The sequence below is a fragment of the Pipra filicauda genome, unplaced genomic scaffold, assembly GCF_003945595.2.
Source record: "Pipra filicauda isolate LSUMZ 115617 unplaced genomic scaffold, ASM394559v2 scaffold135_size2527700_pilon, whole genome shotgun sequence".
Taxonomy (NCBI): Eukaryota; Metazoa; Chordata; class Aves; order Passeriformes; family Pipridae; genus Pipra; species Pipra filicauda.
Window position 1 is genome coordinate 2342387 of NW_024103829.1, and position 144179 is coordinate 2486565.

The 144179-nt window shown below is 39.8% G+C and overlaps 1 long non-coding RNA gene across 1 annotated transcript; it reads right to left on the reverse strand.

Moving 5' to 3' along the window:
- Window positions 1-8238: 8238 nt before the first annotated feature.
- LOC113998262 lies at window positions 8239-89156 on the reverse strand. The gene is made up of 12 exons (XR_005562419.1): window positions 87840-89156; window positions 81555-81652; window positions 80345-80487; window positions 63374-63448; window positions 59814-59990; window positions 58742-58862; window positions 43142-43255; window positions 35648-35727; window positions 33798-35205; window positions 24927-25004; window positions 14622-14686; window positions 8239-8908 (listed from the first exon to the last, which is right to left on the reverse strand). It is a non-coding gene; the product is annotated as an uncharacterized LOC113998262 (long non-coding RNA).
- Between the last annotated feature and the right edge of the window lie 55023 nt (window positions 89157-144179).

The window sequence follows — 144179 nt, forward strand, 5'->3', positions numbered from 1 at the left end:
GAAAAGGAGGCAGAAAAGAAGAAAAGCAGAATTAAAAAATGGAAATGCCAGCAGGCCAACCTAGTCATTCAGAGTGGCACAAAGAAAACAAGAAAAGAGAAAGAGGGCATTGAATGGGTAATATTAAGTAACGTCATGATGTTTAAATATTTACAATCTTTGCTTCCATGTACATGGTAAAGTCATGTTTCTCATTACAGAATAATGCCAAGGTACAACCCCATGATTCATCTGCAGTCCCCTCTGGCTCTTTTCAGCATTGAAATACTTCTATGGCAGCTCTGCAAAGTCCACTGTCCAAGTCTTCACTTCCAAGAGATGCTGAAATGGCATCTCTTGAAATTTGCAAAATGTCATTTAAAAAGTACATTTCACCCTACACCGCTCTTTTCATTTGGAGAATCTGAAAAGGGATGGGGATATTTAAATTCCCAAAGGGCTATTCTTACAACATTTTCAAGAAAGTCAAGAATTTCTAAAACCCTGCTCCACCTGTGTGTACTTTTCACTGTACCCATCACACGGCTTTTAAGCACTTCCAAAGCTCTTGAATACTTTGTGACTACAAGGCTTGGTAAGCCTCCTAGATGCTTATCTTTAGAAAATAAGAGGTCAAACCTTTTGAGAGTCAATTCTTCCTAAAGAAGCTTCTGCTGCACAAATCATAGACCTGACATAGCCTGTCAGATGCAGGTTCACCAAAGAGACCTTGTACATTAGTGATATACAATGTTATCACCACAAACTGATATTTGACTGCTACCCTTAGTGGCCTACGAATTTCACCACAAAGAACAGGTGTTTGGGGTTTTTTTATATAGCTATGTGTGAGGCTACAGGTTCCTGAATTCATAAATTGTAAACTATGCTAAATACACTAAAAATTGACTGATGATGAGTGCTGCTCTTCTAGGCTAATTTCTCTTCTAAACCATGATATGAAAATTCTAGCTAATAGGCTCGTGACAAGACTAAACAGGGGTAATAGCAGACTTAATCAAGAAAACAAATGGGATTCATTAAAAGCTGGCACTCAGTGGATAATCTTTGGAGAGTTCTAACCTCAATCTACGTCTCCCTATCAAAAATGAAGGAAAAAAAGAGAAATCTTCAGCTGTTTCTATCTCAGACTCTTGAACCAATTCAGTGGAAATTCGTAATGGAAAAATATTAAACACAGTTAAATTCGAAATCCCTGTTCCATGTTTTAGAAGATGTATCCTCTTTCCAACTCTTTTTATACTCTATCACAGAATTCATAGTAAAACATTAACTAGAATTTTCTTCACACAGCTGAGAAGACAAATTAGCCATAGTTTGCACTACTTTTAACAGGTAGCTTAAGATAATGTTGCAGTACTACAAGCATTTCTTGGCAAATACTACAAGAATATATTTATATATGCATATATAGATAAACATACACGTCTTTACATATGTATATATTATATACAAAGCCTATAAAGTCTATATATTTATATGTACATTGAGTACAGAAGCATCTACACACCTACCCTGCATTGTGTGCTTTCACAAGCTGAAAGGCTAGAAATGGAAAACAAATGCTACTCCAAGTTTCAGAAATACTCTATCTACAGTGAATGAAGTCAGTTCCCTAAATATAAACATCTTCAAAATTCAGTTTTGATTCTGCACTTCAGCATCCCATAAAAAGGAAGAAAACTTAGAATTTGATTATCACTCTCCTCCAACAGCTACTATCTCGTTAAAATATGCATAGAATTACCAGATAAGCAGATAACTCCCACGAATCAGTATCTAAGTATTTCTTTAGCCAATATCACATTATCAAAAAAGAAGTGGTAAAATAACTTCTGAATTGCAAGGAATATATGTCCAACCTTGATCTACTTTGAATTTAAGAGCAAGACATAAAATAATGTTTCACAATTTCTTTTTTTTCCCATTTCTCCTGTCCCTGAAATCTATGTAACCTACCTGAGCTCTCTAGGGGCCAAGTGAAGATGTCACTGATGCCATTGGAAAGATTTTTGATGGTTTTGCAATGTTTGGGATCAGGAATTGATAAATATATTAAATCTGTTCTGTAATTTCTCCTCTTTGCAAAAACACTTCTGCTTTTTGCTAACATCTCAAGTACCCCTGCTAAAAAACAGATTTAGCTACCTTCTGTTTCCTGCACTTGAAGAAAACCTGACTCATGGTTTATTTGCTCTCATTTGGTTCACTAATACTATGTTCTCCAAAAGCTTATTTACTCTCACTATCATCTCTTAATTACTTTAGGGAAGTCATGTTTTTTTGTCATTATGTTCTTCTAACTCTGTTCTGAGCAGGGCATATTTTCTGTTAAAGTGTCCAAATTCTTTGCAGGTGGCTGCACCCCTTGCAGCGTGTGGCCTTACACAGTGTCTAAATTTTCTAAGGCAATTTGAGCATTTTCTGTCTGATAATTAATTCCTTATAATAATTCTGACCTTTAAAAATTGTCTTCTAGCAATGTTTTTTGTGGGGGTTTTTTGGGGGGGGGAGAGTTGTTGGGTTTTTTGGGTTTTTTTGTGAAATTTTTCCACCTACTACTTCTGCTGTCAGAGAAGTCCCAGCTCACTTAAGCATTGCCGAGGGAGGTTGGAAATAGCCATGCCTAAAATTTTGAGGTACGGTTTGAGTGTTGGTTTTTTGCTTCTATTTGTTTTGAAGGTTTGATTATCTCAGTTACTCTTACAGAAAACACTCAGAAAGAGGAACTGTTTGCAGTGCCAGAGCGTGCTGGAAGCTGGCTCCTTGGCAAGCCACATCCCACCCCTTCAAGTCAGTAGGTCCAAACGTGCAGATCAAGAGCAAAAAAGGTAATGACCACCTGAAAGCTGTGGGTGAGCAACAGAGAATCCATGTTTGGGTTCATTTGGTGCACAAGAATCACCATTAACATCCCTACCTTTCAGGGCCTCAATGCACAAATTCAGGAGCCATCTATAGGACATACACAGTGCCCCAACTCTTAACAGACAACCCTTCTGCTTTGTGTGACCATGTATACAATCTTTCTGTGGATTCTGTTGTTGACTCTCTATCTAGCCAGTGTCCTTCCCTGATGAGTATTGACAATATGGGGGTGGTTGCAAAAGGTTTATTATTTAAGAATAAAATGAAAAACTCCCTTTGCAGTAGAGCCATTCTGGGGGGTGGGGTGGGGGGGGGGGGTGTACAGATGTGCATGCCACAGCTCATGCTTCTGTAATCACAAGATATCTGATAACACAACCAGCCTTATTAGAAACCTTTTTTCTATTTTTGGGATTAATCCAGAAAAGGGAAACAATGTGCCAAGTCAGAAACCTCAGTGCTCACTGTGATCCCACCTGGAGGAAAGGCTGTGCTTACACCTTGTTTTCCCTTTTCAACACTCACTCTGATAAAGAGGATCCAGAATAATAATCTGCCTTTCTTGGTAGGTTTGTACGTAGCCCATTGAGTTGACTGCTGAACACCACATAGCACGAACAGATTTACCTCACCCCTGCAGAAACACATGGAATAGAAGAGTGAAGTGACCAACTGAGGCTGGGAAGAGCTCGTATTTCGGAGCTGAGGGAAGGCGGCAGACATTAGTGCCACAGTGCCAGGGCTGTGCTCTCAGGCAGACCCAGAGAGGACACTGGCACATGGCCTCTCCCTGCAGGCTAGCAGCAGTGCTACCCACAAACCAGGAATCTGCTAGTGGCCATCATGTCCTTTTGTGCCCATTAGACAACATTTCTCCTTATAATCACCAGCTGTGTTGACGTCTTTCCAAACGACAGAACAGCTGGGGCCAATGTTTCCACATGTTGCAAAAAAGAAGCAGGAAAGATTGGCATAAGGGACAAGGATATCTCCAGGGGAAAACAACTGTTTAAGAAAAAAATGCAAAAAGATATCATCCCAGAGATGAAGTTTTGTATGCATTTATGTTGTCAAGGTCATAAACTTGGAAAGTGATGCAAACTTTGTTTGTCACAAATATAATAGCAGAGTTTTGGGGTTTTTTTTAAATCTCCAAAACCACATTGAGGATTTTCTCATAGTCCTGCAAAGCCATCCTTTATGAACCCAACATCACGGGTTTCCTGTTATGCAGTTACAAAAGTAGTGGGGATTTTCAAGGGTTTTGCTTGTCACACCACCAGGATTCAGTGAATTATCTGAGGTATGTTTTGCAGCTGTCAGAAATCTGTACCTGTGTGACACAGCACAAAACAGAAAAGAGCTGTCCGTAAGAGAGAGCTACAACTGTATTCATCTGAGAACAGAGAGGGCATGTGAATAAAAAGAGAAATATTCCAAAACATGTCACTGGAAAAGACAGCAAAGGATGTTGACCCTTTCTGTAGTTTCACTAAGGATGTCAACATGTTATCAAAGCTTAAGGAACAGAAACAGTCCCTTCTTACTCCCAAGGTATTTCTATGCTTTTGTTACCAATTGTGAACATAGTTATCTAAAACCACAATGAGTAAGAACATGTATACATGTGTCACACATCAAACTTTACCTGGACAGGGTTTTTGGGGGCTTATAAAGACTTTCTTTCTTCAAAATTCTTTACTATAGGTGCAAAATGTCTGTATCAGGTAAAGTCAATAAACCTCATTATCAAGATACTGCATAGGAAAAAAAAAATTTTGTCACAGACACATCAAGATAGGAAAGATGGTGCTGACAGGGAGATACTGTGTTGGCCTGATTCCAATAGATACACAAGAGGTATTTCACTCGGTTGCATCAATACATAGCTCAGCACACTCAAGAGGAGGAGTGGAGAGCATTGACTGTAACACTTACCCCCTGAATCCAATCACACCTCTGATAATCAGACACTTGTGGCTGTTCCCTGGCTACAGGAGACAAAGTAAACAAATAAACGAAACCCAAATAACAGAAAACCCAAAACCAGACTCACCCATTTGAAAAACACCAGGAAAGGAGATAAAGTTCTGTCCTTGACCAGTATATCTCCCTCCATGGGCTGCACTTACAAATGAAAAATCCTTTCTCTCACAAATCCCAGCCCTTCATCAGACTCTATGATTCTGTGGTCTCCAGAATGTTTCTGTTTTAATCATTTTGCATTACAAAGATGCATGGCTAGTTGAGAGCACCTAGACTAATCTGGAGAATGAATGCTGATCTCAGAAGCATGAAGAGACTTTCCTCCTTGCTGCTTTGGAGAGAGGTAGGGTATAATATAGACCTGATCCTGCAAAAACTTTTCTGTCAGCAACTTTGGCCTCATGCATAGGTCCCTCACCTATATGAATAGCTGCATTCACAAATATTTGCAGTTATCAAGCAGAAAAAAAAAAAAATAAATCTCAAAACATCTGTGTGGCATCTGTTCCAAAGAAACATCTTCAGAGTAGCAAAAAAAAAAAAACAACAACAACCAACCAACCAAAAACCAAACCCCAAAAAAACTAAACAAAAAAGCCCCCACCACCACTATTTGAATATGAATCTTAAAGCTGCTTTGCAGTGTCTTGGTTTTGGGGGACAGGGTCAGAAAGCCTACTAGATACAACTAAGACTAAAGCTGGTGTATTGAATACATTGGGTTTTGGGGGGGTTGCAACATGAAATGTTTAGCCACATTTTTTGCCAGAGTAAGGGAATAACAGAATGCTGACACCTGAAGCAAAGAGAACTGTAGTTGACATGTTGCTATCCTGAAGCCAGGGGTAATTCTTCTGTGTGCCTGTGCCCCTGAGGCGGCAGGGTCCCCTCCACACAGGCAGCAGGTGCCCCTTGGCCTCACTGTTCACTTCTCCTTTGGGTGACAATGGCAGAGGTTGAGGTCTGCTGTTCTCCAGCAAAGCTTTAGTAAATTATTAATTTTCTCTGTTACAGTTTTCTGCCTTCGGACAACCTGTTAGCTTAAATAAAGTACATCCCAAGGCCCTCTTGAGAACAGAGAGATGCTGGAAGGAATCAGGCTCCTGCCTCTCTGACAGCTTTGCAAACGTTTGCCCAGTTTTCCTGCCTGTAGTAGGGGTGGGAGGGTGAAGAAGGGGAAAGAAATGAAGTTGTCCTTTGACATTTTACATCCAAGCCTTACTGAGATAACCTTTACAGATAATTTTCCCAGCAGGTGTTAGATATTTCTTGTGAGCATTTAACAGTGAAACATCATTAAGTAATGACTGGCAAAAGCAGTTATAAAATTTTTTGGAGGGGTGGAACCAAGACATATTAACCTTAGGATTTTAAATAGAAAGACAACATGTTTTCTGTACTAATCCTATTACTGTGAATATCCTTTCTAGCATATTTGAAAGCAGATTCACTTGTGCTGAACTTACTGTAATGCATTCAAGATGCTCTTTCTATAACTTTTAGAGGGAGGCAACTGCAAACAATTACAATTAAAAATATTTTAAGGATATTGAAACTATTCCTTCCTGTTTCAAAAGATGTTTTTCCAGCAAGATTAAATAATTTTTTCCAATTCTTTTTAAATTCAATTCAAATAGTAGAATTAATTCTATCCTTTCATAAAATGTAGCATCATGAAGAACAAATAAAACTTCCATATTTTAAAGTTCTACTTGTTGATCTCAGAACACCAGAATCTTAAAAAGGGGGGAAGGGGCAGCGTTGTTTTGCTGGTGGTTTGTTGTTTTTGTTGGTTTGTCCTCTGCCACCTGAGCAGAGCAGCTCTCACAGCCAATGGGCAAGGGCAGGCTCAGCTTTCGGATGGTAAACACGTACTCTGATAGCTGCAGAGTTTTTCATCTTCAGGTGAGAAAGGCTCAGCCTTATTCCATACCTGCCCTTCATGTTCACCCCTCACTGCCCAGCTTTTTTCCCTTCCCTCCTCTTGCTATTGCACCTGTGCTGTCTCATCACCCCCTTTCCTGTTCCTCCTCTCCCAGTGTGGCCAGGCTGGTGTGGTGCCCTAATGCCCATTACATGCTCCCCTCTCCTGCTTCCCATTTTGAGTAGGAGCTGCGCTGACCAGCAGAGCCCTGCAATGGCCAGTGACAGTCCAACACATTATTAGGTCTCGCCGGTGCGTTCCCTGCCTGATTCCAGGGAAGTCTGTCAGCATCCCCGTAAGGCTGTGGAGTTTCTGAGTTGCTGCTTTACAGTGTTTTGTTTTATAATGGCTCCATTTCACACCCTGATGCAGCTGACTTAACATACTGTATTTCACTTTTCTTAATTAGATTTTGTTCGTTATTCCTGAGCACCTCCAAAAGGCGAAGCAGCACAGTGTGCTGCCGACATGGCTGCTCTCTGTGCCAAAGCAGCCCCAGGGGCTGGGATCCTAGTTTGCACCCACACAAGCTGAAAAAAAAAGGTGTGTTTTACCCTGAGGAAGGATGTGTGCAGCTGAGGAGCTCAGTAAAGCACACAGCCTGGGGCACCAGGGAGAGGTGAGCACTCGCTCAGCTGCCACACTGGTGTCCCGTGGTCTCCATCCTCATCCCACACACCAGGTACCCCGCTCCTGTCTCTGCTCTCAGCACACCTCCTCCCACCTTCTTTTCCCCCTTCCTGCTCTCCACTCATTCTGAATATAAGGGAGTATTTTTTAGAGGAGTGAATTATCTGATAGTTATCTCTAACTCCAGGGCCTGTAGGTGCAATATCCAGCTCCTGAAACCCCTGGACCTCTAGGAATTTATAGCAGTAGATTGACAGGGAGTTTTTTCTGCAGGTTGTTTATATTATTGTAAGCTGCTTAGAAGGAAAGCTTTAACAGAACAGTAGATAAAAAGAAAATGGGTTTTAAAACCTCCAGTCACTCTTTTTTCTTAACTTGTTCTTGAACAAATAAATGTGAGCTCTGGGAAAGCACCTGAAGGTACTTTCACAAGAAACTAGCACAGAACACAGCAGAATGCAATGGGCAGAATATTCTCTGCTCGGCATTTGGCAACAAAAACCCCCACTGAAAACCTGGGGGAAGATCAGGACCTGGGCAGTGAGGTCAGATTATGATTGCAGGCACTCGGGTATGTGAATAAATAAATGGTCCTCATATTTTCTACCAGTAGGATCCCATATCCTGCAGTATCACATATCTTAATAGCTATTGATTTTTTTCTATGTTCTGCCCACAGCTAGAGCAAAATTTCATTCAAATGAAAAACTCACAAATGTGCTGGCAGTCATAATGGGTGAAGGAAAGACAGAAGGTTGGGAAACAGAACGTTAAACAGAATATTCCTTCTAGTGTTATGCAGAGGTCCCATTCAGCAAAGAACAACCATCAGCAAGCAATCTGAAAATTATTTCAGATTAAGGACAGAAATGGAACAGTTCTCTCATCTACAGCAACACTGAACTGACACCTTTTGGGGAACAACTGATGTCTTTCAGTCACTTAATACATCCTCATCTGCACCGAGGGCATGCCCTGCTGAGAGAAGGGCAGCACAATGAGTAACATAAGATCTCCCAGGTGGTGCTGTATGCCAGCCTGTGCTAATGCTCCCCCCCATCATTCTAAGCAGAGGAGGATTTCGGAGCCCATGAGAATAGTCTCTCTGACCACCTCTTCAGGAAGTCCAAAGTAAACTCCAATGGGAGTTGCTGTCAGGAAAAAAAAACAGGATCACTGCTTAGGATTTATGGTAGTCCAAGGAAACTGAAATCTTCACGTGGAAGAGAAATGGGACTCAGCCTGTCCCATTGGATGATAACAAAGAATAAAGTGATCCAAATAAATAGTCCCGATCCTGTGGTTCTCAAGTGGTGCACACATGGAAAAAGTGATTTTCTCCTTCAGCACTTCTAATTAACCTTCAACACTGCTGGTTCATAGGGACAGACCAGGTAGGTTTACTTTCAAGTGCCTGTCTTCAGCCTGGAGGACAAAGGTTTTCTCCAGGCAGGGAGAAGACATCAGTTGGCCTGAGTCAAGTTCCAGAAGGATGTTTCCCTGCAAAATAAAGAATTTAAATCAGTTACTTGCATTTCTTGTATCTAAAGAAGATGCTAAGAAGCAGAGAGAAAGAGAAACCTGGGAACAGCAGGCAGCTTCCTCAGAAGGGAACTACAAACAAAACAGTGAAAGGGCAGCCGAGTTCCTGTGCAAAACATAGTATAAAACCTGGCAATTCTCAGTGGTAAAAATAACTCAGAGCAAATTTACAACTCATAGCAAATTGAGCAGCAGCAATTCAGAGTGTAGTCAATAAAAGAGTACATTTCTTCAGTATATTCTCTAATATTTTACCATATTAGTTGCTGTGCAATAGCAGCCTATTTCCTTATTGGCAGCATGCTTAGTTAGTAGTAGAAAATTAAGATTAACTAATCAAGTTCCTACTGATTTTTCTAGGAGAAAAAAGGCAGGTATGAAATAGCTTTCAGTGCCACCCTGTTAATCCAGGTAATAGGGATGAGAGCTAAGATGTCCTGTAATGTGGTGGCAGCAGTGACCACTCCTTGTCCCCATGCATGAGAAAGTTAAACATGTAGTTGGAGTAGTCTTTGGGATATTGTTTGCTGTACTGCAGAAGGGAAGGCCAAGGAACTGTGGAGAAGCAGAAGTAAGGGAAATGATGCAAGAATGAATAGGAACACAAAATGTGTGATGGAGATGCAGGGAGCCAGAGAGGGGCTTGGGCTGGAAAGTGAAAGCTATTGAAAACTCAGGAGAAGACAAAGCATTTTTTCCTGCTATGCTGCCTTGGTCAGCTGGATAATTGGAGGTTTAGTATTTATGGTGCTAAAGCTTGTTTTCCAGATAGAGGCAAAAGCAGGGCAAGGAGGCTCAAGAAAAGGGAAGAGATCCTGTGTTCCTGGAGCTCAAGTCTATAGATGTATCCCACAAATACAGAACTGGGGGTTGGGGTTATAGTCCCAGCAGGATGTTGGCTACTGTTCCATGATGATGATGTAGTTGACAGGGACAGTTGAAGAGAAGAGTAAACTGCAAACAGCTGTGTTCACAGTTCACACTGATATCTGCAGAAAAAGTAAGTAAACCTCAAAGAGTCATTGATCCCTATCATACTGTCACCCATTCACTTCAGCTCTATCCGTCTAGCTGTCAGTGCTTGGGAAAGTGTGAGAGTCCCCTTCCTTCAAAGCTTCAGCACAAAAATTGAATCACTGCTTCGGGGCAGGTGTGAGGTCAATCAGCTGTGTCCTGGGATGAGTGTCATCCGAGGCCCTCTCCAGCCTCCATGATCAAACAGGAGGCATCAGGGGAGTCAGGGCTGTTTTCCCTGGCTTTGCCCTCTGCGGTATATGTGAGAACAAACTTTTGACACCTGTATGGGTACAGATGGCTCCCTGCTTTCTTCAGCAGTGGCCCCAAACAAGCATCTGAAAATAGACTGACCTTTTGATTATACATGGCCAACTTGCCTGCTCTTTTAGCTGCTGCCATTGAGTTTTCCCAAGCAATCTCTAAACATAAAATAGGAGTGATTCTAAAAGAAAATGGGTTCATCAGGTCAGTGGTAGTGTAATTCTGGAAAGGGTATGAAAGTAAGGAAGTAATGATAATGCACGAATTGAGGGGCTGATATAATTTACCATGGCTGCATTGAGTTAAAAAACTGTAAATAAAACTTCCTGTCTGGCTGGAACATAATGAGTTCCCTACCTTTTAACAGTGCCTGCAAAATAAATTAAAAGAAAATGCATATTGCCTTTCTTCACCTGCAGATAGTATCTATTTATTAAGGTAAAAGGAACAGTGACAGAAAGTACTGCTTCTGCACAATACTTGCATTAACTCTAAAGTCCTGGCCAGTGCCCAGAGATGAAGAAAGTAGAGGGAATGATGCTAGCATAGGAATCAAGTGATCAGAAATTAGAGGGACTGATGGGCAGTGAAGGCTTGTCCCTAGCCTTCTCATAGCCTTTCTTGTGCTGAAAGGAACAGTGATTTTAGGGAGGGAGAGGATATTTGAAGGCAATTATTGTTTCTGTGAAAGAGGTATTATTAGTGGTGATTAACTGCAGCCGCTGCTTTTTTATCTTCTTAGTGCTTCAGTACAGGTACTGTCCTCGCTGGTCCAACATTTCAGAGTGGTCTTGCAAGCGCAGGAGGCCCAAGAACAGAAAGGGAACAGTAGCACAAAAAGAGTGACGTGAGCGGGACACCCAATAAGAGTGTTCATAGCCAAAAGGGGTGGAGCCCAACAAGTTCAATGAAGGGCTCATAACAGCTGAGTTTCTGGAATATGCAATCATTAGACAATACTTCTTATAAAACTGTGCTGAAGATATCCTTTTACCTAGCTGGTGATTCAGTTGTCACAAGCTTCTGAGAACAGGGATATGGCTAAAAGCAAGCAAACAAGGAAAGAAAAAAAAAAAAGAAAAGGAAAAAAAAGACTGATTTTTACCTACACACAACAGGATTCTGCATAGTTACTTCTCATTCCCTTAAACCTCACCGCGGGCAGGGACCCTATGTCAACCGACTGATCAAGGCCTCTGTGAACTACACACTTCCATTTCTTATCTAGAGAACAAAATGGAAACTATGGTAACAGAGACAGACCTGGTAAAATCCATCAAAGCCTGAGAAGAAAACTCAGTCTATCTCCACCTAGAGCCCGTGACCTCTCTGCTAAGGCTCCCAACCAGAGGGGCACTCCTTGTGACCGTATGATGGGGACATAAATAACTCTTACATAGACATAACTCACTGCACAATCGCTACTGATTTTTACCCATGCTATGCTTGGTCTCCTGGCTGGAAGGCATATGTATCCCTCCTTTCAGGGTATAACTCTTAAAAGCATACATCACTTAAGCTGTTATTCAGAAACGGAATAATCAAAAGTATTGGGATTTTGGTTGGTAGTTTTAGCTCAACCTGTTACAGCTGTCTTAATCTATATCTATATGAAACACATCTGGAAATTGTGCCACTGCTGTAACTTATAATTTCATGTAAAATACATTTTAAAATAGAGAGAACATTTCCAAATTTACTGCTTTTGTAGGTAAACATAATTTAAAATTTTGCAGATTTTCTTTCTTCTGAAACAACAGATAGAAATTTAAAAAATAGTATAGGAAACTTTTCTCGCAGGAAGTACGGCAATTTTTATAATACACTCAAAGGCAATTTACTGTGACATGACTTAAAAAGTAAAGCTCATTTTAACAGTGTATAGGGGTTTTTTTGCAACACAGTAGAATTCCTGACCATCTGACAGAACAAAGAATAGTGTGCAAAATACCATGTGGATTTAAAGCGGCCAAAAGCAGAGGCTAGCATATAATTCTCTTTGCTGTAGAACTCAAATTCTCTTTTGGGGAGGGCTGGAGCAGGTGTCTGTGAGCCTCAAAAGAGAAAATAGGTTGTCTATTTCAATGAGAAAAGGATGCATTTTGGCTTGTTTTGTTTTCCCACAGACTGCACCCAGAGTTTAAAAGCAGAAAACCTAGTGAGGCCTGCTGTATTTCTGCCATTTGCCTTTCCAGGCTGACTTTTAACTCAGCCCTCAAATGGAGGAGGATTCTTACTGTTAAAGATATTCTTATTGTTACCAAAAAAAAAAAAAAAAAAAAAAAAAAAAAAAAACAGCACATAGCATGGCAGAGTAGAGTTTACCATTCTCCCTAGAGGAAAGGACGAGGCAGTTGCCCACACTGCCTCTGGATTCATCTGGATCCCAGCTCCTGGTGAGATCAAGGAAGCAAGCCTCAGACAAAGTCTGTGCCCTCGAGGTTGCAAAATCCTGCCTAATGTATGGTTTGTCCATCAACATGGGATATAGGACAGAGCCAAGCTGTAAGCATTCATGCTTACACTTTTCAAAGTCTTTTTTAAAACAAAAGGAGGGCTGGTCATCCTGGAGAGTGTGAACAACAGGGATTGGCACATCCTGTTTGTTGCTATTAACCCATATAAATGGATGTAAAGGCACTAAAAGGAATGGAAACAGAAAGTAAGATATAGAAACTTTTCTATAATATACCATTGCAACAGGATTTGGGAACTTCTAATACTCTTATAATCCCATTCGCACTATCAAGGTATCTGGCCTTGCAGCCACTCAGTCTGTGTTCAGTGCTTTGTTTAAGGTGCATCCCATAATACCTTCTGCCCCGTGGTAATTTAGGAGCATTCGTACTGGAAAAATAGAAAAAAAATTAATGCTTGAATTGTGTACCTAAAAATGCTTAAAAATGTACTCCCTTTTGGTATCAGTATAGCATATGTGATAAGTGTAACACAGACTGAGAGATACAACTTGCAGCACAAAACTAGCATCACCTCTTGGAAGATATACATAAGGGACAGACTCTAAAATGAAAGAAAAAAGAAACATCAAAATTATTTAAGGGTAGCAAACAAAAACATAAATAGTGGGTTTGTCATGCACATTTGCTGTTTAGCCACGGCTCTGGAATTTTAAGTGCTAGTGTTGGAGAAAGGAAGCAATCGGCTGGGTGCAATCTGAATTCTAGTTTCAAAAGATTCCAGAACCCGTCCTCTGGTATATCAGACAACTAATACACTAATAGATGTCTTTATCACAGCAGCAGAGCAATCAGCCTTAGGTCAGATTCTTTTCTTAGAAACTTTCACAGAACTAGCTTTATTTTAAAGTTACCAGTATGCTGTTAATTCCGAACCTCAGTGGATTTCTAAAACCACTATGCAAAATGAACATATGGATTAATTGCAGAAAGAATAGATACTATCACTTACCTCTGAAAAATAATCAATATTGCAGAAAAGGCTTGTAAGCAGAATTAAAAGGAAAGGTAATTTTCTTTAATTGGTTTTGAGCTATTACGCATTACCAATTTTCATTAGCACTTCTTGTATGCCCCTAGAACATACATACAAGGGGATGTATATAAAACTAGCTTAGAAAGTTCTAACACTTTTTATATGCTCTTCCTTGCCTGCCATTTTAATTTTTTTTTGTACTTTTCAGCTTTCACACATTTTAAAATGATAGAGTAGTATATCAATTATAATTGAGTGGTAACAAAAAATATTATTTCTCTCTTTGCTAGATGTATGGCGTGCGTGAGTAAAGTAAAGATTTGTAGGCTGTGGAGAGATAATTTAAAGGCGTAATGGCTGCTTATGTTACTAAGTTTGTTTTCCCTTTTTTTATATTTGTCATATAATTTTTACTGTGTGTTTTTCTCCTCTGAAAGCATTTCAAAAGACATAATATACCACCTTGTCTTTTAAAAGGTCATTATTCGCACAAATTGTCATTTAAGTTGAACTTTAAATTTGATGAATTTTCTGTTTCGGCCTGTGAGAAATGAGACTGAAAGCAGAAATTAGAACCAGCCTTTGTCCAAGACCAAAGCAAATTATGAGGGACACCACAATGTCTGCCCCGCTGAAAAGATACTTAAACACGTGGTGTCAGCCAGAAGTGTGCATCACAGCCATGCCATAGCTGCACCCTCCACATCTGACCTTTGAAAGATTTCAGTGCCTCATCAAAGCCTATTCAAAAAAGTAACACACACACACATATGAACATTTTGAAAAATGAAGATTAAGATCTGGAGTGTAAAAGGACAAATGAAGCCTACAATAGTAGTTCAGGGATCTTCCACTGTGCGCTGCTGTCTTGATAAGTCAGTCAGTATAGTTAACAATACTTGGATTTTAGGAAACTGAATGGTATACATGTAGTGTTCACCTGTTATGATATCTTGTGAGAAGAATCTTTTCTGCTTTTCTGAAGTAACAGGTACAGGCACAGACCTGCAATGCAGAGAAGCCGGGCTATTATTAAAATCACAACAGCAGTCCACCCAACTTTACCAACAGATATTTCAAATGACAGATAAAGGTGTTGAATAGCCCTTTCATTTTTTCCTTTCTCTTCATCTGACATCACATCAGCCGGCCTGTACAGAACAGCAGAGAGGGGAAAGAACAGGTTTAGGCAGATGCTGCTTGTGGTCCCACTTGCCCTCGTGCTCCCCAGGGCACTCCTCATAATCATGGCCACCTCCCGCACATAGGTTAGATGCTACAGCATTATTCTCCACCTACAGAGTTCTGCTTCATCCAGACTGATGTTTATTCATACTTTGTTATTGCAGATTTCCACATTTGGAGGCTCATTGCAGGACAAAGACATTTTTTGTGGCTGGAATCCTCTGTTTCGCTCAGAGATTTGTTTCACATCATGTCGCTTGTGCACAAGTCATTATAAAAAATGTTTGGTGGAAAAGTAATTTATAAACCATAAATAGAATTATTTAGTCCCTGTTTTTATCAGTGCAGACCAACATAGCTCTTAATTGCAAAACTGACCTGGTCCCAAAGCAAAGGCCAGCTGTATCTAATCATCCGGGGGTGGGCCAGAACACAACAAATAAAGGAAATGGAAAGTAACGCCAAAAGGTTTTAAGATGTAAAATGACACAACGTTCAATGAACACTTGCCAGCATCATCTCTAATTACTGCAGTGATTAAGTAGTAAAGAATTTGGTCCCAAGGGGATTACAGTTCTGAAGGAAATATGGTGCCATGTGTTACAGAATTTTTTCTTGCAAATCATTATGGAAATCCTGCTTCCTCTGGTTCTCCTAACAAACTCTTTCTTTGCAAAAACCGTGCTTCATTTGTGAAGTGCAGAGGGAGTGTAGCTTGCCTGCTTCTGAAGATTTACATCTTTATTTCTGTGTATTCAACTTGCCTTTTTAAAAAAATCCTTTTATGTCTCTAAAGAAAGAAGCATAGAAAGCATTATGTATTTGCATACTGTAAGGGTTCCTCTCATCCTTGCTGAAGAACAAACAGAGAATAGGGGAGGGCTAGATAAAAGCATCGAGACCTTAACACAGCATGGCAATGGCCTAACAAACAGCCAGAGAAACTGCAATTAATGCAAGTCCAGCTCAAAATCATAGTCCCGGGGGACACCTTAGAAGACCTTGTTTAGAAGTACTTTCTTTTTTTTCATTATTCTCTTAACCATGAGATCAAAATTTGTCCAGCTTAAAAAAACGCAAAGCACAATGAAAAAACCTGAGGTTGAATAACAAAAGCATTGGAATTGATTTTAATTTACAGGTTATGTTTAAACTTCCTATAACTCTGGATCAAAATGTCTATTGCACAAGCAAAACATGTCTCTCACCATAGCATGCTCATGTTTATTGTGTTTTATTCTCTCAGCAGGTGTCCCTAGATGTATTCTGTGTTGTCGTCTTTTCACTCAGCAAAGGAAGAGGAAAAAAAATCCTCATGCTCTTACATAGCAATATCCTCATCCTCTTACAATAGGAGACAAAGAACAGCAAGGGAATAACCATGGACCTCCTTCTCTGTTTTCTCCTAATTTTTTTGCATCAGATCCATGTCTCTGTCATCGTCTTACCCCTTGCTATACAGAGCTTCCAAACATGCTATGGCATGTTCCACAAAGAAATATTTAGCTTTACAAAGCACTCTTATCAGTACATCAAAGCAACACAATTATCCCCATTTCACTGGTGCGAAAACCAAGACTCAAACATCATCTATATGGAATATGCACAGCAGGGAAATAGTGCTGTAAGTTCCCAGGCTATGAATGCCATACATATCCATCAGAAATGGAGCATTCCTGTCTGCCACAGACAGAGAGGTCAAGGGAGAGGAGAAGGAAGGAGAGGCACCAGAACCTAACACCCCGGGTTATATGCTTTCTGTTGTCCTAAGAGAGAGAGAGAATCAGTCGTAAACAAATAAAACCAAGATCAACTGACTTCAGACATAGCTTTTAGAGAAAAATCTAACACCTGATTAAATGTGAGTGAGAAATGGCAACACGGGCTGCTACCACCTGTCAGCTGCGCCCCAATAGCCTGGCTGTGGTGTGCTGCTGGTATGTGGTCAAATGTATTAGCAGAATGAAAAACAAAACTGGCTACAGTAGTAAATTAAAATGCTTCCTCTTGCTTCTTACTAGATATGATGTTTAGCTGGAAAGGCAACAGATGCTCTGAATTTCAGTGTTTAAAATGAGACATTGAGACTTCCTTTTTAGCCAAGTTGTTACAAGTATGGGAGAAGATGCTCTTTTTTTCCTCAGCATTGAATAAGATGTTAAACTTAGTTTTCTAAGCTCATTTCATGAATCATTCATGATCAAGTACAAATCCTCACGAACTCACAAGCTTCCTGGTCGAGAGCACTGAACCAGCAAGAAGACTATTTAGGGAGATTTAATAGGGAATGCCAAAACAGTTAAAAATACAACTGGAAGGATCATAAGCAGTAGGTAAATTCATTGGACCAGAACACTTATCAGTTGCTTCATTCCCATTTGTACTATCAGCAATGTTGATAATAAAAGTGTTGCAGATTTTGCAAAGAACTTCAGATTCTTAAATTCTAATTTTTTTATGCATCTGTAGTTGTTATTTCTGTGAAGGGCATCATGCCATCCTGCTTGTGAGTCACTAAAATTCTTTTTTGGAGACTTAGCAGTATGAAGTTCTAAGTAAGTCATGCTGAGAAAAACACTCATTTTGGATAAAATAGATCAAATTGTTTTACGGTGACCAAAAAACTTCTAATAAATGTTGCCTCTACAAAAATCTGACAAGATAACTACATTTAGAGGGAAATAGATTAGCTGACTGTTAAATGTGTCGCACTAGGACCAAATGTTTGGAAGGCACTGAAAGCAAAAGTCTCCACACAGTTTTTATTGTCCCTTTTTATGTCCTCACTCAATTAGAAGGTGCATGTGTTTCTCTGGCATCTGCTCCCATTTCTCATTACCTTGCTGAAGGAAAGGACAGATGGAAGAAAGATGGGTCTCGGGCAGACATGCTAAGGGAAAAGGAATATTAAAGGTCCTTAACAGCTGTAAAGGGAACAAAGAAGGGGTACCCTGCTTGTAAAATGGCCAGGTGAGAGTTAGGTTACAACAACATAGACCTGCAACAGCACAGCCAGCACCCAGAGTACAGTCAGGTGGGAGCCTTCAGTGCCCCATGGCAAGGAGAGCTGCATCTCCAAGAAGGGATGCTCTTATTATCCTTGCACCAAATTTTTCAGCACCACCTCCATAAGTCCCAAACAGCAGGTCTAGCTCCTTTTCATTTTAAAGTCTATTGCAATTGAATATAAATCTATCAGCAAATAAAGTGGTGACTCTCAGCTGATGATTTGGAAATGAACATGCACCTTCACAGGCTAATTGCTCAAGCCGGAATCCTCTCATACCCAAATTCCTCTACATCAATCTAAAGTTTGGCTGACTTACCTCCAAACTATACCAGAGCTTTCAGGCACCACCATAGCAAGCTCCCAGAGGCACCAGTCTGCAATTGCCTGTCAGAAATAGAGACCAGGAGTGGTACGCTGCCACCTCTGTCACCTACCTGAAAGGAGACTGGGTAAACCATAAAGTCATCATTTTCCTGTAACACCTCCATGATGCTATCAAAACACAGGAACTATCGTATTTAGAGACCTCATCTATAGCATTTTCACACAAACTGAGTACACCCAAAATGCAATGAGAAACTAATTAGTCTTTTCTACAGTTTGCTAGCTTGTATTTTTGTTTGAAGCTTAGGTGTAGTGGAAAGACACGAGTTAAAAATGCTGATAGGCTAAGCTTGATTTTTTTTAAAGAAAATAACTATGCTCTAAAAAAAGTCATAAAATTATTCATTTATGTTAAACATCAGCTGTTTCTGTTTTCTATTAAAACAGCTCTGGCTTTCCTTTAAACTCTATTAAAAGAAAAATCAGGAGATTTTCATATTTTAGGCTTGAGCTGTTGTAAAAACAAAGAATCACATGGTTCCTAAACTGTTCTAAATAGCATTTGTACAGAAATGTAAGTAAACTTTCACCTTTTGAAAAGAGTAAAATCTATGTATTGCCTTGAAAAGGGCACTAAATGGTTCCTGCATTTAGGACTGGATGGCAAACTCTTTTTACAGCAACGTCTGAGATGTGCTGCTTGCCTTTGATATGATGTCAAGCCTCAGCCTTTATGGCATTGCAATTTCCCTTCTAGAAAAAAGTTGATATTTGTGGACCATATTACACTGAATGAAATTTGCAGTCTCTGATGCCTGCTAGTGGGACATTTGTTACATGCTGTGTTTTGAATGCAGTAATACATATTTCAATGTGGCACTGCTTCTTCAAAAGATTAAAAACCTTTTAGTCCTTTGAGACTTGTGTCAGCATCTGATTTCATGTGCAGGGTAATCTTTAAATATTAATATGGGGCAAGGTCATGCTCTCTTTAACCCCCAAAATGGAGTTAGTAAATCATGATCTGGCAGTAAAAATATACAGGGCACATCAGTATTTGTTTAGGGCAAAATCTAAATTTAAATTAAACTAAATTAGCTACTGGTATTTTTATAATCGCATATACATAATGTATTATTTGTGGGCAGGGAGGGAAGTATGGATATCCTATGAAGCTGTAGTTGAAATATATTTATTAGGATGGTTTTAATAAAATCTCTGCCACTGACAGCAGAGAAAGAGTATCTGAAATACCAGTTAGATAAATCTAAAGCGGGAATTCTGAAGCTCTTGGGGCAAATCTACTGCTGTCAGATCCTCTGTTGACTACAGCAGAATGAGTCAGTTTACACCAGATGAGCAGGAGCCTTTTGGGCTCTCCTCTAAGCTGATCCACTGATTTATGGCATGACACTGGTAGTCTCTTTGACCTCTTTATATGCCATCCGTCCTGCTAAGGAGCACGGGAGGGGGGAGTGCTGGACCTTCCTGGAACCTAGATGATAGACCCAAATAGACTTTCCCTAGGCAAAATAAAACATTTCAGAGTTAAATTTCTAGTGAGAGGCTGATGGGTTAGCCTTGTAATTCTCGATACATTACCATTACACGTTATCCGGAGCTCAGCTCCCAGTGCAGCTGAGGTTCATGCCACACATAACTAACCACATTTGTTTTGCTGCCAGGGGACCTCCCCTGCTACGGAGATGGGGAATGGCTTTACCCTACAAAAGAAAGCCAGTTGAACTTTGCAAGGAGTCAGTATTGTGAGCTCATGACCTTTCATACGAAGTACTTAGAGGGCAAGTGGGAGGTAGCAGAGTCTGGGGAGGGAGACTATATGCTTCACCTAAGCATAGGGAAATAAAGGGAGACAAATCATTTAAATTTAAAAATACAGCAAATGTGCTTGTTAAATAGACAGTGAATGTGTGATTCTCTTTCAGAGTATTTCAGCTTCAGCCTTAATGATTTGAACTACCAAACAGGCAAGATTTTCCTTACAGAAGTCTCTGAGACAAAAGGTGATCATAAATAATTGGCTAAAGTAACTCCGTTTTGCTCTTCGCTTTACTTCCTAAAGTTGCCAATTATTTCAAATTATGTATATAAATTTTGCGATGTGGACTGTTATGTCCATGGGGAGATGTGCTCAGGCTTTTAAACTCATTTCCTCTGGCCCTTTTACTTTGGTCTGAGCCCAAAAGTGTTTTATGGGCCTCATTGGTAGAGGTAATGGGTTTCTCTGGATCAGGTCATGCAGGCTGCATTACACCAGACACAAGTCAGACATGTAGAACAGTGCAGAACAGACTTGGAGTCTCCAAGACGCAACAGATCCACTAGACTCTCTAACCCTACAGAGTGATTTGAGCAATGTCTAAATCAGCCTGTGTTACCACTCAGGGCAGGTTACTCAGCAGGTTACAGCAAAGCTGTAACCTGGGCTTTAGCAGGAAAGATTTTCCCAGACCTCGCAGAACATTAATCCAGTTTGTGGCTGTGGCTTCCCGTCTGGTGTACATGAATGCTCAGGAATCTGTGGATGCATTCTGAAGGCTCTGCAGAGGTAGCGAGGAAAAGCTTAGTTTCAGCAGGCTTATGTTTGCTATGCAGATGTCCCCATCTCCACCAAAATCCACAGATTACAGAGCTTGATTTAAGACTTTGCTCTCATATATAACAATTTCATACTAATACTTTTCAGATCCTTATTCACAGATAGATTTTTTTCAGCAGGTTCAGAACACGTTTCCAATGCTTACTAAGCAGTCCTCACCTGCTAAAAAGTCCCTGGAGTTATTTTGTAATGTCTAAAATTGTGTGAAAACCCAATTCTGCTTGGCATTGCCTCATGTAAATCAAACTCTGAATAACAAAAAAATCTTACTCTGAGGGGGATGCAGGAGCAACGAAACAAGACAGTGGGCAACAAGGACACTGAGAAAGAAGCAGCAGAATATTTGACAAAATAGAAAATTGGGGAAGGAGAAGGAGAAGGAGAAAAGGGAAGACCGGAAAGAAGCAAATCTAGAAAATAGCCTGTAAGAGTAGAAAGTCACACTGATTCTCATTGCACCATCTCTTTTAGCCTGAAAGACAGCAAGGTCACGGTCTGCAAATGTTACACAGATGTGGTGGCAGGGATGTGGTGGCTATGAGTTGGCATCTGGCAACCAGCACCCCTTGGTTCCCAGCCAGCTCTGCTGTAGCTCTGTACCCATGTGGTTCCTGGGGCAGGGACCAGACCCTCCTGCAAAATGCCAGTCACATTACTGTCATCCCATAAATTACTAGTAACAAAACAGATGACAGGTAAGTACAAAAAAAATGTGTCTTAATTTAAAGCAGGCAAGTGCCCCGCTCCGAAAAGGTTCATAACTGCCCCAGGAATTCAAAACATATCTTTTAGCACAAACTGTCATAGGAGAGTATCAGAAAGTGTACTAAGGAACATGTCACCCCATGTCATTGCACATTTATCAGCATCTGAGGATGGAGACTACATAGTGGCCCCTTGGAAGGATGGATCAGTCAAAGATGGAGGAAATCTGGCAAAGCCTGGTTTTCCAAGTAAGATAGCAGAATAGCAGTTTTGGGGAGCTCATTTTAGCCAAATGAAGGGCTTTGCAGCTAAAGCCCTTTCTGGAGAGTGAACAGAATGTCAGCAGCACAAGGAGTCATCATTCCCAAGGGCATCTTTCTGATGGCTGCTACAATACCCTAGTGTTTCTAGACACAGAGAAAGAAAATGGTCCCTGAGACATCAGAGAGGGTGATGGTCAGGGTAGAAGAGAAAATGCAGACAGCCAGTCTGGTGCTGGGATCATCTGATGAAGCACTCAGAAGCAAAACCTGTTTCAGGAGAAGATTCTGGCTTGTCAAGAGCAGAATTAATTACAAAGAAACACCAATTAGTATGATTTTAAATATTCCTCTAAAATACGCTATAAATTGTTTTGCCCTTGGGAGAACCAGAACAAAAGACGAGCATAAAACTGCAGGCAAAATGCAAAAGTCTCCATCTCACTGTGCAGGCAGATGGAGTTATTTAGTAAATCCTCTACTGTCTTCTCTGGGCTACAAGAAAAGAAGAAAAAAAAGCTGCCCAAAGTTTCAGTCAATATTTACCTCTTGGGTTAATAAATTGTGATCCTGACCTCAACAAAAGTCAATATCTTCTGATTATTATACTCAGGCACCTTTTTATTTGTACTTACTCATTGTATAATGAGCCACCCGTTTCCACTGGCAACTTCACTTTCATTTTGAATGTCTGAATTGAACAATCATTTATACTCCAAAGGCAGAAGACAAAATTACTATAAACTAGAGCTGTAAAATGTGGACATAGGTTGCTATTTCCAGTGAATAAGCAAGCTTGGGTGGGGGGCGGGCAGAAGGGATCAAGGATTAAGTACAAAAAATAGCTGGTTTAAATCCTCTTTTAAATACCTTTGAGTGACAAGGAGCAGAGAGAGGAAAGCTCTGAACTGTGATATTAAATACAATTAGGCTGCAAGTGTAGAAGGAAAGAAAAGTCAACAATCTGGTCTAAATAGTAAACTTATTTTAATGGAACGTTATTAGGCTTTCTCCCTGATACAACCAAAAGCAACGCCAGAAAATATATGCCAAGGGCAACAAGTATAGATTCACACACTTGCAAGCCAAGCCACAAAGACAAATCTGAATGAAATTCACCACACACTTGCTGCTTCATTAGAGGTGGACTAGGCCAGAGCTAGAGGAAGAAAATTCAAGATGTTACTCTCATAATTATGTAATGTTTCATATAATACCACAGGTGTTCACCGTGCTTTCCTGAAAGAAATCAAAGCACAGCCTCCCCCAGCAAGATCAAGAATCAGCTAGAATCACATTTTTGCTCTTCAACTTCTCATTGTTTGAACATCACCCACTGACTATAATAAAAATGTTCTTTGGGCTTGCAAGGCTTGTGATGGAAAGATTTTCACCCACATAACCCACTATGCCCATCTCTTTTTAAAAAAGTAAGTAACTTTACCAGTTTAAGTTTGTCTGGCTCGACATTATTCTACTCTTAGTCTCACTCTGGCAAACAATGGGGAGAGCAACTCATTTCCAGCTTAAACACAGTAATTTTTGAAGAGTGGAAAATCAGGAACAGCAAATTATGATCAAATCAATCATGATCAGGCTGTCTTTGTGAACGCTAATAAACCCCACATAAATAATCCTAAAGTATTACTTCTAAAAACCACATTATAGATCTGCATGGCACTACTCTGATACCACATTACCTTGTATTGCAAACAAAACATAGTTCACTATGGCCAAAGTATATAATGTTGTACTCATAGGAAAATGAGTGCAGAAGCCCTGTTTTCAAACTAGAAAAGAAGCTGTCATTTTCAGATGGGACATTCAGCCCAATATTTATCAGTTCAATAAATATTTTTTTATTCTCTGTTAAAACTGTGCTTAAATTGTATATATTCAAAAAGGTGTATCTCCTCCAGAAGGAGCAGAGTTGGCTTGCTTAAGCTTCAGGAAAAGGATGTCATCATAAGTAGATTTTTCCCTTCTACTTCACAAATCCAGCTTATAATTCACTTGCTATAAGCACATTTTAAATAGAGACTAGCAGACATAAAGTCATTTAGACAGCTCATACACCAAAAAGCAGGTGAATTTCCAAAAAAACCCATAAAACCAGATTTTTAAAAAATCTCCCCCCAAGAAGCCACAAGCCAGAACCTGACCACACTGAAGCTCAATAAATTAGAGATTCATTTTATATTGTCAGACCTGATCCTACTAAATTCAGACGTCTTTCACCATTAACTTATTTGAGATCCTTTATTTCCATCTAATGACTTTATCAGCAATTGCCACCATTATCACATTGGTGCCAACAAGTAGACATGCTAATTCGTGTGCCATTAAACAGCATGCATATCCATAGGGGAAGGCTGGAAACTGTCTTGGGAATGGAAATTAATGAAGTTTCAGTACGTTTGAATAAATCTGTGGGCACTGTGTTGCTACAGAAGATTTTCATCAACAGCCTTTATAAGAGTTTGGAAACAGCAACTAATTTAAACACATCAGCATCAACAGACAGAAACTGCAATAAGGTGGGCAAAACACAGCCAGATGCTGTGATTTCTGAAAACCTAGCGTGCTCCCAGGGAGATGCGTGCTTTCGAAAAGAAATTATTTCTCCGTATGCTTTAGCAGACGAAGTCAAAGTATGTTATCTTGTAGTGAATGGAAAGACTCAGAGATAGTGGGACATTCCATAGCTTTAGTTGACTGTGGTTGGAGCCCAAGATACTCTAAGCCAAACTTCTTCATAGAACCCTTCTCTGGCCAAACGCAGAGTAATTTATATATTTGTGGTGCAATAAGCAAATGTATCCCAGTCAGTTTGTCCATGTTGGGTAAGAGTGCAAGCTGAGCTTCTTATTCATGTTTTGAAGGGAGGCCACTGCACTGTCTGCCAATACCAGCATCCCCAGCCAGATGCACTATTGATATGCTATAGGTACCAATGATCATTCTGTATTAAGAGAAAAATGTAGCTATGGCATTTTTAATGACCACAAAATGGTTTTTTTCCTGTGGTTTCTCTCTTTGCTGTTCAAAGAACCAAAGTCAAAGAACCTGAAACAATGGTCAGCCTTGTGGAAAACTAAGGCTGCCAGGTCATACAGTTTTAGTCAGAGAAAAAGTGTTTACCTGCATGCATATCTTCAACTGGGCAAAACTGGGGATGAGACAGTTGCCCTTCCCTCCTGTACACTTCCAGAACAGAAACTGCATAAACAGAGAGAGGAAATAGCATGTGTCATTTTTTTGCAGGGAATCTGAAGATACTGCTCTTGCAGGAGATACAAGTCTCAAGCTCTCTTTCAACATGCTGAGGCCTGACAGAAGAGTAGATAATTTCCATGATGATATTTCCATGAGGTTATACAGAGAGAGGAGGAGAACTTCTCCAAGGAGGGCAAAGGTTTCAGCCATCGGCCTCAGTGCGGTAATTCACAGCTCGGAACGCCACCACAACCAATACCAACAATGTGGAAGTGCAGAAAGCAAATGAACCAAATAGTGCTCTCACCAGAGAGCACCTCACCAGGAAGCAGAGCACATCTTGGTCCCAGGGTTTGGATGGGGTGATTATTCCTCTCTGCCCTCTGCAGAAGGAAGTTTCTCTCCTGCCCCCAGCAGCACCACGCTGGCAGTGGAGCTGTGCCGGGCACTGCGCAGGCACCATGGCACAGGCAGGGGCTCCACTGCGAGCTTTGTGCAGCCTTCTCTGCACTGACACCAGGCCACAGAGCGTCTCCAAGATAAGGACAGCAAGCTGGAGTTTGTTTTTAAATTCACAGCAAGCCAGTGCAAAGAGCAGAGAATATGTTCGATGCATTTATCATAGCCTGTGCTGCTAAAGAGATTCAGTGAGTCTCCTAAATTAGTACAAGCTCCTGAATCCTAAAGAAACATAGGAGGGTCTTGTGAAGGAATGAAGGAGGCAGACAGTTTCTGCAATGGAAAACAGCAAATTATTTTCGTTAGAGGATTTTGGAGTTCCTGAAGGATCATTTCTACTGGCAGCCAAGATACTAACAGCTATAAACATTATAAAATAGCAATTCAGCAGTTATTTCTTCAGTCACTCTCACTATGGGATGAATGTGATTTTAATTAATAAGCTTAATATCTTCAGTTGGATGGATTTCTGTTTTCTTCTGTGCTCTGTCTCCTCTTTGTTTTTCCAAGCAATAACCTAAAATATAATGTACTGTCCAGAGCGTAACGGAGTGGACTAAAATATAAGAATCATAAAAATACTTGTTTACAATACAAGGTATGGATTAATATTAGCAAGTGTTTCAAAGCAGTGAAAGAACATTTGCAGCCCCCACCTTTATGATCAAGTAAATCCTAGCTTTATGCAGAAAATAATATTCAATAAGGAATACAATCTAAATCTTGAATTATATAAAAATCACAACACGTTTTTTCTGTTCTCCTCTAAAATTCAATAAATAGTTCAATAGATCATCTTTATTCCTTTCACCCTTCTGGGGAAAAAATGATTCTTAGGCAAAGAGCTTGCAGACGAAATTTCAATCTGAAAATAACCTTTATAGCTGAGTTATAAAACAATGAGAATAAGAGTTTATGATGTGAAAGTTGATGCAGGCTTTACTGCTTTGGCATGATTGTTGAAGCTGTATTAAAAATAAATATATTATAAAAAAAAAAAACCAGAGAAAAACCACGGCCATTCTCTATCCTTTGACTAACTAATAGAAGCTGTATGCTATCACAGCCATATAAATCTAAAGTCTTAAACCACTCCGCCCTTATTATCTCTTCCAAAAGAAAAATGCTTATAATAATACATATATTGACTTTAGCTTTTTGTTCAATAACAAGATTTACTGCCCCACTCTTCAGTCAATTGTAACCTCTTTGGGTCAACAAATCTCGATACTGATCTCAATAGAAGTCAATACCTGCTTATTACTTACCTCCGCATTTAGACGCCTATCGCAAATTCTTATGGGCATCCCCCTGACAAGCAGAAATGAACACTTTCTCTTTAGTTTTTATACAAAATAGACTTATGTGCTTTTCACACAGTCATTTTTAAAGCCATGAGATGATGTTGTTGGAAAACAATATTATACATTTATTTCTGGAACTAAGATATAAAGTTGTTTGGCTTCTCTGTTGTTTCTTTAAAAATTCAGAGACTGACTTTCTTGCAATTCCTACTTTTTTCTCCCATGTAAGATGTAACTCATCAATCTGATATTTTGGCTTGACCAATGGAGAATGGTAAATAAGAGTAGAATTGAAAAGCTATGTAATGATACGCAAACTACCATCTCAGAAGTTCAATGGAGAAACATATCAATCACTTTCTTAGTTGCATTTGTACAAGGCTAACATAAAAAATGAGGCTGAAAATCACTATCATACCTGCATTTGTGTATGAATTGATTCTGTACTTACATAGAGTCAATCTTTGTATAATCTATTTGGTACCTAAAGGGTCAAACATTTGCTATGAGAGGATAATCAAATCAGGATTTTATGTCTCATATGTGAACAGATTAAATGGGTATCTATTTACCATACAATCCAAAGGCTTGTATAAGAATCTTATCACAGAGTTGGACAATGAGAAATGCACTTTTAAAATACTGTCTCATTCAACTTGGTCTTGAAAATTGGATTTACTTACATCATGTGTGTAAGTAAATAGGAATCTGTTTTATTTCATAATGGAAACTGAGAAAATACCGGTACAGAAGTCTTGAACAGATGGCAAGGAAATGTCAGAAGTTATGTTCAAAAGTGCCTTTAGAAACATCTGAAGCACCTGCATCACTGTACTGGTCCTTTCCAGTTGTACTTGCAGTATAAGATTAGTTGTGTCAAACACAGCAGACAACAGTTGGAGCAATGACCCAAACCTTGAATACTATTATTTTGCTCTCTTGTCTTGAAATCTTCCTTTCAGAACATCACAAATGGCAATGAGAGTATTTGTACTTCCATCAATGGAAGGACGGTAAGAACGGAAGGATAGAAAGAAAATAATGACTAGGAAAACTGTATACTGAAGACGTAAATATAAAATCAATTTTTAAGTTTTTCTTTTTAGCCAAGCCAGTGCAATTCATATAACAGTATGTAAGGCTTCCTTAATGTTGCACATTCCCATTGCTGTCCCATAACATTTGCATTATCCAAGGTAACATGAGGCTATGCAATCTGCTGTAACTGCTTTCTTGCATATGCCCATTAAATCCCAGAGTCTGAAAAACTTCCATAAACTGAAAATTTAGATGTGGTTCATGCACAGGAGATCCCATTCTCAAAGTATTGACACCAGGTTTGCATATACCATAGGGATAAATGTAATGTGATGCATGAGAGTCATGCCTGGACTTACCCAAGAACTGTATTTGACTAACAAGGTGAGCCAATTCAAAATTAAATAGTTTTTCAGGCTAAACAAAATCAATATTATTTATAGGATGTGATAGTAGGCCTGAAAAAAACATTTCTAGCTTTCAAAAAATAGATAAAGCTCTATATTGATTTACAAAACATAAGGTATTAGGCTGCTCAGATACACAGAACTGTCATGTAAAAGATCTAGGTCAAGAAACACCAATAAAACTCCCATTCATCTCACTAGTCAAGAAGCATAGTGAAAGGTCAAGCAAGGTTAAAGGGCTCTGTCTAGTGTCTGATATTCCTGCAGGATGACAAGTTATTCTTTATGACCAGGTTTAATGACTATCTCCGACAGTCCACTGAAGACTGTCAGCTCTCTGGGCTGAGGGGCTGCAGCAGGGAGGCATCAAGAGCTTCTATCACACCCTATCCCCAACCGTGGCTGACCCTCTGCTGAGCCCAGTCTAACGACAATGCCATCATTTACACCCTCACATCTAGAGAACCGGATCTATAGGATGTTTTGATCTAAACCACACATGGATACATAACTAGGAGACAAGGTAAACCCACCTTCCTCACCCCATTCTCTCTGTTGTGGATCTCCATGAGAAGGAGGAGTGCAAGTGTGCTGCTGAAGAGCTGACAGAGTGGGATGAAGCCAGGAGTTATAATCAAAAATGTATACAACCCAGAGCTGCTGCATGGAACTTCTCTGTGCATACCAGGAAATAGAGCAAAGCTCCATTTAACAGGGAGAAAATGTTAAAAGTAAATTACAATAGTTTCCACAGAGTAGAAGAATCCAGGACTTGGTTTCTGTTCTAGCGAATGGTGAGGATTGTATTTATTGAACTTGACTGTAGTACATTTCATTCACAGGAACTGATATTAGCAAAACAATCTCCAAATTAAAACATTAGTGCATTTTTATGTGATACTGTTTAAAGTGTGTAGACTTTGGATACCATAATGTGAAAGATGAAGGATATAATGCTGTAATATGAAGGATGACAATAATTAACACAGATGAAGTACTGGTAGAAACACAGCAGAAATTTGACAAAGATCAGAATAAGAGAAAGTGAGGGAAAGAGAGGGACACCAAAAGATATTTCTTGAGGGCAAAACTAAGGTTAAAGGATGGTCATTAATGTGTTACTGATGCTCCACTGTTATAGTGAGGCCTGTGCAAGTGAATATAAAATAAATGCTATATATACTAATAATAGTTGTGTAGCACCAGCTAGATGTAAAGAGGCAGAGGACAACAGGAAGACTGGTCTAAGAGCAGAGACATTCTGCCCTGATTGTGGCAAAGACCTTGGAAAATGCTCAGAGGGAAGAAATCTCCATGGAGATTCACGAAAGCTGTTCCTTATTATTATTTTGAGGAGATATTTCTAGCCCTGCACAAGCCTCGAGGCCCATTCACATTTCCCAAAAAACCTTGAACATGAAATCTAACTTTGAAATGGGAAGAGCTAAATGTAAGTGGTGGTTTACAATTTTCTGAGGGAGGATGTGGGCTATTTACAGATCTGTATGTGCAGTGGCATCACAACCCTGCTACCACGCCATGGTTCCAGCTTTGTGAACCCATCTTGTCCAAGAATCTCCTGAGAATTTACGGTATCACGTCTCCACCCATCATGTTCCAGGTTTGGTTTCAAAGTATCTTCATGTTAGATTATTGTACTAACAGAGAATTCTGTAACAGTGTATTTATAACCCAGAGATGAGCACAGAGAGGCAAATACAGAATTCCTTGGTTTACTCTGTGCTAACATACACACCTAATTTTTTGAAACAGAGTTCAGTTGGTCAGGTTATAAACCACTGTCACTATTTGTAAAACCTGAGGTCCCTCACTAATTCCTATAGCTGCAGGATTAATAGGACTGATTATGGCTAGCATTTGACTTGATGATACTTTAGTTGAAAATGTTCAGTTGTATTGACGATTTTCTACCATCAATCTTTTAGATGACAAGAGATGATGAGGTTGATGGAGCTACCAATGCAGCCAAATTTTAAATGGGGTTTTGACTGCAAGGGTTATTGTTATGGGAACCTCTCAGGTTCCTGCACATATTTCACTGGTAGAAAGAAAAAATTACTATTGTGTTATGTATTCTGTTCAAGTTTCTCACTTTGAAATAGTTATGATTGTCATCCTTGGCCAGGTTTAAATTGACATTTTTATCACAACACTCCTGGCATGGTACTGCAAGTTACTTGCTTGTGAGTAGTTATCAGCTGGCAAAAATTTAAAGGGAGGTTGGCTGATTAAAATTATATACCAAGAGCTATAAGGAGGCAACAAAATAACCAAAAGCAGCCAAAGGGAGCAAGGATTCTTTAAAAAAAAAAAAAAAAAGAAAAAAATCTTTTCAGAGAAAGGAAAATTATACATGCAAAAGTCATAAATCACACATCTTCATTTAATATTTTATAATCAAAAAGCTAATAATTAAAACTGGGAGGGTTAGGTCAGTCAAGTTTTACAGCTGAGCGCACTTCCTGAGCATGCCCAAATCAACACTTATGAGATTAATTTATAAGCTCTTCAAATTCTGAATCTCCAAGGTTTATGCTGTCTGTGCATTGTTTGCATAATGCAGTTTTATACTACTAAAGCACTGTAAAGGGATTATTTTCATATTCAGCATATTAAAGATACAGCACAATTCATAGATATCGTACTGTGTTCATGCCTGAGATAGCAGGTACAGCGTCTCGCATTCTGATTATCTACGAAGCAAATGTAGAAACGTGGATGTTTTGGGAGAGAGTGTATCCTTAGTGAAATTAATTCCCCAATGGTTTTATTAAAGTCTGCAAATTACATTATTTTCCCATCATATTTGAAATATTGCACTTCCTTAATGCTTGCTCTAACCCATGGCATGCCATCTTCCCTGGGGTGTCTAGACATGGTGTCTTAGATTTATGTGTATGATCTCAGTGTGTTACAACATCACTCCTGACTAATGCATTATTACAATACTTACATATATTCCCAAGTGTCACTGTTTTGATTAAAAAATCACCAATCTGCATATGCACACCATCTGTGCTTCAGAGAAGCAAAACATGCAGGATAACATTTGCCTTACTCCAAAGGAAATTCAGATACTACTGAAAAAACAAATGGGAACCCTTTCTTATGTTTTGTTTTGCAAGGCAACAAAGAAAATGAATACTGTTTCTACAAAACAATAGTCCATGCCTCTGACGCTTTAAAACATAAGCCTTTTCCACTCTACACAGTAAGGAGATTTACCTTTAGTGAAAACACGCAAACAATCTGCCCTTTTAGAGATAGCAAATAACATGGAAGGGAAACGTACTGCTGCAATGAATTTTAAGAATCTCAGCTCAGATGCAAGAACGGGGGACTTTTCAGCAGAAGGGAATGTTGTCAGCAGCGAGTCCTTTCTCAGCTGAAAGCTGCAAGAGTGGTTGTAAAAGATGAATGAGGCTCTTGCTTACTGGGGTGAAATGCTTTTAAAGGACAAGAATCTGCTTATCTTTGATTGATTGCTCAGTCTGATACTTTCCTTTATAAAGTTTATTGACTACAAGCCCATAAATCAAAGAAAAACAAATCACAGGTTCAATTTGGGGGGCATTGACATCCTGCCATCTTGCAGCAATAGCTTAGAAGTCACAGGGCAGGGAAGAGGAGGGATAGAGGGGACTCATGGAGACAAAAGCATTTATTTCAGGCAAACCATTATTTAAAATGTTTGTAAATGATAATTCATTTGTGCCCTACCACATCTTTAAGTCAAGAGAAAAATGCAGACAACCAAGCTACCCAGATTATCATTCCAAAGTCCTTAAATGCAGAATTTACAATTAACAGACATAATTCTCACTGTGCTGTTGCACGTCTCTCTGGTTCTGTGAGATTACAGTCACATTCCCACACATTCCTCACCCGCTGTAAGAATGTTACATTTACAATTTAAACTATCAAAGCAAGACTCAGATTTCTTTCAGGTGGCTCTGAGGGCTTGGGAAACTCAAAATCTGTGTACTGAAACACCCCATACAGTTGCATGTAAGGAAAGTACTAACCATAGATCTTTCTCATATGGGACATACAGTATAATATGACAGCATGATAATACAGATTAATTTGTGCTGTTGACCTTGACACACTATTCTATTGTGTCTTCTTTGAAAGTCAGCACTCAGGTCACTAGAACATCTGGTGTTGAACAAAAAAATCCCATTCTGAAGTGCTAAATGTGTTGAAACAAATGGTACTGTACTATCATTATACAGTGCAACCTCACTGCTAGGGGTCTAATTTCAAGGCTACCCTGACTGATCTACATTATTATTAGCGGCTTTGTAATTCACATCTTACCACAGTACACAAAATACCTAATTATCAAAAGTAGCCTTTTAAAAGCTGGATTGTGTTCCATGTAACTGGGACTGACTGTCACTTTCTTTCCATTTTATCTTTGGAGACATCTGGAAGGGCTAAGCCTGCACACTGCTGAACATCCTGGCCTTGACCCAGCAGAGCACTTCAGCATTCACATGCATTTGTATACACAGATAGCCTCTATAAAGGAAGACATGCTTTTAGGTTACGTATTAGCCCACCTTGTCAAATGTATGAACTGGGTTCACCACATCAGCTGGAAATTGCACAGTGCTCAGTATTGTATCTGGTCCATCTTATAACCTGTTACTTTCAGCTTGTGCTCAAATCTTTCATAGTGGTCAGCACTGGGAAAGGTTGATGCAACCTTTTAGGAGAAGGCCGAAGACTGGGAAGACGATTGGTAGCAAAAAGTAGCAGCTTTGTTTCACAGGAGTATTTACATGCAAAAGGTCATGACTGTGCCCTAGAAGGTATCCCAGCCTCACTTCCCCTCTGACACCACTGCCATCCCCATGCCTCTCTACCACCACTCTGCAAGCTCTCTGTTTCCTGCAGAGATTCTCCATGTAACCAAACATACAGTTTGTGTTGGTAGGATCTTGGGGAATCTCACAAAGCTTCCGTGGGAAGGATTAAGCATTTATAGGGGTCTGATGACCTTTACCTGACCTAAAGCAGGTCACAACATCAATTAGCACTTCAACTTTCCCAGTTTGGATACACAGAACCCAAGCTGGGCTCTTCCAACTGTGCCATGAGTCACGGTGGGCTGATTCTCCCCTGCTTCACAAACCTGAAAATTTATGTCCCAGCAAAACAATTATGAAATGCTACTACTCTACCTTTTCACCTAATTTGCCCTCGCTCTGCAAGCAGAAAGAAATTAGCCCTGAGAAACACACTAGTAGCCAAATACTGTGCATCTGACAATACCAACATTTTTTTAATAAGGTGAAAGAAAATCTTCACTATCAAGAGCATGGAAAATTACTATAGGCATCTATGAACTAAAACATGTTCAATGCCTGACAAAGGACCAATACCTTCAGCTGCGGAGAAAGAGTACAGCAAAGGCGAAAGCGCAGGTGTATTTACAAAGAGCAAGGGATGCGCACGCTGAGCCAAGCAAAGATGGGGCAACAGGAAGAGGCTCAAGGTCGTTCAGCACAGGAAAGTAATGACACAGGAAAGTAATAGCCCAGAAAATGCCTTTGACTCACAGCAGGGCTGGAGGAGAAGGTATCTGTTACGCTGTGGCTTAAGCCCAGGTGAAGTAATTTCCAGTTGTTTTAAATAAGATTTCTGCTACGAGGTCCCAGCTGATCTCCATGAGAAGTTTATTTATAGTTACTGAAAAGAAGAAAAAAAAAATTACACCACTGAATGAGAAGACAGCATTAAGCAATCAGTCACTAAAGACCTAATCTCATTAACTCCTTCTAAGATTTCAGCCATCAGTCTATAGTTGGCAGCTGGTGGAAAACTGAGTACAATGAGACCTCTTTTAAACATTAGTTTTTCAGGCCATCTTCCTGATCTTTTATACTTGTTTGTTCTGCAGTTTCTTAGAAGCTACAAGTGCTGAAGGAAGTAGAGAAAATCTAGAAAAAATATAACCTGCTCTCCTATGCAGCTTCATGCCGCTGGGTCAGTGATTTACAAAGACAAGGTCCTGCTGCAGGGAAGCTAAATGGAGTTCATTATGGACATGGAAGTTAGCAGGGCCAAAAAGGTGAGGCTCTAGGAAAGAGGATGAAATAAGAGCCTAACAAGTGTGGATTTTACTTCCTCGGTGCAATAAGGACAGCTTTTAACTACCAACTACTCTAAAAGATAATATATCTAGACAACAGTTCCTTTAAGATAGGTATTGTTCCTATATACTACAACCATACTGTTTTGCATATAGTCAGGAAAATAAAAATCATAATGTATTACTTAAAAAATTCTGTGTTGTGCTGCAATGAGAATCTTTGATTTGCAGACTGAAAATTTGGAAAAATTAGTAAAATGGAAGCAGTTAAGTGGAGTGGAATGATGCCATTAAACCTAGATAGGGACATCAACCTCAAACCCCCACAAATCTATGAGTTTGTCACCAGGGCTCAGTGCCTTGGGAATGCCAGTGCTTCCTGGGGGTACTTCCTAGCAGCTGCAAACTTTCCGGAGAGGGAAACCAGACAGCTTGCTCCTACAGCACTGACAGAGCCTGGAACTACAGCCAGCAGACACCGAGATATGAGAGGATTTTCTTGGCCCTGAAGTCTGCAAGCAATAGCCTCTGTCTTGCTCACAGGTAATTTTTGGCCACACGGTGCAGTACTGGGTGCCTGGGCAACACTACAAGGATCAGCTCTCACAGGGTGTCGTATTTTCTCCCTCATATGTCAGTGACTAATCTTTCTTTCAGTACTTCTGGTTTAGGCCATTTCCACTTTGATTTTACACTGGCACTAAACCCACAGTCATCAGAGAACCTGAAGTTTTCTGCTACAGCTGCCAGTGTCCCGTATTACCAGAGTCCAGATGGCTTTATCACAAGCCTCCCACAGAGATGTTAGAGTAGCTGGCTGTCAGTTGGTGACATGAGACTGGCTACTGTAGAAGTTGCTTGTAAGTGGGGCTCACCTGCAGAAGACGTATGAGATGGTAAGGCTAGAAAATCAAGAACATCTCAAAACAAGTTACCTGGTTAACCTCAAAAAATCAGGCCCAAAGCAGTTATGAAAAGTCAATAAGATGTATGCCAACATCTTGTTTATTTCTTTGTTGCTAATATTTCATTGTGATATAAATAATTCTTTTGAATTAATAATTATAATTCCACTTTTGGGGGGAGGGGACTTCAGACCTTTTATGAGATACTATCTAGGAGATGATCTCTTCTAAGCAGCCCTTATAACAGGCAGGAAAAATCAGATGTAAGAGTAAATTAATGTGATATTAACTTGCTTCCAACAGCTTGTTAATGGAAGTGAATGCAATAAGCATCACATCCGAGAAGGGGGAAACTGTCCCCATTTGTACTGTTGTGCAAACCAAACCTCAAAATAAAGGAAGAGCTGCTTACCACAAGCATCCCTGAGCATGCCCGAACAACTGCAGTCTCAGCAGAGAAGACAGAGATGAAACAACACAAGCCCAAGTAAACTAGGCAAGAAGAAAAAGGAACTGATGGAAAAAAATGTAAATCATTAAGATAAGAATTTTGATTACACTTCCTAGGAATTTAGAGCCACACTGGGGCTGGTACAGCCCCAACAGTCCTCTGCGATTTAAAATTCTTAAGTATTTGGGTGAAAACCTGTCTTGTAATAGCAAAAAAACCCACCAAACCCAAAACCAAATAATACCCAAATAATTGCAAATAACTACCATACTGGCACATGGTGATAATCATTATAAGAATATTGCTAAACCATGTAAGATATTGAAAATATCATACTTTTACCTTTGCTCCCATTGTTACATACTCTCAGACTTGAAGAGAATGGAGAACCTAGTTTGTTATTTTGCTCAGATAAGAACAGTTATAAAAATAGATTAACTGTCAGTATCATGAATTAATATAACAAAAATACAGAGGCTCAAGTAATAGGCTTAGGCCATAAGCAAAGGAGCAAGAACACAAAGCTAATGGTTTGACCTGGGAAAGCATAGCCATATCACTACTGCAGAAAAATGCTTACCTAAAATGAAATTTGTATTTAATAATTCTGTGTGCTTTTAAAATCTACATTTTGTTTTGTTCTACATAGTGATAGCTTTTGATGTTAAACCATAACGTACCAGCTACAAAAGCTGATACTCAAGTTAAAAATCTACAGCTTTTAGTTCATGCTTTCAAGGTTTTTTTCTTTTCCCTCCTTTTTTTTTTTTTAAAGAACCTCTGAACGTCTAAATGATAACATTTTTCAAGTAGCTGCTCCTTCCCTGGAGTTGAACAAAATAGAAAAGATCAAAGTTAGTGCAATCTTGTTCAAAGGTGAAGAGGTGAAATCTTATGTGTGCTGGAGGATCAGAGCAAAGAGAATCGTACAATGCTTAGTGTGCGACACCTGAAGCCCACTTTCATCAAGGTACCTCATTTTCATCTGAATTCAGAATGTATCTCATTTAATGGTAAAATAAGGAACAGCATAGGATTAGCTTGGTTACAAAGAAGATAAGCCCTTGCTCAAGACTAAAAAGTAAACATCAATAAAAGGTGAAAGTGGTCAATTTTTTTTTAGAATTACTAAATTCACCATGTTAAATTCTATAGTCCTTCTTTAAGTAACATCTATATAATTGAGTAAAATGAAGCCATTACACCCACGATGTTTCAAGAATTACGATGCTGTTGATAGTTGAGTTTCTTGAAAAAACTCCACCATGTTTTGAAGGGGGTTGCAGAGAGGGACATCTAAAAAGGGTATGTTTTTTCCATAAAATCTTCATGTGACTGATGTGCCCTGACATAATGTATCACAATGAAATACAGCTGCCAAAAAAGAACTTCAAATTAAGCCCTTTTCCGGAGTAAGGAGAAAAAAAAAGTGATAAGAAAATAGGTACCTTTTCAGCAAAAGCTTTTAAAGCTTTAAAAGCACAGCAAGTAAAAAAGTAAAAAAGTTACCTTGATTTTGTCTAAGTAACCAGAAGCTAAATGGGGGGGAAAGGGTATGGAAAATAATGCTCCAGCCTCTGTGAGAATTGGAGACATCCTGAGCACAAGACACTGTTACACAGGAATAAAGGAGGATTTTAATGTCCTTATCCTACCTTGGCATTTTCAAACTCATGGAAGATTCACTTTCAAAGCATTGGGAATTGCGCTACATTATGCTAATAATGCTGGTCTGTTTTAGCATAAACCCGGACTTACACATGGCAAAGAGGTCACAAACATGCAAACGTTCAGAAGCTGAACAGTCACATTTCACTTTTTGCTTTTTGACGACATAGATTTTCTTTTGCATATGTCTCTGGGCTGTTGCTATAGGGCTGTCCTAAATTCCAACCTGTACTTTGCTGCCCAAAAGCAATAAGTATTACGTATATATTGCCTATTACAGGTCAAACCTTGACCTGAAAATCAGGTCTCCTCAGGACTACTATAGAAGTCTTTTATACACAGCCTTCTTAGGAGCAATCCCACACAGCTACCTGCCAAAGCATGTTTGTCAGGGATTCACTCAGCACATCCACACCCAAATTCCCACTTTTGTTTTCGTTCAAGCCTCACATAAACTCTGATAAAAAAAAGCGTTAAGTCTTCCAGTGTTAGGTCCAGAAAATGAACTGCTGGAAGCAGAGCATGTGCAGATGCCAGGGTCTGCTTGCTGGGCATGAACTGAGGTTCAGGAACAGAACAGAGACAAAGGTGATGAGACACTCAAAGAAGAAAAATAAAGAAAGCTCATGCAGGCTACCTCCAGCATAATATATGTGCATTATTAGACTAGATGCAGCTGAACCTGTCACCAAACTACTATCTCATACTAGGTCAGAAATTATGTCATTCAAACTTCAATACCTCCCAGATTGTCAATTGTCACACATTTCTAATGGTTTTCCTCTTGGCTACATAAACATCCACTTCCCATCTATCACAAAGTATGATCTAAGATACATATAAGCAGGTCCCAAAGGGGTGACACAACATGCTGGTTCACACATTTTAGCACAGGGCTTAGAGGAGAGAAATGAAGCTCTTATCATTTCCTCTTTATCTGTGTTTCAGGCCACCATTTCTTATTTTACATTTGGGGTGCAGAAAGAATTGATCTATTGTCCTACATGTATTGCCAGTCTTCTGCAGTTAATCTGAGGAGATAACTGTGAAAGTGCTGCAGGCAGACTAAATCTCTTGATGACAAGGAACCTCTACATGTTTCATTAGCAACATTACATTGACATATCTAAGGATCAGTCATGTTATGCAGCATGCAGTGGCTGACTTGCAAACCAAGATTGTGCTGCCTGTGTGTCTCTATGAGTTCGCTCTTGCATTTGGGTAACAAGTAGGCCATTGTATTTGCTGCTTTGAAAGGGCTCACCTGCTGGAATTTCAGACTTCTTCTGAAGTGCTCCACAGAACTGGCTTCAGGTATTTCCTTTAACCAAAAAGAATCTGCAGCGGTCAGATTCTTTCAGCAAACCTCCAAAGCTACCCCACACACCAATGCTTTATGTAAGTCATGAACAATGTGCTGCAAGCACAAAGATGGCTTTTAGTCACCAAAGACTATGCTGACAGCACTGTGTTCTGAGGCGTAGCTTCTCCTTCCTGCGCAACTGTCCCGTTCATCCGCACAACAGAAACACGTGGCCAGTCACTGTTCTGCTACTCGCGACAGTCTCACAAGGTAGGACCATAGATCAGATGTATTGTACTGTTATTGTTCCTGTCTGTATTTGTATTTGTTATGGACTATAAACCCTGATGATCCCATGAAGGGCTGTGACCATGAATCCCAATTGGCTGAGCAGTGCTATTTCATGGAGGGGCGAGTCCAGCGGTAATGAATTCAGTCAACATAATGATTTCAGTTTCACCGCACTGCTCCGCTTCCTGGGAACCTGCAGAAGATGAGTGACTGTGTCACAGTCATAAATTCAGACACATACAATGCTAAAATTTCTTACAGAGCTTTAAGTCCCAGTGAAATGTCAGACTAATAAATATGATGATTGTATTTGCTATTTGGCAAAAATATTAATCAACCTGGAAAAGTTAATAAAAATATATTCCTCAAAATTATGCAACAGAAATTTTTTTTTTCTCATTCATGGTTATATGAATGCAAAATGCCATGGATTCTTCATCTTTAATACCTAAGGGATTTTCAGGCATATTGCTTCCATAAAACTTGGTTCATCAGTACAGTACACAGCCCAGATATGCATATTTAATTACTCTGAAAGTAATTTACTTGTACAGATGGTGATATTAGAAGGTCTTACTTCAATTTAAATTACTTCTATTTGAAAAATAATGTTATTTTGCTATGAATCTTGAGTGAAGAATTCACTCTTATTACAGATGAATAATACTTGACAATTGTAATTAATCTGTGACTAATCTAATACTTCCTGGATAAACATTTTCTTTCCCATTTTACAAATCAAAGCATCCTCTTTCCAGGAGGCTGATCCAGTAGCATTTCATATCCAAACCTGCTTACTGGAAGGGACCACAGCATGCTTTTGGGGCACATGAATAAAAAGCCACAGAAGAGTTTGTTGAACACTCCCGAGACTTCCCAAGGCAAAGAGATGTTTCAAAATTTTTTGCATCTTTCTGTAAGATTAAGCAGGGATTAAAGCAAAAGGGTGCATTTCAGGAAAGTACCTACCAGGCACAAGATCTCAGGAAAACAGTGACTTGGTGTGAATATTGGGAGTTTGGGAGAATCTTTAATGGGAAAGGATCCAAAATATCCTGGGCAGCGAGCTCCCTCAGCAGCACAGGTAGTAGAGCCATGTGGAATACCCACCCCATCGCTGCTGTGGTCCCCTGCCTGCAACACCCAAATAACAGCAATTCCCAGGAGCAAACACGTGGCAGAGGTAGGGAAAGCTAGCAGCATATTGCATTAAGTCTTACACACTTCCTGGGAAAACACATCTGCTTCTCAAGTGAGATTGTTTTCTTGTACAGCACTCTAAAAGGTCTACATGTGTTTGTTAGACTTCCTTCAGTGAATGTCCATCTTTATTAAAGCAATGGCTATCTCGAAGGGGGCTGACATGGTTGCTATGGTAAGCATTCATGTTTTATTGAAGACTAAATGGCCACAACCCACATAAAGGGCTCCCGAGTGGCCCTAAAATGTGTTCTGCCTTCCCTTTCCACCACCTTTCTCCTCAGGACAAAACAGTTTTTTGACAGCTGATCTGATTTTGAGAGCCTACCCGGAATAAGGCACTTTGTCCCTTCTATCTATGTAACTTTAACCTTGTAGTCTGGGTTTAACGCAACAAACCCTGTGGAACTGATTCAGAGAGCTGGAAAGCACCTGAATTTCCCACAGAGCTTTTGGAGGAATTGGAGATGATGGGTGAGCTGAGCCGCTGTAAGACTGCTAGAATTACATGCCTTTGTCACATTAAAACTGGGGGACAGGGGGCAGGGAGGAAATATCGCACTGACTGGACCAGCAATGCTGCACAGCCCAAGCTGATCATACAGCCTGGAGTGCAAATGTTTAACCCAGGCAAGGTAATCTGGGTGCTGGAGGAAAGAAAAGGAACAGGACACATCACCCCACAAGCAAATCTGCTCCTGCTATAGTAAAGGGGCTGTGTGTCTGGCATTCAATTTACAGATTGATTTTCTTTTTATTTATCCTAATTAAGAAAAAACTTTATCTCCTTTGTCTTGCATATATTTACACAGAATTTTCAATAGCACCTTTTTCCAGGAAATCTAAGCACATTTGCTTTCACTGAGTATAAAAAGGATGGTGGTCACATTCACATTATCCAACCCACTGCTTCAGTCTCTGGGTGCCAGAATTGCACCAAGCGGTGCCTGCAGACACTCCTTGCATTCCTGTTGTGCAAGGAATGTTTGGAACAGGGCAGTGTTCCTGGGCTTCTTATCCCTAACATTTCAACCACGCTTTTCTCAAAGGCATTTCTCACCAAGTGTTATGTCTCTTGAAGGGAATGTGATCCTTACATGTCCTCTTCATAGCCTAAGTGACCCCACAGGCTCTTCAACACAACTACCATCCCATTCCTCCAAACACACTGGCACACTGGCTTTAACCCTTCAAAGACCCATGACAGTCACGTGCAAAAGCCAGAGGTCCAGCATCGGATCAAAGTGTGCCTGCCCAGGCACAGGTGCCGGGTTAGCAGCTGGTGGTGAACAAGCTGGGGAGGGCAAGGATGGCCCGTGTCTGTAGCCAGAGGGTAGGTGGGGAGGCTGAGGTTGTAAGTAACAGTCCTGTAGAAGTATAGGAATGAGGGAAGGTGAGTCAGGATTCTGGAGAAGAGGGGGAGTAAATAGATGAAAACCATAGGATGGCTGCGGCTGAGCTGCTCTCAATTACGATATTTCTCTTTTTAAGTACGCCCTTTTAAAGCATGGGAATTCAAGGCTCCAGTTTGTATTTTATAACACAGAGCCAAAAGCCCAAAACAGAAGAAGCATCTTAACAGTTCTGTCCCTTATTTTCATACAAATTCACACACATGAACTCATACGCATATAAAGTCAGCCTCAAACACAAGATCCATGGTAAGTTTTTCAACAAAATAATCCTTTAGACACTGATAAATCAAGCAACAACAACACAGGGATATCATAGCATCGCTAAAAATGTCACCACAGTTAACAAGCCTGCTTGCTTCAACAAAAAATATTGGTGAATAATTATCCGTCAGTTAGCACGTTAAGAAAAACATGAGTGGTGCTCCTTGCCCAAAAATGATGGGAGTGGAAACATTGTTTTCTTGCCAGGTTATTTTCATTTCAGGAAGAGAAATAACCAGGGGAAACATGGAGAGAAGACTGAATAACAAGAAGCAATATGAGGGAAAGAAATCCTTCATAATTATGCCAGTGCCTCTGCCTTTCTCACGATCAGATTCCTCTCCTGTACCACACTGCGCCAAACCACTCACATGCAGGTTATCCACCAGATGAATCAACACAGTGGCACACGGATTCAAGTGTACATCAGAGGCACAGAGGCAGTGTTTGATATTGTATTTATGAACAAATAGGAGACAAGAGCTTGGTGGGGGGTTTTTTTGGTGGAGGAGAAGTAAGGGAAATAAGATTGTATGCCAGCTTGAGAGAAAAAACATCTCATTATCTTTTTAAAATTTATATTAACCACAGACTCTGTTCAGCTTCATTCTCCAAGTGATAAATTAAAACAGCACACAAGCAATCTGTAGATTTGTTTCTTTATCCATCACTCGGAAAATACAGTATGAAAGACTGCCTGCACTATTCCAGGCTCCTACATCCATCATAATGCTACACACAGGGGTAGAGGGGCTGAACTGGGGCACAGTGTGCTGCCTGCAGCACACAAAGGTAGCCCCAGGTGCCAGCAGCCAAACATAGCCAAGTACCATCATCCCAGCCAAGTACAAAACTCCTCCCTAGCATAGGAAAAACTCCATTTTGGGCAATCTCACCATAGTAATTCCTTATTTTACTTTGCTAAAGCAAAACCAACTGATTTTGTTCACAGGCCACCAGGTGCGACCACAAGCCATCACAACCTCACAGCTGCCTGGCAATTTCCCTGAAAACAGCCCACGAAGACTTTACTTTTGTTCAAAACCACTGCTGATGAAACACAAAACTTTTTTTCAAACAGCTCTTAAGTTCTCCCACCAATAAACATCTATTCAACAGGTGGTAACAGAGAAAGGACCTCTAAAAAGCCCAAGATCAAAAGATGACAAAAAGAGAGAGCTCAAAGTCTCAAGTCCTAGGCCCAATAATATAATTCATCCATTGAATGTTCAGCCTCTTCTTACAAAACTTATTAGCATAATTGTGTTCGACGGTGAAAAGAGGATGTCATGCCAAAAACTTCATCATGTCCCTTACCTTTCAAGAAGCAGAACTAATCCCCACTCATAGACAGGGCCTTGTATCCAGCTTGCTCCTGTCTGTAAAGTCTCCCCTGTACAACCTTTTTTTTCTTCTTTTATTTTTTCTTCTCTAAAATAGAAAAACCAGATATGGCAACCATTAATCAAGCAAGTAATAAACTTAATGTCAGCTGAGGGAGAAGATAGAAGCTGAGGAGAGGCAGACAGGACACTCCAACATATCTCTTTCTGCAACTGAATGGTATCTCATACAAGATCCTCACAAAGAATGAAAATTGTCATGTTTCAAGTATTTTATTGGTAAAAGAGTTGGTCAGTAGGTCATCAGGCACATAAAATATTAATATTTGCATATATACTGATATGCATATTAGTGACATGGAAAAATCTCTCAGTGACCCAAGTAAAGGCTGACCTAGGGCTTTAGAGGTTGGCTGTGTGATTTCAGGGGATGTTAAGGCCTGGGTGGAGTTAAATATGGACAATGAAATAAAACTGACTTCCAGCATCAGACCATCAGTTGGGTGGGACACATCCTTTAGAAAGCCACTAAGTTTTGGTAGTTATTCCACAAGTTTCAACAGAAATCTTTTCCAGTGCCTAATTACCTCCACTCTCAAAAATGTGCAATGTACTCAAGTTGTAGTTTTCCTGGCTTTAACCTCAATTATTTGAGGAGTTTTATATGTATTTCTGATATATCCTCAGCCATGTTACAAGTCTTCAGGTAGTGGGAATCTTCACTATACCTAGCTTCACTATTCCTTGCTGCTAGTTTTTTATTATAGACTCAAGTATGTTCTATCTAGCCTCCTCAGAGGAAAAAAAAGCCTTTTTTTTTTTAATTAAAAAAACCCACTCAAACTCCAACACTGTCAGTGATATGAAAATGAATCATTAGATTTAAGATTTTTTTTTCCCTTTGTGTTGCTTGAATGTGTAAAAGTGCTTACAGCAAGAGAGGGATACAAATTTCAGGGGGAGGGAATGAATGCATGGTTCAGAGAATGGGTATGTGTGGGTATGTGTGTACCAGGGGGTCACCTGGGGGTGTATTTGCCTTGTCTGAGCACATAATATCATAGTACTATGGGCAAACTGTACAAGCCCTGTGTATTCCCCTAAGCAAACTTTGAAAACTTAAACCGCAGTAAATTATGGGTTTCGCAAAAACTGAAAATAATCAGTTAATCGTAATTGAGACTGATTTTATATTTGAACTGAGTGTTCTATCCCAACCCAAATTTTTACTAAAATCAATCACCTGATGTTTCTTAGATTATCTATATTACAGATGCCAGTATGAGAAATTAGCTATTATTATTATCATCTTATAAATATATAAATTAAATCATGAATTGTACATAGCTCTATATATAACATGTCCCGGTGACACTCACTATTTTTCTTGTACAAAATGTCTGTAAAGTGCCTGGCCTGAGACTTCTTTAGCTGGCTAAAAAATAATCAGTTGCAGAAAGCTCAAACTTCTGTCAACTGTATGAAATCAGAAGGCATAAGGCCATGCCCCTCAGTATTTTGATTACATGGATCAGGAAAACAAATTTCAAGAATTAACAGTGCAAATTTTTAAATATGCCAAAGCACAGTAATTCTAAATGCTGTTACAAGTTGAAGCAAGGGAAAGGTGTTGCTTTCAGATTTGGAAATGCCTACTACAATCTAACCTCTTTGTCAACACATTTGCAGTTTTGCAACATCCATTTCTAAATGAAATACCTTATGGAGGAAACCAAAAGGCAGAAAACTAAAGAAATAGGGGTCAAATTCCTTCTGTGAGATCTACCTTGTAAAATTATCCAGAATGTAATAATACCATGTTATTGACTTAAGCACAGTTCCCTGTGACATGCTGCAGCTGACCTGTAATTTTTATCCTACATGTTGCCAGCACTATTAAAATGACACTTGTGAATGTAAATTAAGCTCACAAAGGGGACAGATTGTATGATTCTGGTTTCTCTCAGATGCCTGTAGGCTATCACAGGTTCCATATGTGAAGTAATTATGTTCACTGAAGGAAAGAATAAATGCTGTCAAATTGTGTACTGAGAGAGAAAGCAGCTATTATATTGCAGTAGTCACTGGAGCATTGCCTTAGAAAGTGAAAAGATGTATAAGAAAATAATAAAAAAGAAAAACTGGGGCAGAGCTATATTAAATATAACCTTTAAATGAGTATCTGCTTTTGAATATATATTACATAAAGTTAATATTTCACAAATAAAAGCATTTCACCTTTTTAATCATGTTTTCTTTCTAACATCTAGAGGGCATAGGGCAGAATATTTATCAGAGGGGTAAAGGACAGATGGAGCATCTTTCAGCTTTCTGTGTTTCCTCAGGAATAGGAGCCCTCCACGGCCCCAGAGATGCTGTCCCCACTTCCTTCCCCACCACAAACCTCCTCCTGCAGGAGCTGTGCAGTAGTCAGCCTTCCACCCCAGCAGGTGGAGGTGTCCCAGCCCTCAGCACTGCCTTCCCACCCCATCCATCCTTTATGACCAGGTCCAAACCTACACCTTCTGCAAGCCCTGAGCAAGGGCATTAAGGCTGGGCAAGGGCACTGCTGAAGACACCCTCCCCTGGCTGCACCAGGCTGCAGCAGTGTTGCAGAAGATAAGGCTTCAATCATGGAAGCCAATATAGCTGCTAAAAGGAAAGGGAACACTTCCCTCATCTCCACAGCTGCAGTGCAGTCCTGCTCTCCTGTACCTGGAGGAGGTGAGCCTATATTTAGACCAGTGAGGTCTTCAGTGAACAAGAGGGGAGAGAACACTAAGCTGGGAAAGTGGCACTTTTAAAATTTTTCACTTAGAGGGAGCCAAGAACATCAGAAGCAAGGAAATAAAAGTTCTGAGTCTACGTGCTTGTGTGGGTTTGGAAGTTCATCCACAAAAGAAACAAGGAAAGAAAGGAAGTTAGGATGCTTTGGAAACAGCCCTGGAAAACACGAACAGGAAGGCTCATTTTTTGACGAGAGGGTAACTATAGATATAGAGCTCATGAAGGAGCCCACAACACTAAAAACAGAAGGCTGAATGCTTCTGTATGTTTTCATGGTTTACTAGAATAGCATCACTGGGCTTGGCACTCTGGAGCTTCCCATGACGATGGAAAGGGGAGATTTCTGCAGTGTCCCACTAGTGTTAGTTCTGGATCTCTGCAGCCTCAAGCCTCATGGGTTGCAAAAAACAGCCAAGAGCAAACAACTTCCCAACACAGCTGCCCTCCACCCTCTCCAACCACCTGTGCTGTTGTTACCTGCTCACCTGCTGCTAACCTGACTACCTTAATAGCAGCATGTGCTTAGGCCAGGAGAACCAGCTGCTGAGCTGCACTCAGGCAGAGAGCTGGCTGGAGATAGGGCACAACACAGTTATTAGCTACCCAAACACTGAACCCCTTGTGTGGCCCAGATCACGGTCTGTCTGTGCTCTTCTGATATTCAAAAGCTATTATGCCCAGGAGACCAAACCTTTCAGACTGCTCCAAGATGTGAAGGCAGATCTTGGGGAACCAAGGCACCTGCTGAAGCAGAGGCAATGCCTGGAAACTCTCAAGCCCTCCTCCTTACCCCAAAACCATGACCTGCTGCTGGACAACACTGTATGGAAGCATTCATAATAGGTCTATGCAGGGTCCTTTTCCAAGTGGGTGATTTTCCTGACTGGCACCATCAGGTAATTAAGTCACGTCCATGGATGTGTCCTGATTCTGGACAAACACAGTTTGTAGGCAAAGTGCTGTTCTGCCTTGACCAACACCTCTCCCTGGAGTCCATGGGTAGGGGATCACTACCCACCAAATCCTCATGTTCACATTAGCAGCAACACAGCACAGTTCACATCTCTTTACCTAAATTCTCTCTAAATGGTGAAATAGGAGGGTTACACCTGAGTTGCCCATCAGGAACAGGGCCTGGCACATACTGTCCCTGCTCATCCTCCAGGTGCCCAGGAGCAGGGTAACAGCCTGCTACAGCCCTGCTCTATGTTCACCTTGACTGAAAGGGTTCCCAAATAACTATGGTTTCTCTACACTCGCCACCTCCGTTTCACTCCCTGGCCGGGCACCTCATCCATGCTAACACCCTTCTCAGCAGCACCAGGCCCCGGCAGCAAATTCCCCTCAGGGATCCTCAGCAAAACCAACTAACTGCCTCTTTTTTCAAGGCTGGCTTAGTAATGAAAGGGCTATGAGTGCAGCCCAGCACAGTGTCCAGATGCAGACACAAATGCAGAGCAAACTCTTCCATCCCATGCACCAGACCTCCCTTACAGCTCACACTGGGTTCTGCAGGCTTAAAAAGCTGCTCTGTAATTGCTATTCCTTTCCACGTATTCACACTTGTGATTAGGTGGCTAAAAGACAAGGGGAAACCTACTGAAGCAGAGCACAATTTGAGCACTGGCAGAAGGCTGTGGGGACAAGTCCTCCTTCAGGCCCCACAGCCATGCCCCCATGGCTGTCACCCCACGGTGTGCAGGGGCACAGAGCCCTCACCTTGCCAGCCCTGTGCTGGCAGCCTGCAACACATCCCCACATATATCCCCCCAGCCCTGGGGAGACATGCACCCTGTGAGAGAGTCCTTCCCAGGCAAGTTCTCTGAGTAGAGGGTGCCTGTGAGTAAATGAATCATCGCATTGTGCAGACTATTAATACCAATTGGTCACGGCTGGGTGGGCAGTGCGATGGGCAGACAGACAGCCTGCCTGCTTCCAATTAAACACAGTAGCAGTCATACAACATGCTACTGCAACTTCTTTAAAAAAAAAAAAAAATTGAAATCAACTACCATTTCCTAAGCAGCTGAAAACTATTAAACAACTGTTTGCAGGGTAGCTCATGTCATACGTGGGAGGCTGAAATGTAATGTAGAAATGAGAGGGTTTTTCCTAGTTGGCAGCATTGACAGCAACTATAATGTATGACTCTTTCGGATGCAGCGTGGCAGAAGCAGAGTGAGGATCATCCAGTGCTATTCACTAGAGAAATTGTTACACATAAAGAGAAGACAGAATCAAAGATCTCAGGATCATGGCAGAAAGGAGAGACAGAGGAAAAGAAGGAAAGATGTGGTTTACTTTTGCAGTTTTAATAAGGATTTGTAGGGTAATGTTGTGTAAAGGTAATACAGCTGGATCTTTAATAATAATAACTAGAACCAACTCTCCATGTTAAGTGACCTTTAAATATTATTGTCTCTTTCAGTTTACCAAAAAGACATTTACTTCATGAAAGATGTTATTCAACTCTGTTTAAAGATCCAATAGGCTAAAATATGCTAAACTGACATTTAGAATTATCTCATAACACTTTTTTTATGATAACTCATATTCTTCCCATATGACTTGAATGAGAGGGGGTTTTTCTGGGTTTTTTTCAAGTATTTTGAAACCATTTCAAATAATAGGCAGATATTGCCTGAACATCCAGGCTATCTGTAATGATATTAGGACCTTTCTCAATAGCTGAGTAATTACTTCCTTATTACACTCAAGGCAAGTTGAAATCACATGCTCAAGATTTAAACCTACATCGCACAAGCAAAGGAAGCATTTAGAGTGACATTCTAGATACCTAACTGTGTTTTTATAATAATCAGAGTATATGTGGTATATTGCCTTAATAATCTGTGAAATCAAGACAACTGGGAGCACCAGAAAAAAAAAATGTGTTGTGTTAAGGGGCGAAAGGCAGTGGAACTCGAGTAAAGGTAGACATGGTGATTCTGCCTATAGTGCAATCATTTCCCAGGGCCCGTTTCAGACATGACCATGCACGAGCAGGGGATTGCTTAGGGCAGCACTGTGTGTTGATGTGCTGGAGCCCCAGTTGCTGCCCCAGGGGATGGGTGTGCAGCCTTTTGCCCTGACACATCACTCCCTTCCCCAGCCCCCAGCAGACACAGCAGCTCAGCACTCCTCCCCTTCCAGCTCGTTGCAGAGGCACACCCCAATTTCCCTATACTGGCAAGACAGCTCTAGCCTCCAGGTCTTCCCTCCCTTGCCAGATACTCTAAGCCCACCTCCAAATGTGTTGGGCATCACAAACCATGCTTGAGAAAACAAGAAACAAATATTTCTTATTCTTTCTTAGTTCTGTCCTCCATAAGAGGGAGAAGTTCAAGTTCTGACACTCTTAAACTGGGCAGAAAGCAGGAGAAGTCACCCAGCAACAGCAAAGGCGCAAGCCATGCTTGATTTTTTTTAATTCTGCATTTTCTTATCCTGCAGCATTTTCCACTCCAGGGGCCTTCCTGCCCCAGGCTACTATGTTATAGCCCAACTACCTCAGCTCCTAGTGAGAGATGAGTCCCTTTCCCTGGGCATCCTTCAGCTCCAAAAGAAGGGAAAATCAGCAGATTGCCAAATGCACCAAGACCGTGGATAAGTAAAGACATGGTAAAGTAATGCATGGTAATAAACACCATCCAGCAATCTGCTTTGGCACTCCTAGTTATGGTATTTCATAATACAAGAAAAAGGAGACTGGTCATTTATGTGACAAAAGACTGTTAAATGATTTAAAGAAACTCATACATACACAATCAGCAAAGAATTGAAGTGGAAGATACAAAGAAAATCAAACTCTTATGAGACTTTTAGTATTCCATGATTTTGCCAAAAAATGAAGAAACAAAGATAGAAGGGACAAATTATATAATAAGAGGAATAAGACTAATTTCATAAATAAAATCTGTAATATTTTCTAAAAAAATGTTCTAGATAAAATGCTCATAGGATGTGTTTTGGTTCAAGTGGGCTTTAACCTCATGCACAATATTTTTAATATTATAATTTAAGAGAGACAAACCTAATTTTTACTTTGATATTATAGTTAATTTCAATTGAGCTACCAGCAAAGTATATGCAAAATCTAAGCATCTAAAATGCTGGAGATAATCATAGCATACCTAGCTCCTGTAGAGCTCTACTGTGGAAACACATTATTTATCAGTTTTGCATCTTCCAATGAATTTCAAAAAAGCATTATCTCTTTTCTTATTCACCATTTGTTTAGTGAGTTTTGGTAAATTCTAGATCAGATATTATACGTTTGACAACACGAACAACTAATTATCTTAGAAATCCACGCTGATAAGAAAACTGCACAGTAAATACATTATATCCAGACAACAGCAGAAGGTAAGTTTGTATTTCATTTGCTGTGGATTGCACTAGTTGGTAAATGTTTTCTGGCAAGTGTCCTTCAAATTCCAAAAATAATGCATCCATTTTATGGCATTATCTCATTTTCTATTATATTTGTTTATATCTTCGCAGTGAAACCATAATGTTATTAAGGGTATCATTATAATAGAAAATTGTATTCGCTTTTAAAACCCTGTTCTATTTTATGTGTATATAAATAGGAACATTATGATCATGCATGATTCCCATTTGTCCTTGCTATACTCTTGACACTCCTGTAAATGGAAGCAGAGCACCAAGCCCTTACCTAGGCTTAAAATACTGCCCCTTTGATTAGCTGCACGGAAATTGGTTTTGCTTTTATCATGCAAAATCTGACCCCAATGGTTACATACTCAAAAAGGTACAAACACTGTGTTTCTCTTTATCTTTTACCACCAAGGTAGGTCTCTCTGCATCTGTATTTGTACAGTGTGGCAACTGCAAACCACCCAACATCTGGCAGAAGACTGGTTTTTGAGGGGTTTTAAATGGCTAACAGCAGGGAGGTGTCTAATCCCAGGTGCACACTGGGGAAAAGCGTGGCATGCTGTCACTCTCCATCAGGTTCCTGAAGGGATATGTGATACCCCAGGCTCTTTGAGGGTGCAACTTGTGCGATTATTTCCCAAAGTGCAATGCAACAACCTTCTGTGGGCACTGACATGCGTCTCCAGGAACAGGAGGAGCCAATATTTCCACCTGTTAAGACAACCCAGCCTACAGAACTCTACTTCAGAACTCAAGAGGAGCCAGACAGGCTGATGATGGTGCATGGAGCAAGCCAGGGCTGGGCAAGGGGAGCCAGACGTGGTGCAGTAAGAGGCATTACTGTGGGAGTATCTGCCCACCTAAAACTGGACTGGGCTACCCTATTCCTGTCAGTAGAGTGCCACGTCCCCTGGCCACATGTGTGCAACACTGTGACGCTCCAACCCTGACAGAGAGATAAGGCACCTAGGCATAACAAAAAAAATCAAAAATCATAAGCAAGGTGTTGCATTAATGAAAGTAATTAACATTGTGATTGCTTAGAAATCAGACAAGCTCAGATGATTTCATGTCACCTGATGACAAATTAAAAGCGGTGAATTTGAGAGCAATTCTTTATTTTCCCCAGATAAGATGCAATTTAATTTCAGCATCTTGAAATGTTTTACAGAGTGCAGTTGTGTCTCCTCCTTGCTGACACAACACCCCATAGTTCAGGGAACACTAGGGCATGTGATTACAGGGCAGATCCCAGTCAGATACAACATGTAATTAGGGCTGATGTATGGTGCTAGGCTCTGAGAAAACCCAGAAGAGTCTGGTCTAAAAAGTTCTCTGAATTGGGGTAATTACAATATTAATCACAATCCATTGAACTAAAGTGGAATTAAATACAAATTTTCTGTTTATATAGTAAACACTGAATGACAGTAAGTTAGAAACAGCATTTTGGTCTGGTTTAACTGCCTAACATCTGGAGAACATTATTCAGAGTCATCAGCCATTTGGCCAGTGCCCAACATGGAAGCAGTTTTACCCTCTTTTCTCTAAACATCAGCACAGCCTCATCAAAACACATGTATTTCTCTTTTCTCTTCTCGAAATGTTCCCTTAAGTAGTTTCAAATATTGTAGAATTTAGATGGGATAAGCCACTTGTTTCTGTTTAGAAAGCAAACAAAATTGAATCAAAATAAGAGGGCCATTTTAAACATTTAATTTAAGCAATGATTGTGCTGCTTATGAGAGTTCGTCTAAAGGCAGTTGTTCCAGCTATTTAAACAATATGATTACATGGCATTTCACAGGATAAAAGAGACAGATTACTAGAAAGTTGAAAACTGTGTGCCCTTGTTCTATATAAATATGTACACACAACCTACCACTGGTTACTACCAAATTTATATGAAGTATAATTTGGTCTTTATTACAGTTGCTGTGCTTGAAAAGAACCTCTTTACTTATGAAGAATCCTTTTTTTTTTCTATAGTAATGAAAAAACACAGTTGTCAGCATAATATCCTGACATTCAGGATGCCAGCCTGTCTCTACTGGAGTCAGATGTGAAAATAAATAGATATTAAACTGTCAGTCAATGAAATTACAAAGTCAAGAGCAGCTCTAGCTGCGATCCTGTGTGTTCTGTTTGATGGACACAGGTGTTTAAGTGTTATGAAATCCAGCAGAGTCTCAGAGTGAATAATGCACCTTCCAGCAGTTCTGCTTTAGCCAAAAGAGCTGCAGTGAGCTCCCCTCTCACCCTGAAGCCCCCAAGCAGTCAGTGTGCCCTAAGAAAGGGAACAGAAAGGCCTTCCAGGTTTATCAGAGCTAAAACCCAAGAAGTCTTACAGCCTGTGTTATGGCATACATTGAGGAATCAAAGCTACACTTCTCTGAAACTGTGAAGGTTAGTCCCACTGGCTTTGCATACAAATCTAAGGCAGATGCCCAAAATCCACATAATTTATTTTTTATTCATAAGGCACTTAAAGTCAATCATCTGTCACTAATAAACATTAACACTATTAAAAATTAATGATCATCCTACAGCATGCCGAGACAGATTCTTCTTTCTGTTTGATGAGTATTGGAGCAAAGTACATCGCTTTCATTTACTGACTCTGAAAGTGTTTATGCTTTGTATAATGCTGCTACTTCAGCTGCTCCTCTGAACATCACTGACCCCCTTCTCTTGGAATGCCAAGACATGATCAGTCTCGTGAGAGAAAGCTTGAAAGGATGGGTTTAGCTACAAATATGTGTCTGAGAGAAGAAAAATAAACCATAGATTCAAGGTTATCACACAGCACAAGCCTTTGTGATTACAGGGCTTTTTGTCTCCCTTTCCACTCTCTGCTAAACTGTAAGATGTCTGTGATGGGGGACATGTGTTCCCCACTGTACAGGAGAGTCCTGGACTCAGGTACCATACAACAAGTGGACAATGAGATTGGAAATAACAGCTCTGACAAGACTACCTGAGAGTCTCACAAGCTGAAACAAGAAAAGGCTTCCTGAAGAGCAACTAAAAAAGGTAACTTCACCAAAGGTCCGCACAGTGTCGCAGGGCACTTTCTTCTCTTAGTGGGTGGGAGGCAAAGCCCACTGCTAGAGATGAAGGAACAGCTTGCACCTTAACCCTCAAAAGGACATTCTCTCTAAAAGTAAAAATGATCCTAAACCCTTCATCTTTTGTGTTCACATTTTCAAATATAAATCTTGGGGAATACAGTTTCCCCATGCCTTTATGCATTTCTGTCTTGTAGAGGCAGAACTCATAACTCAGCACTGTTTCCTAACACATGCTCATCATGTTTTGTCCTGCTCCTTCTTTTAGCAATTACTTAATTGTGGGAGTGCTGTAAGTATATTATAATCACTTGATACACAGTTGATTCCGTTAAAATGCAGATAAACAAATCTAACTAACCCGGCATTAAAGACCAGTCTAATAGTAGAAGAGAGACAATATGATTATGCACATCAAATCAAAGTTTCTGTGAGTTATATCAAACCTCTAAAAACAAGCTAAACTTAAGGTCTCAGTACTAATGCTATAATAGGAACACTTGCCAAGACAGAGGACATATTAATCTCCCTCTTGCAATTTACAGTCTAATATTTCAGTGCCAAACCATTTTTCACAGAAAAATGATGACTGTTAAGAAATAGGAAGATCTGTGTAGAATTAAGTGACTGCAATCACCCTGTTTTCTTTCCTTACTAATGTTTCACATGAAATAACTAATGAGGATTTGCAAAGAGGAGCTATCAGAGCAAGAAATGTAGTGGCCGGTTGGAAAAGCATGATGCCACAGGACCATACTCCCTCTGCTGAGGATTGAGAAGGGTTCGTATCACATACGTACTACCTTCCTGTCAGCTATTGCCATTACGAATGAAACTTGAGGCCATTAGAAAAATGCTGTCATTCAAAACCTATTCTGCCTTTCGGAGTACAGGAAGTCAAGAAGAAGTGAGAACTCCCTGCAACGTCCTCAGCAAGACCCAAAGAAAACTCTTTCAGACACTGCAGAGCATCAGGGACCAGTTCAGTGCCTCGAACACCATTTTTACATTTGCACATCTCCCATCTTCTGCACAGCCACACAATGATGGGCAGCTCTGTGAGTCATGACTAGGGAACCAAGACCTGGTCCTGCAGTCACACACACCAATAAGCCCCATAGAACATGTAATTAAACAGTTTTGAACAGAATTAAGTTATACAACCTTCCAAATTTCAGGCTAAAGACTATTCAGAACAATACTTTTTAGTCATGCCATCTTGTCCTGCTGCCTGCTCTCCACTGCCAGTAGATTTCTTCCTAATTTGTCTAATTTTTATCTTAGAATTCATGCACTGACAAGCCAAGTTACACTTATAAAGACAGCTGGAATTATAGTCAAGAAAAAGATGCATTAAAGCATCATTATTCAGACTCAAAAATGCAACAAAACTGTTAACCAGCTTTCCTTATCAGGTGAACGTGTCTATTGCTAAGTTTTTGTGCCACAGTTACATTCAAACAGACAAATGCTATCTTAAAATAAAGCATTTATTTTTTTAATCTACCTATGAGAAATGGAAAAAACACCTTGAAAGTAAGCTGCCTCATATCAAATACTTAACCTAAAAGCTTTACTATTAAAAATATTTTAATTTTAAGAATAATTTTGAGAAAACCTGTCAGCTAAACTACAGTGCCTAATTTTCCCTTCTTCAGTATAAACCACAGATTCATTGAATGTTTTGGGTTGGAAAGAATCTTAAAGATCATTTGGTTCCAACCTCCCTGCCGTGGGCAGGGAACTTTCCACTAGACCAGGTTGCTCAGCCTGGCCTTGAACACTTCCAGAGTCAGGGCATATCCACAGCTTCTCTGGGCAACCTGTTCCAGTTTCTCACCACCCTCACAGTATAGACTTTCTTCCTAATATCTGATCTAAACCTAGCCTCTTTCAGTTTAAAGCAATTACCCCTTGTCCTATCATTACATGCCCATGTAAAATACCTTGCACCGACTTTCTGCAGTGTGTAAGTTTGGAATTTATTTTCATTTCTAATACAAAACCTGATGAGTTTTTACACTGTCCTGTGCAAGCCACATTTCTATAGATTTGTTGCAGTTGGCACGACCTAGTCACACCACAGCCAGCAGACATGTACGTGGGGTGGTTCATGTTCCTGACTGCCCTTCCGGAGCAGCTCCCCAGACCACAGGGGCTGGGAACTGCAGGACTTCACGTGAAGCTGAACTGCATTTCAGGTGGGGCAATGGCAGGCATGGCACTGGCTTTTGAAATACCACCAGCAGAGGAGCTGAATGAGGAGAGGTGTCCATGGGACACAGTCTGAGAGGTTGTCCACAGGCACAGCACCTTCATTTCCCAACCTGCCCTCACTGTAGGGCATCAGCCCCCCAAGCTGGGTCTCTCTGCTGTCTTGTCTGTTGCCCTTTGTTTTCAGGTGAGTCACTCAGGTGTCTCCTTCTTCCCACCTGGAAAGACACAGACCCCTTTGCCTCACTAGACAGAGGCGAAGCAATGCTGCCCCCCAGGCCCATCTGGAGACTCATCAGAGGCCACACAAATTATAGAGAGCCAAGGACTTCATGTGGGCCTCTGGCACAAGTGACACAGTGAGAAACCCAGATCATTACAGCAGGAGGGAATATGGGCCATGAGAAAGAGCGACGCTGCAGCACCAGTATTTATAAACACAACTGAGGTCTGCTGTCTCTCTCATATGATTGCTGGACTACAAACTACAGGCCATCTGCCCGCAGTCTATTATCGCAATCTGTGAACAATTAGAGACAGGATATTTCATTTTAGAAAATAGCAAAATTAACAAAAAAGGCACAGAAAAAAAGCCAGAAAACAACCAAAAAACAAGTAACAAAATGGCAGTCAGCCACTGCACAGAGCCCCACTTGCCAACCCTTGAACCCAGCAGCTCCCAGACCCACCACCACTGCATCAGCTTCTTCAGAGGGGATATGACTTCTGCTGAGGCCATGGTGGGTGCCAGCAGCAGCTCTTCTGCAAATACAAGCACCTGACACTGCTCTCTGAGACCTGAGAGCACCGTAACCCTGCCTGTGAAACCAGCTCACCACGTGCAGGAGGCATGAGGGCAGACATAGTACACATGGCACTCTCAAAGGGAAATGTCCTCTTCCCAGCCAGCAGCTGAGCTTGCATCAGAACTGCCAGCCCTTCTTCAGGCTGTCCTGTATCTGCCTGCACCATCACCATCCTCCAGCCCCCTCTCCCATGTTGGAGCTGCTGCTGGAAGAGGACCCTCTGCACCTCCAGCCAGCTGCGCCCTGCAGGGGCTGCACAGGGCTGCACAAGGCTGCAGTGGGAGGCAGAGTCTCCAGAGACATAGCACCGATGATGCGCTGGGCCCCAGCCAGAGAGGCAGTAGGGAAGGACATACCCTTACCACTGCTGGCCTTTGATCTGCAGTGCTGCTGCAGAGAAAGCTGGGTAGATGGCAGCTGCTCCTTAGGTGGTTGGCTTGCTGTCACTGAGCAGGGACTGGCAACGTGATCAGCAGGAGATGGGGTTTGTGAGTGCGGACTGTTTCCTACTTCCAGACCACAGATGTAGTGAGTGAGTATCCCTCTCTTGGAGGAGCCTACTGAATTTCTATGCAAAAAAATTCCTTCTGGAGTGATGCTTTTACCATGAGGCTGGGGAAAGGCTAGATCTTGGGATTTTGCGCTTTCCTCATACTTGCTATCATCACATGGCCATCATCTTGCATCTGAGTTTCTACACCCACATCCCACCCTTTGATGCAGGACAGCTTGGATCCAGACCAAGCAGGCACTCCTCCTTGGTATCCCTGTGATGTCCCTGTTGGTCAGGCAATGGCTGATTTCAGGAGAAGGCTGCCTGGAAATGCCATGCCCTTCCACTCTCTGATGGTCAGGCCCTACCTGATGGCAGTCCTACACACTTCATGGCCCAAGGAGAACAGGAGGCAATCAACTGCTGCTCAGCACTGGGTAGTGCAAGGGTGAGATGAGAGACTGCCCCTTCTGCCATGGGATAACCCCAGTTCAGCTGGTGCTGTGCTTCTGGCTGGGGCTGGGGACCTGCACCTGTAGAGCCCTGGCACCGCTGGAGATCTGTTTTCCCCAGGGATCTATGTCATGCTCCAGGTAGGAGACTCCAAGGATGCCCCAACAGGCACCGACAGATGGGACAGGGTAGCTGTAGGGAGGCAGCGTGGGATGGCATCACGGGGCTGAGCCAGCACAGTCCAATGGAGAAGGCTTAAAGAGCAACAAAAACCACACACATGCAAAAACTCTGCATCAGTCTGCAGTGTAGTCTGAGTAATTACTGGTTTCTTACAACAGGGAAATGGTAAAGAAAGTAAAAATCCAACTGCTTTAAAACAACAGACACTCTCAATTCATTTCTAATTTATGCATTCTTGTCATATGAAAGCCACTTGCTTAAGCTGCTTTTCTATCTATTTGTAGTCTATTCAGACACACAATGCTCAGTGGGGGTCTGTCTCCATGATTCATTGGCTCAGATTTCCTATAGAGTTTACACGATGTCTACTAAGCCCCATACAGTTTTGTATCCATTATAACCAGGGACAAGCAAGCAGGGCTCAGGAGGCTGAGCATCCATCTAAGAATAGCTTCCTGTCTTCCAGCTCTCTTCACAACAAATGAACAATGGTTACATTTTACCGGCTAGCACTGCATGGTGAGGGGAAATTAGAGGAACTTGTCTGAGTTAAATAAGGGAAGAAGCATTTAGAGTGAAGCTCCTTAAATGAGCAGGTCAATAACTAGTTTACTGAGACCAAGGCACATAGCTAATGAGAGAATAAAGAATTATTCTTGTCAAGAGAGAAAAAGATGCTGCCCTGGTTTTGTGCTAAATAATTACATTCATTATGTTTAGGACAGTCTTGAAAGTGGTCTTCTGTACTAGTAAATTCATTAGCAAAGCTAATAGGCAAACTACTACTGGGGCAAATCTAAACAATTGCAATAGGATGGATGGCAAAGATGGGGAAAGGTAGTATGAGAGCTAAGAGCCAAAGTTAGCTTTAACTATAATTGAATTTATCTTCTCATCAACTTTAAGGCCTCCTTCTGGGCTTGAAACAAGGAGAGGAAAAGGTGTTGAAATGAAAGGATATTCACTTGATTCGATTTGTTGCTAGCTTTTCCAGCTTACCAAGCTTTCTAAACTGACCTCTTGACACATGACCACAATTATAAATCCAACAAAAATTAAAACATTAGCTAAATTGGCTCAATGTTTCCAAGTGACAAGAGACCTCAAATGTGTCAGGAAACCATCTCTCCAGCCAAAACACTGTAAAAGTAACCAGGTTTTGAACTTACCAAGAAGTTCATGAAACTTGGCTGGGCAGCAGAAAGGTGGGCTCTTCTTCTTTAATCATGCCCTGCCTAGACTGTGATCATAGGAGCTTCATAGGTACAAATGCAGCACTTCGAGGTGAGCCTGGAAAATTATTGGAATCAATTGACTGAGTCTGCAGAGCACAGCAGTAACACATGTAGGACAGAGCAGATCACTGACAGCACTTACAGCAGTGTCTGGCACTGACCACAACTCCAGGCAGGGCCACACAGCCCCTCCACCCCACAGGGCTGCCTTCACTCACAAACTGAGTGAGGCACAGGGGAATGGGGACAATTCCTGTTATTGAGCTCAGTACAGGACAGAGCTTTGGCTGAAAAAGCAGAAGGGATTTTTTTTTAAATGTTGAAACGGTTTTTAGCATTTTGAAAGTGAGATTCCACAGTGATTTTTTTCTAAAAATAACTTTACACTCTGAAATGAAAATGCATTATGATTGAAAAAAAATACCTAATAAAAATGGGGGGGGGGGGGAAATCATCAAATATTTGAGTTTTTTTTCTTTGGATGTAGAATATAAATAACTTTTAGTTAATTTAGTAAAAAACTCCTTAAACCATCTGATTCAGATTTAGCTGGGTTGGGTTCAGTTTTGCCACTTAACCAAAAAGCTGTTATACATCATCTGTGTCTAGCTGTTTTAAATGGACACACAGGGTATTGGCTAAAGGCATCCAAAAAGTAGCTATTCAGTAATTGGATTTTGGAAAGACAGAAGTAACTGAAATGAAGCACATAGCTGAAAGAAAAGAGAAGAAAATCTTTTTCGCCAAGTGGAAATGGGAATAAATGTTCTTGGCTACTGTTGCAGCCTGAAAAGCCAGAATAAGCCTGAGGCTCCCCAGTAAACCGAGTTTAGAAGCCTGCTCAGCTGATCTCTCATCTCTTCTGGCAAGTTGCCTTATCCAGTCAAGTTAGAAATTCGGGATCTAACTTTCAGTGAGAAATTGGAAAGACAGATATGTTGTACCTGTGAAGAAAGACATGAAGAGAATTGTCTTTACCTAAACTAAACACTGGGAAAACACTTACCATCTGCATCATTTCAGTGAGAGGCTGATCTCCCTCTGGCCATCACAGTGCACCTCCCCTGACGACAGGTCTGGACTGCATCGGCTGCAACACCAAAGGAGGTTGAAGAGCCTCCGTCCATCGACAGAAGAAAATCTGTGGTCATCCTTTTATAACCTTCTTGCGTGCAACTACAGCCTTCAAAACCAGAGTGAAAAGGTGCAAAAAAAATTTTGAGATCTCTACATAGTGACAAAGCTTCCTTCTTAAAGAATTTTTAATTAGTCATTTCCATAGGGAAGATGAAAACTAGAAGATAACTATTAAGGGTGTGGGAAAGGTATCAAAGAGGTGTTTTACTGAGGACAGGCCTAAACATGGGCTGGGGAGAAACTGGCACTTTGTTCTCTTAAAGGTCGAGACCAGACCTGGCTTTCCTCACTAGAATTTTGACAGTTATTAAGTAATACAAACACATTATGCAATCTTTACATTTAGAGACTCTAAAAGTTCAGTTTTGGTCTGAAAAGTGACTATGAAAATGTCACCTTGTTTCTGCACTTATCTGCTCCCTCAAGTGTCTGCTCTCTTGTCAAAATATATCCATTTTACTCACTAATGTTAATGGGAACCCCATATGCCAGGCAGAGAAGATTGGCCTCTTAAGCTTTACCTATTTGCCTGCTACTAAAGCGCACTTTTTATCCCAATAAGCAAGGGAAAGCCAGCACAGGTGCACCACAGTAATATGTATTATACTTTGCCTCATGCTGTGCTACCACCAGTGAAGCTTTATTCTCATTCCAGAACTTGTACATTTGCTGAAGGTTAGTGATGAAGTACAGTTCAGGTCATAAACAACTTAGCTTCATTTTCCACAACTAGACAGAGCAGCAGGCACTTAGGAAAAAAATTATACTAGCTTGTAAGTGGAACAATTTAATATAGAAGTAACTGATGACAAATAAACACAAAATGCCAAGGCAACTTGTACTCTCTTCCTTACATTTCTTTAAAATCAAAGCTAGTAAACTAGAATTTATTCAATCTTACCAAAGAAATCACTTTTGAATGTGAAATACACACTTAAGAAGGGAGAACACTGTGCTTCTTCCTGACAAAAACCTTTTGTACAAACAGTGCACCAAAAAGTCTAAACACGTGCAGCTATGGCTAAGATTTTCCAGCCACGTGCTGGAAACACTCTGCATTGTCATCCTCAGACAAAGTAATCTGTGTGGTAAAACCTCCTCAAAACAACAGAGCTTAAATTATACAAATGGCAAAACATCTCTGTCTTGTTTCTTCACTTACCTTCCAAGTGCAGAGGTTCTTTCTCCAAACATGTGATGCTTTCACACATGCTTCGACCAACCACCTCTTTTTTAAATCACATTAACTCTCTTGTTACCTAATGCAGCTGGAACCCCATCCCTCCTATCAGCTAAGATTTTATTTTCTCACTTCCTGCAGCAAAAAAATATTCATTGCTTATGGACTCCCATTGACAGGTGAATGCAATCTTGGTGTTGCCTCAGCAGCAGATTTGAGTCTTTTATAAATAGATGTGAGGCTTAGCCATAGAAATCTACATGAAGCTCTGAGAAGCACTGATTCCAAACTATATCATGTTGGAACAGAAGAAACTGTTGAAAATACACATTTATACTTTCAGTGTGATTTCTGGGCAGGGGAAGAGCTGTGAAGCAGCATCCCAGGCAGGCTGTGTCATCTCCATTCTTGGAGGTTCACAGGAGCAGACCAGATGAAATTCTGAGCAACCTGGTCTGGCCTCATGGCTGACCTTGCTTTCACTAGGAGGTCAGACCTAGCTCTCCTGTAGTCCCTTCCCAACCAAGCTAGGACTGTGTGGAGTGGAAATGAGTTTCTGCTTGGAGCCCCGACTTACCTCTCCTTATACAATACATATGAGGTCCTGGAACCTGAGGACCAGTGAAATGAGAATACAGATGAAGGTTCTTCCAAGATGGAGGCATCACCTAGGGCAAGGTAGCCTACCTCCTACATCACAACCTCCTCAATTAAGAAAAAAAGAAAGGTAGTAGTCACTGGCAACTCCCCTTTGAGAGGAATGGAAGGTCTGATACACCAGCTGGACCCAACCCATAAGGAGTTGTGTTGCCTCCCTGGGACCTGTGCAAGAAACATCACCAAGAAAATTCCCAGCCTGGTGTTGCCCACTGATTATTGCTCTCTACTGGTTTTCCAGGTAGGCAGAGCTCAGGTCTGTCAGAACAGAGAATGCTCTGAAGGGAGTAGCAGCAGACACCTCTGATATTTGTTTCCAGCCATTCAGATTAGCATTCTGCATTCACTGCTATTTATATCCTCTAACTTCTTGATACCTATGGCTCAGTGAACTTGTCCAAAACCTCTCCCTGGTTTATGAGTGTGAATTTAGTTTTTATGTTCACTGACTACTAATGAGGCATCTTCCTGCTATAATCCTGCATAAAATTAGGTACCCACTGTAAAACACTCCTACTGCTTTTCATTGGTTGTAAAGGGTATTAGGATCTGGCAAATATTGATAATGGCCATGAAGAAATGCTCACTGCTCTCTCAATCTTTCAAAGTGAATTTGGTTGCAATAAGTGGTCAAAACATGGCTCAGCACAAGAAAAAACCCTTCTCAGTCAAATCATACCAGTAAGGATTCTTGAAATCAGCATGGATCTGGTCTTAGCAGATCTGGGCAAAGTGCCAGGTAGCACCAGTGCCCAGTCATGCCACGGCACTGTCCCTATTGGCCATTCCCTTCCCACTGTTTCTGAATGTACCTTGTGAAAGGAGAGCAAGCATAGAAACTCTTTCTGGTTTATAGTGCCCATGTTACTGTACCTCCAGCTTAAGCTTTGCCATGCAGCCAATGCAAAATTAGCTGAGCAGCTCCCCAGACACATCTCAGTTGACTCAATTCTTCTGCTTTAGAAGTAGAGGAGGCAGAAGCACAGCACTCACTCATTTTCCTATGTGCAGAGCCAGCCTGTAGGCTTGGAGGAGGTACACGGTCTAGGGAAGGAGGTCTCACTCCCTCTTACTCTGCCATGAAGGTGAAAATAACAAACAACAGTTCAGCTTTCCACTACTGCAGGTCTACAGAAAGAGCAAACCACAGCAAATGAGATTTGACATAACAGTCCTAAACTGGTGATGGAAAAGCTGGCTAGCACATTTGTGGCTGAATTTAGTTATTTTGTTTAATGTAACAAATTATACTACGATTGTATGAGATCTGTATTCTTGGCCTTTAAATCAAGCCAATGGCTTTTAATATTTCAGTTTATTCTTAAACAATATTAATGGCTGTACACAGCAGACACAGCTTTATCAGAGGGGAGAACATTGAAAATTTGAGGGAGAACATCTCCATCTAACTGCCTATACCTGTAACTGAGAAATAAACGCCCTTCCCAAGGGAAAAAAAGGTTGAGGTTAATTAGGTGATTGTTGAACAATGCACATAAAGTTTCTGCTGTGAAACATTATTTTATCGAGAAATATATTGTACATCTCCACCTTGCCAGAATCTGATAAAAGATGGAGAGTACAGTACATACCATCAAATGGATGACAACTTCATATAACTTCTTCTGAAAGAAAGCAGCCTGTTGTTTACTGCATTTATCGACAATCTGTGAAAGTAGACCAGAAATCAGTCTAATTACCAGAGTGCCAGTTGTGCTTGTTAACACCAGCTTTGTGACCAAATGTTATTCCACAGTTGTCACATCACAAGAAGGTTTCATTACTAACATAATAGTGAACAAGATCACATGCCTGGCTATTGATTGATCTGCCACACAAAGGAAGGACATTTGTTGTCTCTATTATAACCAGTTACATCTTTGTCTGCCTGTATAATATGTACAGGAATGTATCACGAGCAGTTGCTGCAGTGTTTCCTAATTTCAGCCTGTTAGCCCATTAACAGCCCACTAGCACTTGCAGACTTTACCAAAGGACAAGAAATGACTTTGCCATAATTTTGTCTGGTACAATCTTAAAAAAATTGTTTTCATCAGCCTTCCTGCAATGGATTCTGCAATGGATCCTACAAGGACTGAGACTTACTCAACATTTGCATTATAAATATATCATTTCTGCCAAATCAAAAGATATTTTAATTCTTTCCAGACACAATTGGGTAACACAGCAGGAACAGTAGAAATATTCATTATTACTGTAGTTGAATGGCCCTGAAAGAACTATATCTTAGACCAGAGAAATGCTCTGCTAACAAGCACCTCAGACAAAATGAACTAAGATTGACCCTCAGAGCATCAAGATATTGCTTGACTGACCAGTCATAAATGCAAACAGCAGCTTTCAGGCCTGTTGTTGATATGAAAAGTGAACAGTCTTGTTTATTTTTCTATTAACTCAATAAATATTACAATATAAAAGTGGATTTGTTTATCATTGTGAGCCTACAAAAAAACAAGCATGCCTCATCATCTTATCTGATGATGAATGATTTATCAGGCAGAACGTGAATCTGCTTCTAACTGAGTCTATTTTCCTGTTTATGCTTGTTGAACAGATACAATTTAATGAAGAATATAAAGTACTTAAAAATCCGTCTACCATTAATAGTTTAATTAAACTGACATGTACTTCAAAAACAGAGAGACAGAAAACATTAATTTTGGTTATAAAGGGCATGGCATTATTAAAGTGCAATTAAAACCAGCATTCACTTACAAGTAATAGCTAAAACAATTTAATTATTTAACATTTCATTGACAGTTCTGGATAACTTAGCCACCCCAAGGTAGGTATATTCTTTGGTCCTCTTGTAAAGTATATTACACGGCTGCCATCACACCACAGAGACCTAAGCACAAGGTAACAGGCTGCTCCTGAGCAATATCTCACTGTACATCCCCTGACAAACACCTCACTGTGCCGTTGTCCCTTGGGGCCTCCAGTGTCCTTGAGGTGCTAGTTCCCAAAGCACCCCTCATGAACCTCTCCACTGGGGCAGGTAACAGCCCCTGCTGAGACTGGTGCAAAGTCTAGGAGATGACTGGTGAGCTGGCTCCTGGCTTTTGGACCACTGTTCCCTGATAAAAGCACTTATCTGGTACTCTCAGATATACTGAAGTACCTGTTTTCTTCCTAAACTTCATGTCTCACAGCTCTCTCTTTCTGTCGTATTTGATTGAAATTGATCAACTGGCTCAGCAATTATTTGAGGGAAGGCACTGAAAAAGGGAAGCAAAGAAAAGCAGCCCAGCCATGGGGGTCTCATTTTGCTTGGAAATGGGACAAAAAAACCCTCTCCTTTTCAAAGTTAAGACCCAAAGACGCCAAGAGAGAGTCTGCCAAAGAACTGTTGTAAGAAGACTTCTCAGAACTATAAATCGTTCTTGAACAAAGTATCAGTGGAAATGTCCCTGAAATTCAGCCTACATTTTTTTTTTAAGAACATAGCAACAAACAAGTTTAGAAACTTTATCTGAATTTCAGATTCAAAAGAAAATCTAGATGTAAAACACAGGACTAGTCTGAAAACAGCAAGAGATACAGTTCAATAAGGAATTTCAGTATTTTCAGAGATATATTGAGAAGAAAAGTCAACTTTTTGAAGCTTTCCGCCAGAAGTGAGACAGACCTGTCCCTCATAGCCAGGAATCCAACTGCAGAGACATCCATCTATGAATGGAGTGACCGTGTCTGAGTTACACCATTAGCCAATACACAGGCCACCAGGCAGCTGGCATTTCTGGGAAATGTTTGCCCCCTCCATGTGGGCAGAATGTCATGGCAAGTTCCAGGGCTCTCAGCAGAATTTCACAGGTCTCAGAAGTTCACTCAGACAAGGAATTGCAGGATTAATATCCTACTAACCAAGCACACCTATTCTTGAACACAGCCTGGAGCAGGTGTTATTTCAGGACTATTTAACTAGTTCCTATAACTTTGGTTTACTTATTTCTTTAGATAGTTAAGGTATGGGGAATGGCTGAAACTGCTCTCTTAATCCCATAAGAAGATACAGCCCTCTATCACCTCCTCCAGAGGAAAGGAGGGGAAAACCCAACAACATAGATAAAATGTTCACAAAAGCCTTTCTCTGTACCTTTTTACCAACCCATGGAGTGCCATTGCCTTTGTCATATCACCTGACAGTTACTGACTGTCTTCTAAAGCCCAGGAAAAGGAGAAGTCCTTCTGTCCACACTGCAGGTGGCTGAGCCAAGATGGAGCCTCTGGAATTAGACAGGGATGCGCACTGAGCCTGTGTCTGCCTTGCAGGGACAGCTTTCACACCTGGGACTTACACCAAGGCTCCAAACCTTTACACCGTGCTGCAGTGATGGCACCTGGGCTTACCCTGGTAGATAAGTATACCAGAAAGCTGATTGGGAAAAATATGTTTTTACTCATGATTTCATAGAGATGAAATCATTTTGTCATTCTACTGACAAAATTCTTTTTTTTTGCTGTACCTATAAGCAATGTATAAAAAATTAGAATAAAATTAATCAGTACAAAACAATATATTCCTTCCCTTCAGTTTCTCCATGGAAAAAAAATTCTTAATTTTAATCTCTGTTAAATTTAAGACAGATTTCTCTGCAGAGAAATTTAAAAGACTGAAAGGGTAAAGGGTGGGATTTATATCACAGAATATTCTGAGTTGGAAGGGACCCACAAGGATCATCGAGTACAACTCTTAAGTGAATGGTCCATATGGGGTTCAAAGCCACAACTGAGCTAATCTCAGGGGTTTTTAGTAGGATTCATTAAAAAATAAAACATAAACAGTCTGTATTTACCTTTTTTTCTCTACAGAGTATCATGATGATATATTTATTTTCAATGCAATCGTTAAGCCAGCCACCTTCATGTAAAAACACCTGCACTGACACATCTTAGGTTTTGCATTCAGATAAGTTATCCCTAAAAGAGTAAACAGAATCATAAATGGTCAGAGCTAAAGCATTTCAGCTAAAGCATTTCAGCCAACCAGAAGAAATCATAATGAGAATGGGTGTTCATTTGAAGGTCTTGTGAGGAATTCAGCAACTGAAACATTGAGGAGTATTTCCTGGGAAGGTACCAAATACCTTCACCGCAAAGTGATGAGCTGATTTTCACTGTGCAAAGCAGGGAATGGGAGCTCATAAGGGTTTTGAAGCCTTTAAGTGTTTTGGTTCTGCAATCTCTAACCACATTAAGACCTTGTTCACACTCCTTTCAAGATCTGTAACTTAAGATGTAATTGCAGTCTAATATAGAGCACCAGAGAAGGTAGAATAGAGGATAAAGTCTGGAAACACATTTGAAAGTAAACCAAGAGATATGGACAACCTATACACCATTGGATATAAGTTAGAAGTAAAATCCCTTGTGCCTGAACCAAACTTCTTTGCTTGCATAAGGATTTCTATAGGATTGCTAGCCACACCAGTAATCAGCTGTTTGCATATCTAGAACAAAACACCAGGCAATTGCTGAGCTGTTATTTTAGTCATGGTTTATTCACTGTTATGTAACTGATGCAGCCTGGAAAGACAAATATCTTATGAAATACTGTATTAATTGACCATGAGTTTCAAAGTTCTCTTTGAAAACAGAATGTTGCCTATCATTTCATAGTTTTAAAGTATATATATCAAGCCTTACTCCATTAAGAATATTTTTTCAGATATTTTGTAATTTGTCTGGTAAGTCCACAGATCTTTAATAAAATATTTCAAACTGCCATTTATGAAATTATAGTTTTATCTATGTTTTTTTTTTTCAGCAGTGCAAAATCACATTCAAATACTATGCTCTTTTAATTAAGAGTTTGCCCCACAGAAGACCCAGGCAAAGCATGTCTGAAGCATTCCCAATACAGAACCTTTAAGAAAAAAACCTACCAAATTGTGTGGCCAACTAGATGGCTTTACAAATGAAATCAAGATATTGGATGTAGATTTCATTATTATTGTGTTTAAATTAAGATTGAAATGCCATGCAACTGAAATCAAAATCAGAAGCAGAGCAGGGTATTGTTAGGTTTCTGAATATTAAATGCAATCCAAAGGTAATAGTACTTAGAGATTTTTCACATACAAACAGATTTATGGAAAAACCATTTGCTCATTGAACTTCAGGAGCCTGGGTGGTTTCTTCTGTGAATAATCAAATAAGTTAACTCAGGCAGCTTCTCTGATTCAGTGCTACAGACATACAGGATTTATATATAAAGGCCTACTTTTTCAAAAGCGAGTAGCTTTACCATAAATGTCATTTAAGATAATGAGAAAAAATATAGTGCTAAAAAGAAGAGTTCTCAGTGTTCATAGCTGATAAAAACGGTAACTCAGCAATTTTCAATGCGTTGGTAATAAATTTTGCTTTCACATTTGCATACATGAGAATTAAGTTAAGGGCAGGAGTAATTTATTTTACAAATTTGTTCCTTTAAGTATTTCAACTTTATAATTTTATGAAAATGTTTCTATTAATTTGAAGTTCCTGAAGAGCTTTTTTCAGGTTAGAAAATTCCCTCAGTTGTTTTTCAGGATCTCTGATTACTTTAAGTAATCTGCTGCCTCAGTAAGAGCAGAAAGTTTATTAACACAATTTTCTTGTGATAGCTTTTCAAAACTTAGTATTTATGTGAGCTTATATGTTAAGAAAAAAAGTGAAAATGTACTGAAAATTTTAGGGGCCCTAGGGCCTTCTCTAAGTGCATAATGTCTGTTCCCTGCTTCGGAGTCACAAGAATGCTAAATGAGAGGAGACGGAAATCCCTTATTTCAGGAAAGAAAAAAAACCAAAACCCCAAACCAGCCACCCCCTCTTAAAATACCAGATCATGTCAAAACTGTGGGAAGAGGTTTCAGTTGCTATCACCTGTGGTTTTATATTCATATTCTGCTTGCCAGTGTTTTGGGTAGTATTCTGAAGCTGAGCTTTGATCCTTTAAGGACCTCCTATCCCCTAGGCTCAGGTTTGATTCGGTATTGGAAGTGCCAGGACAGCAGCTGCTCCAAGAGCAATCTGGATGAAATTTCACAAGAGCAGCTTTTCCTGCAATATTTTAAACCAATCTCAATTGAGAAAAGTAGGGAGAAAATAAAAAAGATAAACACAGAAATCAGACAGAGTAAAACCTGGAAGGGGAATGTGGAAAGCAGAATGGGAGCTAGGAAATACACACGTGTGGAAGGACTAAGGAACCAAATGGGGAAACTGAGAGAAACATTTGGAAAAAAATCTGAGGAGCAGAAGGCTGACAGAGGAGGCAAAATCTGTGAGGGGGAAAAAGCAAAGAGGAGTAACAGACAAGCACAGAGAGGAATCAAAAAATAGCTTTGAAAGAGGCAGGGGAAGGACAAAGGGCAGAGAGACAACAACCAGCACCCTGAAAAAAAAAATTGCAAGACAAAGAGATGGTGAGGAAGGTAAATTGTAAACAGAGATCCAAAAGGAAGACAAAAATTTTACAGAGTGAAAGCTCAACTTATAAAGCTTCACAAAGTTTACAGGAAATTAGTTTTGGGGAAAGTCCAGGTTGACAGAGCTTCTGTTCATAGCAACCCCCAAAAATAAACACCCAGCCTATTGGAACGGGTAAGGGGGACATGGCATATCTACTGCTTTCTCTCAGTGAGCAGCGCAATCTCCTCCTTTCATACCCTGCTTTCAGAACAGGAGGAACAAACAGGCAAAACATAATTTACAGTCTTGGTTTATCTGTATCCACTGCCCATCTGCTGACTCGAACCACAGCAGAATTTGTATGTGTGCATTCAGAGAGACGGCTGTCATTAGACCAATGAAGTTAACCGATGTATAAAAGCCAGGATCAGATCAGTAATAAAGTTTACACTTCATTATGGATGTCAAAATCCTTGCTGATTTTTTTTTTCCACGAGTATCTAGTTCACTGAATTTCACAAGCAAAACCATCTCTAGCCAACATTCAGGAATTGGTTACTTGGAAGCTACAACATTCAGGATTGAAATATAAAAACAGATATTTCCTTAATAAATTTACAGAAATATAAAAACTGGACATATTAATCTACATCTCTGTATTCATGCCTGTAAAATTATTAGATTCTTGTCTCATCAAATTTACATTGTAGAATCTGAATACAGTATGATTAGGCATTATTTTAACAACTACACTACAATACAATTTAAAATAAAATGGCCCTTTATATTGCACTAATATCAGTGTTTTAAATAACAAAGGGTACTTTTTTTTTAAATAAAAGAAAGGATTAGCATTTAGTTTCAATCAGTATAAGCAATGCTGTACCAGTTGGTGTCTCAAAGATTCAGGATTTTATTAATATTCCAGAGATGCATTTGTGTTGCCTCTGGGTACACTGAAAAGCCACTTAAACTGCACTTAAAGCAGCACTACAGGATCAAATTGATGTGCATCAACCATTTACAATAAAACTTGATTATTATAAAGGCATACATATTTGCATAATTACATGTTTGATTTTTTGATAATGCAGCATACACTACAAAATGTTGCTTCATGTAGAAAGGCATCGTCAAAAAGCACCATCTGCTGTAGTGTTTAATGCACTGCAATGTTTGAAAAATTCTGAAGGTAGATTTGTGCAAATCAAAGGGGAAAGGAAAGGAGTTCTGTTAGAACAAGGGACTTAGGGCTGGAGGAGGGGATATGGTACAGTGTGGACCTTTTGTTACGCTGTCGTCTGTTTCTCTCTGGCTATTTTTAAATAAAATTCTCAGGGGAGAAAAGTAAAAGATGACAGAGCAGCACATCCTACGATCCACAGAATATAGGATTCAGAACTTGAGAGCATTTGGCATAAACACATTTTTGATGTTTTCACTCAAATTCAGTATCTAATATATGCAATGAAGGAATCATAATAGGAAAGAAAGCAAACTTCAACAAGAATGAATCTTTTTAAAGGAATCTCTACTAAGCATCACAATAGCATAAAAGGCACAGAACTTGAAAGTAACAATATCTCCATATTTGCTCAATTTAAAAGGAGAAGACCACTGTTCTTCAGTAATATATGACCATAAACCCCAACGGGAGCCCAGTGGGTTCAGGAAGTCTGATGCTAAGATTGCAGAAGGAAAAGTGTATCATTGATTATGAGAAAAAGTAAGCACTTCTAGACTCAGAACTGTTAGCCCAGAGTTCTTGTATCCTAAAAATATGCATCATTCTGATTAGCACTTCATGTCGATCATTTTAATACCTGAGGCTGTTTTTCAAAGTGGATTTTGAGAAAGACATTAATCAAATGTAGTTGTAGCTGTTTGTAATATTCTGCCATCCTGAGGAGTTTGTATACACGCATCCAGAACACACACACACACAAAAGCATAATCTGTGGCTTTCTCCAAGTCTGTTGCTGCCTCTGAGCTATGCTGTGAACATTTTTGGACATTGTGCTGAGTAGCAAAGCACAGCATAGAGCCAAGACTGGGAAGATCTGGCAGGAAAGTCAATAGGCATGTATTAGCCTGTTGCTTCGCAGTAGGAGCTCATTCCTTCACAAATTGGCCTTTGGTAAGCAGTGTGATTCATTGCTCAGGGACTGGATTACAAGCTGGAAACCAGCTGAAAGAACTTGGGCAACTCATTTCACTTCCCCATGCTTTCCATTTTCCTTCCTCCTGTTTTTCACATCATGTTAGTTGAAAATTATAGAACTCTTCAGGGCAAGGACTTTTTCATAATACAAATTTCCAGCATGTTGGGTATTAAACAAGCTTTTATCTCCATGGGCACCTCAAGGTATACTAGGATACAAACAACAGTTGAATTATATGCTGTACGTGGGATAAATACCAAGTCAATTAAAAAGCATCTTTAACAACACAATCTGACTATAAAGTCCAGCAGTTAAGAACAACATCTGTCTCCAAGACATATTCTACAGTCCAGTGACATAAAAGAGCTTCAGAAACAGATGAAATTTTGTCCAGACACCTGAAGGAAGAATGTGGTGGTGTATGCATGAATGCAAACATCTCAAACCTTCTGTGCCTGAGCAACAACAGCTTGTATATAGATTCATTGAAAGCAAAGGGATGGCCATAGAGCTTCAAGCCCTAAAGTTGCACTGCTGGTCTTTTAGGTTATGCTACATCTGGACTATAATAAATTTACATTCCCATCAAGAAAATAACCACTGTTGTATAGTTATGAGACAGATTTTGTTTCACGTTATGAGGCAGAATGTGCTTGAGTCCTCTATTATGCATAGGATTATTAAATATCCAGGTTCCTTACCCTGACTTATCAGGTACAACTATAGCTTAGCATCAGAGATGCCGAACACCCACACTGTCATTGACTTACATCAGCACTGTGAAATCCAGTGCTTCTGAGAAATCAAATCTTTTGTGTGTCATGCAGAAAAGTATGAAATATTTTTTTAAATAGCCAACATCTTGTTGTGTGTACATAGTTAACAAAAACTCAGAAATATTTATCTGTTGATATTTTTGCCCATACCCACAATTTACTGAGTTGAACTGGACTGCAATATGATGCAGTGTCATTCCCTTTGCCTCTGTCTGCACTTGAAGCAGAAACTGTATGGTTTCTTGCTCATCAGGTACCCATACTGAAAAGATAATGTTGTATTTATAGCACGAGATTGAAAATAGACCCAAATTATAACAAAGCCTCAAAGACGTATGCATTTCTTTCCCACTAAATTATCCAAGTGCATTTTGTCATAGTGCCCAAAAAGGAAACAAAACCAGCCAGGCAGATACAAATCTTTAGAAACAATGAGTTTCCCTTTTGTGCCTTAATATTCTGCTCTTGAGCTTCTCTAACAAAGTCTGCACTAATCATTGCTGGAATCAGCACAGCAGTGACTACTAAGCAAAGTCTTTTTCTCCACCCTCTCTGCACTAGGCAGACAGGGGTTTTCATTACATATATCATTTTCAACTTGCTGCAGTGATTCCACAAAGACAGGAGGATTTAGAAAGCTAATGAATGGGGGTGGGGAGCAGGCTAGAGTTGGAGCTTCAGTGCTAATATTTAAGGCTAGATACTATGAGTGGCTTCATACACGAGGCACTGCCACCGATTTTATTTTCATTGCATGGCACTGACAGACTTTGACAGCAAAATCATTCATCTCAAGTTAATAAATCAAAGTAAGAAGTGGGGGTGGGGAGATTTTTTTTGTTTGAGCATTTATTGCTACAGGATTTAGGGCAAAGTTTACTGGTCATTGCCTTGCCCTGGTTGTTACTGTGCTGCAATGACAGCAAAATTATTTATCTTTTAGTTGCTAATTAAGAAGAGAAGAAGAATAGGTTTGGTCTGAATATAATACAGCATCTAGGGACCATTTGCTACATCCTAATGACATGCCATAGATGCTCTAACTCAGTATATCTACAAGTCACTTGCTGATTTATTATTAGGAAAAAATTTCATCTTGCAACTTAACTGACATAAAGTTAACATTTTATAAATAAGATTAACCTGAATGAGAAAACAACATTCCGCTTCCTCTCCCAAGGTGAAAAGATTACATCCCTTTCCAAGCTCTGCTCTAGCACAGAACGCTCCATTTCACTGACATCAGTACCCTTGCTACTGTTCAGCAGTTTGGACCATCTAACCCACCTTTTGCAGACATGTCATCAATATTGTCTGCCACTTGGGAGAACAGGCTATACTGACTACAAAATACCGGTTCTATAAATCTGATAATTTTAATGACAAACCAGGATATTTTAGGCTTTCTTGTCCCTGAAGAAACAAGAACAATTGCAGACTAATTGCAAACCCATTAAGGACCTTAGAGTTATAAGTTGTGAATATAATTTCTTTCTCTTAAAGGAAGAAAACAAAACAAACAAAAAAAAGAATTTTCTGGTTCTTACCTCTCTACATAATAACTTAGGATGTGGGTGAAGCTGTTAATTCAGATTTGAGTGATGAATTATGACTTCCACTTTCTCAAGTCATAGCTGTCACCAGATCCTACTCAGCTGCCTCTTTCAATGACCCATGTTCATTGGCATGTCAGGCAGAGGGGGAAGAAAGTGGTGAACATCACAGAACACAGGCACATGGCCAATCACAAGTAGCTTTGATCCTTGGTGGATGTTCTCTTTAATATTCATAGAAATTAATAAACACTAGTTGTAGTCAGTGGCCCCACTTCAGCAGCAATTCCCTTCTTAAATGCAAAATTTTGGACAGTTGAGAAGCTTCAAGGTATGGTACAGACTTTGAGAAGTTGTTCTCCACATTGACCACACTAATCTACTCTGTGGCAAGTGGACACTGTCCAAAGAACTGAATGGAAACTACATAGATTAGTTAATGCCTTTTATTTTACGCTTAGGGACAGACTATTCCTGCTGTAGTAGGAATATATATAGCAACTATATCCTGCTACCAGTGCTCAGTTAATAGGCTTCTGTAGTGAATAACATCATGTGCTCTGTCAATTATTAATAATGAGACAAGCATTTTCACATCAGAACGCTGCCTTGTAACATGACGAGCCTGTATCTTATGAATGTATCAAAGCTCGGTCTTATAACATTACTAGTTTACTAAACAAACTTTGAACAAGATTTATTACTCACTCTGCTGAGTCCTAATTTTTGTGAATATTGTAAATAGAAAACTGTCTCTTTATTGTCAAGATTTTTACAATATGGTTTATACTTTAGGTGCTTGATTTACTGCTACATTTCATTTATTCTAACACATCATTGATCCCCTGTCTCATACATCCGATTTAGTTACTTTTTTATTGTATAATTTCTAGGCAACAGTGGCTATCCAGGACAGAAACAGCTAATGGATCTAATTTGATTTTGCCCTCATACCAGCAGAAGTTCACTTACTAGTTCACTTACTCAGAATTCATTGATCACTCAAAGGTCTTCTGGGATTGTGAAATCTCATTCTCAGTGTCTTTTCCAATTGTCAAAGCACAGACTCAATACCACATCTGACATCCTTGCAGCCTGCCTAGTTCTGCATAACACAGCAGTCAACCACGGGGTTATAGTCAATGATGGGACTCTCATAAAGGATGACAAGGCTAAATCTTACTGACTTCAGACATGGAAAACAGGTAGATCCTTCTGAAAGGTGGGTTTGCTGATGATAAGCAAGGGGCAGCCCAGTGACAGCTATATCTTTGACAAGGAAAAGGAAGAACTGGATAAGGATGATTAGAAACAAAAAAGGTAGATATTAAAGGAAGAAGAAAATACAGAAGGAGTTTTACATAAAGATCCATAGGTCTAAAATCAAAGAACTTGCTACACTTAGCACAGCAAGATGATTGAATTCCTTTATCTGTGGCTTACTGTTCCCAGTTAAAACACAAGATACTGTCCTGTGCACAGCCCATTCAGTTCAATGGCAAGACAGCAAGCCTTGTGGAGGGTACTGCCAGAACAATAATCACTTTTAAAGTGGTTGTAAAGATCTTCTAGTCACTAAGTGCACACAAAGAGGCTAGAGGAGGTTAATGAAACTTCAAGAAGTGTTTATGTGCAGTAAGGTTACTTCATCTTGAGTTTTTGAGAGCAGATAAGGTGGAAAAGAAAGATATTGGGAAGGTGGATGACATTTAAAAAAAAGCAGTATTAAAGTCCTCCATTACAAGAATAAAGATGACTGTTTTGTCAACAGAAAACACATTTATCTTCATCTGGGAGACACAACTGATAGTTCCTGTTACCCAAGGGAATTCTGAACCTTGAGCTAATCTGTGCACCTACTGCACAATTTTGCAAACATGGATCAATATTTAGGCTACCGGTTTTGGAACAAAGGCATTACCAAAAATGAGTTTCTTTCACAGAAACAAACATTAGAATCAGAACAGACACGCTTTAATCACAAATTGTTTTCTGAACACATTTGCCAGTCTCATTTCAAACTGTTTGAGCACCTGAGCTTCCATTTTCCCTCTCTGGAAAGTATTCACCATCCTAAATGTAGCCAGCTATGCTGGGTAACTTTGCTCTGGTAGGCATTGTTTATTTTGTCCTTTCTTTGCTGGTCCTTTGGAGGACATGAAAATATTTTTCTTCCTATGTACTTGAAACCCATCCACAATCATCAGCTGCTACATCTTCTTTTCATAATCTTGTTTATATTCAAATAGGCACTACTGTTGTTGTGCTCCATCAAGAGACTTGGTCAATAGTTCCAGAAAGATAAAAGTAACAGGGGAAAACAGTGGGGAATCACATTCTCAATAACATCATATTTAGAATCCCTTAGTTGTCTTGCAGACTATGATACTTGCATTTAGAACTGCTGGCTTATTTCAAAAGGAATTTTATTTAAACAAAATGAAAGCATAGCTTCTGAGGCAAGAACTGAAGCCTTGGAACAGAGGGGGGGTGATCCTGTACTTAACATTGCCACTCAGAGCTGTGATCTCTCACTATTCTGCTACAAACATCCTGTGCAGCCTCAGTTGAGTTGCTTTGGGTCTTTTTGTGGCTTAATCCCCAATCTTTGAGACAACTATGACTTAGACTCCCTATCTCACAGGCACACAGTGAGGATAAATGCATTAAAGAAGAATTAATATATCACAATATAGTGATAGGAATTCAATACCCTGCATACAGAGTAATTTATCTTTTTGTCTCCTGGATCAAGTATAGTTTCTACGTGTGTGCAACAGTAAAAGCCTAATCTATTAATATATAAAGAAACCAAATAATCTCCATCGCTGCATTCCTGTATATGAAACCATGAACAGAAACATAAACCTGTAGGTGTAGAGTGGAAATGCTAGAGCAGAAAAGAACAGAATTTTTTCCTTAATTACAATGGGCTTAAGACAAGGATAGGAACCACAAGCTAGACATATATAAAGAAATCTGTTCATTCCACCAGAATAAATGAAAAAACACAACAAAACCAAACAACCACACAACAAATTCATATATAAACTAGATATACAAGTATTTAGATGTATTTTAAAAAAGGAACTCCTTAATGTTATCTTGTGTAAGGAATACACTATAATTTACTAGCATATAAATTATATAAAGTTCCCAGGATGAAACCTCCATATTTCTTTTTCCAGACTACTCTCCCTATAAAGTAGCTTTATTAGAGTTTAGCAATGTTAGGAAAAAACAAAGGTAATGTCTATAGTTCCCATTAAAAACCAAATCATACATTTTACAGTGATTATAGAGTAGTATACTATAAAAAATGAGGTTCCACCAAGTATTCAAAATTATGGATTTATTCAGACTCCCAGAGAAAAATCAAACTTGTAAATTGTGTAGATTATATATCCAATAAAATATTTATTGTTGCACAATGTATATTGTTAACTGTGTTGACTACTTTTCACCAAGGTGTCAGAGAAATGAAAAATTAACCAGTGCAGAATATAAAATAGTTTTTTTCAAGTCCTAGAGCTAGTTCACAAGCATACAAAACAGATTGCATTCAGAGCAGTAATATAGAAATTCTTCAGTGGAGAAGACACTAGAGCTGAATACCTGACAGCAGAACAAAACAGAGAACAGCATTAAAGCCTTGTAGTTGAGGTGCTGCATGCAAATGCAGGAAGACCTGAATTAGTAATACTGAAGGTCTAGCTAACGTAGACAGTGGCTGTGTCAATGAATGTTTTAATGACATCTCACTAGTTTAAGGACTAACAAGTGCATACATGCAGCCTGATAGAATTCTGGAAGTTCAGTGAATATGTGATCTAAAATCTCTTTGGGTTTACAAAAACAAGTGAATATTTGAATATCCTCCTTCTCTGCAACTTCCTAAACTGACCTACGAAAATCACACATGTGGTTTGAGCACATGTTCTTGTTTTCAGCATTAATCATCATCATCACTACCAACCAACCCCCCACTGGCTTTTTCAAAATTTATTATTTTTCAAAATTTACATGAATATTTATTTAAACTTCAGCTACAGGGCACCAAATGGTCATCATCCTATGAAAGGAAAAATTTAATAAAAAATAAAAATATATAAAATCCTCTAGTTATTTTGCATCTTAATGCTGTGACTTCAAATGTACCTCTTTTATCTTCTTCATTTTGAGATGACCTATAGAACTTCCCAATGGAGGATAAGGATAAGAGGTAGGCTGGCAACACCAGAGAGGGCTGGACCCAGACTGTTGCTCCAGCCGTGCTGCACAGAAGGGCATTTCTGACCTGACCTGGCCATTCACAAATTATAGTGGGTAAAAAAATAAATACACAAATACTCTGGAATGAGGACTTTCATCCTTGCCCTTGGTGTCTCTATTTCAGCTTCTCCTCTTCCAGCCTTTAGCACAGACCACACTAGGCTTGAAGTGCAATTGCACACTCAGAGTGAGCACGTGCCAGCCTGACAGAATGTCGAGTTCAACCCTATTCTGTAGCTATGGCCCAGCCGGACCCAAACTCCTGCCCATCCTCTTCCTGAGGAGCACATTCCTCAAGCTGGGGGCAGGGATGCTCTGGGCCAGGCTGGAGGAAGAGCCAAAATATGTTCTACCTCATTCTCCACAGCTCTCCTCCTCCCTGAAGCACTGCAGTGCTGATGGCTGGGCAGGAAAAGCAGCTGCCTCACAGGGTTTGGGATTTAACAGACAGCCATCTTTCTCCTCTCACTCTAACTGGTCTCACTCCTTGATATTAAATGGTACTAAATGCAACATATTTGCCAGCGAAAGTTTGCTGAATATTTCAGAATTAGTTGTCCTAAAGAAAGTGGTCCCTAGGTTACACTAGTTCATGTTAAAAGAAACATTACTTCAGTAAGCCCTTGGAGACGTGTGCTGGCTTTTTTAGCCCAGCCACACAGCAGCCCCAGATCTCACTTTTTGAAGGGGAGGACAAAACAGGTGGAATTATTTGAAAAATTCAGGTTATATGCTCTCTTAGAATCTTAGAGTTCCTGTATTTTTAAATGCCTTTTCTGTCAGCACTTGACATCTGCACATTTTCAAAATCTTTTTCGATTTACACTGAAGCAGCTGGATTATGCAATCAGACAGCATGAACTCAGTGCAAAGCACTGCTATTGTCTGCTTGTTCCTGGTGTGCAAGGCAGGAGAGGGGAGCACACATACACTTGGATGAGATGAACCCTATTCCAACATCTTTCTGCTTAGAGAGATTACAGCTTGTAGTCCCACTGTGTACCTGCAGGATGGTGGGGCCAGATCCAAAATCTGGATGTCTAAAACTTCCTAAATCAATGCTTGAGATGCCCAAAAAACAACCTGTTGTGAAATTCAGACTGTGAGGAAGCTTTTTTGAGACCAGTCAAAGCTTCAGCACACTAACTCCAGGTTCCCATTTTAAGAAATCCTGGATTAGAACCAACCCCACCTTGATATTTAAATGCACTTTGGAGCAGAAAAGGTGAACAGGTCTGGACAGTTGCACAAATGGGCAGGCAGCAGCTGGGCAGGAGCATCCATTCCACCCTACTGACTTTCTGTTGTGGAAAGAACTTCACTGCTGAGGATAAAGATGAGCAAAGCACAGGAAAGTTGTAGCTTTTTATATACACAAAGCAAAAGGATTAAAACCACCATGTAGAACAAAGATTTACAATGGATCAGCCACACATCTCGGTAGAAGGAACAAAGGTTTTATAAAAGAATAAATGAAAAAATTATATATTTCTTGAGACTATAGACAGCCCTAGAGACTTCTAAGTATTAGTCAGACCAAAGGCTGCCAGATGCTTCCAGAGCTCTGGCAGCTCGCTGGGGAGCTCGGGCCTTTCCAACAGGGCAAGATAGGTCAGCTGGAGACTAAAGGGTACAGAGCTCCCCAGAGAAAGACTTTTTTGTTGTCTTTGGTTTTAAATATTTTTCCTTCATAAGACATGGTCTGAGGTTCCATTATGTTATCTACTTAGAGATTTTATTACAGGGAAATTGGTGACATTTTTTTCTTTCTTTTGACTATTTGCCTCACTTGAAGAGTTTTTGCAAAACCCTGATATCCAGTTAACTGTGGCTAGCCCGTGTTAGCAAACAACACTCTGCAAGCTTTGTCTTTAGCAAAGTAACTCAGGGCATCAGCCAGAGGAGCCTTGATTCCTATCTTCCATAAATTCTTTCTTTTTTCCCACTCATTTCCCAAAGTAAAGGAAACTAGTAGATGAATTATTTTTTTTTCACCTTTCCTCAAAATTCTTTATAGTTTAGATTTTAAAATCTGAAGATCAAAACTTACTTCCCATTTCCATACAAAAGTACAGTGAGGTGGAACATTTAGATAACTATTGACAAGAAAGAATTTACCGTCAATAAATGCCTTTATCATGCCTTTCTTAACTCCAGCAGAATCCTCTCCAGCCCCAAGAAGTTTTAAGCATGTGTCACCTGCTCATGCCCATGACACTACTGCAGCCATGTAAGCTGAACTGATCTCAGTAAAAAGTGCTTTAGGCACATTATATGACTTTACTTCTCTATGTTTTTTGGCCTCTCATTAAGCGATACCAGACAAAAGCTGCCCAAATAAAAAATATCCAAAACAACATTTAAAGTCAAATTCTCATACTTACTTTGGACTACTTGTTTGAAGCAACAGGAATGGTTGTATGGGCAGTTCACGGACTAAGAGTCGGACGTTATATGCAGCCAGAAACACAGTTCACTTTTGTGACTGTCTATTCTCCAGGGAGCACTAGCAGGTGATGACAGAGGTCTGTGCAAAAGAGAAGTTCGTTATTTTAAAGCCTAAGAAAAAACTCAAGTAAATGCAAAGCCAGAAGGTAGGGCTGCCTTTCATTAGGAAAAGACACAACACACCACTGCAAAAACACCCCTTATTTTCATGTGAATGCAGCCATGAAGCACACCTACAACTCCCAGTGAGGTTCAGAGCTCTGTGTCAGAGGCAGTGCTACCAGAAGCAACAGTTTATTCCCTCTGATTTATTCAGTTCAGAAAAAATGTATTACTTTCTTCATTGCTCCATTTGTTTTTTAAAGTGGTATAAATCTTCACAGATCAGTGAGAAATTTAATTAAGATACTATACAAAGTGCTTATCTTTGGAAAAGCAAGAATCTGGCCTCATGGACAACCTGAGTAAGAATGAAAACATGTGCCTACTAGACTTGCACACAGCTTTCTTTAACGATCTATCTAAATAACTGTAAGAATCTATGGTTCATGTGGGTCCCTTCCAACTCAGAATATTCTGTGATGCTACCAAATATGTCAGAATTGCATGTATTCTAAAATAAATATTTTTAATTTTATTAAATAGTAACAATATACTAACCTGAAAAATTCTTACCCTAAGTTTATTTGATGACATGATGATATATAATATACCCTTAAGAACATAAACTGTTGGCTTTACAAGCTCCATTCTTTCAGTTATTCCCCGGACCTCACTTCAGGATACCATAGTCTTCATTCATTTACTCATTTCGTTTCATATGAAGACAACATAACCCTTAGGACAGATTTTTCATGGTGAATTGCAACATGCTTGCTGTATTTAAGATCTTGTTGAGACAGAGAAGTTTTTCATAGTGATACGTGTTAACATACATATTTTGCTCATTTTCCCAGAAAAAGATGGCAATACACACATATATACATACATATATATATAAAACCTTATATAGTTCTATACTAATATAATATTAAAGAGAAGAACTCCATTAAGGGAAATGATTCATTTACACCTAAAGAGTCTAACAAACATCCCACTAAAACTCAGGAAAGGGCACAGAATAAAAAGAAAGAATGAACAATTTACCAGAACCGAAGAATGCCTTAATGAGAGGTAGATGATTTTCACTTTTTTCTGAAAGATACGTTGCTTCTCTTTTCACACCACTGATTCAGAAAAGGTGACTTCAGGTATCCGGTTAAACACAGAAGAGAAAAAAATTGCACGTTGTTGTCAGATGCAGCTGAGGTTTAGATACAAAATACTGAATCTGATACAAGTAGACGATGAGGAGTTATTTTCCTGTAATTTAAGGAAGCTCTGTGCTTCTTACTAAATTTTCCATGAAATAAAGAGGCATATATATAGGAATCTATATGAATGCATACGCCAACACCAGCTGAAGTGAGCAGTTCCAACCCCTTTCCCTATGGCCTCCTCCACACCAGCTGACATGAGTATCCTCATCCTGAAACATATCCTTGTGCCTTCTCTTTTCTTCAGAGTGTTTGTCACTTCTCAGCCATGTTATGAAAGCCGAGGCTCACCGTGTGGGTCCAAGGACAGCTTCACAATGTAGGGCCAGCCCAGTTTGGGATGGATGCTGCCGGCCACTCCAGGGTGCCATGCTACACTATCCAGAGCCAGCAGCACTTACGCAGTTGCTGGTATTTTCTGCCACTCTACAGAAGCATACAGCAAGTTTCAGACTGGACGACTTGATATTTGCAGTTGCTTGTTAATACTTACATAATAATTTAGTGCATAAAACCATATGCTATCAGTCCTCTATGCAGATCCTGATCATACATGTGCATACTCTATGATACCAAAGGGAAGGGAACTAGGGTTTACTTCCAGTTGTAAGACCAAGTACTGACATTGCCTAGTATGGTCGAATGTAACTGCTCTGAGACACAAGACAGATGGGATAGAGAGATTTGAAGTGCTACAAATAAAATCTAAAACTGAACTTTTAAATATTCATTCTGAACTGTAAAGAGAGCTGTGGCTTTTGTGTGCTACAGATGGCTTGGAAATGCAGTGCAAACAAAGGACCAATTTTTGAATACTCATAGCTTCTCTACCATAATAGCTGGAGGCCCAAAACTCCAGGGGTTTGAGATGATTCAACTACATCCTCTTACCTGCCAAATTTCATCAAAGCAACATTGCTTTTACCATCTTATAAGGGATGAAAGAAATATGAATAGTGTGGGGGTTTTCAATGAAACGTGGACTGCTTAAGCTTGAACAAAAAATTACAATATGAATGGAAAATGCAAGAAAAAAACATTTTTTTATCATACATACTTAAAGCATCACATAAGATGAAATCTGTACTTTTTATAGATTGAAAGATTAAACAGAAATATTTGGTAGATTTAGATAAATGAAGGAAATAAAATAAAAAATAAGCATAATAAAAATCCCTGCCAGTCATAATCAATGAGAAACTGCTGACTGATTGCCAAGTATGGCCTTAGGTTTAAATCTAGGAGAGACACATGTGTTTCTTTGTAAGGTAGTGGGGCACGACCTCATCAATCAGAGATTATTCTCTGCATAATAGTTTCTGGAAAGAAACCGCTAATGCCAACTCCTCATCTGCTTTTCAGACAGAGGCCAGCTGATACGAATACAGCTGGAAAGGGGCTAAGCCCAAGTAACACTGCTGCTAAGACCATACACTGCTGCATTTACATAGCAGTAAATTAGCATTTTCTGAGGTTACTAGCTACTAGCATAGATTATAAAGTCTTTGGCTCTAGTGAAGGGATACTCTTCCACTTTCTGTATGTATTTGAGCTTCTACAAGAATGGAACTGGAAGACAAAGTCCAGAAGAGAGGTGAGTGTCTGTGAGAAAGCAGGGATCACCTGTGGGAAAGAGAGAACCCCTGAACTGCCAACAGTCCTCCAAACATACAAACTACAGAGACAAACACGCAGTGATGAATCAATGCTAGAAGCCAGGCTTATGAGGTATCGCTGCCAACTGAAGGGACAGAAAGTGCAGGAATAGGAGGAAAAGACATGAAGTGCTTGATAGAAAATGTAACCCTCCTGTAATGACAGTAAGAGCCAAGAGACAGTCACAGGTTGATACCAAGTGATGGATGATGGGTGGAAGATGACAAGCAGATTACGTTATCTGTGAAATCAAGGGAATTAGCAAGGAGGTATTGCATAGAGGGAGGTAGCCTGGACAGCACAAGCTGTTGGGGAAGGGATGGCTGTCACAATGCTCTGGATGGATAGCAGGAACTGGATCTACATTTGTCAGTGTTAGAGAAAAGGATTCTGTGAAAAGACAAGATAAGATGGAGGAAGTTGGGGTAAACATTTTAATTGTTTCCAGACAAGATGGGAAAAGCGGCAATTTACAGCAGGGGACCAGCCTGCTGGTTTTGGGAATGGTGCAGGTAAGAGATGTGAACTGAAGAGCAAACCTGCAACCTTGCTGGAGAGACAGAGGATCCTGCACTGCTGGCAGAAAGAGAGGAAGGAAGACTTAGCAAAACTTAAGAAAACAGGCAAGAGGACCAGGGCCTCCCTTTCAGACATGTTTGGCTGGTTCCAGATCTGAATCCATCAGAGAGCAAGCAGGGATTGCAGTCTGAGAGTGTGATTTGGCCTCTGTTCGTAGCTCAGGTAAAAGAATGGCAGATGAACAGAGGAGAAAGGGCAGGATCCTCTGGCAGAAAATAGAGCTTTTCCAATGACCTCACTGTCCTTTTGAGAGTAACTGCTTTCCAGGACAGTGTCCCAACAGGATACTTAAATGCCTTCAGCATAGTTCAGTATTCAGAGATAAAACCGAACAAATTTTCATGAAATCTGCCTCCAACAAAAACATCTTTATTGCCCTGGGCTAATGTGTAAGTTAGTAAGAGATTATGGTTCAGTTTCTATAGCCATTTTATGTAATATGAAAAAAAATCCATAGTGACCTCATCTATTAGTCCGCTAAAATATGAAATGAAGTTTTAAGCTACACTTCATCATGGTAATAGGCTCTCAGCTATTTTCCTAAACTCTTAGACTCACTGCTGTCATTCTAGGCAGAATCAGACAACCTGACTTAATCATCGTCTTGTGACTTGCTGCACTGTGCCCCTTCCTTTTGAATATATATAGATCCTAATTTTTTTTAATCCTTTACTAAAAACATTGGCAAAATGACTGCTACCCTTGTGGCATACAGATGGGGATGTTTATAGGCACAGGAACTGCAGTGCCCTAGGGCCTCCTTCCCTAGGGTCTGTGTGCCACTGGCAGGTCTTGGCATAGGGTACCATTGCCTTTGCAGGAGCAATCCTCTCCTAGCTTCTCCTGCTCCTCCTCTGGAGGGACAGCAAGCATTTTAACGATGTTATATTTGCATGTTGTAAGGCTACAGTGACTGGTATTAAAATAACATAAACCCGACCTTCAGGTGGGTTTGGTTGTCTACAAATGTGTGCATTTGAATGCTTACCCACACTGCCAGCCCATTTCCAGGACATGGTTTCCTTAGGGACATTTTGTTCTGCACCTGCCATCTAGTGCCTTCTTTTGGGCTGTATCTGCCCTACTCATCTGATACAAATGGAGTTCCCCTGTGTCTCCCTTTCCTCCAGGGTACTGCCACCTTCAGCCTGGGCATACCCAGGCTTGCCCATGCTGTGCATTACTGAGAGAAAAGACCCCAAAATCAGAAGACTAGCTTTAAAATTATAAGCTGATTTCAGTGATCACAAATACAGTTCAGACTGCAGTTTTGGCTCTGTTTACTTCTGCTGCAGAAAGGGAAAGCGCAGCCCTTTATAAAACACCAAGTGTTGAGTGAGAACCAGAGTGAAGGAGAAGTTATTTTTGTTGGTCTGTTGCCTTCTCTAAAGTCTGTAATATAACGATTCATGCATGCATATCACGAGAGACAGCAGGGCTGTCACCACCAGTCTGCTGCCTAATCCCTCATGTTTGCAGTAGCAAAGACCTGTCCCCTGTCAGCTCCTGCAGAGAGGCAGTCTGGGACCAGGGACAGGTGCTGTCCCGTGTCTCCGTATCTTCACCTGGAGACAGGTGGAACATGCACCATGTGCTGCTAAGGCTTCAAAACACTGCCTGTGCCCTGATCTCTGTGCTTCTGTTGATAAAGTGAGAATTGTCACACAGTGCCACAAGTAGCAGATACACACACAGAGGATGGACTGATACCATATCCACAGACCAACCTGTGTTCCCGAAGGAAAGCATGGTCCAATTCCTAGACTTGTCCTAGTGAGAGTAACTGAGCAGGACCTGTGCTTATAAAGAGCTTTTGGGCTCTCACGAAGTCAAACCACTACATTATGGGCATTATCATTCCATTACACTCCCATCCAGAAGCTGGGACCACCAGCATCTCACGTCTCTTCCTTCCCAGCTCTGCTCCATATGCAGTTTCCATTCCTGTCATGAAATAAAGAAATCACAGGCAACTCATGCTGCCTACTTTAATGCCCCAATTACCTGGCCAGTGAAAGACTATCTCCAGTGCTGTATATTTCTGTCCAAGCTTTAATAGTTAACTATCCCCCAGGAATTGCTAGTTATTGGGGAAAGAAGCACTGGAAAATCAGGCCCCTCGCTGCGGTTCTTTATAGACCAGAACACCAATTCTGGGAGAGCAATAGGATAAACATGGCCCAAACTGTTTCCTGTATCATCGGAATAAACTTTAAAAGATGCTTTTATAAAAGGTACTTAAATTGGAGGAGCTTACTTTTTAATTTGCAATTTTAAATATGAGCATGTTATAACTTGTAGATGAACATTTCTATAAAGATAATTACATATGGCAAGACAGAAAAACTTTTTAAAACATTTTCTCTTGAATGTGTGCCTGAATTCATTTACAACTGTTGCTGCTTTAAACACTTCAGGCAGAATAAGTGGATGGCACTAAACAGCTTAGCTGCAATTATTATGGAATGTCTGAGGTATAATTTCCCCTGCGGTTTTGTTAGGCGTGCAAAATTCATAATTCTGATTTGTGGCAGGTACTTATTACCCATCGCAGGTGGAGATATGCAAATATTATTCTAGTAGGGGTGAACAGCCTTTATTTCAGTATTCAGCTATTAACGAGATTTGTGAGTCTGGTACTCTGGGGCCATTTAATTAATTAGATGGTACAGATAAAATATAAATTGTTTTGTAGGCTACACAATTCCAGTTCTAGAAGATGTAAAATATGGCTAAATGAACTTCGTATGGACTGATTTGTTGTTTCATGTATGGCACAGGGTAGAGGCAAATTCTGCCTGTTATTTTTGCCTATAATGATCCTATACAACATCCTTGCATTGTCAAGTGTTGTGGGAAAGGGATGTTATTTATTTGTCATTATTATTAAGAATGTCTCTCAGTTATCCTCTTTGTAAAAAATTGCTGGCGTGCATCAAACAAGCTAAAAAATAGGCATGTTCTTTTATGGAAGCCAATATGTGCATGTTTCAGAATAAGCACATATTTTCAAGACATTTAGATTTGGTAGGATATTATTGTCTCAAGGTCTGACACTTCTATTTTAAATAAATCATTTCCATGGGATAGATAAGCTGAACTTGCTAGAGGGGAATGCAGAGGGAAGCTACAGCAGCATGTTAGCATCTAGACTTCCAAGTAATTCTACTAATTGGTTAATTCATATATTTCTTTTCCTAAAGTATGATCTCTCTAATCCTCCAGAAGATTTCTGGAAAACAATAATTGGGGTCAAAAAAAACCCCAACATGCTTTTATTCTCCAAAGTGAAAGTTATAATGGCCACAAGAAAAGAAACAGCATTTACCAGGAGGTACAGTGAACTGCATGGTGAGACATTCACCCTACCCTTATATGGAGGAAATAAAATGCATGATGCATGAGACCGGAAATAGTTAGCAAACTGTCGGCATTTAAAGGCAGGCATTGACCATTATATTAGTTTTAAATTGCAGTAAAATACTACACCACACAATTACAGTACTATAAACATTGAATGAAAACCAGTTAGTTTTACTAAAGTAGGAGTATAAACAGCAGTCACTCTTATTGGTTTATTGAACATATTTTGGGGCCCATTCCAGCTATCTTTATTAGCTCTAATGCAAATGATTTTACACTGCTATTTTGCCAAGCGCTGGTAGCTGTACTGCTGCAAACAAACCCTGCTGCTTTGTGTCTGCTGGAGACTTACTGACAAATATGATAAAGGATACATAAAATGAATAACAATACAGGACTGGCACCATAGGAGGAAAGTAAAACTAATAGGGGGAAATTATACTGTAAGCATAGGAGCTATTGTATGGTCTTGTGCAGTGTAACTCAAAAGCATACAAGTTTAAAATCAGATACATACCAAGAGTTGCTCTGGTCAGTTCCCTGCAGGGTGTGCAGAGCTGGTCAGGGAGCTGTGTTGCAGCTGGGTCTGCCTGGGACCTGTCCACCTGGCTGAGAGGGCTGCATTCAGGGGAGATGGACCCCACCAAGGGCTGGAGTTTGGCAAGAACAGAGGGTCTCAGGGAGATGGGAGCAGGCTGGACCAGGCCAACAGTGTCTGAGCGGGATGATCTTCTGGCAAGGGAAAAGGTCTGCAGAGATATAAGGACTGCATTTTATCCAAAGAAAGAGCTGCTGACTTTGGAGACATCCTGCACTAGGGAGATGCAAACCCGATCTCTTTGAACAGGGCTAGGGAATGACCTGGGAATATGGCTGCAGAAATAAATAAATGTAAGGTAGAAAGCAGAGCAAATTAAAAGGAGAAGGCATTGACTGGGATCTGAGGAAAAGGCCAGTCATATTTTGTGGGTGAACAGAATTGACCATGTAAGATATTTGCTGCAGCTCAATTTTCAGTAGGGAAAGTCAGTTGTGTTTGTGGTGAGAAATTCCCTGAAGCAGAGGAGTCTGTGAAACCAGGATGATGTATGGGGAAAAGAGCTGTGGGTAACCGAGTCTGTCAATGGGATTTCCAGCACAGGAGAGCAGTGGGTGTTTTCATTACAGCACCAGCACAGGTAACTTCATGGTTTGGCTGAATCGTCAGCTGTGATTTGAGAAACTTGGGGAATCTGAGTGCTGGTGAAATGGAAATGCAACAGGTAAGCCTTCATGTTGCACTTGTGGGAACACCTAGAAACATCACAATATTCAATTCATAAACAAACCCTGAAAGCAAGCACTAGAGATTGAGTGAATAGCTTGTATAGAAAAACCGAATAGAAGCACAGTGACCACAACTAGAGAAAATATCAAGGAGGAAAACATATTTTAGTTAAATACAGAACAGTATAAATGACAGTGATATGTATGAAAATGTTTTAATAGAAAAATAATATATACTTATGATGTTCAGACACAACAAGGCCAAGTTACCTGCAGGCTTTAGATAAAATGCAGAAGACAGTCAAACTCATTTCAATCTCACCTCTCATATCAGTTGCAGAACGTGGACTGCATCTCCTCCACATAACACCGAACTGTTTAGGCAAAAAATTAAGCCTAGATTTCTACAGAATAAATACACCAGAATAATATTCTGCATTTAAATACCTTAAATTGGATAAACAATAGCCCATGGGTAGAACCTTTAAAAGACCATTTCTGCAGAAGATGAAATCGAGAAAACAGTTTTAATTAAATCTTTCCAAAGACTTCATAAAAACCCAGGCACAGCAGCAGTGCTACATGCAGTACCTCCACAGCAGCTCTGAGCTATACAGTCCAAAATGAAAGAGGAGTTCTAGTATTTCCTTCCCCCCCCCCCCCCCGCCAGGTATGCACACACAAACACATCATTAGTTCAAAATCAATGCACAAATGAGAGATGTGATCAGAGAATTACATCTATTCACAGTAGCACAGAGAGCAGAGCCGTGGGCCAAGGGCAGTTCCTGTGCTGTCGAGGGGAGCAGTGCTGCAGCAGGCAATTGATGCCTCTCAACAGAGAGGGAACCACTGCCTGCTGGTAGGTGATTATCACCAGCATTTTTTCAGGGTAATGTAAGTAAGCAACATTTTAGGTGGCACTATAATATCTACCAAGCATAGTATTTGCAGAGGGATAATGGACCAAAAATGCCTTTGTGAAGGACTTCTGCTCCACACAAAGATACTGCTGGGCAGGCATCACTCCCCTCCTACAGTGACTGCTCCTCAGTGCCAGGAGCCCACTGGATGAGCCCAAACCTACATGCAGAGAGCCAGATAGCCAGCTGGGAGGAGTCAGAGGCACTTGAAACCATTTCCCTGCACTGGGCAGCAAGGCAGAAGCAAGAGGAGACTGAGACCCACTGAGTGCCCACCAGGTCAAACACACACAGTACCTCAGCCACCACAGCGCCACTGCACCAAGATGCCCAGGACAAGCAGCACCACTTGCTCTGGGTTCAGCTGAAAACATACTCCCCCAAACATTAGCACAGCATTTCTGCACCCCTGTCATATACAAGAAGCACTGGCAATCATACAAAGCTGGGTAAGGGCTGACTGGCCATTTTGAGAGCACTGGAAATAATCCTAAAGCTCTGTGGTGTATGTATAGATGATGAGCTAAAACCAAGAGCAGAAGGTATATTTGAGAAGAAAACAACAAATGACTATGAAACATTACCTTGGGTGAAAAATCCAATAAGCAACCTAAACTAAAACAGTGCCCAGCCCCATCAAACCACCAGTTTGTTGATGATTCCCTGCCTCCTGTTATAACAGCTATGTTTATTCACATATACTGCTTTTTAAGTCGTACATTTAGCCAGCACAGCTCAGCTCCCCTGCCACCAAAGTATGGCAGGGCTGCAAACATGACTTCGGCAAGGTAAGATCAATTTACACACACTATGAAAGCATTCAAAAATTAATGCAACTAATCTCCTGGTTTCACCTGACAGGAGGTAAATTATTGATCTTTGCAATATGAAAGCACCAAAAAGAACAAACTCAGAACTGCACACTTTCATGTGCACCCTCGCCTCCCCTTGTCAAACTTAAAACAGTCATATCCAAAGGGCTGCAGGGAGATTTGAGAAACACATGTTCTTCCTGTACAATTTAATCATGGTGAGAGTAAAAGGCAGATGCTCCAAGAAGCCAGTGGTTGTGTAAACAAGAAACAGCATCACCCGAACCTGTGGCATAAGCCAGTGTTCACAGAAATACATGCAGGGAGACTGGCAGTTTGGGCTATTGGAGACTTCCCTTAATCTTTAACATGCAGTTGAGGATGTACAGCCCTATAGCCAAGGCCTGGTACTTTCACTGATACATCACCATTGCTCCTCACTCAAGAGACAAATCTGCTTTATAAACCTAACTTTGTTTTTCCCCATTCTCCCCCCCTCTCCTGGCAACTCCCTAGACTGCAACAGAAAGCAGAGCCCAGGTAAAGCCACTGCAGATGCTGACACTCTATGGGATGAAAGCCTTCTGCACAGCCGACGCCTCCCTCTCACCTGCCTGCTCTCCCCCACGTACCACCACAGAAATGCAGCACGGGGATTTCCATCCTCAATGGACAATATATAAGAGAGGAACAGAAAATTACCCTACCAGTAGTCCCCCATATTTTCCCTGCTTCTTCACTGTGTTCATTGTGGAAAAAAGAGCAATTCCTCCAGGACAGGTCATTGTTCCTTGACCCTAAACACAGAGCATTACATCAGGCTACAGAAAGTCACATGATGTGGACTAACATCTGTTAATATTAGCCAAAAAAATTATTTTTTTATTCTTATATATGTCTTCCATTCTGCATACCATGCACAGTGATTTTTGTATGGATGAAACAGGTTGAATGACCTAAGAACAGGAAAGGTTTTCATTGAAAACACTGAAATTAACATTTTTCTTTTTCATTTTGCCTATCTTTTAAGCCTGAAAATTCCAGGCTATACTTAACCTGTTTGACTAACACAACACTGTGGCTTTCCAGTGTATTTCAGTAGGAGAACTGCAGCTTCCACCAGGTGCATCACACTCTTCACAAAGCCCATCACCGCAGCAGGAGCATTCCCAAACTTTGTATCAAAAAACACATTATTCCAAGCTTCAGTTGTGTATTTAATATGCCATATTCAACTGCATCTCCCAAAACTTATCCTGTTCTTTGCTGGAAAAAGCAGCTTTCCTCTATACCCTGTAAGGAGAAACATTATCCTGCATATTAAGGCTATGAGTTTGAGCACAGGATGATGGAGAACCCCAGTGTATTGCTGTGACATGATCCTTTTTCTAAATGCATTCAAGAGTGAATTTTGTGTTTTTACCAAAACATTGCACATCACAGACACAATTTCATGAGCAAACCATACTATTGAGAACTTGGCCTAATATTTATACTAAACTTTTTCTGCATTTGCCTCAGGCTCTCATTCTTCTCTCTATCTCAGATGCTGAATAATTCCCCTGTCTTTTGCATTGTATTTATCTTGAGGGTGTTATTGATTAGGAACAGGACCTTTAGGTCTTTCCAGTTTTATAGATCTCTTGGTATCATTTTCATGAAGTTATTTCTTCTGCTGTTTTCTGTAATGCCGCTTTCTTCTCCCTCCTTTTCACCTTCCTTCCAAAGGCTGGAAATAAGTGAGATGAGTAGATGAGCATTTTGTGGTGACTGGGGGTTGCTGTCAACAAGGAAAGAGAAAAGATCTGCCACAGCACCGGCATGTGGGGAGATGGAGATGCTGCATCTGGCACAGGGGGTGGAAGCACCAGCTGCAGGACTCCATCTGATGGAAACCCTAATGGGATATGTTTAAAACCTTTGTATCAAAAGGCAAATAGATAATATGTGTAGCTTCATTTATGCACAGTCCAAGGGTTTGCACCACCAATTTGAAGAAGAGAGGTTTTACTGCATAAAAAGATTACTGTGTGTCTGTTTGGTGGTAGGAATATCCATAGGAAAGCAGGTCAACCAGCAGATGGAGCAAAGCTTGATGAAGTACAGAAGATTTTATGACATTTTTGAGTTTGGTTTTTACTTCTGAAAATGAACTTCCTGATGCGAGAACTACAAGCCAGCTATTAACTATTAAACAAGAGGGATACTATTTTGGTTAACAGTCTTTTACTCTCTTTTTGAATGTCAGCACATGTCCCCCTGGCAGATTCCATAAATTCAAGAGCTACCAGATGGTTGCGTAACAGCAATGCCCAAAATATGCTCTAGAAATTGAAGAATCACAACAGAAGACAATGAGTGGGTCGCTAAGAGACATGAACATCTACTTCCATTAGGTGGACAGAGCAATTTAAAACAGTGCCAGGAATGGCCCATCTTCCACCTGGAAGAGAGCAAAGCACAGCCTGCCCTGGTATGATGCAACACTACACATAGCAGCACACTGCAGATACAGCTTGAAAGGTATAGATTTTACAAGAGCCAATTTTAAAATCAAGGTAATGGAAATGAATAGAAAATGACAAGAATAATATTCTTGCAGCATTTGCCTCTGGGAATGCTTTATCTCCACACACAATGCTCATTTGGGTTTTGAAACTTCAGCACAGGAGTTTTCTTTTTTTTTTTTAAATAAGTATTTTACATATCCCCTCTTCGAAATCTATACTCAGCTTCTTTTATGATTAAGGTACTTCAGGATTTTTTTTCCTATATTCAGTAACTTTTCCACTTAAAAGCAGTATTACAAGAAGTGTCCTCAGTTACAGGTGTGCAGTTCAGTCATAAGGGATATGTAGATAACAAATTATTCACAGTTTCAATTTTTTCCCATCTAGTTAGTAGCTGCTGTACAAAATCTTGTCTGACAACAGTATTTTTATGAATACTTAACTCCCATCGATAATACACCATTGATTTAGGAGTTGTGCTCTCAGTGAACATTTATATTCTAAATTTCTGAGAAAAAAAAATGTTATCCAGAAAAAATGTATATGCTAGCATGAAGCATTCTCTGGGAGAGGGCAGCAGTACAGGACTTACAGTCAGACACCACAGCTTTTACATAAAAGAATTTAAGAGCTGCGAACAGCAGGGCACTGAGTGCTGAGAGAGGTGATACAGTACTGGTGTTTGTGAATAGGACAGTGCTACAGGCTGAAGCCATTCACGATGCAGAAGCACATGTTTACAGGAAGATCTCAGGCTTGTAAACAGCAGGGCTTTAAGCAGGCGGAGAAGAGTTCATGTTCCTGAGAAGGGAATGCAGCACAAAATGTCCTGCTTCTTCACAGAGAGTCACCCTGCTTGCAGCTGTCTAAAATTAGAGGCACAGCCATTGTTCCAATGGATAATCAGGGCTAAGAGCTTTTTCAGGGCATCTCTTGACAGCATGAGGGCTGGCACAATTCAGCATGTCAGTTTAGCTGCACTGAAAACCTGAAAAGGCCAAATTACGGTTTTATTTTTTTCAGTATTTCATTACAAAGATACTGATATCAACAGGATTAATTTGACGATAGGATTAAAAAAGTGTTAATGCCTTTTAATAAGATCAATCGTTCTGAAAAAAATATCAGGAGGGAGTCAGGGGAGTGATTTGAGAACAGGTTTAATGCGAGTGCAAAATTTGGTGTCCATAAAAGATTTCTTGCAGAGCTTTTTTAATTCACTTTAATCTCCACAAAGTAGAGTCTAGAAGTCCATTAAGGAGAAAACTACAGTATTCCAGTTTTGAAATTAGAAGGCACCACAGTAACTAATGTTCCTTCACCAGTGTTTGAGGGGCAGCTTGCAGTAGTCCCACATTTCTGAGAAAACAGGATGCTGATAGAGCAACAACAAAAACGAGTGAAGTAGAGCCCCTGGCAGACACCTGCTGAAGTCCTTGAAATGTGCCCAGAGCTGCTACACAGCAGAGTTTCAGTTTGCTTGCATTCACCAGAAACAGCTCTGCCTGCACTTTGCTATGCAGGACACTGTCTCCAGAAAGTAACATGGATGATTAAGAAGATGATACCACAGTAAAGAGGTTGTAAACTAGTATGTAATCTGTGCCATACAGGATATAGTAATGATAACCATATTATAGAAAAAACAAAGAGCAAAAATAGTAGCTGGTAAGCACGCCTGATAAAGCACAGAGTAATCATTACAAATTATTCAACAGCTTCCTAAATTTAATTACATAAGGTCTTCCTACAAAAATCTTTGCCTTTGCAGTCCAAATTTGAAGCATTCTAGTAATGCATCCACTGGCAAAAAATTACATAAACAAGTAGTTACAAACCAGAGCCATTTTTGTGCTCTAGAGTAGTAATTTTTCTTTTCTCAGCACAGCATGTTTGCTGTCTGTTATAATGAATACACTGATTCAAAGTTTTACAAATGTTGATTCAAACTTCAAGCAAGCATCTTGATCTGTATGATTTCAGAGGATTATAACATTCAGATTTTATTATTCCCCAAATTCACTGACTGCCCCCTCCACACCGAGGAAGCTTAGAGGAATCTATAATTGAGATAACACATTGTCTAGTCCCCCTATCTCTCTGCAAACATGAGTATGATTATCCAGACTACTCTTTTTTACTGCTATGACAAGGTTAATTTTTGGCTTCTAAACATTGACTTCCAAATTTGAAATTTAAGAACTGACATTTTGATTTGGAGCCTACACCAAACCTGATTGCATATCCTAGTCAGTAACACATGCTCAGATGTCCTACAGGTAGCAGACCTTGGGGAACCAAGATAAACTGAATAAATAATATGCTGAATAAACTGAATATGCTGACTCAACTGCACTGCAGCAACCCTACTCTTACTTGCAATCACCATCTCCAAAAGAAGTCTGATTATTATTTACAAATACCACAGCAGCACCTTCTCTTTCTACTGAAAACGACAGGAATAAGCCCAAGGAAGCTACATAGTCAAACAGCAATGCACCTGGTAGCAAATGCAGTTTTTTAACAGCACCACCCGAGTCAGTGTAGCTCCTCACTCCTCCAGTCTCTGCTTGCTGCACCCTCCTTATCCACACACCACTGCCTCCTAGTTATCACAGCACCGAGAAGTGTACACAGTGCTCAAGGAGCAATCATGCCAAAAGCACAGTCAGTCATATTTCTTCCTTTCTGCACCATCACAAAATGCTTGTGCACGTGTGGAGGAATAGACAATGACCCCTTCAAGCCCCAGGGTGGGAAGGAGATGTTATTCTACAGCCCCAGCTCCCCGTATTGCAGCTGCTTCAAATTACGCTCTTTTAGGTAATCTCCTCCATTTCTACCAAACAAATCCCATGCCACTTTTTTCAGCCTATGCTCATTTTTTCTCCAGTCCCATAGCATTCCCTATCCTGGCTGCAACTATTCAGCTCCATTTTTTTGCATCATTATAATGTCATGTTTCTTTTTAACTTTCTTGGATGATACCTTCTCACTGATTAGGACTGCTCCAGCCTGATCAAGGCAAACAGGATTATTCAACATAATTAACATTTCTATAGGGCACTGACAATTACACACAGATTTGAAACCCAGAATACAAAAGAGTGACATCAATTACAAAGCTAGGAGGATTCTCATTCATTATCATGTTTACTTGCAAACACAAAATTAGTGATGCCTGGATTAAGATTAGAAACAACACAGACTGCTATCACAAATAAAATCCTTTCAAGTGTATTTCCCACAGAGCACATGCAGTACCTCTTAAAATATGAAAAATCATAGTATCAAAGACACTCTAATGGAGGGCATTTTTTTCTTAAAAGGAGAAATACAGATATAGAGAATAAAGAAAATGGTTTATGATAATTTATTTAGATTTCTTGCTAGCAATATACATTTTAAAAGAAGAGGCATAACAGGCTATAAGCCTGGGTATAATAGTTAAATTAAACCGCGAAGTTCAATTTTTGAATTCAGAATTTTTTTAACCAAAAAAAAAAAAAAAAAAAAAAAAAAAAAAAAACCAAAGAAGACTAAAAGGGTCATAAACATAGTTTTTCCTGTTTCATAAAACTGATTTTTAATGATAGACCTGAGCTTAATTGTTAGAAGTCAATTTCAAAGATAACTTTGTGGTATGCCAGGGACGACTCCATTTTATGTCATGAGAAGAACGCAGTATATGAAAGACATCGAAGTTGTACTTCAACCCTAGAAAGACAGCACTTTTTCATTGGTCAAAATCCTGAAGGTGATTATAAGTAAGAGGAAAAAACTAGGCATAACTAGCAGCATTTAGTAAGTCAGAAGTCAGAAACAACAAACAGGCACTAAGTGAATGGGGGGGGATCTGAAAGGCACATATGGAAGCTAGCATGCAGTTTTCTTTAAAAAGAATTCAACAATCTCCCAAATCATGACCAGCCAGCTCAAAGTCCTTAGGAAGACCCACTCTCTCTTTCAAAACAGTTCTCGTGACCTGGACGAATTCTTGACTGTTGCAGGCTCCTGGCCTGCCTGGCCTGGCTTCACCTACAACTAAGGCTGAAAACAAAGAGCTCAATTTTTATCTTTCATACAGAGCAGTCTCAATACCTTCAATGTCTTTTTTCATTTGATAAAGTCGATCCGAGCTACAAGATACAGCTCTTTTGAGGACTGGGAACATGATGTCCTCAGGTTTACAGGATCGAGGGGGAAAAAAGAAGACAAACCAAACCCAAAACCATTATTTCCTTTTTTTCAGGCCCGTGTTTTTGTCTCTGAGGAAGGATAGCTTCTTGCCTCCTGCTCTAAGCCCGTGCAAAAACAACAACACTGGGTCTCCAGCCTTTGCTAGGGGTCATTGATTTTCCTGTATTCATCACGTTAGTAACAATTCCTACCTTACTATACTACACCAAACACCATGGGAGTGTGACAGACACAGTAAAGGCAAGAAAAACAGGGAAAGCTGTAAAGGGTCTCTGCATGTAAAGTGGACTTTACTTTATCAGGCTCACAAGGACCTTCCCAGAGCATTGAGAGTATGGTTGCCCAAGGCTGCAGTGCCCCAAATGCTCTTGATAAGGCTGCAGAAGACTTTGAGAGGTATTGTTTTTAGGGTATGATCTTATAGTACTTTCCTCATTTCAGGACAGCTATGAAAGAGTAACAAAAGCCATACACCTAACTCATTTTAGAAGACCGAGTGAAAAAAAGCTTAATATTTCGATTCCAGACCTAAATTTAGACCATAACAATTTTTAAGTGAATACTAAGAGAAATTAACTGAGTTCTTTCTCACCTCTTCTTGTTTACAGTCTGATAAACTGGGATACCACACTACCAGTGTCACACAGGATGTCATTTTTTCTCTTGGCAAGTAAACACATGTGAAACAAAAGGCATTGCATTTATAATGATAGCAACAGAACTTGCTAACATAGTTTTTACCAGGTTTCAAAGGGACAACTTCAGGTTTCTGATGTACAGTGCAATGTCTTTTAGATTTGCATGTATTTTTCCACCCTGCTGAGCACAGTTTAAAATGCAGAAGCAGCATAATTCCATATTAGACTATTTCACAGTACCAGATGAGTTCAAAGCATAAGAAATAATGTTAAAAGCAGTGAAATCAATCAAATGATTTATCTGAAAATAAAATTAGAGCATAAAACAATGGTAGGCCCAGGAACAGACAGACTGTCTCCTCTTTTCCTCTTGGGACAGATTTCTTTTAGTATGGCTTCAGTCACTCACCCTGACATTTCCTCAGACTCCCCAGAGCCCCTTGCAAGCCTGGGTCAGGATTGAGCACCGAAGTTAGAAGATGCTTCTTAGCATTTATTTAGCAGGAAGCAAGGGAAAATAGCCACCCTTTTAAAGCACAGGATATCTGTACCTTTTGTGTGAATTGGCTTAATCTTTAATTTAATATGTAACTAGTTTTAAAGTACTTTTCAAATTGTTTTAATCTCAAAACTACATTCCATCAGGACTTTTATATATTAGCCCTCACCCTTGATTCTTCCAGACTTTAATCTTTCTCGTCTCCAGCACACTGCCTGTCCCAAACTGCTGCTTGGCTCCTGCTCCTAACTCAGTTCCCTTGATTTGAAATAATTTCTCCCTTTCTCCTCAGATATTATCTCTAATGATTGATGGTCAGTAGTTGCTTTTCTCCTACAGCAGCTGGCAGCAAGCGGGGGGGAGATGGGGCTGCTGCAGAGCACCCAACCTGACGTTTCACCTGAAACCCAACACCAGGAGCAGTGAAGGCCAGACCTTGAAGACAAGCAGCAGGGGCCATCTGTTGGCAGATATCCATCTAAAAGCAAAAGTCCACAGTGTGAGTTTGGTGAGCTCCCTCTGGGGCAAAAGGAAAGTTTAGGGGTTCCCTCCTTCACCAGGGTGCACACCCTGGTTGGTAGGGGCCAGGGAAGGGGGGTGTGAATCCAGAATACATTCGAAAAATATGATAGCAAAAGATAGAGTTTGTCACATTAAGAAAGAAAAATGAGAAAAGGAGTTGTGCTTAAAGGCAGACCTAAAGGGAGCAAACTTCTGTTTTTTGTAAGAGGAATGAAAGGTTATTGTTCCTACATGACAAGAATGGTATTTTTTACATTCCCCTTTTCAATAACAGCAGCTAAATTCTCACAGGATTCAATGTTTATGCTCACAAAAATCAATTTTTCCCTTTTATTAAAAAATTATGTACAGTAAATTGCCGCTACAACACAATCTACATTGTTTAACATACCCTGCTTTGATTTACTGTTCCATTCATAATCTGGTGATGATTAAGCTTCTCAAAACCAATCCACTAGCCTTTCTAAGTGATATCAAGTTGTTTGTTTTTAATCTGCTGAAAATCATCCTGTAGACAGATGCATTATTGAAGAATTACATTTTAATTCATTTTCACGCAGTGCTTGTGATGGGCATTTGGATTAAGAGAGTACAATAATGCTTCTTTATGCCTGTATCTATTCAAATCAGAAATTACCTGCATACACTGTCTCTGATGGTGGTCAAAAATTGTACAAAGAACTGAGAATAGTGCTTCTTAATATCACACAGCCCTGCTGCTCATCAATGAGTCTTTTTCTGTTCTAATGCTTTTGTCATGTATATGAAAGTCATTATGTAGTTTAGAAAACAGGAGATGAAGTGAAAGAGGAAGATCAGGGACCTAGGATGCATTAATATTCTACCGGCGTCAAAGATATTTCCCTCGAGGGGCTCCTACAGGCCACACTGTTATTACAGTGCCTATCCATTATCTTGTGCTGTACTTGGTATTAAGACAATAATGGAGAGAATAGGATTATGTGCAGATGATAGGAAATGCGAAGGCAATTCAGCAAGATAGGAAATGAATGGAGACATGATTCTTTCATCAAAGCTGGGGATGGTTTAGCATAGGGTAAGGGAGAAGATAAATGAAGCAAAATGAAATCTTTACAGGTTAGCTGGGGTGAAATGAGTGTTTACATAGAATTCGACGAGTTTAACCTTTTTGATACAGAATATCACAGCATCTTTCTTTAATGCAGCAGTGTGTATCCCTTCAGAGGTCTGGTTTGATCTGAAAACTCACTCAACACACATAGGAAAATGACTGGTGTTAATTTGACAGAGGCAGCCTTATGTAATTGATAACCATTCAATTCACTCCAAGAAAGGGAAAATTCTAAACACCACTCCAGATTTCTGTATTTCAATTAAAAGCTAGAAAAAGTGTGTCCTGCCCACTGAACAAGCAGAAAATAAATAATTATTTTTTAAAAAAGCAACAAAGAAGGATCGAGATAACCAATGAAACACTAATCCCACACTGAAATGCTCACATTCTCCTTTACTATTGCATACCTTTTCATTTCACAAGCAGGAGTCAGTGGCAGATAGCAAGTCACAGAGGTTAATAATTTTAGGAGGCCAGCAATGTATTATAATAGTGATAAACAAAGACAGGACCAGATTGTGTCATTTACAGACATTTCTGTGGCTTATGTCTGTCATATTTTTTTTAATTAGGATAAATCACATGCACACATTTGCAATAACAGCACAATGCCAAAAGAGTTCATTTTTGCTCCCTAAAGTACAACTATAATTTTATTCCTTTTAAGCAGCACTTGAAGGCTTTTCTTCTGTTAGGTTAAAACCCAACAAAGTAGCAAAGCGCAATGCATCTAAATGAACGTAGATATCAAAGAGGCACGAGGCAGCTGTAGCACAGCCCTTGCAGCACACACGCTGCCCTCGCACTGCACGGCAGGGATGGCAAGTTCACAGCACAGCGACTAATGTGCGCGTCACAGAACTGAAATGCCACCTTGCACATGCCAAGTTTAACCAAGGATCCTCACTAACACACTGCCAAGCGATGAAACGTGCCCATACGCTCAGCAGAGCTCCCAGCACAGACAAACCATGCTGTGATCAGTTGCCACCGCAGGCCTGGCCCTGCATCAGGCACACGGCCACGCCAGCGCAGCTCCATGCTGCTCTCTGCTGCTGCCTCCCACTCACCGCCTCACCACGCTTTCCTGCTCCTCCCTTTGTCTCCAGCCCTGCTGTTTGTCCATTATGACTTAAACACTGGCTTCCTTTGGCCGGTGCTGCTGACAAAAACATGTGATATATTGATCCCTGTTGCCATTCCTGCTCCATACATGATCTCCTTCCTGGCTCTGTGGCTATCCCTACCAGTGACTGCCACCTGCCAGCCACCAGTTATTAACACCAGCCTGATCCCGCAGCACGGCTTCCCACGGCTCCTCAACCCTCCTAGGGCTTCTGTCATCATAAAGTCTTTCTTCACTGGAGAGGTTTCCTGTATTTCAGGTTGGTAGGCCATTCCTCAAGCAGATGAAAACAAGCATGACGCCTCAGGATCACATGCCCATATGTGGCAGCACCTGTGCTACAGTGGCCACTACCTGGGCAATGGCGAAAATACAGCTTTTTAAAAAATTTATTTCTGAGCTTTTAGTCACATCCTGCACTACATCATAACACCTCCTGCAAGTGGGCAAAGCCATCAATAAAGCAATGAAGGAACCAGGATCTTGTGGCAGTCCCTGGGAGGGCAGTGGCAGGGTGGGGCTCAGGGAGGAGAGCAAGCTGCCTCTCAGAGCAGAAATGGGAACTCCAGCAGCCCAGTAAAACCACAATACACCAGATGCAAGGCCCCAGACCCCAGTTCAGCTGGACTGGGGCAGGGGCCTGGCCCTGCATCCCTGCCCCTGCCAGTGGCACTCAGATCTGGCACTGGACCCACTCCATCCTCATGGCCCCAGCAGTGCAAAAGTGGGACAGGGAGCTGCTGTGCAAACCCTGGAAGGAGGAAGAAGTCTGGAAAATGCCAAATTTTAATATTGACACACGCAGGACTGGTATCCCAGAGGTACCCTACAAACATCGAATAGCTCAGGGCTCCATAGCAAGAGGCTGAGACAGCAAAACCACCTAGCTCCAAGCAGGAAGTCACCTTGTTCCAATAACACCTTCTTTTACATTTTTTTTCTATTTCCCTGGTATCAATAGGTGTGAAATTCAGCCCTTCCATACCCTCCACAGTGCCAGCTGAAAGCAAAACATCCTCACTGCAGCTAGGAGTGAGGACATGTTTTCCCCAGAACCTTAAATCATCTCTTCTCACCAGCTTCAGGTGACAAGAAGCATTTCTGAGAGAAGTGTGAATCAGCAAATTTGAGGAATTGGGGAAAACACATATATAAGGCAAAGCCATACTTCTCATAAACGGTGACCTTTCTGTCCCCATCTGCCTGCAGGTGACACGCTAAGGTAAGGGCTGGGCACAAGCACTGCGTGGACTGTCCGTGGCCACCCTGTATGCCTTTGGCCTCTATGGGACATCGCTGGCACCGCCACAACGGGACCCCTGCCCCAGCTGGTGTTGGGTTCTCTGTTTCTGAAGAGGGCTCTTATGTCCCTCATAGCCTCTCACTAAAATATGCCCAAAGCTTTCAAGTACTTTCCTGCTGGGACTTCTGGATCTATAGGAAGGACATGGTCACTCAGACCAGCATCAGGCTGGAAAGTTTTGGGAATCCTTCTGTTTGCCTTCTTAAGACCAATTTGTCTTAAGACAAATTGGGTGGAATGGGGTCAGAGAAGTAGTTTAATGATTAAAACTATAATTCAATGGCTACAATTTTTTGCTACAAGGAAACTCCGGGTTTGAGGAGTTGCTGCAAGGAACACAAGAGAGTCAAAGTTTATTAGGAGAAGTAATATCTTCGATGAGACCAACTACTAGAGTTGGGGGTAAATACACAAGCAAAGAAGCCATTCTTCGGGTCTGAACCAGAGGTTTCAAACTGCAGCAAAAGCATGTTGGAAAAGATATGCTCTGGGCTGAAGTTATTATATGATCAACTAGACATTATGAAAGGAAAGGACAATTAGCACTTCTGGAGCAGCAAGTGGACACAGCACAGGGAGCCATACTGGTATCACTCACTCAGATAGGAGTGCAATGAGAGAAACAGAGATAGCTGGACAGTAATGAAAAGTGAAAAGTTAACAGGAGGGGAATGGAAATTACAAAATTACATAAACCAACCCATTTTGTTGGGTCCCTGATCATTAATATCTCCTACAATGGGGAATTTTCATTTGCAGGTTTTCTCTTCAGCTTGTTTTGTAAATCTGCTTTGAAAATCAGAATGTCAGAATAGGCAGTTTTTCTGAAAAAAAATGTTCAGCCTCTGATAATGATGTTTTTGTACCTCCTTGAATGCCTGAAGGAATTCATCTTGGTGTCTGGGGCTCATTGAATCTCACACTATTTCCACAGATACATCTGGTGCACTGGGTAAAGCCCACCACCGTACTGGTACCTATGTGCAGGGTGTCTATGCTGTGGAAAAATAAACTGGACTACAAAAAGACAACACAGTACCACTACGTAGATTGAAATTGTGTGTTTATCACAAAATATCAAAAAAATTAGTAGAAAGCCTTTTTTCATGGACTGACTCCATTAAAAATAGTTTTCTTATGACCTGCAGCTTAGCTTTTCTGCTTTGCCCAATATGTTCAAAATCACTGTGGACACCATCATAAAGAAGCCCAAAATCACTGCATTCTAAAGCAGAAACATATTTAAATACTCACTGTCATTTCTAAATAGAAAGATCCCAGAACACCTTTTTGAAAGTGAAATAATTGCTAAAATAATAAATGCTACATATTTCAGCAGAGTGTACCTATCCTGGCTGCCAGCTTTCTGCATCTCAGTCTCTAGAGGAAGAAAAAATTGCTTGGAAACTCATAAAACAGGCAAGAAAATTATTGTATTGGATTACAGAAACTTTACCAAGTCTAACATAAGGTAATGATTCAACCTTGTTTTGTTTGATCCAGTGGACATTAAATGCCACCTTTTTGCTGACCTCAGTGACTTCCAGCTCAGACCCGCCACCTCATTAAGACAATTCCAGCATTTCCATGCATGCAGCTGCTATGGGCAGAGCTGTCCATAACAAATGACCACTACCTGTACCCAGCTCCCTTAGCTATCAGACACATTCAAAGAGAATTACAGGCTCAATTTATTAAAACAGCTAAGAAGGACAACAAAGAAAGCATAACATCGAGACAAAGTACACTTCAACAGAAATATTTTGGCTCTGCTAACATGCATCTGGTTCACGCATAGCAAACTATTTGTCTGATACACCTGAACTGGCACTGCCACATGTTTTAATTTCTTCTCTAACTGTAAGGAGCTGCTGTTTGCAATGCTCAGTGAGAGCCATCTGCTTTCACAGCAAGCAGCAAGGATACTGGTGGCTCTCAGACCTGCCCAGGTTTTGGACTGGAGATAGTCAGGGCACTAGTACCTCTGTTCTCCGCTCTCCTAATTGCTTAAGGCTCAATCACCTTTGCCCATCAAAAGACTTGAAAGGGAATGGTATCGGAGATCTAAAATCGGGCTGTGTCTGGGTTGACATAACTTACCCTCCTCCGAAAGACAATGTTTTCCTTGGCAGGTGATAAGCACCACCTCCCACATTCTACCGTAGGTGCTGCTAATTAAAGCACAGTGAAATTCGGATAATTAGCAACCTTTTTGAAACAGCAGGTTACTCATTTCAAACCTTTCTCCAGACAAAATGGTATCTAAGACACTTTTTAAATCTACTATTTTCCATGCTTTCAAAATTATTATTCTGTTCTAATAGGAAGAAAAGAAAAAGTAAACAACAAAACAGGAATAATCACATAGGAACCCAAAAGCAGAGCAAGCATTCATCACCAGTGTTTGTTAGCATTTGCATTGTTTTACCATGTGAATACTGTAAAGAGTATGTTCAATCTCTCTAGCTAAGGCAGTTCCTCAGACTATAAGGACATGGCATTTTTATTCTATTTAAAAAACAACAGTGGATTTGTAAAACCAATTCAATGTCCCTATACCTTTGATGGGTGCTCTTTTTTAACTTTCAGCAATGTATTACATTACCAACATCTGTTATGCAGTGAATTATTATGCTTACTTATTTATTATTGTTATTATACATAAGCACACATTGCTGGTGTTTCTGTAAAGAGATTTGTTTATGCTTAGGATTAATATAAAGATGGCATAATTACCAGGACGGAGTATACCTATCCCATAGGAAATACTGTACATCCATCATATCCTTCCATTACTCTGTTGGCTGAAACTTCTGCCCACAGACAGGTGTAAGGTGACTGACCTACCTGCCCTCTCATTCCACAGTATTTTTAGTATTGTTCAAATTAGTGGCCAGAGAGAACACAAAAAAATCAATTCCCTTTTTCTCTTTGCTTGCAGTCACAACTGTCTACTCTATCCCCCTCCCATCACTCTGCCATGTTCAGCAGGGTTACTGAAAAGAATGCAAGCAGGGCAGGGTTGCCAAAGCTGCTCTGCTGAGGGACCACAGTTGATCCTTGCTCATTACACTGCAATTCATCTGGGAACTAGGGTGCATGGCTGCAAGTTTTTCTCTCTGCCGACTAAAGCCTTTGAGCACCCCTAGTTATTATTAGTCAGCTGTTCTCCCCCTCCTACACACCTCTAATCACACTTCTCCCTCATCAAGCTGGGAGCTCTGCAGGGGTTAACTCTGAAAAATTTTACAGTAAGGGCAGCTTTTATTGTAGTGGCAATTACAGAAAGAGAAAAAGCAATTTAGTCTTTTATGTGGCTCACAGTTTCATTAATGCCATACACTTTTAGCTGACTTCAGTTGTTATGCACTAACTCACAAAGGATGGTACACAAACACTGCTAAAATAAAAAATAACATAAGACAGGGTAAACCTGAACTCCTCAAACATAGGCTTAATCCCTCAAATACCAATAATGCTTTTATATAACGGTTTTATTAGTGCCCTCAGTTTCAAGCCAAAGTCACTATAAAGTAAACTGCTCAAACAAGGCTGCAGAAAAAAAAATCTGCAAAGAATTCCTTACTCCTCTTGCAGTGTACTGGGGAACTCTGCTCCTACCGCTTGCTGCATCTCCTGTCATGTGATGACAACAGGAACTTAGGTAAAAGGCAACGTGTTGCAGCATAGTGACATGCTTCCTACACACTCCATGCTTCCCCTCAGCTGGTAAGAGTGGCCAGCAAAACAGCAGCCACTTGAGCATTTCTCATGCACCCACTATGTTTCTGAATATCAGCCTCCTCCTTCCCAGCCTTCTAGTAAAGGATTTCTTTAGCCAGAGAGAAAAAGCCCATTGTAATCAGCCTTTCTGGAGCATCCTGCACTAACATTCCACCAGCCTAATATCATCTAAGCATAAATCTCCTTCCTTTTGCTGCACACTAAGACCTGTTGTGGAAGGCCAAGAAGTGGCTGTGGGACTTCCCAATCACAGCAGCTTCACCAAGACATCAGTGGTGTCCTGAGACAGCTGGTACTTACCATCCAGGAGGAAAGCATCAGAGAAGCATTAAGGGTGGAAAAGACCTCAAGATCATCAAGTCCAACCTTTGACCAAACACCACCTTGTCAACAAAACCATAGCACTAAGTGGCACATCTTGTCATTTCTTGGACACTTCCAGGGATGGTGACTCTACCACCTCTCTGGGCAGTCCATTCCAACACTTGACCACTCTTTCAGTGAAGAAATCCTTCCTGATGTTCAACCTGAATCTCCCCTGACACAGCTTGAGGCCACTTCCTCTTGTCCTGTCGCTGGTTGCCTGGGGGAAAGGGCTGACCCCCACCTTACTACAACCTCCTTTCAGGTAATTGTAGATAAGGTCTCCTCTCAGCCTCCTTTTCTCCAGATTAAACAACTCGAGCTCCTTCAGCTGCTCCTCATGTGACTTACAATCATGCTGATGGCATCTTCTATTCCATTTGACTTGGTGGCCAGCTGAATCAGCTGAGCAGGGGTATCTCATTGCCATGGGATACCCCTGGTGTGTTCTGTTCACCCCTGTGGTGTAATTTGTCCAGAAGATGACTTTTGTAATCTTTGTTTCTGACAACACTGTACAGCATTGCATGCCTGCAGCACTATCTTGTCCAGTTGACCATTACCAATTGTCTGCAATGAAAAATGCCATTCTCTCAAAGAAAACTGTTCCAAGGACAAACTGGAGAAAGGTCTAGTCAGTGTTTCCTCTTCCCTTCCTTCCCATCAGGTACAGGATTGAAGCTCCCCACACAAGTTGAGAGATGTTTCCAGCACCCTGTTGATATTACAACTCTGTGAGGCAAAGTTCCTCCAAAGTAACATGTATCCTTTTATCTTTGGCCTGCAAAACAGCACAGAGGACAGGCTGAACAAAGAGAAACCATTGGAATTATTTTTGTCAAGCCTCAGCTCCGAAATTCCAGAATTTGGAATTGTGTCTGAAGAGTCATTGCAGTGCCCAGCATGTGAGCAGATACTAAGCATTTATTCTGAGGCTTTCCAATTATTTCTGGGCAGTGCAGTCACAAATAAAGAATTAACTTTGTTATCCTGTGGGATCAGAATGTATATGAACAACTTAACAAAGCATTTCTCACTTATCATGGTTACACTAAAACCCATATCAGATTTAAGAGCATGACTATATCACTATGCTTTAAATAAGCTAGTACCAGATATCTATGTCTATGGTTTTTCTACAAAAGATCATCCAGGGAAGTTAAGATAAACCAACTAAACCCATGATGATAATGCATGTAAGTCAAAATGCATTAAATCCCTGTGTGGATATTCTCACTGAGAGGTAAAGTGGTCTGACTTTACTGCAAAGAGGATTAAGTTACCATGAACTACAGACATTTTCCTTTTGAATTAGATCATCCACAGAGGAGCTTAAAGCACTGTAGGCTTGGTGCACTTACTTCACACATATCCTTCATTCATCTGAATTTTCCTATAAATGGAACAAACCTTGGTTAACCAAAAGTCTCCTTTACTGTATTTCTGGCTGACATTAAACCACATTAGCAGTTTACTTGCTTTCCAAATGTCCTATAAAAGCAGCTAAAGTTATTTTACAAATAGCAAAAGCAGAGCCATCCCTTCATAATGCAGAAGAAAATGCCAGCAGCAGGTGCAGAACCTGGGACACCTGACAGGATCACAGACTTCAGTGCTCATGCTAAGCTGTTGCTAATCTTGAAAAGCAAACAAACAATAAAGCAAAACTTTAGTTCAGTGTTACAATCCATCTGGAAACGTTCCTTAGACATGAAAAGACAGTCAATTAGGGAGTCTCATGGGACAAAGTTGGGATGAAAGGTGTCTTTGTCTTCCTGCCTGAACCGGAATACCTATGTCTCTGAACAGAACTGTCCTGATTTCAGCTATAATAGAGTTAATTTTCTTCCTAGTACAATACAGTGATCTGTCTTGGATTTACTATGAGAATAATGTTGGTAACACACTGATGTTTTAGTTGCTGCTAAGTAGTGCTTACTTGATATCAAGGAGTTTTCAGTTTTCCCTGCTCTGCCAGAGAGCAGGTGCACAAGAAGCTGGGAGGGAGCACAGAGGGGACAGCTGACCCAAAATGGCCAGAAGGATATTCCACACCACAAAATGTCATACTCAGTATATAAACTGGGAGGAGTTGGCTTGGAGCCTCCAATCACTGCTCAGGGATGGGATGGGCATCAGTCACCAAGTGGTGTGTTGTGAATCACTTGAATTTCTTGGGTTTTAGTCCCCTTTATAGTCTCTTTTTTTTTTTCTATTATTGTTATTATTTTAAATATTAGGGGGTTGTTCCTTTATTTCAATTATTAATCTCTTCTTATCTCAACACCTATGGGGTTTACCTTTTTTTCTGATTCTCCTCCCCATCCCACCAGGTATTGAGTGGTACTTATTTGCTGTCTGCGATTAAGTCATGACAAGAAGATATGTTTTTAGAGGTTAAACAAGATGCACTCTGAAATTTATCCATCCCATTCTCACAGATGGAACACTAACTAAATGAACAAGAAAGAGCAAACACTTCCTCAGTCTGATACTGACTCTGGTGTTAGTTATCTGAATGATAAATTCTATGCTTGAATAAAATGAAATTGATACAATTCACGTTTCTGAGTATTGGCAGATAATTGAGAAGTGGCAAATAAAAATGCAAATAAAATAAAGCAAAAACATTAAACAAAGATTCTTGACTTCTAAAAAGTAGTTTGGTTTCAAATGTGTCACTAACTACAATACAATAAAAAAGCAACTAATCCTCAAAATATTATCTTTATCCAGTTTTCTCCACAGCACATATAGGCATATACATGTGATAGAGATTTTGCACTAACCTATCTATTGCTATTCTTTATGGAGCTGAGCTACTAACAATGACAGAGGGAAAGTTTAAGAGAAATCTAACACAGACAGATGTTGGGCTTCTGTATCTCATTTTTTATTATTTCTTTGTTAATCCTTGACCTTCCCCAAAAATAACAAGAAAGAATCTGCCTACCCAAACAGGCAGTAGCTGCCAGACCCACTGTTGACCTCACACCTGCAATCCAGATGCCATCTCCAGCAGCAGCTCAGTGCCTGGCGTGGAAGCGGCAACTCTACTGCCAGTGGTCCTGCAGGAGAGCTCTACAAACTGCTGTGTCTTTGACTCCAAGCAGGTTACAGTTGTCTCCTTTGTGTATCTCCAAATAACCAGTGTCAAGACTAGGTTCATGTACACTAAGCTGTTACACCACCTCACTGATGAAAACTTGAGGTAATTTCTGTGTGGTGGTATGGGGATCTACATCGTGTTAAATAAGAGTCAGATCTGAGAAGAGAGTCTGGTACAAATTGAATTAAAAAAAAAATTTAACAAGAAGCAAAAGACTATGTATTGTTCATGAACTAGAGAACATGCTAGTCTTGCATGTGCTAGTAAAATGTTTTAAAGTTGTTCAATCATCCTCTACAAGAAAAAAGAGATTCAGAGATTTTCTTACAAGTCTCTGTTTCATCAGTGCACAAGCCAGCCTAGAAAGAGCACCCCTACAACTCTCACAAATATAAGACCTTTCATACTAGCTTATGACACAGATTTTTACTTGCTTTTTATACACAATATGCTAGAATTACAGTTTGCACTGCATTGTGTTAAATCATTATTATTTACAACTTACAGACTTATTTAATTCCTAGCTGAACAATTCCCTGTGCAAGGAGTTTGGAGAGCAAATTGTCACCCTAAAACTCCCAGCTCTGTCAACCTGTGCCTCTATCTGATCTGTCTTGAACCTCCTCCTATGCCCACAGAGCCCCTCTGTGTCTCACCACCCTGCAGCCAGTAATCCAGGGGGCAATGCAAGAGGTCTGCCCATAAGGGGATGACTCCTTTCCCTGCTGTCCTTGATGCTGGAGACACCGCAAGCCGTAAGGGTCCACATACCCTTGATCCACCCTTCTCATTGCTTCCTGGGCTGTGCTATCAATGGGGCCAAGCTACGATATTCATTCTGAAGTGACAAATTTTACACATGCCAGGTACTTCTATCTGGCACATCTTGAATCTTCTGCATCACAGAAAAACATTACTTGAGAGAACGTGTGGCTGCAAGGGACCAGTCATTCAATGCATATTTCTCCTGCAAAACTTTCTTCAGCATCTGCACTGCTCTATGATTATCTGAATGCCATTCAATCTACCTCTAACTTGAGTTACGTAAGTGTATTTGCATGTATATTGTAAGCATTATACTAAATGAGATAGGACTGCCTATGTAATCATGCCATGACTTTCCCTTAGGGAAACCTGGTAAAATTATGTTCCATTACATTTGTAAAATACTACCCATTAAAAGCAAGAATAAAACTTTTATGTTCATGTGAAACAAAGCACAAAAGATTCTCAATCCTTTAACTTGTACCAATTTTGATATGAAAGAAGTATTTCCCAGGCAAGCAGGGATTCTGCATTTGACTTCACTACTATGAGCTTTTGGCTTTGATTTTTTGACAGTTAAACCTCTTCCCAAAATTCTAAATTTTTTTCTTATTTTAATATTATGAAATAATACAGAAGAAAACCAGTTCATCTCCCTTGAAGAGGATAGACAGCAACTTCGGAACAAATTCTCTTGGTGAATTTTTCTTATTTTTTATTGTCTATACCACGGAAGAGAACAACTGTTTCTACTGTGCTATTCAGTGTCCTTTACTCTTGCTGCTGGTCAATTCATTGTTTTAATTTGTTGATGCTCTGGCAAACTCTCAAGTATGTCATGGGAGAATTTTAAAAATGCAGCATTCATTTAGAAGTCACACAGTGGTAATATATATACAGAGCTTCAATTTAAACCATTATTGCATACCATCCTTTTCCTTTTGTAATAATCCATTAAATGCTTTCAAGTATGGAGAAGGAATAGCAACCTGTAGATCTGAATGGAGCCCAGATGACCTATAAAATACATCCTGCCTCACTGCCTGACTAGTTCCAGCTCTCATCTCTAATGGTTACTATTGTTATTCTACCATCCAGACAACCACACACATCAATTATACATTCTTCTGGGTCACAAATTCATTTTCTTAGGCAACATTTTTGTCTTATTGCATGATGCTTTTTCTTCAACCTGTGACCAAAGTTGAAGGTCTCAATATTAAAAGGATATTAGTTTTTCTTAAACTGTGTTGATAATTGGAGAAACAGCTTCGTGGAAATCAGAAAGTGCAGCTTGTTGAACTATTTAGAAGTGTGTGTTTAAACCATATATTGTCTCTTTATTACAGGAAATGTATTAGGCAGTGCTTTGTGTTTTATGTGAACATTTTGTCTTTTGTTCTATTGGTGCCTGGCAGCACAGCTATAATTAAATGTCCTTTGCCTTCTTTATTTTATGACACTTACAATTCAGTCATCTTAATTGGACTTTCCTAAGAATATAAATGGCTAGCTCAAGAAGGAAACTTTTTTTCAGTGAAGCAAACTCAAAACCTTTCACTATGCACTCAGTGACTTTTTTAGAGTCTTTGACTTACGTGTGGTCTTTTTTTAAATGATTGTGATGGCAAAAGCTTCAGATAACTCTATTTGAAGTAAGCCTAAGACAGCTCTCCAAATGAATTTTTTTGCCTATATAATTCTCATAAACAAAGCACTCATTTCCAAATGGGTAAAGTAATTTCAATTTCCTGGTTAACAAAATAAATAGTTGGGGGAAGGTAACACATCGCTTCCAAGGGATTCTTACACATCATGTTTATCCTTAAAACTCAAGAAAGTGAGAAATTCAGGGTAACATCAGGACATGAAACCCAGACCTCAGCTTTGCCCAGCCACAGGAGCCAATGGCAGCCCATCAAAAGCCAGCAGCAGAGCCCCACCAGTATTCCCAGAGGCTGGAGGAACATACCCAATGCACGATCACACACTAGAGGGCAGAGGATGTGCCTCAAGGAGGTTGCTTCTAGCCAGGGGATACTTACACCAGAGTTGCCATCAGAACAGCCCAACAGGTTCCAGACCAAGTCAGCGGAACAACCTCTGCAGCAAAACCATTGCATTTCTGTCATTTTCAAACTCTAGTCGCAGCAGCCTTCCCATCACAGACGCAGTTTTGCTGGCTACAAGATTAGGCTCCTCTCCTATTGCCACTTAGAGCACCCCAACAAAATCATGATATGTTTAAGTGATGCAAACTGACCTAGTGAAAATTATATTTGAGGTAGTCAGTGAATCTTGTAGGTGGATAAGTAACTCCACAACCAAGGACACCATGAAAATATCCTTCCACTGGCAGACACAAGCACCTGCCAAACTGGAAGAAATCTACAGATAACTACAGAGAAACAAAAATTGCTTTGTTTGTGTATATATGTACACACATGAATGCTCATGTTCATACAAATACACATTCCAATACACACACATCAGTAGGCACAAACCTGAACAGAAACCTGCTGGCTTTTCATCTACTGTTTCCTCCATCCATAGGCAGCTTTCTCAGGACAGTGTTGCAGTCAGAGGCTTGTGCACAGTTACCCCAGTCTGGTCCAGAAGCATTCTCCTCATGTGCTCAGTCCCTGTTGCCATCCTCATTGGGCAGGTCCAGCTTAATTGCCATGCAAAAAGCAGCTCTTCCCTTTGAAGACCCACAACCAGGGGTGTGGCATCATCAGACAAAAGCTTTAAAAAGTATTTTCATGTTCACTTCATTCCTTTCTGGGGTTTAGGAGTAGCAGGGGGAATAATTTCTGAAGCTGGCATAGAAAACCTTGTCCTTTTCAAGCCTACATAGGCATGGGATGCATTATCTTAACTCGCTTGTCTTCTTGTCCTGGTTCCGCCTTCCCCTGATCAGCCAGAGTAGTCACGTCTCTTTAAGGACATCAACTTAGAGAATTTGCAAAGGGTTTTACTCCATGTTCAAATGTACTGTTTTCAGGACAAGCCAATATTCAGCATCCAGGACCTGCATTTTCCATGCTGCAAACTTCAAGAGAGTCTTCAGGTGTTAGGAGAGACAAAAGTATGGTAATGGAGCCAATTTCAGGCACTTTATAACCACACCATGAGGACCAGGTTAATTGCTAGTCTCCCATTCCTTTCACCCAATGCTTCTGAGGAGGGAGGTAGCCTTACAGGAGAGCTGAAGCTGAAGGGGTGACCATAGCTCTGCACTCCTGCATTTCACCTGATCACCAGCTTTGGGTCTTTAAAGCAGTCAGTGAGAACCATTTAGCTGAATCCTATTCAGATCCAGGAAAACTGAGAAATAAATATTATTTTAGCATTGAAGTTTCTGGTTGGCTGGTTGGTTTGTTTTTTTGCAGAGGTAAGAGGGTGTGCTAGGTTTAACTTTATTATAACTAAGCCTATATAAATGCAAATACTGTTTTCATAGATATAATTTCATAAAGCAAAACTACCCACAATCTTTAGCAGTGAAATTCAAGTGGCAACTGTGACAAGCAAAGAAAAATGAATGCAGTTAACTTCAGCCATCCCTGCTCATCTGAAAGCTTGTGTCAGTTCCTAAATAAGCTTTTCATTTTCCCTATTCAGTCTGCTGATCTCTGTTGATTTACAGCATGAATGAGCATGGCACATTGCAACTTGTAGAGTATATTTTTTCTAAATAATAAAACATTTATTGCAGACCCATCAAGCCTGCTACTAGCTTTGAATTATTATTGCAATGAAGTGCCATGTTAACAACTCATTTACATTGTTGCAGAAGACTCTGTGTTAACACTATATGTAATTTAATCCCTTTCAGGAGAGACAACTCCCTAAAATACATCTAGATCTGATAAATTACAACTTGATGTTATTTTCCTAATCAACTGTTTTCCAAGTTGAGGCTGCCTTCATCAAGTCCATCCCACCCCGTACCTTCCACACTGGGCCTAAGGTGACTGAGCAAACCACTTCCACACGGTCTTCCCCTCAGAAAGCTCTAGCCTCAGGTTGTTCCTCAGTCAAAACAAGAAGAAAGTATATTTAGTAGATAGCAGCAAAGATCTTATTGCTTTGGGAAGGAAAGGATTGGTTGGGCAGAGAGGGAGGTCAGTATTTTGGAGGATCTTTGAAGGGTCTGACTTACAGCTTCAGCATTGGCCCAGAGTGGGTAACAGCCACCAGAGGCACAAGAAGCACAAGCTGCCTCTAGAAGCATCAGTGCTGAGGCAGCTGCTGTGCTTGGAAGGAGACCCCAGTGGCAGGGCAATGCCTAACATGACCACTCACCCCTGCTGCATGAGCCCAGAGAGAAGGGAAATATCACAGAAGACACTTCTGCTGGAGCACTCGCATGTTTTGGGTGATATAATAATAACAATAATTATTATAATAATAATAAATTATTAACAAATGAGGGAAAAAATCCCCCAGGAAGCATATAATTCTCTAAGTAGCAATCAGATACGATCCTGTCTGTGCATGTTATCTATTAGTTTAATTTCCAAAAATTTTGGGTTTAGTTGGGCTTTTTTTCCCCTAGTGCTCCAGGTTGCATACTGAGTTTATTCACTTCAAAAAGCCTCCTACTTCAGTTCCATTTCAATCTGCTTTCAGGGACTGACTATAAGCCGTCAACATGCACAATTTCATCCTAAACTAAACAAACCAGAGCCTCTGTCCTACCACCAAGTTGCCTCATTTAGTCCAGCCACAGGAGCCAAATGTCACACACACATGCACTACTTCCAACACACACATACCTGCTCTCCTAACAAGCATTGATGGGAGAGAGGCTGCAAGAAAGCAGTAGTCACATGGCAAGAACTGCCAAATCTGTCCCACTAGTTAGAGAAATATTCCTGCATGCAAAATCACATTGCTGTTATTCAGCTAAAGTTGCATGGCTGAAAAAATACAACCATAAACCCCACATCCTACCACCTAATGGCATTTAATATGTTAATGTAACATGATTTGAATGTCCCTTTCACATGATTATGCTTATTCTGCTTTATTTCAAATAAATTACCCAGTCAGAAAAATTATTTGAACAGTAAGGCACAAATAAGTGAGCATTATTGTTTTCTAGTTGACTAGATAAGGAATTAAACATCTAGAGGTGAAGTGGAGGACAATTAATGTACTACCCTGCTTAATTATCATACAATGCCCACTTCTCAGGGAATTAGAGCTATTATGATCTACTCCTACGAATAAATGAGAATTTCACCTCTCAGAGGGTAATGCAATAGTTTTGGAAATAATATTTTTATGAGATTCTGGCTTTATCAGTTATGGTTTAGAGTCACTATAAACACTTCTGTATCATAGAAGAACAACTTCAGACAGGTTTGCAATTTTAATTTTTGTTCTCATATTTTTTTAGTTTACTTTTTTTATGGTCTTATTCTAGAAACCAAAGGAAAAAATGGTTTGCTTTTTCAAATCTTCTCTTTTCATAAAACATTACCAGAACATTAATATTCAAATAGAAATACAAATAGTGATTTAAGCAATACAAATTATGCATAAATTGTTTTCCAAGGTAACAGAACAGCCAGAAAAAGTAGTCCTGATGACACTCAATGGTGCCAATACATTGGAAGGTAAGTCAATCACAGCTTCAAAGACAAGGAAAGGACATTTCTTTTAAAATTTCACATGATGTTGTAAGGCATTTTTATATAAAAATATTCTTTACTGGACATTTAGACACAAATTCTTTGAATCTTTATCAACAGAATTGCTGATTTACTCTAAAGCTGCCAAGTTTCAGAGTTTTTTAGTCACCTTTCCAGCAGACAAAACAAACCTAAATATATGAAAGTTTTAAAGCAGCCTGACCACAAAAGAAAGCTTTAGGAGACCCAAATAGTGGACCATATGTGATATCAAATGGGCAAGCCATTAGCATCAGCTGTGAACATATTGTACCAACTGGGAATGAAAATAAAACATTCAACTACCAACTGTTATAATCTGTAAATAGTCAAACCAATTCCTCTGGGTTCCAAAAATATATGAATAGGGTGACTCATTGGGGGCCATTGTCCTGTTCATAGGTAATGCAGCAGATTTCCTCCTAAGGAAAAAAAAAAAAAGAAACTGTGGTTAGTGAGATCTGATATTAGCAAGAGTCCTTGTATGTTAAGAGACTCTTGGGCTTTTTCAAACTATATCTAAAGATATTTTAAGGATAACAAAACAGAGAATTCTTTTGAAGCAACTTTTCTCTGTACAATGTGAAATATTAAAAAAAAAATATTCCCATTGCAAATTATGCTGAGAAACCAGCAGAATACTAGAAAATTTATAGAGGGTACCAAACTGCTGAGAATTCATCGTACAGCTGGCAAGTGCACTCCTACCTACTAGTTGCTTCACATTTAATAATGCATGTTATGAACAGATGGATAGAATGTCAATAAGGCTCTCTGTATCATCAGTGGTAATGAAATACTGGACTTTGAATGCTTAATAGCACAGAAAACAAAAAGCCTAGAGGAAATTTGTCAATGTCATGCATGCAATATTTCAGCAGTGCTTTAACACTGTTAGTGTGAGGCCATATGTTTCTTCTAACAGGATCTACTGTAGCTGGGTGCCAAAAAAAGTTTGACACTTTTTTTTTTAACTCCTACAACACGTTAAGAGCAAATACCCCGTGAATCAGTCAAGCAGAGTAGTCAGCAGAAGTGTAATATCATTACTCTTTTTATTCCATTTCTCAATGAAAAGAAGTTAAGGGAAACTCACTAGTAGACATTGTTCTTTATATCTGTTTTAGAAATACAATTAAAAGCAATCTCTTTACAATTAAATATAAAAATAAAGGCACTAACACGTCTTTATTAGGCAATTAATCTCATTGTCAAAAGCTGTGGAAAATGTGAATCTGGAAATATTGCAAGTATAAGTGAAGCAGAAAACATACATAGCATCATCTAAAAATTAGACATAGAAAAAGGAATAAAATAAAAATTCTCTTAGTCAAATAATCTTAGGCAAATGTCAGCTAAAAGATCTAGGAAAAATGCTTTGAAATTGTCAAAATGAAGAGGATAGCAGAAAGTGGCCATTGTGAGATGCGGACCTGGGAATAAGCATAAGGCTTTCTCTGTGAAACTGGTAGAGAAACAGCAGCCTGGCAGGTAGTAGCACCTACAAAGGCTGCAAGGGCACCCAGAGTGGTGTTTCCACCCTTCACACTTCTCAGGAAAACTCAGGATTTCAGCAAGTGTCAGACAGCTGTGGCAGGTAAGCCCTCTGTGAAACATGGTGATCTCAAGTTTAGCAGTACAGCTGGAATCCCAAGCACGTGAAGTCAGCAGGAATCAATGTGAATTTAACTATTGATTCTGGGAGAACAATTAGACAAGCACTGGGTCTCTAACAGTCTGAAAAATCCTCAGGAAAACTCAAGTGCTTTGAGCAGAAAACCAATACTTTCTGCCTTGTGAGTAGCCCACAAGTGACCAAACTCCCCACTATGCCCTCTTTCCCCACACTGTCTCCCCAAAAGCCTTGTGGGCTGCTCCAGTGCTACCTCGTCATGATGCCCTCAGGTGCATACCATGCTTGCCAGCTAGGACACCCAAAAGTGTCCCCATTGATTTCAAAGCCACCACACAAGGCCATTGTGGGACAGGATCTCTACCACCACTAGATCCAGCTGTGAAAATATTCATTGTGTTCAAGAGTAATTAGAAAAGTTTGACAGACAGCATTTCCTTAGAAAACTAAGCTAGAAATACCAGCTGAATGCCATGCAAGCTGTTCCCCTTTTCTGCAAGCCAGAACTAACACTCATCACTAATAATAACAATGTAAGTTGCGTTAAAAACAAAGCAAATTTTTTTAGCTGCCTACGCTAATGTAGCACTAGTATCCACCAGCACACAGCGGGAGACTGCAACTGCTTCCTTCCGTGGCAGGGCAAGGACGCACAGAGAAGCAGAGCCTGTCTCTTGGTGCCAGTAATGCATCGACTTGCCTGTAACAAGTCTCATCTGTAACAGGCTGCACCCTCTTCTGCAACCCTGAACTATGCAAATATGAGACTTGTCCACATTAGCAAGTCCACCTGAAAACTCATTACAGCTGTCTGCATTTCTCTGCATGGACATATTTTAATTTCTCCTGAATAAGTAGCTAAAATTCAGCCCAGGACTTCCAAATCAGACCTCAGACTTGAGTAGGGCATCATCCTCCTTCTCTTGCCTTCTATTTCCCAGGAAATATTCTGAGCCCTGACCACAACCTAACAAGAATGAAGTGAAGTTTGTGCAAGCTGCAGAAATACAAAGACTAAGAAGTATGCAGGCTTTCTGCAAAGTAGAGCACCAAGAGGTGAGAGATTAAGTAACAGTTGGGAATCCCCATTTACAACGGTCAGAAGAACTGTGCATTTAGAATTAAAAAGAAAGCAAAGGGACATTTCTCAAATAATTGATGAAAATAGGCTACTCATCAGATTTCTCTTAGCTAGAATGTCCTATGGTTTTTGGACCCTGAGAAAAAGAACCTGAAGATGCTGTGGTGAGCATCTTATTGTGGTATGGTTTGATTGTAAATGTAGTTCTCAGCCTAGAAGGTCTTCAGTGGGTTTTTCAAAACCAAATCCATATTGATAAACTGAAGAAAGTTTCAAGAACAACTTCTTAAGGGAAAAATATAATAATCTATAAATATTTGAAGTGTGTAAAGCCAACAAGGGAAAAGGATATAACTACAAATAATGGAAAGAAAAAGCTTAAGCTCAATAGAGTATCGGGAAAATCTTCCTGACAGTGAGATGAATTAGCCTGTGAAATAGTCTCCCAAGGAGAGGTATGGAAGGTTTCACTTGGGATTTTAAAAACTAAGGTTGACATAACACTAAAAAATGTTCTCAATGAAATAATCCTACTCTGGCAGAAAAAAACAGACAGGATGATCTATTATGTCTTTTCTAAGTTTCTTTAGCCTTTGATGCTTTGGGAACACATCTTCAACAGCCAAAGGTTATCAGAAAGGAACTTCTTCAATTAATATGATGAACAACAAGATTACAAAGGTGATCATTGTGAAAGTCTCTCTTTAAATGCTGAAAAGCAGATACTTTTCAGATAATAGAAGTTTTTTCCCCGAGACCTGACAAATATGACCTCAATCCACCAGTTTTAAAGTGCATGCTTAATTTTAAGTATGTCCTTATTTCCCATTAATTTAAAGAGAACCCAAACCTACAGTCTGAAAAAAACTTGTAAGAAACAGGCCTCTCAAGAGGCTTTGAAAATTTCCACACTCCCTATACAGACCTGGAAATTGCCACGTATAACAAAATTTAAACAAACAATAATATTTATTACATATGTATTAGCACCTTTCAAGTCTCCACTGACAAGGACAGGCTATGTTAGTTCAGAGCTACTATCTTGATCACTGATCAAAACCACACATCTTCCTGCACTAATTCCTCTTTAGTTTAATCCACCTGACACTGTGAACAGTGTTAATGAATATTACAGTCTGCCATACTGACTTGTGCACTACAAAAAAAAGATGCTGCCTGGCAGTGCCGGTGGAGGAGGGCACAGAACTTGTGCCCCAGAGCTGTGCTACATCAGAGCATTACCACAGCCATGCTGGCACATGGTCCCTGGGCAGAAATTACTGGCACTGCCACACAACATGTGAATGAATGAAAAGACAGGGTTTGGCTTCCTTATGGAAAGACCTGAGATACTTAGCAAGAATAAATCAATAGGGATAAGCAGACATTATTCCAAGCACTTGGAGACTGAATTAGAAAATATTAGCCCATCAGAAGGTTTAAGGAATCCTATTAGTAATACAGCAGAAATACAACCTCTTATTAAACACTCAGATATCAAGAAGTTGTGAACTATTTCCTCTAGGAACATTACTGAGGGTAAATCAAGGCTGATTTAGAAGTAACTCTCCATTTATGGGCTTTAAATAACAACATGCTATTTTTATAATTCAAAAAATGTACCCTGTACATCCAGGGATATATAATATATAACTTAAGAACGTAAAATATCAAATATCTTGCCATCCAAAAGTTGCATTTGCAAATATTAAGTGACTCTACAGCACAGGTACCCCTCACTCTCTTAGTTATATTTCAAGTCCTTCATCTCCCGCCACCAGGATTTTATCCCAAAATAACTCCCTAGTTTGGCAGAAACACAAAACATCTGCGCTGTCAGTCACAGAAGTTTCGTGTAAGCAGAGAGAGTGGGGAGGAGGAGGAGAAGGATTTACTCATGGTCTACTCTCCCACCCATCCTGCTGTTCCTTGGGCAGTTGAGTACCCTACCACCCTCCACAGGGACCACTGCTCCCCTTCCTCCCTCCACCTGGCCCTTTCCTACCTTTTTTCTCCACACATCCTTTTATCTTTCCCTCTTATTATAAGACTTCTCACAGGCATTTTTATTATTATTATTTTTATCTGAGTTTTACAGCTGGCACATCATCCCCTGCTGCACTAAATCAACACTTGTGAAAGCAGCAGCCTTCGAGTGACTGAGTAGAGCTGCTGCTTGCAGAAGTGTCAATTTGGTACAGCAGGGGTTGGGGTCGCAGCTGCAGAAGAAGAGAGGCCCTATTTTATGCCTCAAAATAGTAAAAATGTCAGAGGGGAGGGAAATCTGTACAAAATATAAAAAAGGTATGCAACAAAGAAAGAAGAGGAAAAGGAAGAAAAGGATTTGGAAAGAAGGAAGAAAGAGAAGAATGACACTGCACAATGAAACAAAATCACTACTAAATAAGACAGGATTTTTTTAAGTGGGCTCTTCCAAGTTAAAAAAAAGTCATGTGCATATCATAAAAATTAAACTTGATGATAGTATCCTTCCACTTTCAGGAGGAAAGTCTGGCTCATTAAACTTAAATTACAGTCTTAACTATATGTGATAGATCAAGATGTGCTTCTAAGCACAAATGCTGGGCATTCAAAGATTATTTCACAAAGGGTTTGATTTGAAGTGGAAATTTCAAGCAGAAGATTAAGAATTCTGTGTTCATAAATTTGAATCAGCAAAAGTGAACTGAAATTCCATGTTCTGGAGTAAACTTGGGCACCTCTAAATGTAGCACAGTTTAGAGGCTCCCATTTGAAAGTAGGTACCTATTATTTTGAAAGTCAAAAGGAAAATAAGCCAAGCAGAAGTATAGACCAAAAAGAAGAACTCACAAAACTCACATTTGTTTTGCACATTACATAAATACGTAAATTAATCTTAATAATATTCACACTGCCATTGCACTGCTAAGAAAAGAAAAAGTAAGCAAATAAGTAAACCATTTATCTATTTCCACAGAAAACTGAATCCCCCTCCCTTGCACTGCTGTTATGCTTTGACAGACCACAGAATCCCAGGTGGAGCAGAGATAGGATTCCTGAAAAAGCAGCGCTCTCCTTCAGAATTTGCCTCCCTCAAGTTTCTCCCCAGTCCTCTCAGCGAAGTGTGTGTGATGTGCAGAATTTTTTGCATCTAGGAATACAGAAACCTGCTGCTGGGTCGGCTCTGAGTACAGAGAAGGCTTAGAAAAGCAGAGGTCCCACCATTTACTCAGCAGCTTATCAAGAACCACAAGCATCTCAGCTTAATTGAAATGCTGTGCTTGGAAATCCATCCTGCTCCCTTTTAAACCATGAGCAAAGCTCTCATAAGTCTCCAAAGTTTTGTTCTCCAGGTCATTCTATATATATCTAAGCAATTTCGTTTTCTGTCTCCATTGCTTTTCCTTGACAATGTCACTAATCCAGATATTGGATGAAAAGAAAAAAAAAAGTTCAATAAACAAGTAGAGAGAACTAAAAATCAGAACCCAGATACAGAGATTTTGAAAGGAAAACATATAGACCAGATATTCCCTAAGACAATTCAGCTGTGCTACACTGTTGAAGAGACAAGGCAAGCTGGTCTCATGAACTTTACCCAAAAGTTTCAACAATTTCTCTTTAAAACATTCACTGAGAGTTCATCAATTATCCGGTCCAATATTTAACCCACTTTGACAACAGCAGGACTTGGTTTATAAGTCTCACAGTCATTGCTTGGAACGCAGATCGTACGTACCTGCAGAGCTCCCTCCTCTTGCGTTTCAGTTTTAAGTGAGGTGGGTCTTAGATGTCCTGCTGCCCATTACCTGCTCTGCCAGGGTGGATACATAACCACCATGTGCCTTTCTCCATCCTCTGAGCTCCTCGTCCCTAAACTGTCAGAAAACAAAGAATTTTTGCCTGGTCAGAGCCAGGGAAGGTGAGTCAGCGGGTAACACCCAATGCAGCCATCTTCTGCAAGCTCTCCTCCCATGAGCATCCTGAAAGGTACACTTGGCTATACCAGCAGATAGGCAGCAAGTCCCTTTGCTCCCCAGAAGTTAAATATAGCCATGTGGCCTTGGCAGACCCCGATGCAGTTCGATGCCTGGCACCCATTCAGATTCCAAGTATTTATAATACTTGCAGCTCCAATGATTCCCCTGGGTATTCCAGCAGTCCTTCAGCCGGACAGTCTCTAAGCAGCTGAAATTCTTCAGATTTGTTATGAGGATTTTAAGGCACTTTTATATCACTAGCAATAGGCATGGCAGGGCACAGGTGCACTGTGAGTACATGTTTTGGGGCTCATATGGCAGTGTGGTAGAGATTTCCCCAGCTCTCCCACCCTCAGACACTGTGACTCAGGCACATTTGTATGTGATAACCCAAAGGGGCCCTTCATCAAGACTATACTTCTCCATTTTAGGGCTTGTTTTCTTTCTACTTGCACTGTGTGGCTTGATTCAACACACAACCTGCTGTAATACCTCTCTCTTCCTGTTCTGACCTTATCTGGCTCCTACACTATTCATCATATGAACTTTTAACGTACTCCATCAAAAGGCAGATAAAGAAAGACACAGATTCTGCCCCAAGGAAAAATCCAGCATGGATACACGAAAGAATGAAGAGTGTCATCTCTTCAGCTGGTCTTGGAATACAACATTAGTAATTTTTCAAAGACTTTTTGGAAAGAGCATATTTGCACAACAGATTTCAAATGTGGTCACAAAATTTAAATATTTTTTCACAAGAATTCATTACCCCCCTTTCATCCACTCCTTTTTGCAAAGTAAGTTGTACAGCCCTTCAGCTCCTATCACTATTCTGTTACCCATCCAGCAGTCATCACTCTTTATTGATACTCCTGTTTGACTCCATGCTTCATGTTCCTGAAAGGACAAAACCGTTCTTTTCTTCTCAATTTGTTAAATTAAAACATAAACATAACAAAAGGCCACAAACCTCTCCAACCACTCGATACTGAAGTCAATATTCAACAATGACTACTAGCTTAAGTATGTGGCATTGTTTTTCTCTAGTGGTTAGACTAACAACACAAATAGCAGACTAATTATGAAATAAGAAACTGCTTTGTTCAGTTAATAGAGCCATTAGGTGCTAAAGGAGCCACATTTAGGTTCTAGCAAGATAAAGTTATGTCATCTCACTCTATTATATTAACATATTGATTTACCACTCTAATTGCACAGCATTCTTCAGACTTCTTCTAACCCTACATAAAAAGGCCCCCCCAGATCAAGTACAGTTTTTAAGTAAGTTACAGCTCAGCCTATATAAAACATATAATATGCAGAAACAAGAGCAAAAGATGGCTCCCTGTGCAAGTTAGGTAGTTCATCAATTCAAATACATCTTATCAAAGCCTAGTTCTTGCAGCAATCCCAAATGTAACCGAAAAATTCTCCATTAACAAAAGGGGCAAAATACCACTGCCTCTTCAGCAGCAAGAGTCAGTTCAACCAACTATTCCTGGTCCCCTACGGCTGAAGTTTTGCTCTAGAGCTGCTCTTGTACTGTGTCACTCTGAATTAACAGCTGATAGATAAGAGACTTTTCATAATGCTGAAAGATGAACCATGGTTAAACAAGGACTCAAACACTTCAGTAATTCCTCCTTTGAATGGGATGCAATAACAACTGCTCTGGCAAAAGGTCTGGTGCTGGTAATTGTGTTTGGTGGCACTTATTTACATTGGTGACAAACATCGGTTTCACTTATCGTGACAAATGACAGCTGCTAGTCATGGTGCTTATGGCACACAGATGCCATACTGGTAGGCACAGTATAACACAATCCAAACAGAGCAGAAAAAAAACACATTTTGGCTTTGGGCAAAATCAGTGTGTCCCGCTAACAGAATAGATCAAGATAAGAAAACATGGCTGAGCTAATAATATACTGTGTGACAGTAGTTCCTGCTAATGCTGTCATGGTTGAACTTCTAGTCTGCTTTCTACAAGTCTGTATTAACACAGGCTTACACCTCAGAAAAAAAAAAAAACAGTAGCAAGCAGCCAGAAATTTCCTCCTATGAGAAAACTTTCCTCTATTAAAAAAACCCAAACAAATATACTCCAAAAAGATTCATAAATCTGAATTTTTGTAACACTGGTTGAATTCCAGGAATTTTTGAAGTAATTGATTTTTTTTTTAAATTGGAATTTATAACCTTAAATACTGAAATGAGCAGGTAATACAAGTAAAATATTAAGGAATAACTATATTTTACACCTTTATCTGTGATTATCTATTTCAAAGTAGCCCAAAATTGCATACATATAGGCAAGAGTACACTTACAGTTACAGGACTACCACAGTACATTTCCCACTCTTGGTATTTAACTTGTGAGGACTGACACAGGTCATTGTTCTATGTGGGGTGCCAGTAAGAGTTTGGAGGACACCTTAGAGCTGGGTTTTCTGGGCAAAGGATGTCAGCAAAGGGTCACCTGAAGCTGTGCCCGTCCCACAGTGCCTTCTGGCCCTGCTCTCCCACCAGCCTTACCGCTCTCTGCTCCCACACCCATCAGCACAGCTGTTCTCCAGACTGCTCTACAGAGCAGAACTGATCTGCCTTTTAACCAAAACCAGAGAGTTTTTTACCAGCTCCTGCTCCTCACCAGCTCAAGTCCATGGTAGGGCACAGCCAGCTGCAATAGTCTCAGATGCTGCATTGTCCCATAAACATTTCTGGGTTATTTCTAAAATGCTCTCAAGCACAAAGAGGGGGAAAAACATTAATATCAATTAATTCTTAGCATAATGACAGTTGTTAAAGTGGAACAAATATTTATTTTCTAACAAGTGTGTTGTTATGGAAACAGCTGCAAGACGCTGTTTGCTCCAAGGGCTGTGCCAAGGCTTAGCACTGCGAGTCACCCCGGGCTTTGGCAGCACAGTCCTGCAGTGCTGGGCTAGAGCTGGGCAGCCCTTGGCACCCAGCAACAGCAGCACCCAACTGGAGGTTTACACGTGCTGACACAGGTTGCCAGTGAAGAGAACGGGGAAAGCAGCACTAAACCGCAGAAATTTATGCTAGAGCAGTTCTGACCTACTTTGTAAGTAGCAAGCTATCTCATTAATTTGCTCAAAATAGCAGATAATTCTGTATGAAGAGATGAAAAACAAAATCCATCATTTCCACTGCAGGGAAAAATTCCAAAATGAGACAACTCAGTGCTTGTCACTGCACCTGTATTTTCTTCTCCCAGGTAATAAACAGATGACCAGTAGATATTTAGTTATGCACACGTGCGACAAAAATAACTAAAACCAGCAACCCTCTGAAGCTGCACATGGGAGAGGCTGCTGCCTCCAAAGGCCCCCACTCCAGCTTAGAGCTGAGTGAAGCAGTCCTCGTCCCACACCCCACAGGATCCCCTCTCAGTGGAGGGCTGTACAGCAATACTTGGTGACTTATAAAAGGGACGTTTATCCAGGTCTACACGTGTTTTTTCTCTTAAAGCTTGTGTGTCCTTATAAAACTTAAATAGACTTGGTAAAAAAGCAAACAAGAAAATCCAATAAACACTAACCCTATAACTTTCTCATTTTGCTCTTAAAAAATCATTCCTTGATCTTTTCTGTATGATTAAAAATTGGTTTGCCTCTGTAAGTGCAATTAATTTTGTTTTCAGGTTTACATTATTACTGTATCCATATATTAAACAGACGGTGTGCACACACATGAGCATGTTCAGATAGTATTCTGATGGAAATGTGGGAGAATTCCTTTAAAAAAAAATCAATATTTCATTCCAATTATAAAAGAAACCAAATCTTCAAACATTGGAGTACAATGTAGCTACCTTAGAGAACAGACATTTGGTTTTCTGACCAGCAGTAACAGTTCGTAATAGAACAGCTGCAGAAGAGAGGAAACAAACATACCAACAAATTACTTTTCAAGCCTATGTTCACAGAAAATTTTCTACTCTACTGTGCTTTTGATCACAACATGATAAACAGGGTTCCTCCCTCCCTTCTCTGATATCCTACAAAACAAATTAGAATGGTCCATAGAAGTTTAACCTGTTATACTGCATAATCCCTCATTCACAGGAGCAAATTAGGAACATAGTAGAAGTATTTCAAGAACTGAAATCTACTCACAACTGTTAAGAGTGTTAGAGCCCAAGTATTAATTCACTTATTAAACAGGTACCATCCTTTTTCAAAAATTTTTACTGTGTTCTCCTTAAAGAATGGTACCTTTTTCCTGTGGTTTGTTCTGGTTTTGATTGTTTGTTTTAAACTGTCTTGGTCATTATTAGCATTGTAAACAAGGTATCAATCAAAAGGACAAGCCAAAATTTTACTCATACCTATTTTAAAAGTAGAAATTCTATTTCTATATTTTCAGACAGAACGGAAGAATACATCATAAAATATGCATTTAGTTCATATATGTGTATGTGCACCTGTGTATATTGGTATAGTCTTCTACTGCTGAAGTCATAAATGTTTTAATGCATCGACTGTGTTTGTTCATTTCACATTTTCAGGCAAGGAAGAAAAAGAAGGTTCTTTACTGCAGTACAAAGAAAGATGTTCTAATACCAAAAGATGCAATTAAAATAATAGGGCCATTTATTTCAGTAGAATTTCACACATACAAGAGAAATGCTAACCCTTGGGAGAATGTTCTCAGCTCATTTAACAATATGTGTTTCCTTCGATATGAAAACTTTAGCTTTTGCATTATAACATCATTGCTAACAAGGCACATGTATATATCTCATAAGTAGATGGAAACGCGGATGTGGGAAGAATTATAACAGTTCTTTATCCATATTGCACTCATCTCAGGATATACTTGCATCTGTTTTGTACTCACCCTGGGTAGCTTTTTCCTCCACACATTTAAAATACACACTCAAGAAAGACTCTGTACTCTGAAAGCCAATAAGAAGACTAGTAAAGAACTAAGAGAGACCAGTCAGGGAAAAAGCTATGAAGGGAAACAAAAAGGAAGAATTTGTATTCCAGTTCCAGGACTACTAAAACATTTTAAAGGGTAGCTGGCATACAGCTCTTTTCCACCAGCCAAAAAAAGCCGATCTGCTCCCAGAGCACAGTGTGGCCTGGGTTACTGCCTCAGGCAGCCAGGCGGGTCAGAGCTGTGCAGGTGCCAGCAGCTCCATGGCTTCTGGCTACCAAAGTGAAATCTGCAACTCAGGAGACGCAGTCCTCATGGCAGGGATCTGGGCAGAGGAGTCTTGATGGCTATGAAATACAAGGGCAAAAAATTACTGGGTCATTAGAAGTTTACTTCACGTTTTTGTTTACCTGGAAAAAAATTCTAATTGGAGATGAGCTTTCCCAGGTACAACTGGTTTTATGAGTCAAAGATACTCAGGACTGGGATCTGATGTAGTGGACCATTTGTAACATCTGGGCATTTTAACGTTGGAATAAACACATGTTATGCATTTTCCTGTTTCTACTAGCATCTAATTTTCTCCATTTGCAACAGAAAGTTCAAAATGGACCAGTCAGGTCATTAATGTGGGAAGATTTATTTTTGTAGATCACTTTCCACTGCCTGTCAGCACACAAATGTTTCCACCTAACATGAGGATAAATGTAAAACTAAGATTTGAAACACTAAATCCCTAAATGAATTTAGGCAATAATCTCAAATTACAGATACAGTCCTACAGTCAAAATGTCAAAATTATGTCCAACCAATTCAGGATGGAAACATGAATGATGTGATTAAGCATTTCATAAAGCATACATAAGGGACAGATCTCTAGGAAGAAGTTGGTCTCTGAATACTTTTTTCCTGCAATACGGTACTTGTAATTCTAGAACTAAAACTTGCACATGCCTTGTATATTTGATTGACTCCATAAGGTTTTCATCTAAATTCAAAATATAACTGTGTTTAGATATATTTGAACATTTTATTGCATTTAGTTATGAGATATGAATTTTTCCTGAGAGAACCTAGGGCACACAACATTGCCAGATCATTCCAAACAAGTTAATTCTGAAATGGGCTTGAATCAATAACACAAAAGAGGCAGTAAAGCCAATTTTTACGGTAGTCATGGTTGCATAAAATAATATCAAGACAGTCAGACTGTAAGCTCCCTGCATCACAAATACAATTTGCAACCAACTCTAAGCATAAAGAGGAAATAGATAGATAGGCAGAAGATATAGATAAAAACAAATGATAGATAGATAGGACAAAAGGAACAGGAGTAAAGAAAGAATGCAGAGCAGTTGCCATCCAAGACAGCATGAAAAAACAAACAAGTATGCCGTGTAAGTAATTCAAGGTAAATAGAATGCTTTTCTTTCATTTAGGCTTTAAAATTGTTATGAAAAGGCTTTCTTTTCACTCTATCTGTAAGACATAGACAGACAGGGGATGAATGTATAAATAAGTATGTCACTGCAATACTTGGCTTTTAATGAAAATGGATTTTTAATGATCCCAAAAGCTACATTTCTCTCTGACTTGCTCCATTTCCAGACTATCAGCATGAAGTACACACAGCAAATGCACTTGTTTTCCATGTCCTTCACTAAATCCCAGGACAACCAATCGTCCAAGCACTGTAAAAACCAGAGTCACCATTATGCAGAGCAGATACAGAGAAGCTGCACATCCTTCATTGTTTTTACTGGACTTCCAGAGCTCTGTGACACTGCTGTGCCTTCTCCCACAGCAGACCCCAGTGCAGGTTACCTTGCACTCCATATGCATAAATAAAGGCTGATGCGTGGCAATGTGCCTTCCTGTTGTTCTGCCTCAAGGACACTTGTTAAAAGTGTGCTGTTCCTCCCGCTCCCCCAAGCAGCCACATTGTGTTGAAGTGCTCCATGTGAAACTCTGAGCACACAAATACCAGAGGATTTAGTCCACAAATGAAGAAAAGTCACAAGGGGGAAAGAGGCTGATGCAATCCATATCCTTCTTGCTGTCTGAACACAAAGAATTCTTCTTTCCAAGGTCAAAGTTCCCCTTTCAGTCAGCAATAAACAAAAATCGCACTGAAAAATGCATAATAACGTACCAGCTAGCATAAATAACATTTTTTTCCTGTTTGTTCATGTTTAGACTTGCATTATCAGAGAATAAAGGGATATTTTCCTTACTTTATTGCCATTCATGAAGTTTTATCTACAAATATTTCTTGTGAGGTAGGTCCATAGATTGGGAAATTGTAATATCGCTGTCATAAAACTAAGGTAGCATTTAAAATAGGGTGGGACTCATGTATTCACTTCATGTTCAACACTTCACAGGTAAGCTTTATGCAACATATGTTACTTGGAGAAAAAAATCTCTATGTCTATTTCCTGTATTAGCATTTTTACTTCTTCTTTGAAATATTAGAAGACCCAGAAGGAATCCAAAACAAGAATACAGATGAAAAAGATTATGACTGTGAGGTGCCACAGAATCAGTTAACAAATGCTCCCAGAGTCAGAGGCTGCAACCTTACAAAGTGCATGATATCTGCATCCCCTAAAAAAAAAAAAAAAAGTCCTATTTGTAGGGCACTGCCAAACTCATAGTTTTTTTTCCATTTTGTCTGCTCTCCTTACTCAGAGTGCCTGCCAATTAATATTTACCAAATGTCTCTCCCCTCTTCGTTTAAATCAGTTCAAAAACTGCACCTGTTTCATGAGACCTATGTGAGCTTCTGACAGCTGGTATTTGAGAAAAAAACAAGCCAAAGTACTTAAAAATCTTAACTAACTGCATTAAACGAGAGTCAAGAAAGACAGTGCTAAGATTAGCTCAGCTAGTACAAGATATCAGCAAAGTACATGGGGGGTACCCCAGGGACACAGGAGAGAGATTTATGGTGCACAGCCTGGGAAGGATACCACACGTACAGACAGGAGCACAGAGGTGCTATTGGACAAATGACAAGTTTCCAGACCCTCTGCACAGGTTCCCTGTTCCAGGCCAGTGCACGGCCCCAGAGCAGCAAGTGCCATCTCCCCAGCTGTGTTTGGGAAGGATGTACAGGATGGGCACTGACTGCTGCCCGAGACACTGGGCCACAGCACAGGCGCTGCATGGGGCCGCTGCAGCCAGGCAGAGACAGGTGAGGGGCATGGGCCAGACCTGCAGCCCAGCCAAGGGAAAGCAACAGCAGAGGGGGGGTAGCTCAGCAGCATCTCTATCAGCTGACTGCCCACAGCTTCGTGTCTCTTCTTTGAGTTTTCTGGTGTCTTAACAAAGATTTCCCCACCAAGCATCTGGAACATCTCTCTAATGTTCAGTTAAAGGTGAGCAGTCATGCAGTATTTATGTAGCTGTACTCCAACAAACTTAGTATCTTTGAAGCTCTGTCTCATGCCATCAAATGTGGTTGAAATTCAGCAGCAGTATTCAACAGTTACTGAATGCCCTGGACACACCAGCATGGCCATATTCATCTCAATTCTCTAGAAAACCGGGCAAAAATACCATGCAAGAGCACCACCCAAAAAAACCAAAAAAATCAAGTTTCAGAAAGCTACAGTATTCAAAGAGAGAGTTCATTTTAAGCAATAAAATGTGGAAAGAGCTTCAAAAACCAGAAAGAGCTGCTGTAAACAACAGCAGGAGGATGCAGCCAAAGTCAAGCTACAGACAGCTAAAGTCACTTGCCAACATATAGATTCAGTTCGAGCTTCACTTAAAGTTATCAGTGCTTCTATACAGTACAGGGGAGGAACCAGACTTGCCCTAAAAGTCTATACAAGACTGTTAGAAATTCATTTTTGCTAATACACAACTTAAAGTATTTTATACAGCACTTCTGTTGCTTTATTTCATATAGCATTTCTCCCAGATTATCTAGAAGAGGGAAAATTGCAGAAGGGCAGGTAAATCTTGTTAGAAAGCATCCCAAATAAGGGGGAAGATAACATCCATCTTGTCTCTAAAACACAAAGAAAAGATCACAAGTCTTTGTGTTGTGTATGCTGAGGTACTCTATCTGGGATTCTTTAAATAGAATTTGTGGAGGAAGAGACTTGCAGCTTTTTGAAGCAATTTCCTTCAATACTGCCATATTTCAAATTACTCTATTTTTTTCCTGGCAGCCATTAAGGAACTGGTGTTACTGGAGCAGATTACCAGCAATAAGACTATCCTCTATGGCATCCAGCAGAGTCCCAAGCCCACAGGAGTTTGGTGGATGTGGCCAGCTGCTGGTCCAAATCCAGGGCCTGTGACATGACCCTGAATTTTAGAGGTTCATGCCCATTTCTTCATTACTTCAAAAATCCCTCCATGCCAGAGCACCCTTAAACAGGGTCCAGGTCACTTCTGTACCATAGCTCATACAAATTAACTTCTGACATATTGCTGTCCGGCTAAGGACACAATTCAAAGAATATATAACCTTAAAGACTTTTTCATGTGTTATTTTCAACAGTGTTATTTAAATTGTATCACTTGTATTTGTTATTAAAATTAAAATGCACCCCTCTATTAAAATGCACCCCTTTCTCACTAATACAGTGTTTTAATAGTTATGCTCACACATTTCAAAATCCCTATTTAGTGTTAATCGACACCAAAATTCTCATGAACTTAAGCATGGGGTTAATTGCAGATGCTGACAGGTGACACGTTCTATCTGTTTTACACATATTTCAGAGAATGCAAGTTAGACAATGTTTAATCAATCTAAGTTTAAAGTTTATTTCCACTGATCTGAACTGCTTTTGAATGTGAAAGACAAGTCAACCAAACTAAGAGAAACAAGCTACCACAGACAATACTGTCTAACTACACCTAAAGGCTGTCAGTCTTAACTTTTTCTTCATCCACCACTTACTAGAAGGAATCCCTTAGGTAAGGAACATCACTGTTTCTGCCTGGATCACGTACACTCTCTTTATTCTTTCATTCTTCCAATCTTTCTCACTCTTCACATTGCCTCTAATCTCTGCTTTTCCTATCTCTTGGGTGCATTCCTGCAGCAAGGATGCAGCAACGGTGGCTCAGCCATTGCACCAGCTGGTCACCCCTGCAACACTAGGGTAAGTGCAGCATCACTCACGTGTCATCACAGGCAAAACTCATTCTCGTTCTACTTTTGAAGTACACACAAATCATTTTCAGCCCAAAATCCAGTTTTTCTTCCCACCCTCAGAACTCTTGCTAAACTTCTAAATTAATTTCTCAAATGAATTTGTCAGCCAAGAGTGGTTTTTTCCTTCTTTATTTTTCCATATATGGATTGTTGGAGAAAGAATTATCTTCAAATGCCTACAGTTTTTAGTCCCCAACAGTTAGCTCAGTGATGACTAGTTCGGTCTTTTTGCAGTCTCTGATTATATTAAGCACAGGCATATATGCTACTGACATCCACATCCCAAATATAAAGGAATGCCAGCAATTTCAAATTAAATCAGTTTTCTTTTTTGCTAGTTAGATGTTATTACCAGTGTTAATGCACCTCTTCAGTGCCTGATCCTGGTTTAAAAAATTTTAATATCTCCTTTTTATTTTCAAAATGCTTCTTTTCCTCCTGTTGCTGTGAACTCTTATTAAATGCTTTCAAAGCTAAACAAGGTACCAAAAAGAAAATGTTTCCTCCTACCTTTCATCTATACTTGTCTTTGAAATTATGTGAATATATTGGGTGTACATTTGGGCATTTTTGAAAAAGAATATTTAGACAAAAATATGACTTGAAATTTTTCACAACCTTTAAAACGTTGCTCCCATAAATATATGTAAAACCAGTCTCATTTAAGTCCTGAAAACATGCTGCAGTACAACCTACCTAAATAACACTTTAGAGAAAATACAGATGAATATCTGGATTTCCAGCTGCAGCAAGGCAAAAGACCTCATAATCATAATTCAAGGAATCCTTACTAGTTGTTGGGGTTTTTCTAGTACTTCCTTAAGAGGTTGACACAGTGCTAGTTATGTCCATAAATAAGATATTTTTATTACAATCTAACAAAAATCAAGACTGTAACAGTGATTCATTTTTTTTAATAACCTCAGTGCTTCAAGACTTCCAAACCTAATGGAGCAATCACACATCACCATTGTTTTCCAACAGAACTATTAGGCTCTGTGCTGTGCTAGTGTAATTGCAGTCTAATGGTTTACACTATCATAATAGCACTAAATATTTTACTAAACAGTACAGTATCTAAAAAGTGATTTAAATTGTTCCAGCTTTAAGATCGTACATCCAAGATAAAAAGATCTGTTCCTTTCTCTCTGAATTGAGAGTAACAAAGGTGTCAAAATTAGTATCTTGTTTCTTCATCTTCTTAACAAATTGGTTAAAATGTAATATTAGAAGCAGAGATCAAAAATTACACCATAAAAGGACCTACTAAAATATGAAAAGTATTCAAATATTTTGAGAAATTCTAATGCTCTGATTTAGCAGACTAGCATGGTTCAAATTGTCAGATTAACAGGGGATATAGAATTACTCTGTTCAGAATCTAATTTAATTTTTTAATAATTTCAGAATTTCTGATTATTTACTTCAATAAAACTTTTAATAAACATCCCACATCATGTAAATGTAGCATATCATAACAAATTATCTAAGCAGCTCTACATTTGTGATAAAAAAACACCAACAAAGCTGCTGAGATGCCAGCAAACCCCAGAAGTGCTTCCTTCCCAAAAAGCCACTACTCAGTTTGACCAGCTTTACAATGACTACAAATAGTGATGTTACATGCCAGTAACCTTCTGAGGACCTAAGTGCGTAGATCATTTACACGGTCAGAACATTCTTACTTACAAAAATAACTCAATGAACTAAGTCAGACTGCTTATGTAATGAGGGACTATTAACAAAAAAAAGGGTTTGCTAAATCTTGCCATTAACATACAGCAGTAGCCCTAAATGCATCCTAAATGCTGCCTTACTCCCTTGGACAAAGCCAAAAATATCTGTAACTCCAGAAGGGGCCCTGAAGTTAATACTAGAAGTGTTCAAATCTTCTAAAATTGCCTAAAGTTGTAAAGATGGTACTTTCCCTTTCTAACATTGAGCAGGTCCTTAACCAAGCTTTGCTCGGGCACAGAAGCATCTCTCCAGCAGCAAACACTCCCACAGGGCTCAATATCTCCACTGCACTAAAAAAAAAGAAAAAAAAAAAAAAAAAGAAAAAAAAAACCCAAACATTTTCTAAGGGAAAATATTACTTAAACCAAACTTCTCCAATAAAGCATCAATTTTGCCAAAGAACACCAAAACCGCACTTTGGGTTTTTGTTCTCATTTAAATTAGGAAGTATTTTTTAAAAATACAGACGCAAAACAACAGAGTAGAAAGTACGTTTTCTAAAGATCTCTGAAAGGATTTATTGAGGCAGTATAGAGACCTAACCTATTACTCTTAGATAATTACCTTACACAGTATTCTAATTTCACGGAGAAGTTTAATTTTAATTTACAGTTTAATTGTCCTACTTAAGGTAAGCCTGTCACCTGTGTCACTTTGTGTCTCATAATTGTAATCCTCATTTAATTATTTACTTCGAGGGAGCATTTTAATTATGGATATTACTATGTGTCTAAAGTAACTTATACTCAAGGGTAGTGAAAATTTATACAGTAGAGTGCTCACCTAATTTCCACTGGCCATAACTCTCTGTGCATGTCTCATCTGCAGAGGCTACTTACGAGACTGCTGAGCGATGGTCTTTACCCTCTCTGGACCAGACCCCATCTGGGATGCCTGAAAATAGGCAGGACCACCAGTGCACAAATGGTTTGGATTAAGATTAGCAATGACTGCAAGGCTCCCAGTTCAAATATAAATGAGACGGTAACAACTTCTCAACATCTACATTTGGCCCTGCAAATAATCTCCGGACAGAGGAGCAGGCATATGGTATTGGCTCCAGGGTGAGGCCAACACTGTGCCTCATTTCTGTGGTGATCTGTGATGGAGGTGCAGTGGTCAAGAGAGAGGAACAGAGCATGAGCCTTCCTCTGATTTATTTCTTCAGATTTGAGCAATATGTCAATTATGGGTTTTCCTAAGATAGAGTCTGGCTATCAGATTTTTTTTTTCCAAGAGCCATCAGCTGACCGATATTCTAGGAAATTATCTCATATCTTTGCAAACTAGTTATATTTTTAGCTTCCCAGGTATCCTATGGCAGCAAGCTCCATCATTTAACCTATCGCATTAAAAAAAACAAACCAAAAACCACCCCATAAAATACACTGTTTGTGTTTGCTTTAAATCTGCCTAATTTGTGGGTTTCTGTGCTATCACTGGGTCATCTTTCCAATAATTTTAACTTCCAAAGCAGACATTTCATCATCATATGAGTGGCACTATGCAACTTTCTTGCTCTACCCCAAGCAATATTTTTCATTGCTTGGAGCCCAGATGAGCAACTTGAAAAGCTGAAAATATTTTAAATTTTAACACATTTGGGACAATCGGAACCATTTCTATGCAGACATGCCCAGCCAGAAGGGATGGTAAGGGATGTCCTGCCCCCAGGCTAGCCAGCAGTGAGTAGGGCTCTCTGACTGGGGCCTCCTGTTCAACATAGAGAAAATATGCGCCAGAGTGAAAAAAAAGTAGCCCAGATCCTGAAGAAGTCCTTTATTTACCATTAAAACACTTCCAGCATTTACTGTCTCCCTGATTTACTGTTTACTTCTCCTGACTCACATGTCTTGCTTAGTGCCCAGAGAGCTAAGCAGCCCCACGGGCAGTCAGGGGTGCTTCAAATTGGGATCTTTCCCTCTTGGAGAAGCTGCTTCTGCAAACTCCCTCCTACACAGGATGAGACACCCAAGCACTGCTTCCCTACCAGGAGACAAGATGAGTGCTGGTGGGATTTCTGAAGGACACAGCTCTCCAGCACATGCAGCAGTGCAGGAAGAGAGTCATTGGGCACATGGGAACCATGGGCCACCTGCTTCTGAGGTAAGTGCCTCTCACACTAGTCACAATAGCCACTTCATTACTAACAACCTCCAGATCTTCACAAGATGCTTATCTTTTTTAATAAACAGAAACAGCTACTGAAGGTTTTGTTTGGCTTTTTTCTTTTTAACATTGGGGTAAAACCCAAAGAGCTGCAGATGTATTCTTTAGTATCTACCTTTCTTTAGTGATGGATTTCTTTTGATGAGCAGTGTCATTACATACACTTTTTATCATCTAGATTGATCAATTTTATTCAACAACATAGAAAAATCTTCCTTATTCTCTTCCTAAAGAAATAGCCTTCAACCTACAATTTGTCTGCTGCCTCTTACAGTATCCTGAGCACAGCCATGGCCCCTAAAAACTGAGGGCATTCAGCACCTTCCAGTATGGAGTATATCACGTTTCCCTTCTGAAATTGCTTACCTCATCAGTCACTAGGGGCCCAGTTTGGAAGTCATTAAAAATAATGAGAATGCTGGCACTTCTCCCAGCAATAATGGCATTGGATTCTCCGTTGCTTTTCTACTTTCAGACATTTGTATATATCCACAAATCATTTAACTCTTATCTCTGTACTAGCTTTAATGAAACTAATGGCTTCTGAAACTGTGTGGTATTTATTCTACTTTCTATTTAAATAAGCTTCTGAGCACTCCATCATAAAACGACACAAACACTTACACAGCATATCGCATCACGAAAGCCCCAAAGTGTTTATCAGGATCACTATATCCATCACTAAAATGCACGCACTTCTCAGTCAATAAACACTTCAGCTGACAATAAAGTCACAAGAGAGTTTTAAGAAGGAAATCTGAAGAGCAACAAATCCAATTTGTCCAAAACAAATTTAGAACCAGTACAGTGGGTAGAGTCTCACAGGGTCTTGCGTTTTCATCTCCATCTGTATCTACTGAAGCCTTTTTCCTCCTAGCACCATGCAAAAAATCTAACTCCATATTAACTCACTCAGTAACATCATCACTCCTGCAGGGTCCATATCCTACAAGCTTTGACAAGATAATGAGCCCTCAGGAATATGCTGCAGGGCATCACGAAATGCAGCTTTAAAGAGTTTCAGCTGATTGTTGGGAAATCCATATTAACGCATATGAAAACCTTAAAACATTCACCCTTAATAGTCAAGGTCTAGCTTAGGGCTAATGTAAAATTTCTCACTGCTACGCCTTTCCTGATAAGAGCATGCATGATTTACATGCTTTGAAATAAATAAGAAGAATATAAATATGAAAAAAAAAATCTTCCTTAGATATATGTTTTTAATTGCTCTAGGCATATGTTGGAACTGTGCACTAAAAACAGACTTGTCATGAGGACAAACTCAAAAGTCAGAGACCCAGCACTTCTGGACAGGAAGTGTGATATTTCAGGCTCCTAGAAATTAATCACAGTATATAATGTGACACATACATTTTCACATCATCTGCTCACAGATGAGATATGTCTAAGATGCAAAGGACTTGAACTCCAGTCATCCTGGAAATCCATCCACATCATGAAAAATCCAGAAACCCTGGGCTGCTGCTGAAAGCTCTATCTTCTTACCAAAATCAGTAGAGCTTAGTATGACTAAACTGGCTAACTAGGTGGGAGCATAAAAAAAAGGCAGGTACAAGTCAAATAGTAATAATTCTAACCAGTAATAAAACCACAAGTACCAGATTTAATAAAAAAAGTTCCCCAAATGCTTCATAAGGTGAATTTTAAAGATGTTTTGATGTTATTAACAGTATATGTGAAAATCTGAAGAATATTACCCCTGTATAAAGGTTAATCTAAAAACCTATTTTGTGAGGAGAACGTACCACTCAGTTATTAAAAATATATTTTAAGACTGTTAAATGTTTAATACCTTTAAAAAGTGTTTTCTTTGCATTTATTTTTAAGTGGTGGATAAGGTCTGTTTTCAGAACACATATTGCTTAATGTATCCATTATTGCTGTAGAACCTTTAATATAAAAATATTTTAGATCATGTTACAAATACTTCACAAAGCCACAAAAAAAGAAATTGCCCAGCCATCCCTAGCAGTAAACAGAATATCATGAGTTCAGCTTCTTTCATCTATTAGACCCAGGAATGAAATGACAGCAAACTAGCTTTGAGATTAACCTATAAATTATCTACCAAATATCACCCACAGAACTACTGGTGCAAGCTACACAATTTAAGCAAGAGGTGCAAATGTTCCAGCATCATAAGTGATCTCACCATTTTAAGACATGAGAAAATCCTTGCACAGTTCAAATAGGAAGTGAAGAACAATGTAAAAATTGATTTGAGGATAATATAGAACAGTGAAGACAAATAAATAGTTTATTTGAATAGGAATACGTTTTTAGAACATTTGGGGAAATTTTATATTCTATATTCTCCTACAGTAAATGGCAAAATTAGGATAATAGTTTTCAGATACCTAGAGCTTGCCTGTGGCTCATTATCCAATTAATTGGTATAAGTAAATCAGCTAAATCAAGCTAAATGACAGCTAGTTACTCCACAAAAAGTAAAATTATATCAGAATAAGGAGCTTTCAGATAATTTAGTCAGTGCAGAGGTCTTTCCTTTAGAACCTTAGAAACACATTAAAAGACATTACTATTTTCACTTTCAGAAAAAAAAATTTAAAAAAAGGATGACAAGTAGTTCGTATTCAGAAACTCATTGAGAAGATTACAGGTGTTACAGTAGCAGTGGAGAGTTTCATTGCAAAAGCAAGACAAGATTTTTTCATATAGACCCTATTCCATGAAATAGATGAAATAAGATCTCCCATACCTATTATCTCACATGACCCTCTTCTATCTTTCCCAAGGAAAGAGAAGATATCTTGGTGCCTCTGTTCTTCCATCCCCTCTTAGCACTGTACCTGCTGGCCCCATTTGAAAGCATCCTGCCATACACAGTGCTTCTCTTTACACTGAGACAGGAATGACACACAGGACGGCTCAAGGAATCTTGTTAGTCCCTTACAAAATTAGATGGGATAACTGCTTTTTTAAGGTCTTGTAAGAATCCTGTCTTGGTTTTGTGCAAATGTAGGATAGCACAGGGGATGGCACAGGACTTAAAATACACAGTTAAACAAGTCAGGGAGAATGGAGTCTTTCATTTTAGTGGTGGTTTGTTTTCCATCCTCCTTCCTGCCACTTCAGACAATGACAGCTCAGGTGGACAATACAAACAGATGGGACATTTCTATTCAGCTCACTCCTTCATCATTTTGCTTTGGGTTTGGGGGTTTTTTTGTTTGTTTTGTTTGTTTTTATTGTTGTTGTTTTACAGGCATCAAAATTAGAATTTTGCCCAAGATACTGCCTGTGTCAAACAGGTCATGTCACTCAGTGATTCTGAGCTCCAGTTATTCACTGATGGTTTCAAGTTGGTCCTGAATTACAGCTGAGGGAGCTGGGGCTGTTTAGCCTAGAGAAAAGGAGGCCGAGGGGAGATCATATCACTCTCTAAAACTACCCGAAAGGAGGCTGAAGTGAGGTGGAGGGTCACTCTCTTTTTGCAGGTAGCAAGCAATAGGATGAAAGGAAATGGCCTCAAATTGTGCCAGAACGGGAGTTAGATTTCTTCACCGAAAGGATTGTCAACCATGGGAAGAGGCTGCCCAGGGAAGTAGTTCTGTCACCATCCCTGGAGGGATTTAAAAGACGTGTAGATGTGACACTTAGGGACATGGTTTAGTGGTGGCCTTGGTGGTGTTGGGTTAATGGTTGGACTCAATGACCTTAGAGGACACCTCCAACGTTAACGATTCTATCTTCCCAAAATATTACACACCAGTAGAAAAAGCCAAGCCTTTGATTTTCGCAACCAAATGTTAGCTAAGGAAGTGTTTAAACCTGAAGACGTCAGAAAATTAGTTCAGAGCCTTTGCACAATTTAATCTTGTAGTTGCCATTTATCACACTGCTACCATATCAAGTAATCTGGCCAACAAAACTGTCTGATACTTAGGAGTGAAGAATTGAGAAGGATAATGTTCTGCAGGAAAGCAGGTCTATCCAACATTTTACAATGCTAAAAATACCCTTGGGACTTGTTCTGATACCTTGTAATTACGCACACATATCCTGATTTATGGTCCATGTCTCCCATGTCTCTAGCTTAAAGTAGTATGCACTCTGCTTCATATCTTGCCCTATTTATGTGTAAAATACTCAAGTCAGTACTGTCATAAAAGAGAGGACAGGTTCATTGCACATGTTACTATCGATTTCATATGAGCATGGGCATAATCTAATGATCCTTTTCAACTAAGGATAAATACGCACAATCTAGCCTTAAACATATTCAGTGTCAGATCATTTCAACTGCTGCCTTTGAGAAATGTGCCTGTGATGTTAAAGATCTCTGCTGCCCAGCCTCCTTCTTAAGATCGTGGATAGTATGGCAAAGGAGACAAAGACATACAGACTGGAAAAGGGATAATGGTTGGCACCTCTGTAGCAAGAAACAACTTCTTCAGGCTAAACTTGTGAATTCATGCTCCACTTCCCCCTATCTCCACATGACCCTGCTCTCTCATTGGGCAGCTACAGTAATTAAAAAAGAGAAGAGAATCCAGCTTGTCCAAGTGAGCACTAGCAAAGAGAGAGGTGGTTGATAGCAAAATAGATAGGTATTATAATTGTGACAATTACTGAAAGCATCCTAACTAACAACTATATACTGGTCCATTTCAAAAGAAGAAAGGATAACCTGGCTTAGACGAAGGTTAATCTGATCTCCATTTCCCAAGTTGGCTCTGCAACCCTCACACAACCACTGGCATGTGGCTGAAATCCTCTCTGGCTGGAAATGGAAAGCAAAAGAGTCACCATTGAGTTGTTAGTGAGTTGTTTGTTTTGTTGGTTTGAGTTTGGGTTTTTTTTTTTATTTTCCACCAGTTTCAAAATAAAACCACACATGCAGATTTAATGTTGTAATCTGTTTCTCTCTACATACTACCTGTCAATCTTTAAAAGAGGAAATGTGGTAAGTGCAACGGAGTGGTCTGAGCCGCTGCCTGTAAAAGGAAGAGTTGGAATTTACAAATGGTAACAAGGGATACAAAGGGAGAAGGGTTTTCAAATAACTGTAGCTGGGGTATTAAACATTTGACTACGTTTTGGGGTTTTTTTGACACATCTTCAATTTGTTTGATAGTTGTATACATATTTAGTTACACTTTTAGACAGCACAAAGGAAGAAGCTATTGCAGTGTTCTTAAAATAATTTTGAGCAGGAATCTGCAAGGTTTAGGTCCAGTTTATCCATGAAATAAGTCCATGGTTTTGCTGACTAATTTTTCAAAAGCAATTTAACTTGTAAGCTGAATTCAAGACTTATTTCATTCCACAACACAGTTTCAATTTTCTGTTTGCCAGTTCTGACATCTCTGTACCCATTTTCTTATTGTATGGAGACAATTAAAATTGTACTAATAATAAACTTGCAATATTACCAGTCACTGCAACATAATTAGCAATTCCCAGAGAAGGTTAAAACCAAAACCTGAAAGGTACAAAATATTATTTTCATTCATTTATTTTTGTATTGAACTACATCCATTATGCATCATTTATGCTCTTCCCCGTGGTGGTTCCACTAAGCTTTCTTACATTATGATAGAGCTATGTTTTTTCCAATTTGAATACAAGTAAGTTTTCCATCTTCATTCTGGAATTGGTGCATGAAGATGTGGATCAAACGAATATTTTCCCCCATATATGCAGAAGCCACAAAATTTATGGAAAAGGACCACCCCAGGAAAGGCTAAAGAGTTCTCAAGCTTTTTCAGCAAGTTCACATAGACAGACATGCAGTCAATTTTATGAACAACCTAACCAAATAAAACCAATTGACACTTGTATTTAATAACCTCTTTTTGAAACAGTTTAATCTGCATAAATTTCACTTTCCACATTTTAAACATTTTAAAAAATCAAACTAGAAGGTTTGCTTTTCCTGACCATTTTTATGCATTATTTATGTTTCAGCATCCACATTTATTAGCTCTTTTTCCTTTTTTTTTTTTTTTTTAGTATATCTGCATTTCTTCCAAAATAAGATAATTTTTCTTGGAACCCCACTAACTTTCTTCTAACGTTCCCTATTCCAGAGGGCTTATATATTTAAAAAAGTAAGGGCTCTGTTGCACCATCATACGTCAGATGTAGCCTAGAAATAGTTTTATCCATCCAAATTCAATTAGGTGCTGTGACCGTAAGGAGCAAAACTAGAATTCTTAAGACACAATCCAACATTTTAATGGCAATCAATACCCTCTTACTCAATGTGGGAGCTCTCTGATTATTATTAATCTTGATGAATTAGAAGCTGAACACTGGACAGGGTGAAGGACTGAAGCAAACCGTGCCTCTGTTGACAATGTACTGAACTGAATGAACTGAGTGCAGAAAAACAGGAGTGGATCTATTTAGTTTTAATTATGTCAGTGTGACTAGACCATGGAAATAAAGTTCTCATCAACACACTGCCAATACAGATTGATAAACAAGATGCAGAATTACTTCTTTTAAAAATAAATTAATAAAAAATTAGAGGACAGAAAGAGAGAAAATATTCATAAAAACAGACGAGAATGTAATTCTCTGGGGTTTGTGCAATTTTCTTATGAAATTCCCACCAGAAGAAAAGAAATTAACAAAAAAATTTCTCGAACTGCAAGCTTACATGGAAGCAAGGAGATATCACAGAAATTATTGCTCACATAAATGATTTAAAAACTTTGTGCATCTGAAAATGCACCTACAGAAAAAGAAAGGTAGAAGCAACCCTAAGCAATCCAAGGTTATAGCACACAACTACTTAAAAATAACTGATGAAAGTTTCTACGGCAAATCGAAGACCTAAATAAGCTACCACCATGTTAAGAACTATTATTTCTACAGTGATATTCTATAGGTAAAATCAAAATAACAAAGAGCCTTGATTCAGAAAATAGAGACTGCTTTCTAGCCATCTGGATCCACAGAGGTATTTAATACTGCTGAGAATTTGTATCTAACACAGAAACCATATGGACAAAAGAGAGAAGGATGGACATAAGAGAGTCATTTAGCCTCAACAGCCCAAAACTGTCAGGAGTCTACCATTTTTAGCTTGCAAGATAGAGCACATATTTAGCATCTGAAAAGTCTGGATTTTTTAATAATCACCAGACTCAAACTTAATGTGCAGAGGATACAGCCTCTTTGTAAGGCATTCAATAACATCATACTCGATCGAATAAGAAGGGCCATTTAGACTTTACACATTGAGCAATGGCTCATCTACAAAATATCAGTGTACAGAAAAAGCAAAGGAACACATTACAAAAGGATATCCAGTCCTTCCGATAAGACTTTAAAGCAATATATAATATACCCTGGATTAATATCATATTAATAGCTGTGGCAAACTCATACCATTCCCATTTCAATAGCCTGAGTCAAATAGGGAATGCATCTATCTTCGCAGTAATTCTACTTTTTAAGTGTTACATTGAATCAGGTCAAGCAGAACCCAAGATACTTTATTTCAAGCTTATTTCAATGGTTAGAGCAGCAATTTGAATAGAAAGCGAGAGTGGTACTGTTCTCTGTATTTTAAACTATTTTAATAGTTTAAATAAATGAAAGTTATTGAAACTGGTTTCCAGAAACGAACTTGA